The 144,179-nt window shown below is 37.9% G+C and overlaps 1 protein-coding gene and 1 pseudogene across 30 annotated transcripts; one reads left to right on the forward strand and one right to left on the reverse strand.

Moving 5' to 3' along the window:
- Positions 1-5,003: 5,003 nt before the first annotated feature.
- LOC118730757 lies at positions 5,004-5,435 on the forward strand (annotated as a pseudogene).
- Positions 5,436-27,688: 22,253 nt separating this feature from the next.
- Positions 27,689-103,215, reverse strand: RBM26 (RNA binding motif protein 26). Of its 30 annotated transcripts, none has more exons than XR_006742964.1 (24): positions 102,659-102,941; positions 79,520-79,638; positions 77,367-77,503; positions 74,281-74,369; positions 72,957-73,174; positions 71,740-72,000; positions 70,731-70,970; positions 70,161-70,301; positions 69,440-69,595; positions 66,054-66,165; positions 64,285-64,444; positions 62,840-63,004; positions 62,024-62,146; positions 60,765-60,836; positions 53,677-53,802; positions 53,257-53,331; positions 51,718-51,885; positions 47,675-47,779; positions 46,245-46,469; positions 44,469-44,555; positions 38,184-38,297; positions 35,436-36,596; positions 34,775-34,833; positions 27,689-30,914 (listed from the first exon to the last, which is right to left on the reverse strand). XR_006742964.1 is itself a non-coding variant. In XM_045588731.1 (22 exons), exons 1-22 carry the CDS (start codon positions 102,727-102,729, stop codon positions 30,891-30,893), a joined length of 3,024 nt encoding a protein of 1,007 aa, XP_045444687.1. In that variant the 5' UTR covers positions 102,730-102,941; the 3' UTR covers positions 27,689-30,890. The 30 variants fall into 30 exon arrangements, 17 of the variants coding, with proteins under 17 accessions (XP_045444687.1, XP_036314062.1, XP_036314060.1 ...); XR_006742962.1 differs by having other exon boundaries at positions 70,161-70,331; XR_006742961.1 differs by having other exon boundaries at positions 27,689-30,911; positions 34,775-34,830; positions 62,024-62,155; positions 70,161-70,331.
- Positions 103,216-144,179: the final 40,964 nt, after the last annotated feature.

Consider the following 144,179-nt stretch of genomic DNA (forward strand, 5'->3'; position numbering starts at 1 on the left):
CACCAGTATAAACCTAATACCCCTTTAGAAATACTAGTAAAGAAAAGAAAGGCATAACCCTTAGTGTTCAACAAAATCACATTTGAATCCCAGCTCCACCACCTACTGTGTGTCCTCAGGTAAGTTACCTGATCTCTCTAAGCCTCATATTCTATTAAGACAAAAATAACTATTACATAAAATTAATTTGAAGATAAAATAAGAAATGTATGTGAAATGCCTTATTTTCAGTACTCAGTTCAATTGTTGTTAGTATGCAGGCACATTTTTCATGCTCAGAAATATTAAATGTCATTATTATTTTTTATGTCATATAATTTCTAGATTATGAGTTCCTTAGGGTATCATGTTCATTCATCTCTGAGTCCTCATAACACATACTGGTGTTTTATGCACATCAGAGGTGCTAAATAAATCAATTGACCTGAAAAACCAAAGATTTTCCCCCTTATCTGTGATATCCGTTTTCCATCCCTTCATGTATAGAATTAACTTCTCAGGGTGTGACTATAAATCATTTTGGAGAGGCTTTGCCTAATTCCCACCCATAGACCAATTAGGGGTTCTTATCTTTATAAATCATCATTCTTCAAAATAATCTGTATCTGTCTTTTAGTTATAAAACTTATCAATTAGTAGCAGAAAGGATCTGAAGTTTGAAAGTTGGAGGCATATATTTATAATAGAAGCAAAAGCTGGATTTTTCAAATTCAAGGACATTCAGACATTTGGAACGATAATTACTGTTCACTTTTCAGGGACACGTAAGGAAGCCGTTTTGTAGTGATAAAGCATACAGAATCTGAAAGTAGAGGCATGTGGGTTTGAACCTTGAATCCACTGTGGACAAGTTACCAAACCTCTCTGTTCTTAGTGTCCTCATCTGTATTATGGCCCTATTAACAGCACTCTCCTCTTAGAATTGTCGAAAGGGTTAATCGAGAGGATGCACAGAGCTTAGATAGGGTTAGAATAGCTCCTGACACACAACAAGAGCTTATTAAATATTAGCTATAACGCACTGACCAGTGTGGCTCAGTTGGTTGAGTGTCGTCTCTTGCACCAAGAGGTCACTAGTTCAATTCCCAATCAGGGACTTTGCCTGGATTGTGGGCTTGATCCCCCATAGGGGGCATGTAGGAGACATCACTGTTTCTCTCTCTCCCTCTCCCTTCTAAAAATCAATTTAAAAAAAATTTTTTTTTAATTAGCTGTTATTCTCTTTTGTACACTTGATTATTGTGATTATAAAACTTTACATTCTAAGTACAGTGGTGCCTCACACAACGAACTTAATTCGTTCCAGGAGCAAGTTTGTTATGTGAAACGCGTTTTCCCATAACAATACATGTTAAAAAAAATAATTCGTTCTGTAGCATAAAATATGCTAAGATGACATAAAAAAAGATAAATTTTTTGTTATTATTTTTATTTAGATACATCTAAAAACATAATTTTTTTTAAAAAAAACACACATTTTTTTAATTTTAAGACAGACTAAGTAGAGTCTACCGAATCTTGCACATCTTCATCCATTTTCTGCTTTTTGGCCGATGGTTTCATGAAAAACCTGTCCAAAGTCGTTTGTTTTTCTCTTTTCTCCAACATCTGCCGGAAATAACGGACAAGAATATCGGAGTAAAGATCGTTGATCCTGTTTGCTTCAGCTGAATCCGGATAGTGGGCATTGGTAAACTCCTGAACTGCTTTCCATTTGACCAGGATGTTCTTGATGTCAGCAGTTGGGATTGTTTGATTGTTTGATTGTTGCTCCTCGTTATCAGATGACGCTTCCCTTTGAGCATTGTCCTGTTTCATTTCAACAGAAATCACCTTCCTGCTTTTTTTAGAAGCCATGATATAAAAAAAAATATTGAGTTTAACTTAAAAGGACAACTGCCGTGATACGTGCGTGATTTAATTCGTAATGAAGAACGATTGCCGCGATACGTGCTTAAGTTAAGCGCAGTGACTAACGACTGCCTGCAGTGCCTGCGCGGAAGGATGCAATACATCGGCAGCGATCGTGGAAGCTCGGGCGAAGCAGTCGTGGAAGCTCGGGCAAAGCGGTCGTGGAAGCTCGGGCGACTTCGTTGTGTGAAACGAAGTTCGTTGTATGAATCATGAAATGAAGTTCGTTGTGTGCAGCGTTCGCTGTGCGAGGCGTTCTTTATGCGAGGCACCACTGTATAAGGATTGAAGCTCTGAATCTCTATAACATTTCAGGTAACTGAAGAGATACTTCAGGCATCCGTAATTGCTTTTTTAATATATTTTATTTTTTCAGTTCAGTTGTTTCATTAACCAGGATAAATTAGCTAGGTTTTTTTGTTTGTTTATTTGTTTGTTTAAAAGTCCAACAAAAGTTTTTCTCTCACTCTCCACATGACAGACAGCACTCCAGGGCAGTTTATCTTCAGAAGCTTGAGTTTTAGGGCATCTCTATATCAATATGAGCAATCCAACATGGGGTTTGGCCTTTGATCAATCTTACCTAATAATAAACATGTAAATTGACCATACCTTTGCTATGCCCACAGCCAATCAAATTGAGTATGCAAATTAACCCAACAAAGATGGCAGTTAATTTCCATACATATGTGGGTCCTGGGAACCTCCTCATTACCCAGATCACTCCCATCCAGCCATCGGAGGGGAAGGGGAAGGGGGGTGCGGGGAGAGATCCCTTCCCAAGCCTAAAGCCTTGGGCAGAGGCTTTAGGCTTGGTAAGGGACTGAGCCTGGGATCAGAGCAAAGAGGGGGGGAAAATCAATGGAAACATATCTTCAAGTGAGGATAAAAAGAAAAATAAAGAAAGAAATGTCATATCCTGTGAAAGACACATCTTGAAAATGCCTAAAGAAAGTTGTCATTTTTTAATGGTGAAGGCTACAGCAGTGGGGTGATGGGGCTGGCGCCTTTCCTGATCAGCTCGGTCGCCTTCCGCAAAGGAAGGCCAGACCGTGACTTAGGCCCGCTCCCAATGGGGAGCAGACCTAAGCCATCAGTAGGACATCCCCGAGGGTTCCCAGTATGTGAGAGAAGGCAGGTTGGACTGAGGGACCCCTCCCCAGTGCACAGGGCCCCTAGTATGATCCTATTGCTTGTTTTAGGAAGGGGAACAATCTACAGAAAATCACTTCCCCATGGGAAAAGGGTGTCCCCACTTTATCAATTCTTTCCAATTTCCCTCCCTTTTCTTGTAAAATAAAAACTTGTAATTCTACTTGCTCAAACTTGCTCCCTAGTTTGCTTTCTCTCTCTCTCTCTCTCTCTCTCTCTCTCTCTCTCTCTCTCTCTCTCTCTCTCTCTCTCTCTCTCTCTCTCTCTCTCTCTCTCTTTCTCTCTCTCTCTCTCTCTCTCTGTCAAACTACTGAAACAAATTATATCTAGAGTTTCTGTTCATTATTTTCCATTTTCTCCTTCCATGGACTTCATCATTAAATCTGCACCCACAATCTTGATCACCCCAGCTACATACACACTACATCACTTGAATATCTTCACAAATCTAGAAACACACTCAGAATATCCCCCCAAAGCCAGCCATATCTGTTGCATTATTTTAGTTAATTTTCTGCCCAAGTTTGGGATGTCAATGAACTCTGATTTATCTTTCTTAGCCCCCAAATGTTATCTGATCTCAATGTCTATTAATTCTTATTATGAAATCTTTGTTTCCCTTTCCATTTTTCACCGCCAGTACACTTGGTACCGCACACCTGGACACAGAAATCATCTTATAATTCCTTCCCTTTTCTCCAGGCTTTTCTATCTCCCAACTTAAGCATCAGCCTGCACAGTCATCCTAAAGCCTTACCTCTTTTAGGTTAATCTCCAGAGGGAGGGGAAGAAGATCCTCCCATAATTTGCCACTTGCATACAGCATTAAACACCAACTCCTTTTCCTGAATGGACATTTTGTTGTAAGCATAAACTTTCTACCAAATAAAATAAAATAAAAAACACTCACTGACCTTAGGAAAGATCAGCTACTTTCTTTCTTTGCCTTTTCCCATCCATCTCTTCTACCTAGCATGTGGCCTCCAATCTCCAAATCCCTCTTGTCATTTATAACCTGAAATAAATGCCTTCATAAACTCTTTTGAACCGTGGTTGGCTCTGTAAATGCAACATAATTTGTGAACAAATAATCAGAAAGCAGCCTGCCACAAAGTGCCACTTGGATGAATTTTGTTTGGTCAACATGGTGTTGTTACTATTGTTGGGTTTTAACGCCGTTAGGGATCACATACACCACATGTGTCAAACACAAGGCCCGCGGGCCAAATCCGTCCCGCCAGGCCTTGCAATGTGGCCCGCACCACGCTGTCATCACTGCACTCCGCTGCGTTTCCATCACAATGACAGTTTATGACTGTTCAGTAAACCATTCGACCAGCGATTTAGGCTGGATTTTAGATTTTGGCCCCTTCTCTGATTGAGTTCGACACCCCTAATACACTCTGAAACTGCCTTAGCACTTGAGTTTGAAATCCTTTATTCCATGACGTGTCATGCTGGTGGCATTATTTATTTCATAATCTTAATATGTGATTTAAAAAACACATGCTTTGTTTAATTTTCCAACTAATGTGTATATTTCATAAGGTTAGGGAAATGCTTTTATACACTTAGAAATTTAAATAGGGCAAGATGAATAAAAAGCACTTTGTGAACTTAATTAGCTAAAACATTATTGAGTTCTATGTATCTTTTATCATAAGTCCTTCAGTAGCAAGACCAAAAGGATATCTTGAGCCTTCAGGAACCAACATGGCTTCACTTAGTGGGGAAGATAAATGATTTCATAAATACCTTTTCTCCTCTTTTCCTCCTTCCCTACCCAACTGACAACTTTTATTTTTTTATTAATTCATGGATTTCTTCCACATTTTATCCCAATTTAAGTTAATATTTAAGAAAAAACTTACAATCTCTGTAAAAAGCATCTATTTGGACTCTGTCCTTTGGCAGCCATTGCTGATACATAGATGGTCAAAATGAAGGTCTGGTCCTTTGTGACTTCTGATAGGAGCAAGAACCATAGAAAGCATTTCGATGCACCTTCCCACATTTGCGGGGAAAGTTTTGTCTTCTCTTTCCAAAGAGCTGAGACTGAAGTACAATGTTCCATCCATGCCCACCGAAAGGAAGATGAAGTTCAAGTTGTGTGAGGATGTTACAAAGAACTGCAAATTGCAAAGCAGTCCAAGTTTACAGGAAGAAACACGTCATCTACACTGAATGGGTACAGTGGGAGAAAGCTAATGGTACAACTGTCCATGCAGGCACTCAACCCAGCAAGGTGCCATCATTAGACCAACGCTGGACAAAGACTGCAAAAAGATCATTGAACGTAAAGCAAATCTTGCCAAGTAGAAAAGGGAAAGGGCAAACACAAGAAGGAAACAATTAAGACGATGCATGAATAAAGTAATCTTATATATAACTTTCACTAAAGACTGTTAAAGAAGAAAAAAAAATTAAAAGCATACATTTGAGAGCTCTTCAAATTCCGAATTAAAGAAGTAGCATGAAGAGGTTAATCCAATATGGAAAAATGAGTAAAAATGACTTCAAAGAAAAAGAACATCAAAATTCCCCAGAGAAGATGAAAACAAAATCTCAGTGTTTATAATAATTTGGAAATGGAAGAGGAAAAATATTTGCAGGAATGACTGTATTTTGAGAAATTAGCAAGAGCAGAAACAGGGTAGTGATTGAAAAAGTCAGTACTTATTGAATGCTTAATAATGCCAGCCAAGATTTTACATGTGCCTGATATCACAGAAACCACATAAGGTTGGTACTGTATTTTTTATCCTAAATTAGGAATTAAAGTCCATAAGATTTACCAGAGGTTAACATCAGGATTCAAACCAGGATCTGTCTGTCTCAAAGCCTACATTTGTGGAACTAGGCTGCACAGTCTACTAACAGAATGAAATAGAAATAGTAGGCTAAATAGATGACAATTGGTTAAATAGTTTATTTTTAACTAATAAAAACTTTTAACTTTATTCAAAAAGAAGCTACAGAAGAATAACTCTACTAGTACCAGAAGATAAACAATGGTTAAGAGGAATTATTCTGATGTGAAATGATTAAGTGGCGGCAGGCAAAGGATTGTAAGAAAAGACCATGGCAATAGTTTGGAGAAGACTTGACCTGGGCTATGACCTTGAGGTGAGGGACACTCAGAGGCAGGAGATGTTAGCAAGACCAACACTGCTGAGGGCAGAGATTGCAGTTGACATTGTAAAGGGGTTCAGACTTTTTGGATGACAATTTTGCAATACTGTTCAATATCCACAAAATGTTTATACCATATGAAACAGGAATTTCACCTCTGAAAGTTGAAATAATACAAAAAACAGGGGCAGCGGGAAGAGGATGATGTATGAACAGAGATACAGATAGCTGTGTTTATTTTTTTTTAACTACTGGTAAAAATATGAATATTTGCCCTGCCGGTGTGGTTCAATGGTTGAGCATCAACTCATGAACCAAGAGGTTCCTGATTCAATTTCCGGTCAAGGAACATGCCTGGATTGCAGCTAGATCCCCAGTTGAAGGCATGCAGGAGGCAGCCAATCAATTCTCTCTCATCATTGATGTTTCTAACCCTCTTCTTTCCTCTCTTTGAAATCAATGAAAACATATTTTTTTAAAAATTAATAAATAATACAAATATCCAATAGTTGGAGAAATAATGAGTAAACTATGGAATACCATATAAACCCATTAAAATATTATGTATTGCTTAGAGACCTTACAAAAATATTAAAAATGGGTTAAAGGCCAAAGAAAAGCATTAATCTTGTATGCATTATAATAGCTGTTATTTTAGAGCACTCACTATATTCTGATCTAAAAACATCACAGGTATTAATTCATTTATTCTAATAACTGCTCTATGAGGAAAGTATTATCATCATCTCCATTACACAGAAGAGAAGTCTGAGGTTAACAATGAGTTACACCCAAGATCACACAGCTACTGAGAGCATGAGGCAAGATTCCAACCAATGTAGTCTGGCCCTAAAGTCCAAATTATTGACCAGTGTTAATGGTGGCTCCATAATAATATGATTCATAATTAAGCCACTGCAAAAATAAAACAGTTTATATGGATAAAGAGTATTACTGAAGAGCAATTAGCACTCCTTGAAAGTAGACAGTAGATCAGATTAGACATTAATTTATTTTATTCCTACTCTATCTAGACCCTGTACTAATTGTTGTAATAAAAGATGTCTCTGATAATGGCTTCATTCAATTCTTTCTGGAGTGTTAAATTATTTTTTGTGGTTCTTTTCAGGTTTTCAATTTAGAGACATTAAATATCTCATAATTAATATTGCTCATATGTAACTAGCCACGTTGATTAGAAATTTATACATACAGGCTCATAGAGACTTTCATCCTCAAAATAAGAAATAACATGAAAATAGTAAAGTCTAAACAAAATATAATAGGGAAAAATTATTCCTCTGTCAAAAAATAAAGTTCAACTCTTAATATATTAGGCTTTTAAAGTAATGAACATTTCATATCCCAATCTAACTTCTTAGAACTAAAATGTTATTAAACATTATAAAGAGATTCGTGTACACCCAATTATTCAAGTTAGATTTAATCTGTCATCATTTTAGCAATTTGTGGCAAAGAGAATGAGGTTGTTTCTTTAGACTATTACTGTATAAAATCATATAAATTCAACTATTTCTTCAATTAACCCATTTCATATGATCTACTAAAATTAAATCCCCAAATAATACTGCAATGAATGATGATACATCCAACTTTTGCAAGCCACAAACTGTCACTGTAAAGGCACATTTCATTTCAACCCAATTTCAAAAGTATAACCCTCTAAATCTCTAAGGTAATTTAAGCTGTATTCCACTTTAAAGGTTTCAGCTTTAGTTGCCACCATCCTCGTTGCTTAAACATTACATACCTAAAATATTAGGGGTAAATTAATGCAGTAAAGCAAGCAGAGGCATTATTATAAACAAGAGAGAGATTTTCTTGTGCATCTCCTGGAAAACAAGGGTTGGGTTTTTTTGGTTTTTGGGGTTTTTTTTTACTTTATAGACTCACCATGTACATTGTTTTAATATGCATCAAGAAATTACCAAGCTACTCCCTGTAAAAATAAAGATCAGTTAAAGCCTCTTCATAACAAATATTGAACCAGGTTGTACATCATACACACACAAATTTTCAAAACACCCATATTACATACGAGTTAAACAGAGCTCATGAGGCTGAGGGCTATAAGCAGAGGAATTTTATCCCTTGTTTCTAATACTATTTCAAATGGATTCATTTTGAAAACTCGATTAAAAATGCATACTGGTATGTCAGGTAAAGGATTGGGAAATAGAAATGTACCTTTTAAGACCCATTATATAGTTTTTATTATTTGAGGATCAGAAAGTAAAAAGCACACATAGGTTTTAAAACAAACTAAAGCTTGCTACTGCGCCCATCCTTAATTTTCTCCTACCAAAAAGGTTATACAAGGCAATAAAAGCGCACACGGAGGCTTGCACCAGCATTGTAAAAATCGATTTAAGGAGTGCGACTGCCGTTGTCTTTCCTGGGTTTTTAATTATGTGTTTGTTTGCCATGGCGGCTTCATTTAGTCAGGAAGATGAGCCCACATTAAAAGCCGGTCAGAGAGGTAAGTAATCCCCAGGGTGGGCGGCTTGTGCTCGGGAGTTTAAGGCCCCCCACACAGAGGCAGCAGCCACGGCACATGTGAGAAGGGGGTCCACATGACAAACAGGGAAAGGCGAGCAAATCAAATTTTTCACAATTAGTTGAACAACAACTGTGACAGGTTTAGCGCTGAGCATTTTCATTTGTGTGCTCAAATTTGGTTATCTGTCCTCTTTTATGCAAATGCGATGTGACAGGAGAAGCTGGGAGCACTGGAGCAGGCCAATCACTCACCACAGGGGCTGGGGCTGCTGGGCTGAGGGGCCCGGAGTAAATGGACTGGATGCTGATGGATAAATGACAGGAGTGGCGCTGAAAGCCTCATGAACTGATTTAAAACTTCTGAGGGAGGATGCCAAGGACATAATGATGCTTTATGCCCCAGCCTAAACTGTCAAAAATAAAAAGATAACAGAAGAATATAAATTGTACCAAATGAATATTATCAGCATTCATAATTTAACTAAACCCCACATGTTTATCCTACGTTGAAAAATAGATAAGATTGGAAAGCTGTGTTCTTAGGCCGACGCCTTGGGACTGAAGCAGAGTTTAAACATTTTTAAGGGAAGCCCAGTGGCTAGAAATCCAAGACATGGCAGCTTTTTTCTTAAAGGGCTTCCATCCCCAGCAAGGAAAGGCCCCTCTGCAAAGTTGGCACAGTCAGTTCATCTTCAAATGTATGTCTGCCAAGGGGTTTGGGTTCAGGCGGCCCCTCCCATGCATCTGGGGCATTGGAGCACCAGCACCAGTACTTAAGAGACAGAAGGACCATTTCCATGAATTTTGGGGTGTCTGTACTCTGTCCCAACCAGCACTAACAGTCTGTGATTCTAGCAAGTCAAAGGAAGAAAGAACACTAGGGCTTGTTATTTAGCTTGCTCTACCTGGTCTTCTAATTCTATTGTCTCTAACATGTTCTTCTTAATGGAATGTTTTACATTACATTTTTCAGAGAGTAGAGTCTTCTGTCTGAAAACAGGGATATGAACCATTGTCCTCAGTTCCTTTCAACATCTGACTCTACAATTTCTCCTTTATCATCACACAGACACACACACACACACACACACACACACACACACACACACCTTTCTGCGAAGACTTCAATAATTCTAGACAAAAAGATAGAAAAATCTCACACAGGTATTTTATGGATGAATACATATACATAAAGGGACAATGTGATCTTAAATTCTTTTTTACAAAAAGAAAGAATATCAAGCAGTGGCATACAATATAAAGAAATGCAGGGAATAAAGATGGTAACAAAGGCAAACCATGTTTAAATGAGCTAGAGAATACTCATATGCAAGCAAGCACATAAATGTTAACGTATTATTTGTCCCAATTAATTGGTGCTATAAGCTAATAGAATATTTTCTGCTCTGTAGTAAACTTTGACATAATTTGTTACCTTAGTCCATCTCTTAAAACTCATTATCATTTATCACAGGATTAACTATTATAGTGCCAGAAAATATTAATGATACATATATGTACTTAAAAGAAATATATCAATTTCTGTGCAGAAGATACTATAATAATAAGAAAAATTAAACTCACCTTCATAAGACTATAAATAACATATAAATAAAATGTCTGTTACTAGACAAATCTCTTCTTAATTTTTTTAGAAGTAAAAGTAGATGTACACAAGTCATAAGTACATATATCAAAGACGTTTGAAAAAATAACCACCATCTGTACCAGAAATGGAGCACTCCCAATACCACAGCAGCCCCTGAATGCCCCTTTTCAGTCATTAACCCCTCAAATGTAACCACTTTTTTAAAAATATGTACTTTTATTGATTTCAGAGAGGAAGTGAGAGGGAGAGAGAGACAGAAATGTTAATGATGAGAGAATCATCAATCGGCCCATTGGGGATTGATTTTCCCAACCTGGGCATGTGCCCTTACAGGGAATCTAACCTTGACCTCCTGGTTCATAGGTGGATGCTCATTTACTGAGCCACAGCAGCCAGGCCAAATGTAACCACTTTTAGAAATTCTGTCAGCACAGCTTGATTGTGCCCATTTTTAAAATTCATACAAATTGAATCATTCAAAATCTACTCTTTGTCCTCTGACTTCTTTTGGAGAAAGTGGCAGTGTCTAGCTTCTTTACTCAATATTCTGTTTGTGACATTTATTTGTATTGTGTAACAGTGATTTCTGCTTTTTTTGTTGTATAATATTCCATTGTATGCATAGAATATTCTGCCATTGGTGAACACTTGCTTTGCTGCTACGAATATTCTTGTACATTAACTCTGATGCATATATTTTCATTTCCCTGGAGTATATGCCTGGGGTGGTATTGCTGGATTATTGAGTGTACACATATATTTTAATACTAGAGGCCAGATGCATGTATTCATGCACCGGTGGGGTCCCTCAGCCTGGCCTGCGCCCGCTCGCAATCTCCGAATCACAGAGTCTGTCGGGAAATGTGCAGCCAGCTCCACGCTCACTTCTCCCCCACCATTTTAAGTGGCTCATGGGGAGAAGGAGTTGAGATCTGGATCTTTCCCTCCAACAAGGCTCCTAGTTTGAGAATGTCTTCCACCTTTCCCCAGGAACCATCAGACCCACAGAGTGTGTGTGTGTTTTTCTTTTTTTGGAAGGTGGGGGTGTCACAAATTAAAAACCAAAGTCTTCACCCACTGGTACACAGTCCACTTGTCCCTCCCTGGGTTCCACATAAGCTTTCTTCTGACAACTGACTCCCTTTGTTCACTGACTCCCCCCCACCCCCGCTGGCCCACCTGAATTTTTGGTGCCTTAGCTTTTGTCTGCATTCATGGCCAGGTGTCCTAATGTTCATCCCAAGGCAAGGACCCGTCTTCCACAACGTTGATGTCTTCATTCTCTTTGTCTTTGTTCTGTGGGTTCCAAGGTTTGCATGCCATTCTGGCTTCGTGACTATTGCCCATATCCTGTGCCTCTGTGATTTTTTTCCCTCCCAATTTTATAATGCAGCAAGATAAGGCTTATATTTTGGTGTCTTATTCTTCAACCTTCTTCTCTAAGCAAGTAGCCAAGAGGGAGGTACATAAGCAAACGTACATCATTTTCTGTTTGGAGTTCCCCTCCTAGTTTCCCAACCTTCACATCAGCCATCAAAGGGATGTCACTGGCAAACCAAACTGCCCATAAAAGTGGCCTGCCCACTGTAGTGACCTTTCGTACTCTTCCTTATGTAACAGACAAGACAGTACACAGCAAACAACACTCACAGAATGGGTCACAAGCATCTAATCGATGGGCCATCCCTTCCCCCATAGAGATCAATGGCCACCTCAGGATTTGCCCCACAGAAACTCCTTTTCCCTCTCCCATTTCTCTGGTCTCCTGGTTGGCTTAACAATTGTTGGGGAAATTTCCTGGGGCCTTGAGACCAAGGAAAGAGGCTGACAACTCCAGAATCACATCAAGAGTTTATTAAGGGAATGTACAAACAGGCTGTAGAGGCGGCAGGGCAGTCGATCTCTCCAGTGAAAAGAGACAGGATCCTCATAAATATGTAGCTAAGCAGCCTGTGCTAACGCAGGGGACTTCTAGCCACATGGCATGTGCTTGTTAAGAGCTGTAGAACACAAGCACAAAATAAACGAATGGGCCCACTTTTCTACACACAAACATTCTCTACAGGTGATAGGGGCCGCCTTTCCTGTGACAACCGGAGGTCAGCTGGCTTAGAAGGATGGTGTTGGTCACATTAAGTACCAAGAATCATTTTGTATAACACATGCCTAAACCATCTTTCTCCACCAGACGAATTTTTTAAAAATATATATTTTATTGATTTTTTACAGAGAGGAAGAGAGAGGGATAGAGAGTTAGAAACACCCATGAGAGAATCACTGATCAGCTGCCTCTTGCACACCCCGTACTGGGGATGTGCCTGCAACCAAGGTACATGCCCTTGACCAGAATCAAACCTGGGACCTTTCAGTCCGCAGGCTGATGCTCTATCCACTGAGCCAAACTGGTTTCGGCATACCAGAGGAATTTTTTATTCATCCTTTAACACTTGGCTCCAACGTCATCTCTGTGTTACCTGCAGCAACTCCTGTAGACAAAGTTAGTCATTTCATTTGTTAAGCTTCACAAGACCATTCTAGTGTTTAACATGTGATACTGGAATTATCTGCTGAAACTCCTGCCTTCCCCAGTGGACCATGAACTCCACAAAAGCAAAAGCTGTGACTATTTCATCTTTGCATCCCCCCATTTCAGTTCAAATCAGCAAATATTCAACACCCAAATTGTGTCAATTTCAAAGTTGGTAGTTAATAAATATTTCATGAAAGAATGAAAGATAAAAGAAAATTAAACCTACATTAATTTAAAACTCCTTCAAAAAAGTTTGGGCAGAAATTTCTTTTTTCATTCCTATGTCCAAAGAGGAGGGAGGGTGAGTTTTCCCAAAATTCGTACTTAAATCAGGGAACTTCATGTTTATTTTTTCAGTTTGCTTTATATTTATAAATTTAAATGAATAATTTGAGTTATATGGCATAGCACAGTGACCTCAGACATAATCTAGTAGTCTGAGGAGACAGCTAATATACATCACACTTGGTTGCTGATCTTCACTTCCTGCATGACAAACAGCACTAATCGATCATGGCACTGCTTCTCAGATTCAGCCTTAGAAATCTTAACTCAGCCTTAGAAATCTTAACTCAGCACAGGCTGTTTCTGGAGTTGGTTGTCAAGATGAACCCTGCTTGTCACTCCTGGTCTAGTTTACTTTATCTTATTACAGATAAACCAAGTGAGGTCCAGAGAGGTTGAATAGTTTTGCCTAGGTCATAGAGCTAATTAGTAGTAGAGCCTGAACTAGAACCCTGGTCACTAAGGCTGTTTCTTCTAGAATACACTTTCTGTTTTTTTAAATTTTTCTTTTGATAGCAGATTAACAGAAATGAATACATCATAGAACATGTTAGTTTTGTTCAGGGTGACCAAAAGTAGGTTTACAGTTATGAATAATTGAAACAGCTTATTATTGCTTTATTATTTATTAATTCATTATTATCTTATTTATTTGCATAACTTGTCTTATACATTAGTTATTATTATAGCCTTATTTTATCTTTTAAATACTGACTAGAGGCCCAGTGCACAGATTCATGCACATCGAAAGGAAATTAATTAGAAGGTGGCTGGCATGGTAGGACTGGATGAGACAGGCTGTACATGCCCTGGAGCCAAACTCCCGTGGCCCCTTCCTGATTGGCAGCACCTGGGGCAGTACTGGGGCTCAAAGGGCATCTTCGGAGTAAGCAGGATCCCTCTGGCAAGTGGGGTCCCTCAGCCTAGCCTGCAGAGATCAGGCCAAAACCAGCAGTCAGACATCCCTCTCACAGTCCAGGACTGCTGGCCCCTAACTGCTTGCCTGCTTGCGTGCCTGATTGCCCCTAACCACTTCTGCCTGCAGCCTGATCACTCTCTAACCATTCCCCTGACAGCCTGTTCTCACCCCCAACAGCCCTTCTATGCCAGCCTGATCACCCCTAACTGCCTCTGCCTGCCTGATCATTCCTAATTGCCCTCCCCTGCAGGCCTGATTTTGCCCCCAAATGCCCTCCTCTGCCAGCCAATTTGGTTCTGATTTGTCAGTTTCTTTGCCAGTCAGCATCAAAAGCTCCGCCTCCTAGGCAGCCATTGGCTCCTTCCAATTCACCCAGATTTGGTTCTGATTGGTCAGTTTCTATGCCATCAGCATCTCTGGGCCTATTTCTGGGTCTGATCATAGAGGCGGGGCTGATCAGCATCTGCCCCAGGCTGCTGGCAAGCGGCTGAACTGCTGACCTCTGGGAGAGAGAGAGAGAGGCTTGGCTGCTAGAGAAGGAGAGAAGCAGGGTCTGACCCCTGCTTCTCTCTCCCAGCCTCGCCAGCAGCCACTGCCACTACTGATCAGCCCCAGTGCACTCTCGTGCTCTGTCTCTCTCTCTCTCTCTCTCTCTCTCTCTCTCTCTCTCTCTCTCTCTCTCTCTCTCTCTCTCTCTCTCTCTCTTTCTCTCTCAGAGGTCAGCAGTTCAGCCCGTTTACGCTGCTGTGCGTGCACCCTAGCAAACAGATGAGCCTCCTGGTCCTTGCTTATGAGACGGACCCAGGGTTTTTATATATTAGGATAATAATTTTGAAACTTCACTTACTATGTCTCAATCAATTGTATCAACAGACCAATGTATCATAAAAACCTCATTGCTCTGTCATTCCAAGCCAATTTTCTCTTAAAGCCATAAACGCATAATTTTTCAAAACTGACTAAAGCTTGGCCCGGCATTCTGGAACAAACATACCACTATTTTTTAAATCAAAGTGAGTGTGCTGCCAGTGTCAACCCCATGGACCAGGAAGTCACCTGTTCAATTCCCGGTCAGGGCCCATGCCCAGGTTGTGGGCTCAATCCCCAGGAAGGGGCATGCAGGAGGCAGCCAATTGATGATATTTCTCTCTCATTGATGTTTATATCTCTCTATCTCTTTCCCTTCCTCTCATTCTAAAAATCCATAAAAACATATTTTAAAAAATTAAGACAAATCAAAGTGAGGTGCCTCTAAAAGTTTGCCATAAAAAGTAGTAAAACACCAGGAGGAAAAATGCAATGGAAGCAAAAAGTATTGGTCAGTTTAACTGTTTGGTATCTTATGGCTAGTTTCTTAGCATATCAAGAATGTATTTGAAAAAAGTAGCTATGGAAATTAGAATATAAGCAAGACTGGTCATATATTAATATATTATATTTTCAAATGGGTGCTCAGTTAGTAATATTTGTTAACGTTTTCTGTATATTCTCATTATCCTCTTCCATTTGCCACCAGTACAAGAGTGTGTCAGAGAAGACCCCCAGAATGGTCTTTTAATACAAATGCTGTAGGTCTCTATCTTTATTACACACAAATCCTGATGTGTAAAAGGATGCATGTAAAAGAAAACAAGAAATATATTAAAAAGTGTTTTCTTTTCCAGTGCATAAACTTAAAACTCTCCAAAAGGATAGATTTGTTTCTTCCCAGTGGGCTCGCAGATGAAGAAAGAAACAGAAAGTTGAAATAAATTAAAATCTCAGATTCCTCAGCCTCTTTTTCTTTGAGTAGCATACTGAAAAATACTCTCAAAGAATCAACACCCAAGATACCTCATTACCAGAAATAGGGAGGCAAATGAGAAAGGGGGGAAAGAAAAAGCAATCCCACAGCCTGAAAATAGATAAAAGAAGGCAAACCTAGTTCTTGGGGATGGAATCACACAAAGGTTTTTCATTTGAGGATAAGAAATGAAATAAACTGTTAGCAAGTAACAATGATAGCCTTTGGCCTGAGAGGGGGAGGGAGGGTCTGGTTTTCATTGACCAAGAAAAAGTAGTTGTAACTGACCTCTGGTTGATATTGAGCAACATGTGTCTATTTACTTCAATGCATGAGTGGCAGATTTATGACAGTGATCCTGTAGACACGCCTCTTTGGAGACCTGGGTTATCAAAGCAAGGCATTAACAATCCTCTTTTTCTGACAATTCTGGGAGAAATGGTGATGGTAGCTACTACCCCTCAGACCCAATCTAACCCGTCTACATTTGGTTCTGCATCACTGGGTGACTGCAAACTACATTTCCCAGAATAACTGCCAGTGGGAGGCACTGTTGGGAGACTACAAGGGGAAACAAAGAGTGAAAAGATGCTCCCACTTCCAGCTCTTTTATTTTTTTTTTAATTCTTTATTATTCACAATATTACAAATATCTCCTTTCTTCCCCACTGACCTCTCCCCAGCAACCCCCCAGCACATGACCTCCCCCGCTCCCCCCCCCCCATGTCTGTGTCCACTGGTTGTGCTTATATGCATGCATACAAGTCCTTTGGTTATCTCTTACCCCCCACTCCCACCCTCCTCTGCCTTCCCTCTGAAGTTTGACGGTCTGTTCGATGGTTCTCTGTCTCTGGATCTACTTTTGCTCATCAGTTTATGATGTTCATTATATTTCACAAATGAGTGAGAACATGTGATATTTATCTTTCTCCGACTGGCTTATTTCACTTTGCATAATGCTCTCCAGGTCCATCTGTGCCATTGCAAATGGTAAGAGTTATTTCTTTTTTACCATAGCATAGTAATCCATTGTGTAGATGTACCAGTTTTTTAATACACTCATCTGCTGATGGTCACTTAGGCAGTTTCCAAATCTTAGCTATGGTGAATTGTGCTGCTATGAACATAGGGGTGCACATATCCTTTCTAATTGGTGTTTCTGATTTCTTGGGATATATTTCTAGATCACTTCCAGCTCCTGTGTGCCTCCCTCCAGCATCTTTTATTACTTTCAGAATTAGCTGTGTAATTCCCTCCGAAGTCCAGATAGGCCCTGTAAGTGGGTTCCTCTTCCATAACTACTGTTTGTTCCCTTCTAGACTTTGTTCTGGAGAGAGCAGTGACCACCTCCATCTCTTTAAATCTGTTGTTAACTAACACTTCTATTTTTGTAAGATGTTACACTGAGAAACAAGAAGGCAATACAACTACATGCATGGCTCTGTGTGTGTGAACTGAAAAAAGGTTCACAGTGACCGATCACAACAGAGTTTGAGAGAAGCAACATGATGGATCACTGATCATCATGCACATCTCTTATTTACAGAGTGACTTGTGGACTTAAGAGCCAGTGGCGAAGTTTGCATTTGAAATAATCACAGTTAATATATCGTGGCAATTGATTTTGAATCATGGTGTTGTGGGGCCAGTGATAACTAAAATTCATGTTCATAAGAATAATCTAGCCCTAGCTGGTTTGGCTCAATGGATAGAGCATTGGCCTGTGAACTGAAAGGTCCCAGGTTCGATTCCAGTCAAGAGCACATGCTCGGGTTATGGGCGCAGTCCCCATTGGGAGACTTGCAGGAGGCAGCTGATCCATGATTCTCTCTCATCATAGATGTTTCTGTCTCTCTCCTGCTCTTCCTTCCTCTCTGAAATCAATAAAAATCTTTTTTTTTTTTAAAGAATGATCTACAGCAATGAGTTATTTATATTATTATGGGTTCCTTCGTCCCCAGCCTTTGCAAATATTGGGGCTCACAAATCTTTAGTCTTCCCTTGTTGCATGCTGATGTCCTTACTGGGGAATCTCACTCATGTATGTGGTTCCCAGGCCTTTATCGGCACCCCAGACTTTTCTCATGTGCTTCAGAAAGCAGACATCTGCCTATAGAACATGCCAGAAATGAATTCACCTTTTTTTCTTGTCCCTGCTCCCAACCCCACACATCCCATTTCAGGCTATGGCACGACCATCAATTTTGTTGCTTAACCCAGAAAGCTGGGGTCTCTTTGCCCTTACATCCAGTTAGGGGCCCCGTGCACAAATTCATGCACCTTGAAAGATCCATGAGGCTACAGTGGGCACAGGGGTGGGTCTCATCCATCCTACACGCCCCCTCCCACCCCCTCCCACTGAGGTCCACCCCTCCCTTGTCCCCTGTCTGCTGGCAGCCCTGGTCCTGCCACCACTGCTCCCACGCATTGTAAGCACCAGTCCCACTTGGGGCCAGCACCAGCAGTGGGTACAAGTGGTGACTGCTGCCCTGATTGCCCCTCAGGAGCAGTAGGGGAGGTGGAGAAAACTTCAGGGGTGATCAGGGCTGGCAGCCACCAACTCACACCCGCTGATGGCACCAAGCAATCAGAACAGTGGGTGCAAGTGGCAGATCCAGCACCAGCTACAGATGGGAGTAGGGCCAGTGCCATAGCAGGTGTGAGCACCAGGTGGGACCGCAGCGTATGGGAGCCAAGAATTTTTAGTAACCACCAGAGGCTTGCCTCTGTGACAGTGACTGGCACCCCATCTTGGTCTGGCACCCCCGCTCACCTGCTCCACCACCCTGCTGTGACCGATACCCACCATGTTCTGCGCACGCCCCTTGGTGGTCAGTGCACGTCATAGCAATCGATTGTTTGCTGTTCAGTTGTTCTGCAGTTTGGTTTATTTGCATATTAGCCTTTTATTATATAGGATGTCCTCCCTGCCTCTAATTCATCATCCTCACCATTGCAAAAATGATCTATAATCAAAAATAAAATAATCAGCCGGGACCGGTTTAGCTCAATGGATGGAGCGTCGGCTTGGGGACTGAAGGGACCCGGGTTCGATTCCAGTCAAGGGCATGTACCTTGGTTGCGGGCATATCCCCAGTAGGGGGTGTGCAAGAGGCAACTGATCGATGACTCTCTCTCATCGATGTTTCTAACTCTCTATCTCTATCCCTTCCTCTCTGTACAAAATCAATAAAATATAAAAAAAAAAAAAAAAAAAAAAAAAAAAAAAATAAAATAAAATAATCATTTCACACTATCCTACCCACATCACTGTCTTCCTTCCATTCCATTTCCTTTTTTCTTCCAAACTTTCAAAACTTTCAGTGGCTTCCCAACACCTTAGAATGAAGCTCAAAGTTCTTAACATTTTCTGAACCTTGTTTCTTCCAGATTCCTATCTAGCTTCTATTTTTCCTAAAACTCTTTACATTCAAACGACTTCATACTCCTTGCCACTTCTCTGAGTACTTGTTTTCATTAATTGATATTTACATGGGAACCTTTACCCTCTAAGTTAGGTATCAGGAAAGAGAATGGATAGAGTAGAAAAGAATTACAGAAGGAATGGCAAAATGTTTGTTTGTTTGATTGATTGATTGATGATTGTTTACTGGCTTGAGCCCAGGGGTTGGCAAACTCATTAGTCAACAGAACCAAATATCAACAGTACAACGATTAAAATTTCTTTTGAGAGCCAAATTTTTTAAATTTAAACTTCTTCCGGATTTTTACTATTGATATTATGAATAAAGCTTCTATGAACATTGGAGTGTACAATATTTGTGTGAAAAGAAATTAAATTCTCGGAGTATAATTGATGGTTCATATGACATTTGCTTAGTTAGCTATTTAAGAAACTACCGCACTGTTTTCTAGAGTGCCTCTACAACTACCAGTTTTCCAGAGTAACAGTTTCACCAACAACGTACGAGTGATCCTTTCTCAACATCCTCACCAGCATTTAGTGTCCCTATTTGTTCATTGGCCATTTCTGATAGGCATGTGGTGATATCACATTGTGGTTTTAATTTTCATTTCCCTAGTGGTGAAGAAGGTTGAATATTTTCATCCGTGTGCTTATTTTCCATCCAAATATTATCTTTGATGAAATTCCTGTCTCTCACCCATGTTCTAATTGGATTGATTGCTTTTTCATTGTTGAGCTTTGAGTTATGTATATATTCTAGATACCAGTGCTGACACATATTAATGTGTTTTACCATGCTTTTCTCCCACTTTCTAGTAATCTTTTTATCCTCTGACAGATTCTTTTAAAGAACAAAAATTTAAAATTTTGATGAAGTCCAATATATCAAGCTTTTATGGATCATGTTTTCGGTGTTAAATCTAAGACTTCTTGCCTAGCCCTAGATCCCAAAGATTTTTTTTTCTAAACGTGTTATAGTCCTACATCTGTCTGTGATTCATGTTTTAGTTCATTGATGTTGAGTGCAGTTCTTTTGTCCTTTTTGCCTTTAAATAATGTCCAATTATTCCAGGATCATTTTGGAAAAGGCTGTATTTCCTGCATTCAATTGTTTTTGCATTTATCAAAAATCAGTTGGGCAGCTCTAAATGGTTTGGCTCAGTGGATAGAGCATTGGCCTGCATACTCAAGGGTTCCAGGTTCAATTCCAGTCAAGGGCATGTACCTTGGTTGTGGGCACATACCCAGTAGGGAGTGTGCAGGAGGCAGATAATCAATGTTTCTCTCTCATCGATGTTTCTAATCCTCTATCCCTCTCCCTTGCTCTCTGTAAGAAATCAATAAAATATATATTTTTTTAAATCAGTTGGGAATATTTGTGTGGGATCTATATTGTATTCCACTGATCTATGAATCAGTCCCTCTTAAGATCCCTTCATCGAGAACAGTTTTTATTACTGTAGCTATAAAATGTCTTGAAATTGGATAGACTGGTTTTTCTCACTTTAGTCTTTCTTCAAAATTATTTTATTCTAGTTATTTTGATTTTCCATAATGATTTTAGGATAATTTTGTCTGTATGTTGAATTTATTTAAGTCTTAGCACTTTGTAGTTTTCAGTACAAGTCCTGTACATTGTTAGATTACACCTGTCATTTTCCCCCATCAGTCCTTCTAATTGGCATTGTCTTTCATTTCAGTCTCCAAATGGTCAATGATAGCACATACAATAGAACTATGATTATTACATGTTTGTGGTAAGCCATAGCTAGACATGCACATGGGAGGGCCTAAGGAAAATTACCCAAGTCCCACTGGGCAAGAGAAGTCAGAGGCAGTTTTCTAAGTTTAACAAAGCAATTATCTTGAAACAATGAACCTGAACATTGAAGTCTCAATATGTGGCAGTTTCATGTGATAATATCAATATAAATTGTGCTGAGGTGTCCTTGTGACAAATGAGTGTTCTCGGGAGGGGGGGGGGGACGTTGAGAACCATTCAGGTTGTTATCATCATCTTTACCTTAAGTGTTTCCCATGAGGAACACAAGCACTCCCTGAATAAATGAGCCCTTGGCTGTAAGCATTTCTATAAAATTTTCATGTCCTTGATGCTTGATAAAGCTTAGCAGTTGGGGCAGGGGCAGGGGAGGGGAAGAGATGTTCTTGCTTTGAGGCTGCTTTCCTTCTGAACTTTCACAAGTGCAGGACCAAGTCTATTATATATTCATCTTTCTCTTCCCAGCCTTGTCATCTTAGATGACTCTTCTTTTGTGAGCACTGTTATTTGGAGATTATCCCTTTTTTCACTGCAGATCTTAACAAAATTTAAAAATTCATTCCTTTAGGTAAACCAAAGGATGGTGGTTAGGATTATATTTTTAACATATGTAGTTTTCATCTAGGTAGTATTACAAGTAAGAAATGTGTGAGGGTTATCATAACTAATAATCTGAGCAGTGCTCAAAGAATATTTTTGTCAAAGTACCTATTTAGTTTTTAAATTCTGAGCTCATTCATATATGGTAACTACTAAATGACAGAGAGCCTCTTATCATTCTTTAATTTTCTGTGAATATTTACATGACAAAAAAATAATAAAAATAAAAATGTAAAACTAGGATATTACCTACTTGACTTAAACACACACACACACACACACACACACACACACACACACACCTAAATATTGCAATAAACTTAGTACAGATTTAATAGCTATTGATTTCTTACTCCAAAACTGCCAACATTTATATAACTTCTACATATTTCTTCCTAACACTGACTTCTAAAAACGTTTTGAAATCTTGTCACAGATACTCCTTTTTAAAAAGATAGGTTGGTAATGTCACTGAAACTTTTTATTTAAAAGAGACTTTTGGGCCGAAACCGATTTGGCTCAGACCTGCGGACTGAAAGGTCCCAGGTTCGATTCTGGTCAACGGGGTGTGCAAGAGGCAGCTAACTGATGTTTCTCTATCATCAATGTTTTTAACTTTCTATCCCTCTCTCTTCCTCTTTGTAAAAAATCAATAAAATATATTTGAAAAAATAAATAAATTAATTAATTAAAAGAGAGCTTTGGGATAAATAATATTTTAACATGGATGTTTCAAGAATGTTAAAGACTTCAAAGGCTTACTTTTCTTGTATGTAATTTATATTCTCATCTTTGAAATCAGAAGTAGAAATTTGGTCTTTTCATTAACTCCAAGCCCTAAATTCAAAATCACACTGAGTACTATATACCAGTCAGAATCATGATCCTCATATCACTAAACACAAAACGTATTCTTGAAAATTTCAATACATATACTATCTAATAAAAGAGTAATATGCAAACTGACCATACCTCTGCTACACCAACAAGCCACACTCACCAGCCAATCAGGAGAAATTATGCAAATGAACCCAACCAACATGGCTGTGGCCACAGAGAGGCTTAGGTTTCCCCAGCAATCGAGAAAGCCAAGCTTTCTGCCTGCCCTGGCTGGCCCAGACATCCGCTCAAGGTTACAAAGTTTCAGTAAAAGAAGATGAATAAATCCCAACAAATATGGTGGCAGCCACGAAGCTGGAGAGAGCAGGAGGCTTGAGTTTCTCCTGGCAATGGAGGAAGCCAAGCTTCTGAAGCCCTGGCCTGCCTTGGCCTCCACTGAAGGCTACAAAGTTTCAATTACAGAAGATAAATAAATCCCAATAAAAATGGTTGGGGCCATGGAGTGAGCAGGAGGCTTGGCTCTGCTCAAGGCTACAAAGTTTCAATTATAGAAGATAAATAAATCCCAGATACCAGGTGCTCTGCTTGGGTCGCCAGATGGTGTGGCCAGCCTGCAAACCACCACAGGCCCCTTACCCAGACCATCCCATGCCCCAAGGGAACCCCCACCCTAATCTGGGACACCCTTTAGGGCAAACCAGCTGGCCTCCACCTATGCACTAGGCCTCTATCCTATCTAATCCTATCTAATAAAAGAGTAATATGAAAATTGACCATCACTCCAACACATTAAGATGGCTAACCCCGTGTGGTCAAAGATGACTGCCCCCATGTGGAAACAAGATGAATAGCAGGGAAGGACAGTTGGGAGGGACCAGGTCTGCAAGGAAGAGAAGTTGTGGGCGATCAGGCCAGCAGGGGAGGGTAGTTGGGAGGGATCAGTTCTGCAAGGGAGGGCAGTTGGGGGAGATCAAGTCTACAGGGGAGGGTACTTAGGGGTGACCAGGCTGGCAGAGGAGGGAAGTTGGGGGTGATAGGGCCTACAAGGAAGGGCAGTTGAGGGGGACCAGGCCTGCAGGGGAGGGCAGTTAAGAGTGACCAGGCCTGCAGGGAAGGGCAGTGGGGCAACCAGGCCTACAAGGAAGCAGTTAGGCATTAATTAGGCTGGCAGGGGAATAGTTAGGGGATGATTAGGCTGGCAGGCAGAAGTGGTTAGGGTCAATTAGGAAGGCAGACAGATGAGCAGTTGGGAGCCAGCAGTCTTGGATTGTGAGAGGGATCCCAGATTGGAGATGGTGCAGGCTGGGCTGAGGGACACACACTCCTCTGCATAAATTTCATGCATCCGGCCTCCAGTTTAAATCTATAAAAGTGAATCAAAGGTTGACAATGAAAGAAAATGGACATAGCACTGCAAAACCTTGAACACTGTAATTAATACAATACACTCTTGTGTTAGATAAAACATGATCATTCCATGGATAGCTCAGGAAAATTTACAGTTTATAACTTTATTCTTCCCAATAAAATAGATGGACTTTTCTACTTATGACATAGGAGGAAAATACATGGAATTCACTATCTTCCCATACCTATAATCTTCTTTCATAGTTGCAGGGGTCCTCAAACTTTTTAAAGTGGGGGCCAGATCACGGTCCCTCAGAGAGCTGGAGGGCCGGACTATATGAACTACTAATTTCTACTGTAACACCTCGGCTGCGCTCACTGCCCAAAAAACCTGGCGGGCCGGATCAGACTCCTCTGCGGGCCGCATGTGGCCCGCGGGCCGTAGTTTGAAGACGCCTGGTACTGCATGCTTCATAAATTTCAGTAACAAATGTTCGTGAACTTCCTGGGGAAAACATATTTTGCTGAGGAAAAGCAGTTTGGAGAGTTTAGAAGCAAAATATGAGGGAATATGTTGTTGCTATAAATTATTTGGCAACTTTGTATATTCTTGTAGTAGATATGGTATTAAGAAATGAACATTCATACCCTGATCCTGCCATGTTAATTTTACAAAGATAATCTGCCTTACCCTTTAATAGACTAATTGAGATTATAATAGTTCTTAAAAATTTATAAAATGCTATTAAAAATTATAAAAACCTGTAATTACAAGAAAAAAGTTTGCTCCAGTATATAAAATCCTGGGACTATATATTGTGGGAAATATCAATAATAATGTCACTATTGCATTAGAACTACTATATTAGATATAGTTTTGTTACTGTTATATGAATATAGAATAAATCCAGTAAGTCCTAACATATGTGTGAAGAAAATAATTTATCCTGTTCTCCCAAGCTAGATGTTTATACTTAACTACAGGTCCAGTGCACAAATTTGTGCACTGAAGGGGGGGGGGTGGTCCCTCAGCCCAGCCTTTGCCATCTCGCAGTCCAGGGCCCCTCAGGGGATGTCTGACTGAAGGACATCCTTAGAGCTGTTGCAGAGAGGCAGGTGAGGCTTCCACCACCACTGTTGCACTCACCAGCGGTTAGCTTGGTTTCTGGCTGAGCAGTGCTTCCCCTGTGAGAGTGAACTGACCACCGGGGGACAGCTCCTACATTGAGTGCTCCATGGTGGTCAGTGCAGATCATAGCAACCAGTCATTCTGCCAGTTGGTTGATTTGCTTACTAGCCTTTCATTATATAGAACTAGTGGCCCAGTGCACAAAATTCACACACGAGATTGTCCCTCAGCTCGGCCTGCATGCTCTCCAATCTGGGACCCCTTGGGGGATATCCAACTGCCAATTTAGGCCTGATCCCACAGCAATCCAGACCACTGGCTCCTAACCATTCCCCTACCTGCCTGATCACCCCTAATTGCCCATCCCCCAACCCCCAGTGGTCTGCTTGCCCCAACTGCCCTCCCCTGCAGACACGGTCATACCCAACTCCCCACCCATGCAGGTATGGTCCCCCCAATTGCTCTCCCTTACAGCCCCCCACCCCCCAAAAAAAGATGCCCTTCCCTACAGGCCGACACCCCCAACTTCCCTCCTCTGCCAGCCTGGTCACCTCTAACTGCCATCCCTTGCAGGCTTGATCACCCCCAACTGCCCTCCCCTGCAGGCCTGGCCCTCCCCAACTGCCCTCCTCTGAAGGCCTGGTCACTTCCAACAGCCCTCCCCCGCAGGCCATCTTGTGTCCACATGGGGGTAGCCATCTTATATGTTAAGAGCGACAATTTGCATACTATTCTTTTATTAGATAGCATAGAGGCCTGGTGCACAGTTGGAGGCTGGCTGGTTTGCCCCAAAGGATGTCTCGGATCAGGGTGGGGGTTCCCTTGGGCAGTGGGGCAGCCTGGGTGAGGGGCCTCTGGTGGTTTGTAGGCCAGTCACACACCCCGGCGACCCAAGCTAAGGCCCTGATATCTGGGATTTATTTTGTATAACTGCAACTTTGTAGCCGCCAGCCAGGAAGCTTGGCTTCCTCCATTGCCAGGAAAATCCAAGCTTCCTGCTCGCTCCATGGCTGTAGCCATCTTGGTTGGATTAATTTGCATACTTGCTCCTGATTGGCTTGTGGGCATAGCAGAGGTATGGCCAATTTGCATATTTCTTTTATTAGTGTAGACGTGCTTTGTGAAAGATCAAATTCAAAGTGCATCAGATTTTAAAAACAAGTTTACTTTGACTCAGCAGTTCTGAGAATGTCTTGAAAGAATAATCAAAGATATTCAGGGACACAGCAGCATTTATATTAAAATTAAAAAATAGGAAGGCCGTAAGTGCTCAAAATAAGGATTCAATACATTAAGGTTCATCTACAAATGGAGCAGCTTTGAAAATGGTATGAATCTGTTATAAATACAACAGAATTATATTACATAACCCCTCTGAAAAATGTCTAGTGATCATTTAGAGATGACAGGTTTTCTATCATCCTACCTTTGTCTTTTTAATGTCTAGCTATAACATGATTTTGAAAAAGGATTTAAAAAGACTAAATACATTGATACATTATACAGAAACTTTTTTTCAGGTTAAGTGAAAGCTGACATGCTCAATCTGCAAATATTTCATGGGGGCTGGCAATATTATTTTAAATTTAAAATGTAGATTTATTATTTTTTTAAATCTTTTAAAAAATATATACTTCAGCTGAAGCCGATTTGGCTCAGTGGAAGAGTGTTGGTCTGCAGACTGAAAGGTCCCAGGTTTGATTACGGTCAAGGGCATGTACACTGGTTGCAGGCACATCCCCGGTAGGGGGTGTGCAAGAGGCAGTTGGCCGATGTTTCTCTCATTGACGTTTCTAGCTCTCTCTCTCTCTTCCTCTCCGTTAAAAATCAATAAAATATATATTTTTTTAAATAAAAAAAATATATATATATACATATATATATATATTTTCTACCCCCACCCCCCACCCCGAGAGGGAGGATAGTTAGAAACATTGAGGAGAAACATTGATCAGCTGCCTCCTGCATACCTTCAACTGGGGATGTGCCCACCAAGACACATGCCCTTGACGGGGATCAAACCAGGGACCTTTCAGTGCTCAGGCTGATGCTCTATCCCCTGAGGCAAACCAGTTAGGGCCAAAGTATTTATCTTTTGAAATAATAAAAAGAGCACTAACAATCTCAACCTAATTTGTTTTATAAAACAAATTCAAATTATTTTAAATAATTTTACCAAGTGTGTCATTATTACCCAAAGTCCTATCCTATTTCACTAGATCTAACAATTATTATCAATACTTATGCACTTGGGAGATAATGTATTCTCATAAAAGCAGTGCCACTGGTGGAAAACATTTATCGAGCTTTTTAAACCCAGATTACAGATGATAGAAAGTATATCTGTAATGAAAAAATGTTATCATTTGGTAAAATAAGAAATGAATATGCTAAGTGCTGGAAAAGTAAATTAAATCAGAAGAAATGTCTCAAATGAAAACTAAAAAATTGCAAGTTCTACAAACTTGCAAAGGTTGACAGTCTAAGTACTTTACATCAAATTCCACTTTAGAATCTATGGAGTCTTTCTTTGACATATTTTCATGCTTATTCTGGTCTTCAAATGGAATAAAAAGCTAATTTTTGGCAGTAGAGGCAGGAATTAGGGAGAGTAAGGGTAAAGTATATGTATGAGAAAAAAGCCATTAGGCCAAAGAACACATTGGTACCAAAGGTGACTTAGAACAATTCAAAGTGAGAATGGAGGACAAAGAGGGAAAGAGGCAATGTGAAGCCATTTCTTTATTTAAACATTTCCAGAATTCTCAATTGTGCAATGCCTGAGGGCTGCACATTTTTCTATTGATGCAACATGAAGGACAATTTAAAAAAATTAACAATTGCTTTTAAGTAAGACTATTTTATTAAAAAATTTTTCAAAATATAAAAATAATAAACATGGATATTAACAAACAAAACATAATTCAACTATAAATTAAAATGTTGACAACCTCACATAAACATGTAATACTATAATAAATAATCTAAGCATACAAAAGTAGTTTTCTAGTTCAAGTTTTACTTTTTTCAGTTCAAGTTTCGCTTAAAAAAAAAAAAAAAAAAAAAAAAAAAAAAAGCTGCTACAGCTTAACCAATTTCTTTCGCTCCATTCAAAGAGCAGGGAATTTTTCTCCATGCCAACGCGCATTCATGAAATGGATTCTTATGGGCACAGGTATTAAAAACTGGAACAATCCAGTCTCCAGACAAGAAAAGATTCCTTTGGTGTTTTAAGTTCAACAATCCACAGAAGTTGAGTTAAACCACTTATTAAAAGAAATCTTGTGCCAGACATGTTCTATCACATCCAGAACAGGTTCAGGATTCTGAGAATCAAAAATAAACAACTACAAATGCTTTGCTGATACTTAAAAAATTGTATCTTAAGAATGTTTACTAAGGTGCTGGAATAAAGTTTTGGAGATGTAGAAAACAATCTACATTAACACAAAACTTGTACAATGTAAATAATACATCTCTTTCCAACTCATCAAATGTTCTATAAATATTTAAGAATTACCCTGCCTCCTGTTGAGTAAAAGACAAATGGGAATTTAAAGTAGAACTTTCAGACTAGAAAAGTTTTCTATTTGAAATATAGGAAAACTGAGCCATGCTAAATGTTTCATTTTTTAATTTTAGCCAGGTTAACACAGTTCCTCTTATCAAAAGAGCCAATGATAAACTAAAAAAGCTGTTTCTTTTGGGGAAGCTGGGCAAAAATAAGAACATCATTCTGCTTATCTTTAAATAATGGGGTGTTTTCTAATTGTCTGGGCTCTGTACTCACCACAGACCACTTTTCTACTGATGTTGTTAGAATAAAACAAGTCAGAAGCAATCACAGATGAAAGCCTAGTAGTCCAAACAATTGATTCAAAAATGATATTGAAAGGTTTTATAGCACCAATGACTTTTTCCTAAGACACTTTGGGGCTGCATCACTTATTTATCTTGTAAACAAGACCAAAATATTCAATCTGTATTTTGAGCATAAATATTTATAAACTCTATTTTAAAAAACAAATATAAATAGCATGATTAGAGCAGCTAATAGTGTAAAATCCAAGTATATTAAAAATATATATAAAAACTTCCATAATGCAATCATGCAGAGGTAAACTGCATCATTCAATTACACAAGTGATTCTGTACAGTTATCTATACATAGCTTCATGAGAATCTTATTCATGAAAATGAAATAAAAATTCTTATCTTTAGCTAATCAACATATGGGGATTTAACTACTTAACTGATCTACTAGATCCCACAGCAATTTCCAAAAAGTGCAATGATCTTAATGAAAATCAAATCACCTTGACTCTGATTCAAATGGTAGTTCATTTTGTTTTGCTTTATTTTGCTTTTAATTTAAAGGCAAAGGAAAAACAGGAAGATGACAAAATAAAGTTGAGGGCAGTAGTATGTGGTCCACACCCATTAACCAACTAAAACTGTAAACAGCAAATATGGTCTCAAAAAACATTCTTTAGGTTTCTAACCTAGCACAGAAACTACTGTTAGATGGGCACTATTAGATGGAAACCACTATTCGATGAAAAAAATACTAAATTAATCTGAAAAAATATTTACAAACTCGTTATATGATAGTTTGCAAATATAAACTAAAATTAAAGTTTAATTTTAAAAAGGCCTTGTATACTAGGTCATAATTATGTTTGAACTCCTTCCAAAGTCTGTACTTTTCCTTCAAACCATACCTAATATTAACTATGCTATCTCCAACTAATGTGGATTAAAATAGATCATTTACATTATGATAGATATGTTCATTCTTTTTATTTTTCATGAAGACAAATGCAATGCACACTCAAAGTGTTTACAGAATGGTCAATTTTGTACGCAAAAAAAGTGAAAATATAGATGGACAAGGGTGAACAGAATCAAGTGTAGTCTGGACTTTCCTAACAAAGAGTTTGTATCAAGAATAACTTCTCAAATGCCTAAGGAGAATTTGAATATTCAAATACTGATTTTCTGAAAACTTTTTTAATGGAACCCATTATAAAAGGAGTGTTTTGGTAAATATCTGGGTTAAATTAAATCATGTTCTAGAAATAATTCTAAGCCATATTAACATTAGTAGTAATAAATATGAGCATATACGTTTTAAAATAGGAAAATTATAGTAGTCTTTAACAATGTAAGACATACAACATTCTTTCCTCCTTGCTTTCAAGATTGTCTTTGATATCTTGACTGTGAGAAAATATGGAAAAACCTTGTAAACTAGAGATATTTAATAGATACTTTTCAATATTTATACTCCATAGGTCATCCTGCAATTCTTGAAAAGAAAGAAAAATAGTCTCCTTGTTGGTTTTAAAGAGCTAAAAACTTTAAAATTATTCAGATAAGTGGTCTTGGGAACATATATTTAGAATATTTAGAATAGGCAAGTGTGTATAAAAAAAAAGTATTTTAACATCTGTCCAAAATTATTTAGGTGACTATTCTAACCCCAGAAATATACCTTTTTAAAGCCCAGAAATTTTAAAAGTAACCCATGCTTAATTTTTCAATCATTTTCTCCATTCTAAATTGTTCGTGTTCATTAACACAGCATCATCTCTTTACAGATTTCTTAGACACAATTTTGAACCTGACTGAGACTGAACTTATGTCATATTAGGAAACCAAGAGGTCTTTTGTCTTCTTACGGTGTAAAAGAAAAAAAGAAAATAAAGAAGAGGAAACATTTAAGAATAAGGCCAGACAAAATACACACTCAGATATACTTCTGGACTCAGATGTACCCTTAGAGAACTGTAAAGATAAAATGCTAATTATAGTACATGTAAACATCTATTCAAATTGATAGAAGGCAAACATAAAATGATAGAATTATTATAACAGTCGTCTCCAGACAGGAACAGATCTTGCTGTTGTAGTCACAAAGCTAAATTCAGGCAATGATGATCTCTCTCTGCTGGAAAAAGAGAAGACTATTAAAAAAAAAAAAAAAAAAAAAAAAGAACTCTGAAAATTGTAAATGAATATAAACATTGAATCACACCATAAATTGATCTCTAATTTTTCTAAACATAAAAAAGATCTACTTGAGAAAGGATCAAAATCAAAGCTATAGACAAATCTGTTTTAAAAAGCTTGATTTCTTAATGAAACCTCTGTGCATCATGCTTCCTTAAAATATTAAGTTATGCCCTAACCAGTTTGGCTCAGTGGATAGAGCATTGGTCAGCGGACTCAAGGGTCCCAGGTTCAATTCTGGTCAGAGGCATGTACCTTGATTGCGGGCACACCCCCAGGAGGGGGCGTGCAGGAGGCAGCTGATGGATGTTTCTCTCTCACTGATGTTTCTAACTCTTCCTCTCCCTTCCTCTCTGTAAAAAAATCAATAAAATACATTTTAAAAAATTAAGCTCCAAAGATCATAGCTCTACATGTTTATCATCTTAAAATTATGGTTAGGAAATGTAATAACTGACCAGATAGAAAATTTTATAGAGGTATAGGTAGGCAAAGTAATTTGAAAAAATCATGAGCAAATTCCAAGGTATTACATATAAAAATGAAAGCAAAAACAATTATCTTAAGTTTTCCCAAAATTTCATAGAAGTTTCATGGTATATCTACCTTAAACTCCATATGATAATCATGTCATTCTTTAGTTACACTATATGACATAAAATTGTATACTAAGCACAATGATTAACAAAAATAAGTAAAAGGAACACATCAAAATGCAGTGCTTGGTATATACAAGAAGGCTAATTTTGTATGATAGGGAGATGAGTAGGCAGATGAAATGAAGTAACAAGGAAGCAGGGATAAGAGCAAGTATAATAAACTGATATTAGAAAGGTAAAATAAAAAATGCTTTCAATTACACTAAGCAATGAATAACATAATACTTATAAACTGAAAGAAAATTTACCAGATAAGAAATTTTTCAACTAAACAATGTTTTCATTAGAAATTACTGAGCATGGCAGTCATGTCCACCAAAATTTGTTTTTGGGGACTCCTAGGCAGCTATTTTGGAAATTATCTGCTGTTATCTAACAGGTATATAATAATCAAAGAGAGAGAAAAAACTACTCTTCTCTAAATGCCTGCATACATACCTTAGAGCAACTAGCCAGTTCAAGAAGTTAACAAGAACAAGGTAGTTCCTGAGTCTAGGGCAAGGACATTTTTCTTTCTGCCTATAAATGTTATACACTCCTGATTTAATACTATGTTAAACTTCCATTTTTAATTTATAGGGTTTTAGAAGAGTAAGAAAAACCCTGAAAGACCAAAAAGTGAAATTACTTCATTAACCCAGAACTTCATGCAGGACATTTTTTGTTTTAAAAGAATAAAATACTTTTATAAGAGATTTAAAAAAAAAAAAAAAGCTTATATTTTTATATAAATTCTAGAAGAAGTAAAAATAATTTTCTATAAGTAATTCACATTGTAGGTAAGGGGAAAATGAAAATATAGATAAGGTTTGTATAATACTGTAAGATAGCCATTGATATTTTAACATACCAAACAAGCATCTGTTTGCTTGCTTCCTATAATCTTTAGAATCAATGATTAGTGTTCCATTTAAAATTGGAAATACACTCTTCATAAAACAGTTCTAGTAACAGGAAATTTCCTTCATTAAACTCAGCCATTCTTTCTACAGATAATCAGTTAAAACAGTGAAATCTTGTCTTCATAAAAAACTACCAACTGATACATTTGATCATATTACAATAAAACAAGCATTATGAAATACTCTCGCATTCTTACAACATAATTTCAATAAATGCTTGGGCAATGGTTAAATATTAAAATTAAATTTTAAAATGTTACAATTATCCTATAACATTTAAAACAACACTGCTTAGGCAGAGACATAAAATACTGAAATATGTAAAATGACAATTCAACCATCCCTTGAACTAATCCTAATCAATCTTTTATCCAATAATATATAATTCTCCTTAATTTTTTTCCTGTAAGCAGTAGTTAACTACATTGTTCTCAAGCATTTTTTCACTCCAAATTCAGCCCAGATCTATACTTACTATGACGACTGTATTTAAAAATGTGTTTAAAGTTTTAGGTAGCATATTGTAATAAGAAAGAGTTTTAAACATTGAATTCAGAAGTAAATGGAAGAGTTATAAGCAGAAAGGAAAAGTGCTAGAAAATACAGAAGTTAATCTATACTTCGTAGAATGAAATTTGTGGCGGCAATAGCAAACATTTGAGAACACTATATATAAAACTGTCCTAAGACACATTGTATGAATTATCATAACCAAATTGAAATTGTTTCAATTGATAAGACAGAAACAGTAGCAAAAGTATGTAGAATTGGTATATATTAAATTGTTTTAGATTAAACGCTAATATACACCAGGGAAGCTATAAATATGAAAGGAAACTTAGGAGATCATCTAGTCCAACCACTTTCATTTTATAGACAAGGAAACTGCCCTGGATAAGTTTAAGAGACTTATCTAAGGCCACAGCGAATTATAGAGCTGAGACCGAAAGCTAAATCTCAACCCTTTTCCAGTACTCTCCACTAGGGAATGAACTAGATATAAAAAATAGTGGGATGGACTAGATTAGTGACCCTTGCCATTTCTATTCTTATATATTAACAGAAACCAAAGGGCCAAAACTGACTACAATATTTAATTCCATAAAAATATTAATGCCTTAGTTTATGAAAATTCCACTAAGACTACCTGTGTATTCCCTCCATCAGCATTTGTAACCCCAGTGGTTACAAAATGGTCCCAATGACTAGCAAAATGGTCCCAATGACTGAGAAGAGCTTCAGGAGATATTTTTGAAAAATTGATAAGAATTAACAAGGGAGGTAATTGTCACTCCATTACTGGAGATTCAATTGTGCATTCATTCATTCATTCATCCAACAAAATCTTAGTGCCCACTATGAGCCAGCCTTTGTGATAATTACTAGAGATAAAAAGATGAATAAGACATGGTCCCCTTTCTAGAGGAGCTTGTAATCTAATGGGGAAGACAGACATATAAACCAGATAAATTATATTGCAATGTAAGTACTTGTAACAGAGATATGAACAAAGCGCTGTATTAAAAGGGAAGGTAAAGTTATGACTGGCTAATGACCAAGAAGTCCACTAGTATTGTGCAAGAATTACACATTCATTGTACACAATCTCATGCTCAATCAATCATAAGAAAGGAGGTAGCAAGGTAGTTTTTAAAAAACTGTAGCTGGCACTGAAATCAGAATTAGTGCATTTAATTCTATTCACTTGACTAGCAGTGACTTTGGGTAAGTCAATCTCTATTATCCCAAACATCCTTAGCTGTAAAATAGAAATTTGACGACTTATTTAAAGGGATAGCTTAAGTTTTGAATGAGAATAGATGAAAGTACAGGTAGACTACTAGTATTTATAAACATTAATTTCAAAAACTCAATAGCAATGAAAATCTAAGTAATATTTACAATTCAAATCATTGCTAAAAATATATTTGTGAATCTAATGCATGTTGCTAATATTTAGTCCCCATACTTCTGGACCAAACTGACATATACTTGCCTTCTGATTCATTCACAGAAAAATGGCTTAAAACATTTTAATTTTAGGTTATTAGAGAATGAAAAACTAGAAAGAGTAATTACCTATTTGTGAACTTAAATAATAGGTAATTTCAATTACATAAGGGATTTTACACTAATTTTTAAAATATCGAGCTAAAATTTATTAATCCAATTATAAAGCCAAAAATCAGCATGGAGATTTAACTGGCCTTTGAAATATTTTTTTTTCTTTATAATACCTGTTTGGTGTAAAGAGAAGAAACGTGAGCCTCTGCCAATTTGGCACCTTTCACGACTACTAAAAAGAAAAGAAAACAAACTTACCTAACAAATCAGAATAGTATATAGTCAACATACAAGAGACTACATAGAAATCTTAGATCTAGGTATAATAAAGAAGTTTTTGAGTAAAGTCACTATTTGGACAAAAGAAATGATTTTGAAATGTTAAATATAAACATATGCACTAATTGCAAGTCAAAACATTCCTATGAAATAGTATTACCATCAAGAACATTATGTATCTTTAACCCTAAGTGTGAAAAAAATCCACTAGTCATTCCACTGGTAAAAGCGTGTGGATGGTGGAATTAGTTTGTGATTGTGAGAACCACAGTATGGAAATAAAGTGATGTTTTTTATGTGACTTTTAATATAATCACTATAATCTCAGGAGGAGCAGAAACACTTGTAAACAAAACAATGAATGTAAAAATATAAATATGTATCCTCCCACCCCCTCATTCTACAAAGAATGCATTTATTTCCTGTATCAACTTTAAGTGATCATGTTCACTTGCCAGAGAAATCCACTTAAAAATCACAATATGTTGCAAATGTCAAATATTTTTATACAAGTATAGGAAACACACACTTAAAATATCAGACTGAAACACTTACCAAACAGTGTTTTCCTAAAGTGGTATCTATAGTACATTTCTTTATTCATACATCTTCAAATGGTCAAGTTTTCCTTCACACATCCAAAATGTAATGTGGTTTTCTTATTCACCAAATGTTAGCTCTACTTGAAGTCTGCTTCCAAACTAATCAGCCTGCTTTTAAATTTTAAGACATCTGTTGAAAATTTATAGGATCAAACCAAACTGAAGTGGTATAAATTTTAAACATTGGATTGTACATTATTATAAAGGTATCAGTAATCATTATTACTAAGAATAAGTTAGTGATTATAGCTCCTTTTGTGATAATTGGGGGAAAGGGTAGATCACCATTAGGAATGGTCTATTTTAACTTTTTTCTTTTTATCTTTTTTTTTTTTTTAAATCAAAGAACATCGTCTTGGTTGTGTGTTTTTTTTTTTTTCTGCCATTGCTTTTTTTTTCTTTTCTTTTCTTTTTAAAAGACCATTCCACTTTATTTTAAACATCTGAATGCATAAGGAGAGTCATATGCAAAGCAGTCATACACCATTATCATTGAAACCCATATGGTAAAATACATACACAAGTCCAACAAAAGGCTAATACATAGTAAAGCCTAAGCATACTACTATGTAATATTATGAATACATACTTGGAGACTTTAGTTAGAGTACTATGTTATCTATTCATTTTTGAAAACATTCATTAAGATTTTAAATGCAAATTCATTCCTTATTGGAGTAAAACAAATTCCTCTAAGTTATTACAAGTATTGGTCATAAGTTTTTAGACCTATTCATTAAATTACAAAGAACCCAAAGAATTCTGTATTGTTCAGTAGAAGTATGTAATAAAAACATTTCATGTTTCTAGTGTGATGTCTTTAGCAATTGTTTACTGAAATAAAATGCAAACATCAATCTTTCAAAATACAGGAGCAGAAGGTAGTTTTCTTTTCTTCTATTTGTGAAATCCATCTTCTCACATTTACCAAAAAATTGTTTTTACAAATATGTAAAAGTACATTAGGTAATACTAATGAAACACAGGTAGAGTTCTAGCATGTGCAGATCAATGATCAGTCAAATCATCTTCTCCAAGAACGAGATTCATTGTCCTCTTCTTCTTCATCATCATCTTGAAGTAATGAGTCATCCACCATAGACTCTTCCTGAAACTTTAGGTTAAAATGCATTTAGGAATTTACCCAAAAAAAAAGAAAAGAAAAAAGGTGACACTTTTAAACACTGATTTCTCTCAACAGAGTTGAATACAAAAGGCATTGCTATAGCTAGAACATTCAAGAAACAAAAAAACCTTTACTGACTGTGGTTTCTCTAAAGTATCTATTCTATTGCTTGCATCAAACAGGCACTAAAGAATTATCAAAGTAAGCTTTTCTACATGCCATTCTCCTGCCTCTCTTTACCAAATAATGCTATCTTCTCTATACCTACAAAACATTGTATAGTACCTTTTTTTTTTTTTTTTTAAAGAAAACATCAGTAAGTCTTCTCTGACTTACCCTAATGCTGGACACTAAATCAACCAATAAGTTGTATAAAAGTCTATCCAAGATTTTCTACTGTATGTAAACAAACATTTTTTTATAGCATTTCTTTTCTCCATTCCTTTCATAAAAGCTTCTCAGACTGCTTTTCAAGCTTTTCAAAATACCTAATACCAGGAGCTCTCCTGCTTTTCTCCCCATTCAATTCAAACTCATGGAAGGACAAAGGTATAATCTAAAATATAAAATGACAAATCATGTATATGAGTTTCAAAATACAATTTATTCTTGCATTTGACTATGGATATGCGTTAATAGCCTTGAACGCTCTTCAAACAAAATGAAGTGACACTGATAATCTAACAGAGGTAAACATGGTTTGTTTAGTGTCCCTCCCTTATCTTTATTTTTTAACTTCAACTTTTTTCCTACAGCTTACTTCATGATTAAACAAAATAGAGTTGATTAATCTTATGCTTGGAGTTGTTCAAAGGGCTCACTTGCCTTTATGCTCAGAACTCTCAGACTAACTGCTGTTACCCAAGAAATATGTGATTTCCACAATTATCTCTCTGCTTAAATATGCCTCTCAAATATATTTTCCCATCCAAGCTCTTGGTTTATGGAAAGCTTTATTACTTAGGGTTCAGTTCCACTGTCACCAACTCCTTCAAGATTCTTATGGACAGATATAATCACTCCTTCCTTTGAATTCCGACAGCATATTGTTCAAATCTTTATTCAGCATATCAGTCTTTTATAATTTGTTTCTTATGTGTCTGTTAACACCACCTCCCTTTCCAAATTATAAGCTCCATGACAGGGACCGTGTCTTATTCATTTTTATGCCTATCAGTATCTACCATATACCAGGCATTCATTCTAATGAACTAAAGCAATATGAATTAAAATAAAAAGTACCTGAAATATTAATAAAGCAATTGAGTATACTTTAAAACTTGAAATATTACAAGATTTCCTATGGATAAAAAAAAAAATCTAATAAATAATTATTCTTTTAAGAGTAAGTGAAAACTGTGTGTGTGTGTGATTTGCATATATTCTTTGGATTAGCAATCCACAGATTTCATTAAACTAGAAAATTTAAAGTTGTCTGCATTTATCTAATATCCCCTTCCTGAAATATGGTTCAGGAATAAAAATTTTATGTTAAAAATCATAGCCATAAAAATCACAATTTATATAAAAATGTGAACATTTAAGGGCAAAACCAAGTGAAAAAAACAAACATACTTCCTCTTCATCAGGTTCAACCTCTTCTGCTTCTACAGCTGAAATATTAGTTATTGGTTTATTCCATGCCAGTTTTAGATCCTGCCCTTTGAAACGAGCTCCATGAACTGCAGCCTAAAATAATTAAGAACATTGGAATATAGAACATTAATAAATTCTGAAGAAAAAAACATAGCACCTAATATTTAAATCAAATCACCTAAACACAGTGAAGACAGCTGTCTATTAATTTGATTTGTGGTTAATTATAACTATTTACTACTTATAATAATTTGCTTTATAAGGTTATTTCTAAAATTAGCCTAGAGATTGGAAATTCCTTTAAAAAGAAACAAGAACAATTTCTCACAATTAATTAGAGCTAACTGAGTACTGGCCATTATTTGACTACAAAAACTATGTTTATAATACAATAATTGCCATTTAAGGCAATAGCCTCAAAATATTGTACTTCAAGATTCTGAATCAAATTCTAAGTTAGAATTAACAGGCTAAATGTATATCTCTGCATTTTAATTCTTACTAATTTACAAATGACATACATAGTAACTATAAACTAGAAATTTTTAATAGAATTAGAATAATTTTGCATACATAAAGTATCACATTTTTATATTATATTACATGATCACAAATTGATATATCACTATTATATAAATATCTCAATGAAAGAAAAAATACTGAACTTTTCTATTATAAAGTACTTTCTACAAAGCTTCCAGAATTGGATACAAAACTTAAACTTAGTAAATAGTAAAAACTAAATACTTGCTGCATTAAGTGGCTGCTTTGGGAATAGTGGATTCAAATTAAAGTAACATGAACTAACATAAATCAATGTAAGAAACATACCAAAATAACTCATAGTCACAAAAGATTTATAACACAATCTCAAAGTATAGTACAATGTAAAATGTAGAAACAATTGCATGTTAAATGATATCTGACCATGAGTTGTGTGACATTAGAAGTCCCGAGGTGTAAATTTTAAATCTGTACATATAAATTTGTTACAAATCTAAAGGATTCCATGCCTAATAAAATGTAACTTAGAAGTTTTTAGTCCATGGCCTCCTCACAATGTCATATAACTAAAAACTTTTAAAGTACCTACTAGGTGTACTGGTTAATAACAGCAGATTTGTAATCAAAGAAAACACGATCATTTCAAGAGAAACATCAAAAGTGCTTTATTCAAAGTAATATCCATCACTAACTACATATTTCCCCCATCTATTAGGTAATTTGTGGATACCGTTCCAATAGAACTTTTCTTGTTTTGAGGCAAACCATTCAGAGACCCAATTTTCCACTTCTTCGTACATTTTGAAGTACTGCTCAGAAAGTGCATGTGCTACTGTTCAGAACAAGTGGTAATCTGGAGGAGCAAGGTCTGGTGAATACAGCGGGTGGATTAATACTTCCCAGGCAAGATCTTTTAACGTGTCTTTATCTGATTTTGGAGTGTGTGATGGTGCATCATCATAAAGCAAAATTACTTTGCCATGTCTTCTGGCACATTCTGGTCATTTCATGATTAAAGTGTGGTTCAAATTGATTATTTGTTGTTGGTAGCAATCAGTATTAACGGTTCACCTGGTTTTAGAAGCTCATAATACACCACATCTTCCTGATCCCACCAAAACAGAGCATTGTCTTCTTTCCAAAGTGATTTGGCCTTGTAGTTAATGTTTGACCTAGATCATCCCATGATTTTGTGCATTTAGGAATCTCAAAATAAATCCACTTTTCATTGCCAGTCACAATTAGATGCAAAAAAGACTTTCTTTCGTGCCACTGAAGCAACATTTTACTGATGCCTTTTTTGGTTTTCCATTTGTCTTTTGTTCAGTTGATGTGCCACCCATTTTCCTTCCTTTAAAATCTTTCCCACTGCCGGCACTGGTTTGGCTCAGTGGATAGAGCGTCGGCCTGTGGACTGAAAGGTCCCAGGTTGGATTCCGGTCAAGGGCATGTACCTTGGTGTGCAAGAGGCAGCTGGTCGATGATTCTCTCTCATCAATGTTTCTAACTCTCTATCCCTCTCTCTTCCTCTCTGTGAAAAATCAATAGAATATATTTAAAAAAAAAAAAATCTTTCCCACTGCTTATAAATTATCAGAAATTATTTGCTGAGCAACATTTAATCTTTCTGCAAGTTGTTTTTGAGTTTGACATGCATGTTCACCCAATAATGCCTGTAATTGTTGGTCTTCAAACTCTGTTGACCTGGACATTCTTTGTCTTTCATGTAGAAATCATCACTTTTAAAGCATTTAAACCAGCGTTCATAGATATCTTGAGATGTAGTGTGTTCAGCATAAGCTTCCTGAAGTATACCATAACTTTCAGCAGCACTTTTCTTCAAAATAAAGTAATAAATTAACACTTCCCCTCTTATTTTTAGCACGAAATTCGACATTTTTAAGTGTAAAAAATATCTGATGTTATGACCTTCAGCAAATTTGGCATGTGAAGTTTTTGAAGCCTGCTGTCAATACAACAAAATAGCACACATATCAAATTGTTTAGATATCAACATATGTGTAATTCCATCTATTAAAAAAAATCTGCATTATTAACTGATACACCTAGTGTATATGAGATTTAAGTCCAGAAACAATTTGTAATTTGTTACAAGTTGTAGCTATTACATCCTATATAAAAAAGGCTAATATGCAAATTGACCAGTCCCTATGACACACACTGACCACCAGGGATAGATGTTCAACTCAGGAGCTGCCCCTTGAGGGTCAGTGCACTCCCCTTCAGCCAGAAGCCAGGCTCACAGCTGGCGAGCACAGGAGCAGTGGCAGGAGCCTCTACCACCTCCGTGGCAGCACTTAAGGATGTTCAACTGCTGGCTTAGGCCCACTTAGTCAGACATCCCCTGAGGGCTCCTGGACTGTGAGAGGGCACAGGCTGGGCTGAGAACACCCCACCCACACACCCCACATACACACACACACACACACACACATACACACACCTCCCGAATCCACAAATTTCATGCACCAGGCCTCTAGTATACTATCAGGAAAAAAGAACTAGGAATATTAAACTTTTATTCCCAGAAATTATATTATTTGTGGTAAAGGTGGTATTTTTATTTTCAGACTTACATATACAGCACATAACTAATTATGTTGATGTCAGTGAAATGTTGAGTTTTCAGCATGAAAAAAGATAGGCTTCTCTAGACCTTTGCCTATTTATTCTTGCACATTATCATTAAAAGTTTGCAGTCATATACAGAACAGAAGGAAAAAAACGCTGAAGATCTGACAAAGATGGAGGAAGAAAAAAGCATGGAAAGTAGTTATGTGATGGGTTCAATATCTTACCTGGAAAATGGATCTGGAAATAATTAACATTTTGAAAAACTGGGGTTAAACAAAATTAAACTGAAGTGTTTACCTTCTGCCTTTACAAGTCACGTTAGATTGTGAATCTAAATAAAATACCCAAAATGCAGCTTTTCACAAACTTATCTGACGAAAGAATTCTTTGTTAGGGGAGCTCTTGTAGAATCAGTGTTCTATAAAAACAGTGTGGGAAAACTGACCTAAGGTCATAAGACTTAAAGCTGCTATCCTATCCTAGCATACCTTACATACCATAATGATTAAAGCTAATTTTTAAAAGAAGGCTAAAACCAAGTTTATTAATGTTTATAATAACCACAATATACAATGTTTATGCAGGAATTACATTAAAGGACCACAAATTTAAAAAGAAAGTAAATTCTAATTTTTAGAACTTACAGGGAAAGAATTCTTTCATTCCTTTAACTCTCGAGTTCAGGCTGCATGGCCACTTTCTAAGAAGTTTTAGACTGAGATTTACTAATTCTGGTAGTTCACTGCCCATCATATGACATTACCTAGTAACTGTTAAGTAAATCAGTAAAAAAATACACAAAAAATTCTTCTATAGACATGATTTTATGTCTCTTAATTGAATCCACTTAAATATACTGTTCTTAATATTAAGTTTAGTATTTATTCAGTCAGCCCCATCAACTATTAACTGCTTATGTTGCATTATCTTCTATGAACTCAATTTTATATTTCTACCTTCAGGTATAAAGAATGAGAGTTTTGAAGTAATTTACTCTTTCTTGTCCCTATTCAATTTCCAATCATTTCTCATTCTGAAAACAAACAAACAAACAAACAAACAAAAACCACAATGATTTTAATAATAGCTAACATTATAGCCAGAATTAAGATTTACTATGTCCCCAGGCATTATTCTAGGTACTCTGTAAGTTTTGAATTAGTAAATCCTCACCATTCTCTAGAGAAAAATTTCTTTGATGCTGTCTTACCAAACCACACAATGCCAAAATGTATGATTAAATAAAGAGTGAAGCAATAACTTTAAGGAAACACAAGATAACCTGTTGAAAACAGTTCGAGGCACAGGTGTAAAAAATGCACAGAACAAGATTCACTTTCCTTTTGATATATAAAGTTATACACCTCTTGGTGTTTAAAACTGATTCTTATAAAATAGGAACTTAACTGCTCCTTTACTAAAATTGGATCCTCGTATATTACAAAGGTATAGGAATAATTCAGAGTACTAAAAATAACATTCTAATCAGTCATGGGAAGAGACTATGTTTTTCTGAACTGTTTGGGTACTTTATCCAACTTTAGTAAATAGGGTGGTGATAGGAAAAGAGAAAATAAAGCAGTAGGAACCATCTTCTAACTAAATCAAATCATAATCATCTTAGCCTAAAGCTAAAAGTGTTCTATTTATATTATTCCATAAAATATTTTGATCTTTTTTCCTAGGGAAAATTTCTCCCTTTTCAGTTGTTATATTTGAAATAGAGGCCCAGTGCATGAAATTTGTGCACAGGTGGGGTCCCTAGGCCTGGCCTGCGATCAGGGCTGATAGGGGCTAGGCTGATCAAGGCAGAGCTGGAGAGAAGGCGATGATCGCCAGGGCCAGATGCGGAAGGAACGGATGCTGGCACTGCCATCATCAGCAACCTGCCACCGTGCGGTTCCCCACCTCCCATCTTCCTCCTTCCCTAGCCACCACGCCACCACTGGGGCAGGCTGATCAGGGCTTGCCAGCCAGGGGGCAGGGATGGGGAACAGGAGGTTGGCCACTGGCCCTGAGGAAGGAGCCAGCCCTCACATCCCTGGGAAAGAGGCCACGTCCACCGTCAACCCGGCCCGCACGCTGGCAGGAAATATTTACTACAAAAACGATAAATCAATATTTGGAAGCTATTTCACAACTTTTTAGACCACACTCAACTTAAAACTTCTGTAAACTATCCAAAAAATTCATTCACATTAAATTAACTGTTTAGAACATTTAATGCATTTTTGCTAAGGACAAACTGGTGCATCTATTTCTCTCAAGTCTGAACAAAGAACACACAAGGTTCCTATAAATTCCACACATCTCATACCCATTTTTCTTTTTTAAGCTTTTAAACCCATAAGAAAGACAAGGTTGCATAGACTTCTGGTCATTCAGTGGAAAGACTATTCAAAATAGTCTATGACAACTGTACTAAAAGGACCCTAAAAGCTAGAACTTTATATCATGTCTTGGGCAAAAAGTTGCAGGGGTCTAATTGGGCATATACTGATTATGGAAACTTCTTTAGGGTTCAGTCAAAAGGTACTAGGAAGCAGCAGATGAAGGATGATTAAGACAGGCAGCCATGAGAATTATATTTCAGTCTGCCAAAGAAGACTTTGTTCTAGGCCATCTGAGGAAAAGTGAAGTGAAAGAAAAAAGAAACATAATTCGTGATGTCTCAAAAGAATATAACTTGACATCCAACTTGGTGACTATACATTCTAATTATAACATGTTACATACTAGAGGCCTGGTGCATGTAATTCGTGCACAGGTAGGGACGCTAGGCCTGGCCAGTGATCAGGACATTCTGGCTGCCATCTGGAGCCTTCCTTCATTCTGTGCCACCTCCTGGTGGTCAGCACACGTCGTAGCAAGTAATCAAACTCTCAGTCTCCCGGTTGAACTCTCAAGGAGACACTTTGCATATTAGCCTTTATATATATATACACACACACACACACACACACACACACACATACATACACACACAGTATATATATATATGAGACATTTTTTGTGGCCTTGAATTCTACTGATATATTCTATCTATTGCCAAAGTGTAGTTATGTAGAAAGTTTTAAAAATTCATTTATATTAAAACTTAAAGGCAAGATTTATAAAATATTTAAATCTGAATCTTTTGTAAATCAGATCTTTTATAATACTTACTGCTTCAGCTTCTGCTCTTGTCTTGAATGTAATTATTGCATGAAGTGAAGAGTCATCAATCTGACAATCTTCAATTTCACCATATTGCTTTAAATTAAAAACAAGTATTTCCTCCAAATAAATATTTTGAAATATCTAAAATCCTAGTGATTATGTAAAATGTTAAAATATCAAACTATAACCCAGAATACAAAACAATTCATGGTAACAGAAAAAAAAAGGTAAATAATTCATTTTTGTACTTAATATTGTTAGATAGAGAGTGGTCCTATCTTCCAAATACAATCTATAATTTTACACTTTCTAAATAGTCATTGACTATTCTTTAAATAAAGAAAAAATAATTCTTATTGTCTTTCCTTTCATATTTATTTTCATCCCAGAATATGCTAAATTCTTTCTAAAGCAGAATATTTAATCCTCAGAATATTCTTAGTGTTTGTTTGTTTGTTTGTTTTAGTTTCACCCAATTTAAAAATGGGATGAAAAAAGACTAAGAGAAGTTAAGTAATCCCCCCAAAAAATAATTAAGTTAATTACTAGGATAAGTGTGCAACTCTTTTGATCCTGCTTTCACTCTTACTTTGATTCCTGTGGACCACACAGACTATCTTTTCAGGCATTTAAAAGCTAAACATATGAAATTATGCTTGTTTCATATGCTGGGTTTTATTTTTCACATGTGAAGGAAGATTTTTCTATAAACAGCAACTTTTATCATATAAAATTCTAGTCCATGGTCTGGCTGGTGTTGCTCAGTGATTAAAGTGTTGGCCCACGCACTGAAGGTCGCAGGCTTAACTCATGGTCAAGGACACATACCTGGGTTGCAGGTTCAATCCTCAGCCCTAGTTGGGGCATATGAGGCAGACAACCAATTGATATGTCTCTCACACATTGACGTTTCTGTCTCCCTCTCCCCCACTTTCTCTCTTTCCCTCTTCCTCTATCTCCCTTCTATTCTCTCTAAAAATCAATGGAAAAAATATTCTTAGGTAAGGATTTAAAAAAAAAATTCTAGTCCTTTATATATCATTACTAATACCTTCCTTATTTCTTACATAAAAATAAAATTATAAACACGCTTTCATTAAATGCACACACACCCATACAGAAAAACTCTGTATAGTTAAGAGAATGAACTTTAGAATCAGTCAGATCCAAGCTCTGTCAGTTAAAAGCTGTGTAAATTTGATTAAGTTATTTAATTTCTTCATGCTTCATTTTCCTCATCTCTAAAATGAGGTACAATAAAGGTACCTACCTCTTAGAGTTGTCAAGATAATTCAAAAGATAGTGACTTATATAAGGCACTCAGAATTAACACTTCCCCCCCAAAAAGTGCTTATAAGTTTTATGCTATAATTTTTATCCACTGCGACCAGTAGCAGTTTCCTTTCTAGGTTGGCTAGACCTAGAATACAGTATTAACAAATAAAATTCCATCTTAATTTTAAAAATCTGGATGACTCATGCAACATGCTAAATTTTTCCTTAAAAGTACCAAGTAAAAGTAAACTACAGGACTTCCCTCTCTAGAGCAATACTTTAAATCACAATACTTTCAAGCCTCACTAAAACTAAGAATAATTAAACAAAAACACCTACAGCTTATTTTTTAAATAATTAATAAGACAATTATAAAGTAATCAAACTCTTTGGTCAAATTAATGGGTTTAAATTACTCATGTCATTTTCATAATTTCCCCTTTAATATATCTATTAATCCCCAACAATGATTATCAATATTTGTTTTGTTGCTCAGTAAGAAAATACCGCAAAATGAGGAAGAAGATCTTCTCTATCACTCTCTGTAAATGCAGAAATCTCCAATGCCCTGGGACGGTGATCCACCACAGCATGACCAAGTACACCTCGACCTCGACCTCGACCTCGACCTCGAACTCGACCCCGACCCCTGCCTCTGCCATGAGCTGCACCTCGACCTCTTGAATGGACTCCTCTGCCCCGACCAGATGAAAGAATCCCTCGTTTGGCAGCCTAGAGGAAGTCAAACACACAAGTTAAAGACCACAATAACTAACACAGCCATGCGTTATACTTTGTCAGGCGAGTCAAACTTTTATACAATTTGATAACTTATTCAAATAATGCCCTAAGAAAAGATCTCATAATTTTAAGCTGAGATTTTAGTTTTTAAAGTGAAAGCAAATTTATGTAGCTAATAAATTTAGAAAACAAAATAACATTAATTTAAGCAATGTTTTGAAATTATTGAATGTGTTAAACTATTAAATGATCATTTGGTTTTAAAAATCCCATCAATACAGGCATCAAGCTCTAGAATGGAGAAAACACAATTTCTATACTAACATACAGAAATCTATCTTCTCCAAAACCTGTTAATTTGGGCAGGTCACACAGGTAACCATATCAAGTTTCCAGAGAATGAAAAGTGTGCAAGTTTAAGACATCATCTTATGGCTTCTTATGACTGTTAGATAAGACGGCACCTTAAAACAAACACAGTAGTTGCTAAATATTAAGTCTGTAGTGTGTCGAAAAAAGATGATCAAATTGCTAACAAATTTGGGGAAAAAGTATTATTTGACCAAAAGTAATAATCAAAAACATAAAATTAAATTGTGACATTAAACAATAATATAGACAAGTACCAATTAATGACATTAATGTCTCCATACTTAAAATGTAATTCTGATTTTTAAACATCATTTTGCTAAATGTTAAAAATTCTCATACACAGAAATCAATTTCACTTGATTTTCATTATACAATCATATGACTATTAAGAAAGTAGTTTACTTTCTCTTTTATAAACATCCACAGCACCATCTATAGGCAAAACTTAAGTAAGCATGTTCTTTGATATAGTTCGATCACTAGAAGTTTACTATGTATAGAACTTAATATTATAAATCTATTTATGCCTAGGGTATCTCTGAAAGAATGCCTGAAAACCAAAAATAGAAAAGTAATAAAATTCAATAGAAGTGGAAGGTACGTAGGTAGAACTGTTGCTACCCCTCACTTATCATGTAACAGATTTCTCTACTAGCTCTGAAAATTTTGTTAATCTTTTCCCTCTTTCCTATATCAATTCCCAATATGTATGCCAAAGAAAACCCACAACTGTTGACTAGAATGAGGGAATTGTGTTTTCAAATTAACCACTGTAACTACATCAACTTCTCTTTAGTACACTGTGTAGCTATGATGAAACATACTTCCAGCTGTAATTCTGTATACTTTCTCCTAAGTTCAGTGACTTCTTCTCCAGCTTGCATCTTCTTATACAAATCCAGCTCTGTGTCAAGTAATTCTTTCTGCATCTAGAAAATAATAATTAATATTCTGGGTGACAATTAACATCCTGCATTTAAACAAAACATTTTACAAAGAACTTGTATACATTCCCATTTCATCTGTACATTTCTTTTCTATCATCAGTCTTACCAACCTAGTTCAAGCCATTAATCACCTCTAGTCTACAATACTGCTAGCTTTCTAACTTGTTCCTATTTCCAATAATTTCCCTATAATTCACTTTCCATAAATAACCCTGGGATTTTAATGGACTAGTATTAAGTAATTTTCAGAAAATAACTGAAAGCAAAATACCAAGGTATTAACAAGCAATATATAGTATGCTTTCATGTAGGAAAGAACCCATTCACACACACACACACACACACACACACACACACACACACACCCAAAGGAGAGAAGAGTAGGGAATAGTGTTAGGAATCAATGGGGAAAACCTTCTATATATACCTTTTCATAGTTTAATTTTTGAGTCATGTTAATGTTTCACATATTCAAAAAATTAAATCAGCAAAAATAAGGGGGATCCAAACTGAATACATACAGAAATATACCCAACTTTATCAAATTAATAATAGAACCACGCAAAAAGAAAAAGTAATCCTACACCACAGTTCTGATTTTATACCTTTAGTGGAATGTATTGTGAAGTTATAAAGAATGTAAATAAATTCTAAATTTTAGATTTAGTTAGTTGTTGGAAGTGCTACTGTTGTAACAATTCTGAGACTATTTGGAATTTATTACAGGACTAAGCAAGTGAGTGCGGTGTTGACTTTAGTGGAAAACAAGTTGTCATTATGGGAAAAGAGAGAAAAAATAAGGAAATGAAGAAAGAAAGAATCCCATTATGTTGGATTAGAATCAGAAATTTCAACAGGAACTAATGATTTTATACATGTATACACATACCAAATATAAATATTGTATAAAACACTGTTTTAATACAATTTTCTTAAGCACTTATTATCATCTGAAATTAACTTGCTCACTTATTTGTTATCTAATAAATTATCTCCTGGTTCAATAAATACATTCTGTAGAGTGCGGTCAGAATGTTACTTCTCTGTTCGCTAATGTTTTATAACACAAACACCTTACAAAATAAAGCTCAAACTCCTCAGTCAAGCATTTAAGTACCTATTACCATTTTGTCTTCAGGTTACCTTTTCAAGATTATCCATAACTATTTTCCTAATTATTAACTTTCCTACTGTAATCCACAGAATTCAAAAATATTAGTACAGTTTGCTTGTGTTTATTTACTTATTAATTAATGGAGAAAGAGGAGAATCGTAGCATACTATGGTTAGATTTTTGAGCAAAGGATATAACCTACAAGGAAAATGAACCTTTAAACAATGTGTTTTCTGATCCTCCACCTAATGTAGTCACCAATAATACCAAACACCTTGGTCATCCAGCAGGACCATGGGAGGGGCAAGAAAGTATAATTACACAGGGGTCTCTACCCAGCTTCCCTTTTGTATGACACAAAATCAAAACACTGCCCCTTTGTGTGTAAAATTGAAAAGCGGTGTTTGGCTTGTGTGGACACCAAAGAAAGGGTGTCACTATTATCACTACTAGCCCTTGGGAAAGGTGTAGAAAATGTAACTAAGACCTAGTCCATATAAAAAGAAATGGACAGCCAGTATGAAATGGAATTGCATGGCCTAGTACAAAGAATATCCTTAAATGATATTATTCTACAATGTCATTAAAATTTTCCCCAGATTTGTGTTATCCCAATTACTTATAATAGTATCTTGAACCCTTGGGGATCAATAAAAAAAAAAATCACCTTTTTGGTGCTTGGAGACAAAGGTAACACATCTCTTGATATTCTAAAATTACAACAGCATAATATACAATTACCCCAAGCAAACTTATAAATTAACTCTTTGAATGTCTGGCTGCAATTTAAAAAGGACATGAAAGGATTTATTCCCTTCCATTGTGTAGAGGGCCTCCTAGGAAGACACCTGAGCATTCTATATTGGCCCCTCTTGCTCTTTTGGCCAAGAGGGACATTCTTCTCACAATCCAATTGCCCACAGCTGCTGCCTGAGCTTTCTGTTCATGTCGAGGTTGAAGCCTCGTGATAACTGGTACCATGGATCTGTCTCTCACCCAGTGGGGCAAGCTGGGCACTCCCTGAAGAAGAAACCTGGGTTTCCCAAGATACATGATCAGTGCTGGGCCCCCACCAGCAGGCGCATAGGATACCAAGAAGACAGAACTGAACCTCACATCACCCTTCTTGGCCCCAGAGGATGGCTGGTTAGCCAGTGACAGGTAAGATTACTCAGGGAAGAACAACTAAGACAGGCACAGTCGAAGAGGGGCCATCAGGAGAGAACTTGGTGATCAACTGAGGTGGGGCACAGACCCTCACCCCCTCAACTTTGCAGGGACATGAAACCTCACTCCTGCTGAAGGATTCTCCTGCCCCATGGCTGCTTAACTTCCCATGTCCAGCTCAAACCGGGACCCGGGTAAAAGACAGAGACTTTGCTGACAGCAGCTGCCCTCGCACTACAAGAAGACTTGTTTGAATTGTATTGTAAACATGGTGTGGGGAAGTGGGTTTTTGATATCTAAATCTAGCCTACCACCAGGAATGCTCAGGGCCTACTCAAGAAGGCAAATAATCCTTTCCCCTAATATTCACATGGTAAAATAAAATTGACTTAGAGTAATAAATTTGACAGTTAAATAGTAGACAAGTTTTCAGGCTAATTTAAAGTGGCTAATTGAAATAAGTGAATATTCTAGAAAAACTAGTTGCACTAGACAAAAAGCTGTTCCTAAGGAGTTAACTAAAATTTTTATTGGTAGTTCATCTCAGGATAAAATCTCAATAGGAAATGAACCTAAAGCAGTCATATTATAATGCAAAAAATTAAAATTTAAAAGCTATCAAGACTACATTATAAAATTTTCAAAAGCCTCCTAATATTTAAATCAAAAAGGGAGCAAAGTAGAAGAATATCATGTAAGGAAAAATATCCTGTAAGTAAATTACATCTAAAAAATTTGTACTTTTTAATTAATTGTAGTGCTAACAGCAAGACACCCATGAAAAGCATACATGGTATCAAAACAAGCCAGAGCAAAATCATTTCGGCAAAAAATGGAAAAGTCAAATATACAGAAAATATTCCTTTATTAGCTTTGGTGGAGAATATGTTTGTATATTTTCAGAAAACAATTCCGAGACCCTGTGGATTCTGGAAACAGAGAGGAATTGACAGGGCTAATCCAGCCATGAAGACAGAAGAGAAGCAGTCCAGAGATGGAAGACACTGATGACACCTTGCCATAATAGCAGTCAGCAGCTATGTATCACTGCAGGTTGCCCAAGACCAAACCAGAGAGGGTTGGACCTGCATTACCACCATTTGTCCACCATCCAGAACTAAAATATCATTGCTGACATGTATACATAAGGAACTGTTTGACATTGAAATTGGGTCTCAAAAGAACTGTTGGCCCAGAAAGAAACTCACTACAGACTGATTCATATGCCTTTGAGCATTATGATTATTGCTTGTCTCATTTTTGATTCTTATAAATATATCCAGTATAGATGAACTCACTCATCTAGGGGAAATGGTGAACAACATAGACAGATGAACAAGAACAGACCCAGAGATAAGGAGCCATGGGTCAGACTGTTGGACCTCAAAGGGAGGGTGGGGATAAAAGGGAGAGACCAACCAAAGTACTTATGTGCATACATATGAGCCTAACCAGTGGTCAAAGACAATAGGGGGTAGGGGAATGAGTGAGGAGAGGTGGGGGAGTGGAATGGGGGGTTGAGGACAACATGTGATACCTTAATCAATAAAAAAATTATAATAATAAAAATTAAAAAAAACACAATGTGTTTTAATGTTTTCTTAAAGAACATAAAGAAAAACAACACAAATAAAAATACCTGAGTCTTGGTTTTTATACTTTTTGGAAGACAGCGTCCAGGAGAAGTAGCTTTGACCTCATCTTTCAACTTGGTAATATTTTTTGTCAAAACCTCTAAAGTTTTCATTATTTCTGCTTTATCTTCAGACTTCATTGCTTTGTTTTTCTCCAGTTTTGATATTAACATCTGCGAGATTTTTTAAAAGAGAAAAATAGAAGATACTTAATCCTCCTATTAACAAAACAAACATAGCAAACTAAATATAAAAATAAGTATCTACTAGTTTTAGTTTATGTATTCATAACAAGGATTATAACCACTAATATACCAGAGTGGTGATGCTAACTATCTCAATTCAAGCCTTACTCTTGTGAAGAACTATAGTATTACTCTTTGGGTCTGTCTCTTAGAACACAAGAAATTCATTTCAATCCCTGAAAGGCTGTCTATTTGAAATAGTATTAACAATTTTTACTTTCTAATCAATTTGTTAATATTACTGCCTCTCCTGTATTCATGATCCAAAAGGAATCTATAACCTACAATGAATCACAGGAAAAATTCTCCTTTCCCATCATATAATAAGGTTTAGGAAAATTAAAAGTGTAATTACTTTCTTTATCATGAGGAAACTACCTAGCTACCCTAGGAATGGTAACACCACCATGGACAGGAAACGAGAAGAGAAACAGGGTATTATAGGATAGAAGATGCCATACAACATTATAGGTTCTCTGAGTCAAAATGGTTTCAGTTTTTGGTATAAAGCACCATAATTTCTCTTTATCAAGCATATCCAAACTTAAATTATAAAAGACAGACATTTCAGACTAAAATGTATACTTTTTGTATTTTCAATATTTGGAAATGTCATAACTTTTATTATTACATATAATTTAAGAACTTACATTAAAGTAATGTCATAAGCTAAAGACATAAAGAAATACTGTAAGCCACAGAAGTAATTTTTAATTTTCTAGCAGTCACTTTAAAAAGATGAAAGAGATATAGTAAAATTAATTTAATAATATATTCTATTTAACAAAAAATATTCAAAATATTACATCACAACAAAAATTATTGAGAGTTTTTTCACACTATAACTTTGAAATCTGGTGAAATATTTTTTTACACTCATACCACATCTCAACTTGGACTAGACACATTTCAAGTAAATAATAGTCAGATATAGCAATTAAATAAAGGTCCATCTCAATATTGAGAAAAAGATTCTATTTTACTATTGTTGAATAAAGGACTACACAGCAATATACTTGGATAAATACTCCTTATTTTCATTTCAAATTTGATAACCATAGTTCCATTCAAACTACTTCAATTCCCAGTCCACATTTCAATGTATGCTCTTCATGTCCAATATACTACTATATCAATTGATAATATACTTTATCACTGATAATATCTTAGTTTTACCATATCAATTACAATAATTATGTTTCTCAGTAATATATCTATATATATAGTGTAAGATTAATTTCACTCAAAGCTGTAACATTTATAAATATATATTGCCAAATCTAGTTGTTAATATTTTACCTTCTGTGTTTCAATGTGCTTTTCTAAAATTTCTTGTTTTCTTTTCCTTACATCCTGCTGAAGTTTCAGTGCCTCCTAGAGGAAGAGACCAAAAATATCATTAGAATACTGACCGTTTATTAGAAACAAAATGACTTAAGAGGACAGAAATGGTTGTAACTGCAGAAGCTTGGCAACAATTAAATGAAAACTTTTCCTATGTCACACTGAAATATGTATGCAAGTTTTAAAAGATCAGGAGAACCTATCATTCCAAGAAAAATATTAATACAATATTTACTGCTACACTATGAGAAATAAAGTTCAGTGACAGCCAACATACTCCTTTTAAATTGCATTTTGTTATGAGCACTGAAAAAACAGATACATGCAGAAGAGCGTTTCTACATGCAAATTTTGTACAATAATAGTTGTACTTACCTGTTTTTTTTTCTGTGCTTCATTATTATCAACTGCAGAGGGGGAAACAAGTAAGGTTTTTTGTGCAGCCTTCAAAGCAGCTGGATTATACACTGTTTTTGTTAGGCCAGTAGATGTAGATAACACCTACCAAAAAAATTCAATTTTGTGAAAAAAAATGTATCAGACATTCATGATTTTCTGAGTCCCATTTTCTTATAAAATAACATTAAATCACTTCTGTTAAAATTTAGTACAGTGAATTGAATGTATTGATTTGAAAGAAGGGAATGAATAATGAATAAACTGAAATAAAAAAATTAATACATCTATAGGAAAAAAGTAAAAACAAACATAAAAACTTCAAGAAAAAACACTATCAATACTATATTTGAGAAAATATTAGTTGCTAAATACCTGTGCTAGTATTTCTACTAACTAAAATAAAATCTGTGCATAACAGCATGGCACAGGAAAAAACTGGATACTGTCCTTCAAACAATTTGCAACTGTTTGGCCCTTAAAATCACTTGCAATTTTACAGTTTGGAAATTAACTTTGTTGATTTCTTTCTCCATATCTTTGCTGGCACTGCTCCTTCTACTTTGAGTTGACCATATACTTTTAAACCCAGCTCAAGTTCAACACGAGCAGCCAAGACCTCCACAAAGTTCTAATCATTTTTTTCCCCCTTACTCAGGTCCTTCTATGAAATTTAATCCTTTAGCTATTAAATTATTTAATAAAAATGATCTGATGATATATTGTTTCTCACCCTGTCTACGCTACAAGGGCCTTGAAACAAAAAGCATGTCTTTCTCTTCTTTGCCCTTCTTCCAAATACCCAATTCTTGCTAATAATCCTATATAATAAAAAGCTAATATGCAAATTGTCCCCTCAACCGGGGGTTCAACAGGGAGTTCGCCCAGGGGGAAGGGCCAGCCAGCCAACCAACCGCCTGCGGCCCCTCCCCTCAGCCAGCTTGATTGGGCAGGCCGGCTGTATCCCACCCATTCACAAATTTGTGCACTGGACCTCTAGTTAATTACAAGACCCTGGGCAAATTCAAGTACTTTTCAGATCTCAGTTTGTTTTTCTATAAAATGAGACATTAGGTATCTTGATGATACCTAATGTCCTTAACCAACCCAGGAGAGTAGAGATTTTTTTTGCTTGTTTCATTGCTATATCTTCAGTGCCAAGAACAGTTCCAGCACACATTCTAAATATTCAATAAACACTTTGCATTAAATTAAACTGAAATGATGATAAATCCAAGTGGGCAACCTTTTCTACACTAAAGTCAAGTTAAGAAAAGTGTTTGGACTACTTTTTTATCCTTCAAAAGCAAAAGGTTGCAAGTTCCATGGGGTGGTTCGTTATTGGGTCTTGGAAAGGAGTCTAGGAATCACTTCAGGTCTGTGACTGCTATCTATTATAAAAACAAAACATTGAACCATATATATGAAGTCTTAAAGGAGTTCATGATCCTCCCAAGTCTTAAAGGAGTTCATGATCTAAAAAGACATTTAAAAACTACACTGAGTGGCCAGATCATTATGATCTCTGAACGCATAATAATCTGGCTACTCAGTGTATATCCTATATAATAAAAGGCTAATATGCAAATTGTCCCCTCGACTAGGAGTTCGACCATCAGGCAAGCTGGCTGGACCCCATCCAGGTAGAATTCATGCACTGGGCCTCTAATACACACAAACACACACATACACACACACACACACACACACACACACACACACACACTGAGTGGCCAGATTATTATGAGTTCAGAGATCATAATGATCTGGCCATTCAATGTATATAAATAAGAATGTATCAATGAATAAAAAACCCCTACTCTCTAGCTACTAAAATGTAAATATCTGGATACCAGAGAAGTAGCAATCTGGACACTGCATTATAATCTTTTATCATGAAATAGATTAGGGAACATCACAAAATTTATGTAACTCATCACTATGCCTATTATTTAAGAATGCTAGCTTCTAAAAAAACAAAACCGCAGAATACTGTAACTTACACTATATATATAGATGTACATACACACACACACACACACACACACACACACACACACACACACTAGTGGCCTGGTGCACAAAATTCATGCATAAGGCTTGAGGAGGAGAGGAGGGGGTCCCTCAGCCCACCCTGCACCCTCTCGAAATCTAGGACTGCTGGCTCCTAACCGCTCACTTACCTGCCTGCCTGATCGCCACCAACCACCCCCTACTGCCACGCCCACCAGCCTGCTCGCCGCTAACTGCCACCCCTGCTGGCCTGATCACCACCAACTGCCCCTCGCATGCCAGCCTGCTCACCCCCAAATGGCCCCCCTGCTGGCCTGCTTGCCCCCAACTATAACCCCCCTCTGACCTGATCGTCCCAACTGCCCTCCCCTCCTGGCCTAATCAGCCTTAACCTCCTCTACCTTGGCCCCGCCACCATGGTTTTGTCTGAAATAACGTCCAGAAGGTCTCCTGGTCTAATTAGCATATTACCCTTTTATTAGTGTGTGTGTGTGTGTGTGTGTGTGTGTGTGTGTATACACATACATATATACTAGGGGCCCAGTACATGAAATTTGTGCACTGGAGGAAAGGGAGTCCACTCAGCCCAGCCTGCCCCTTTTTCACAGACTGGGAGCCCTCAGGGGATGTCCTACTGACGGCTTAGGGGAGCGAGCCTAAGCTGCAATCTGGCTTCCCTCTGCGGGAGGCAACTGGGCTGAACAAGGGAAGGTGACAGCCCCACCACCCCACTGCTGCAGCCACTGCAACCACCAAGGTGTTTTCATCAACACGGACTCTAGTCCCTTCACCATGAAAAAACTGACAATTTTCTTTAGGCATTTTCAAGATGTGTCTTTCATAGAACATAACATTTTTTTTTTTTTCCCAATCCTCACCTGAGAATATGTTTCCATTGATTTTTAGAAAGTGTAGGAAAGAAAGGAAAAGAGAGAAAAAGATCAATGTGAGAGGGACACTTTGATTCGTTGCCTCCTGCATCAGCCCTGCCCTGGGCCCCACCAGGAAGGAGCCTGTAACCTAGGTACATGCCCTTGATCAGAATCAAACCTGGACCCTGCGGTCGACAGTCCGAGGCTCTATCCACTGAGCCAAACCAGCTAGGGTAGGTTATGACATTTCTTAGCCCCTCCAGCAGCAGACCTTCATTTTTTCTTCCAGGAGTGCAGTGGAAAAACCCTAAATCACCTTCTTGGATTTTTATAACCCATTACAGTACCAAGAACACTGTAAGTGGCAGCATATAGGGAGCTTTGCCAACGAGAAGTCAGAAAAGGTGTTTAGGCTCGAACTGGTTTGGCTCAGTGGATAGAGTGTCGGCCTACAGACTGTAGGGTCCCAGGTTTGATTTTGGTTAGAGGCACATCCCCAGTGAAGAGTGTGCAGCATGAGGCAGCTGATTGATGTTTCTCTTTCATCGATGTTTCCAACTGTCTATCCCTCTCCCCTCTTCTCTGTAAAAAAATCAATAAAATATATATATTTTTAAAAAGAAAAGTTGTTTCCTCCGCAGTTCATGCGCAGAGGACCCCCTGTGTTGTGTCCACTGGGCTAGGAGCGTGTCTCCACTACCCTGGGGGAATGGCCCCCATGCTGGCAGCCCTGCGTTGTGGGCAGGCTTTGCGCCAGTGCACGTAGCCGTGGGGCAGGAATATCTGCTTGGTGCCTGCGCCCATAGGCCTGGGCTGGCAGAGGCATTCTGGGACCTCAGCCACTCAGGGCCTACATGCGGGCTTACAGACTAGGAGTGGCATGGGTCCCAAGGATGTTCTGGGACCCAGGTCACTCAGCACCTGTGTATGCAAACCAACTCACCATCTTTGTTGGGTTAACGTGCATACTCACTCCTGATTAGCTAGTGAGCATAGCGGAGGTACAGTCAATTTACATGTATCTTTTTTATTATATTGGATATATGAGTTCAGAGATCATAATAATCTAGCCACTCAGAGTATATCCTATATAATAAAAGTCTAACATGCAAATTGTCCCCTCAACCAGGAGTTCAACCAGCAGGCAGGTCAGCCAACTGCCCATGTCCCCTCCCCCTGACCAGGATGGCCAGATCCCACCCATGCACAAATTCATGCATCATGCTTCTAATATATATATATACTGAGAGACCAGATTATTATGCACTCAGAAATCATAATAATCTGGCCCCTCAGAGTGTGTGTGTGTGTGTGTGTGTGTATCAAGAATTTATAAGTTTAAAGGAGATAATGTGAACAGCCTAAATCTTTTTAAAAAACTAACCAGGATGGTTTATGCAGATGCCTTTATTCTTCATAAATCTCCCTAAGGTAAGCAGAAACACTCAAACATCATCTGACTGATCTGTCTATTCAAATAATACCTATTTAATTGCTATTGCAGTATCTTAATATTTAGCTGTATCAATCAGGTTTTAAATTTCCTCTCTATTAGTCCTCTCACAAAAATGGAAACTTAGAAGAAGAATCATTAAAGGGTTTACTCAATGTTATTTACAAGAAAGAAATAAAGTTTTATATTTATGTATTTATTTGCTTTAAAAATGACAGAAGATACTGGGTGGATACTAGTATTGAGATTTTCCCTGCCCACAATAAAAAAAAAAAATTGTTTTAGTAATATTTGATGATGAACAATCTTCTATTTTTCCTAAGACTTCTCTGAATCACTGACCTCTGCAGCAAAAATCATTATGAACTAGGAAGAGAAAATAAAACTAAAATGCTACTCTTTAAACAAGTTCACTGAAGTTGACTGAAAGTAATATTTTAGAAATAACTGCTTTCCGCCGAAACCAGTTTGGCTCAGTGGATAGAGTGTCGGCCTGCAGACTGAAAGGTCCTGGGTTCAATTCCGATCAAGGGCATGTACTTTGGTTGCGGGCACATCCCCAATAGGGGGCGTGCAAGAGGCAGCTGATCGATGACTCTCTCTCATCGATGTTTCTAACTCTCTATCTCTCTTTCTTCCTCTCTGTAAAAAATCAATAAAATATATTTAAAAAAAAAAAAAATAACTGCTTTCCAGAAAATATTCTTTACAAGTTATTTCCTCCATAAATAGCGCAATGCCATTACTGATTTTTCATAAATTAAATTAGTGGTAACTATATTAATAAATTATACTATAACTTCCAAGAATGTCCCCCTTTTATCCTAAAGCTATATAAAACATGCTAAAGAAATTAAAACAGTAGCAAAAAAAAATAGTAGAAAAATTTTGTAAAAGCTTTAATTAGTACACTTCAAATTTGTACAAGTCCAAATGTCAACATAAACAGATCCTAACATCATCAGCTTTGTATACCTCCCCAGAACTGCTAAGAATAAAAGACTTATATAGTTCATTTATTCCTCAGCTACTTATCAAGGAAAACAAATGTAACCAAAGTAAATATTTATATACTGCTAAATTTAATAGCATAGACTAAGGGACACAAATGTAGAGTAAAGGTGGGTATCATATGAAGAAATGTGGAGGTTTCATAGAAGAGGTTAGTGATTTTTTTCAATCTTTAAGAGAATGACTAGAATTCAGTTAGGCAGAGGGAAATGCACTCCAGAAAAACCACCACCAAAAAATTAAAAAATTAAAAAGAGGCAGGAAATAGCAGAAAAAAGATTCCTTAGAAAAGAAAGGTCTAACGCAGACATAGTAACAGAACCAGAATAACTGAGGTATAATGACCTGTGAACCAAACTAAGTCATTTAGCTGGGGAAATGAAGGTTACTTTAAGCAACTAACATTAAAATAAGTTTGAAAGTAGGATGGTGGCAGAGTACACTAGATGAAGGTATGGCAGCTCTGAACTGTATCCATAGGCCAGGGGCCTGAAAGTGGTAGAAAAAGAGATGTGGACTGCAAACACAAGCAATGACTCTAAAGGCTTTTAAACTATACAAACTGGAAATTAGTGGTATTACTTTCAGAGGTAAGGCTAGGAGAAATTAATTTCTGTGGGAAATAATGAATCATATTAGGCATGTTATGCCTGAAGTAATGCTGAGGTGTCTAAGAAGGAAATCTGATTTAGTGAATGAAATTCATATTCAAGTATCTAGAACTGCCAAAGTTTTACACAGGAAATAAGGAAAACAATATACTGAACAAGTAGTAAAGAAAGCAAGTCAGCTATCTCATGGGGTGTTCATGAAGTCAATAATCTTCATAATGGACTAAAATAGGAGATCCAGATTCAAGTAACTCAAGTGTATAGATAGCCAAAACACTATTTGGGCCTTATCTTCCTTTAAGGTGAGGGTACAAAAATGGGAAACATTATCAAATTCTGATATACTGTGTTTCTATATATCTCAAATAAGACTAAAAATCAGGACATTCACTCATACCTAACCAGAAGAGAAGAGGAAAAAAAAAAAAAAAAAAAAAAAAAAGCCACATCTACACAAAACTAGAAGATTAGTCCATAAATGATCTTAATTTAATCAGCATTTGTCTTTATTTAAAAAAAAAAAAAAATGGCTAGATTTACTGACAGGCTATAAACAATAGCTATTATAAATAAAAATACTACATTTACATCATCTTTTCCAGTTTATAAAATACTTTTAAAATAAAATTTATTTAATCTCTCACAAAACTTTATGAGCAATATAAATATTACCATCACCATTTTATGATGAAGAAAAAGGTTCATAAAGATTAACAGCACTGCCCAATATCATGCAGTTAGTAAATAGAGAGTCAAAGCTCACACTCAAGTATAATTCCTAGTTCATGGCCCTTTCTTTTAGACTGCCAGAGTTTTCAAAATAAAATGTAAAAAATATCCCTAAAGAAAAGACAGTAAATACAAAGAAAAAGAAAGAATGAAGCACATGGAATCTATAATGAGCAAGTATTAAAATGCTGATGCAAAAAGTAAAAAAAAGGTAAGCAAATATTTTTATTTTCAGCAAATGGAAAGCAAAATGGTAGGAATAGAGATACATATACCATTAAGAAGCAAAAGTTTGAAACTATGAAAAAAATTAAAAAATTAAGATGCCATCTGAAAACATTTAGGAAGCCAAGACAAACACATCATGCTGCTTCTTACCTTTTCAGTTGCTGAAACAGATGGCTTTGATACAAAACCCAACCTGTCCTTCACAGATAATTTAGTTACATTCTAAAAAAATTAAAATGGACATATTCAGTGTTTCCCTAAACATATATGTCTGATGGGATTATGAACATTCTGATTCTACTAGCATATACTGACTTTGTAAGTATACTGATGTTAATCACAAAACTTGGATTTTTTTTCAAAGAGAGACAGAAAGAAAATGTGTATGGAAAAACTAACAGTATGTAATACAATAGTTATCATGAAAAACTATGATGTAAAATAAGATGTCTAAGCCAGGTGGTTGTTAAAGTCCCCTCCAATGATTCAGAACCATAAATACTTAAAATCCTATGTTGACCAATAGAAAGTTTGAACATTGTAAATATTAGGTTTGACTAAGTAAAGATGTACCTGCTTCTTGAGCTTAAAAATAAAAGTAATTCTTTCCTAAAGTAAGTTTTATTTTATAGCCAAATATATTACATTTGTTGATGATTTAGAAAAGGATTGGGTGGGGTTTATTAAGTAACTAATAATGTTCCAATTTACATTCTGTATGTTTAACAAAATCTCAATCTATTATTTTTTAAATAGAATCTTAATATATTACTTTTCAGGAAGACTACTGGAACAAGGTGTTATCCATTAGCTAAGTAGGATAGTATAACCTAACTTTATTTTATACAAATGCTGAAACATCTGGAGACAAAGAAAAGGTAAGTTTTAGAGACTGGAGGTATAGAAATAAGAAACTGCCACTCAAATATGGAAGGGATTGGGAAGGGAATGACATATGGAAAAGAAAATCCAAGAGTCAGGAATAAGTGATACAAAGTTCTGCGAGTGTAATAAGTAACTTGAATCAGTAAGCCTTCCTGTCCCAATAGCTTTCAGTTCAGGCTACTGCATAATTATTTCTGAAATAGAATTCTAGTTAAGTCAAAGATGATGGGAAAAGTAAGATTTAGTACGCTGAACTTCACACTTTTCAGGCAGATTTGCTAGAAAAATAAGTCCTCCACAAAGTGAGAGCTCTTTCTTATAAATAAGTATTAACTAGAGAGAATTTAATATTCAAATAGTATAAAAAAAGTAGAATGTGAAAATGTTATAACAGTAACAAAAGTATGTATAGACTATCCTATTTCTATATAAAATATAGTTAACTATAATTCAAATCACCAAGGGAAACTAATTTACTCAGAACATACTATGCAACAGACACAATAAAACGACTTTTCACTTACCTGAGGAAGGTCTGCACTGGCACTCTGGGCTTCTGTTGGTTCAATGGTACTTGTAGGTACTGGACCCAACCGCTCTTTTACGGACTGCTTCACAACAGGCAAAATGGGCTGCTGGACTAAAGGCTGCATTACCTCAGAACAAGAAAAAAAAGTTAAATGTTCACGAGCATCAAAAATAACCTTTGTTATTTTGTTACTAAACTGCCCATGCAGAGAAAGTCTTAAGAGTGCAGCTTGTAATCAAAACCTAGCCACCTTCCAAATTTCTTCACTTTTTCCTTTGCACATAAAAACTTATTTATAAAGTAGAGAAAAAATTAAAATCTATACTTCAATACCTTCTTTCTTTTATTTTAATGAACAGTATACAAAAGTTAAAGAAACAATCTGCTATAAGACACCTCTATAAGCAATTAATCTAACATTACATATTGACTGATTCACTGATTTAAAGTGAGATGGAAGAAAGGAGAGAGGGAGGGAGGAAGGGAGAGAAAAAAGGATTTCCAAAATGAACCCATGTGTCTTTGTGTAATATGTAAAGCTATTATGTGCTAAGTGCCTGATATACCAGGGACTTTTTTCTATATATTTTATACATATCTTGTAATTGTTTAATAAACTAGGGCTTAACTTTCATAATAAAATGAAAGAAGAGAGATTAAATAACTTCCTTGAGTCTATATATTTAAAAGTGGTTGAGGCAGGATCTAAACTCAAAAAGTCTACCTGACTGCAATGCCTCTGCTCTTAAAAACTACCGTATGCTTTCTAAGCGCTTTCTATAAGCATTAATTTCACATAAATTTCTCTTACCTTTGGAGAAGTAGTTTGTAATTGCTGGGTGCCTCCTTCTCTGTGCCAATAAACCTTAATAAAGCGATTGTTTAGAACTGCTTCTGTACTTGATATTGCTTTCTTTGCTTCTTCATATGTTGCAAATTGGATAAGGGCACCTTCAGGATCACCATTATAGGCAACCTAAGGTATCAAATATTAAGAACAGTGAATTTCCAAATGAATCTGTTTTTTTCATACAGTAAAATTCCTCAACAAATATTGGTCCTCCTATGTAAGATTCTATCTTTATATTTCTTTAAATCTAAACTATTACCATAATCTTCTTTCACTCCAGAGAATGCAAGAGGCAACCAATCAATATGTCTCTCTCACATAAATGTTTCTCTGTGTCTTCCCCCCTCTCTTCCACTCTCTAAAAATCAATGGAAAAATATCTTGGGCAAGGGTTAACAAAACAAAAAAGAGTGCAAGAAAATTTAAGAAAAAAATAAATTTTACACATAAGTAAACTGAATTCAAAGAGCATATGATTCTGCAGACTCATATTAGTAAGTAGTAGATAGAAGGCTTTGCATTTCCAATTTTTTGTTCTTTTGGTTTTGAAAATTATCTTAAATTTAATATTACCAGTGTAGTTAGTTGTGTGAGAAAAAAATATTCCAGAAACTTTTTTGTATAAATCTAAATGTGACAGATCAATTAAATAGCCATAAAAAGATATTCACAAATAACTATAGGGTAATGTGTAAAGATGGGTCCATATCTTTTAAATTTTTTAAGGGTGTGCTTTGATTGACTGATCAGCCAATAAATATAGAAATGCAAAACAAAAAAATCTAGAATAATGCATGGTAAGTTGTTAACAATGATATAACTATATTATGGGATATATAGGAAGAGAAATGTAAGGGACACAAGTAATTGACATAGAAACATTTTTTTAAAATTCTATATAAATTTTTATTGCCCTGCCACAACCAAGCATGCAATTTTCATCTATTAGTTTTATATTATTTTAAATGGCAATAAAACAAAATTTTCCAAATTAATCAACTTAAGCTGTATTCTCTAAAATTTATTATTTTTATGGTGATGACAAATAATTTTTATTAAAAAAACTAAAAAAAGAAAGCCCACTATTATTTCAACACTTTTACATATTATATAATGTAAGTTCAATACTAAATAAACTTACAAATTATAGCCACCAAAGCCAAGGTCTAACTTTAGGTGAAGTCAAATACAAACTACACTGATATTTATCTTGAAAAATATTCAAAAATGGTACAGAAAAAAACAAATGTTTCAGCTAATTATGGATTACATGTATCTGGGCCCCATCTGTTAAATGTATCCCATCTCAGAGGCAGCAAAAATAATCTAACTAAAGCATCTTGTTGTAATGACTTATCTCACTAAATAATTAAACAAAGACAACATAATCACTTCAGAGTTCTTACCTGTAAGTTAACCAAAGTTCCAAATCGACTAAAATGTTCATTAAGTTTGCTGATATTATTTAATTCTGGTGGAACTTTTCTAAGTTCAAGTTTGGTGTTTTCATTTCCAAACTGAACCTTTTTCTGGAAGCCTGGGCTGTTTGTTCTATTAAAATTTGGTCTGTAACAAAAATCAAGTTAATTAATACATTCATTTATATATCCTATCCATTATCAAGTACAAAGAAATTACATTTTATTATTTAAGTTCTATTTTTTAAGACTGAAATTACTGGTTAATCATGGACATTTACATTTTTTTTTAAATAAAAAGTGAAGTCTCCAAATTAGTACATGTTCGCATCTTTCATGGAAGTCAACTGAGAAAGGCTCTTTCATATCACCTGTATTTTTGACATTTTCAATCTACTCCTACGTAAAATTCTTATAAGGAAAGGTCCTAGCACCCCATTTCAGTCAATTTGCATATATAACCTTTGTTCCATTTCTGCAAAAGCTAGCTTACTGAAATGTATCCTATTTTAAAACCTTGATTAAAAAGGTAAGGATGACTGTCTCACCTGCTTCTCAACCTAAAAAAAAAAAACATTCAGAACTATAGACCACACATTTGACACTTGGAAAAAAAGGATAAAACAATGGCCCTGAGAGGTAACAATGCTTGCCTTAAATCGCAGAATTAAAGCCAGAGGCAGAACTAGAAATTATCCACCTTTTAAGTGATGTTACAAAGCTCTAAAAATGTGTGATCTTAGTCTCTCCTCAAACATGAAAGTTTATAAATGAATCATCATAAACACCCCAACATTCTGATTCCTTACCTCTTTCACTGAAGCCCGTTTACAACTTCAGTCCCTATCCAGCCTTCCCCCTAGTGCCCACTGCCAAGCCCCCCCCAAAATCCCTTTCTAGTTCTTAACACCAACTGCACCCAGACTAATGTCCCTTCTCAGACATGATCCACACTTTCTTCCCTAATAACAAGCTCATGACAATCCTCTATATGGGTAACTAGAGGCCTGGTGCACAAAATTCATGCACGAGAGTGGAGGGTGCCTCTCAGCCCAGCCTTCACCTTCTCCAATCTGGGTCTCCTTGAGGGATATCCAACTGCCCATTTAGGCTCTATCCAGATAGGATTGAGCCTAAACAGGCAGTCAAACATCCCTCTCACAATCCAGGACTGCTGGCTCCCAACTGCTCACCTGCTTGCCTTCCTGACAGCCCCTAACTGCTTCTGCCTGCCAGCCTGATCACCCCTGCCTTCCACTGCAGGCTTGATTGTCCCAACTGCCCTCTCTTACAGGCCTGGTCCCTCCCAACTGCCCTCCCCTTCTGGCCTGATTGCCTATAACTGCCCTCTCTTGCAAACCTGATCCCTCCAAACTGCCCTCCCCTGCTGGTCATCTTGTGGCAGCCATCTTTTGACCACATGGGGGCAGCCATCTTGTGTTGGAGTGATGGTCAATTTGCATATTACCCTTTTATTAGATAGAACATTCAATGATATCGCTAACATGAGTATTTTATAGGTGGGAAAGTGAAAAAATTTTGTCCTTAACCACTATACCATTTCTATATGCAAATGCCTTCCACATAGCAGACAACTAATTAACATTTTTAGTAAATTTACATCTTTGTCGGGTAAGGCCTACAGAACAAAATTATATAAATTTTATTTTGGAAAATAATACTATATTGTCATAATACTCCAATTACCCTAAAAATTACTGTGTAAAAAAATTCTTCAATTTTCCCTGACAACTTACTTATCAAACCAAGTCTTCTTTGTAGTAACTCCAGGCTCCCCAGAACCAATTGTTCTTTTCCTTGACTCTGAATCCACAACTATCCTCATACTGCTTTTATTAGGAGGCTTTTCTGTTTGAAAAGAAAAGAAAAAATTAATATTTTCTGTTTATCATAGCTACACTTCCTTAAATTCATATTGAAAACCAAGTTCTGGCTCTCTGTCCACATATATATTTTAGAAGAAATAAAAATAAATGTACATTCAAATATAGTAGTAATCTAAGAGATTTTAATTTATTTCTAATTCACTTCAACCTAACTACAGAAAAATTAGTAATTCTCACATGTCTAATTAAAATATGACTCTGGCCCTGGCCAGACTGTTCAGCTGATTGGAGCATCATCCAGTAGGCCAAAAGGTTTCAGGTTAATTCTTGATCAGGGTACATACATAAGTTGCAGATTCAATCCCTAGTCAGGGTGCATAAAAGAGGCAACCAATGAATGTTTCTCTGTTTCTATGTCACAAAATTCTTCCTGGTTCTAAAAGGTAGTTTAGGGCGTATACACTTTATCTAGACCCTTTCACTGGCTATTTTTTACTTAGCATACATATCTACAGCAGATTAGGTAGAAATATCCAGTATCTAGCATGGGTGATGTTCACAGTGCAAGCTGCAGTTTCTTTGGCCAGTGTTTCTTCGCAGCATCAGTCCTGCAAAGGGGTTTTTGGCCTTATTCCTGCCTCACAAGCCTGGTTCACTGGCCCTTTTGGAGAGGTCTTGAGCTATCCAATATATTTTTTTTCCTTTAATATGTTATTTACCTAAAGGTTCACTAAAGGCAATAATGTGTTTTTCCTCAGTATTTGTCATGTGTTTGCTCCAATTCATCTGTATCCTCTCACTCGTACTTTTGTTATTTATTTTAAAAAGAGAGTTAAAAAAAAAAAAAAAAAGAATTAGAAGCTAGCCAAAGCCAGTTTGGCTCAGTGGATAGAGTGCCAGCCTGTGGACTGAAAGGTCCGGGATTCGGTTCTGGTCAAGGGCATGTACCTTGTTTGCGGGCACCTACCCGGTGGGGGTTGTGCAAAAGGCAGCTGATCAATGATTCTCTCTCATCGATGTTTCTGACTCTCTATCCCTCTCTCTTCCTCTCTGTAAAAAATCAATAAAATGTATTTAAAAAAAAAAAAAAAAAAAAAAAAAAGGAGCTAGTTCTTCTGGGGATACAATTACCAAATGTGCATATTACTTATATGTACTGTGTTTTACCCCAATATCCATTTTAATAAATTATTTTTCTGCTTAAAATTTTCAACACTGGTTTTGTTGACAGCAAATGAAAACTTAGCCCTTCTTCCTACCTATATTCAACCAAGGAGCATCTATCAAATTTCCCACCTCCTTAGCAATATGGAAAAAACAATTATCAAGGACTCCAAGTTACATTAATATTCAGAATTCTAAGGCATCAAAGTACCTACATTTTTTTCATTGTAAATTTAAAGTATGAAGCATAAAAATATGATTATCACACAATAGTCTTAGACAAATTTAAATGAAGGCCATCTATAGGCTATTAGAAATATATAATAATTATATAATAAATAGTATAATAGGCTTTTAATTACATATCACAATCCAGGACATTAAGTTTTAAACTAAACAGGCAACAGATGAAAAGATTTTGGGGGTTGAGGGACCAAAGAAAGGAAAAGAAGTATAGGTAATACTCAATATAAATGGGTTGCTAAATCAGTTTTGTGATGCATAAAAACAATGTTATTAATAAAGAATATATTCCTAAACCAGATCACAGAAATAGTACATAATGTTTCTAAAGAACAGTATTAAAGCAATCACTACTATGTATGATTCCAAGAGAAAAGGCGTTCAAATTTCTAGGCACATCAGAGATTTTTCTCTCAATAGGTCCATTTCTGTAACTTACATGCATGTGGAGCTGAAATTACCACCACTCCAACTTCTACACAGTTAAAATTTATATGTAAAATGTTTGATCCCTCTTCCTTCTCTCATTACCAACAAAAAATTCACCTGGCATTGGAATGGGCCTAATAAATACTGATCCGTAGCAGCGTATAGTTATGCCACTCCAAAAGAGCAAGATAAGAGATGACTTGATGTTGGAGTTCTAGCAAGAGCAAGGAATATGTATATGATAAAAAGAAAATAAGTACTAAATAGTGACCTAACAAAGTTTTCTCTGAACTGGCCAGGTAGAAGAGACTTGGGGGATAAACAGCCACAAGTGCTACTTTTCAATTACAAGAAATGGTTAAAAAACTTTTTTTGCAAAACTAAAATAATCTTTTTTTCTGCTGTTTTTGTAAATGAGTCACTGGAATGCCGCAAGAAGAATTTAAAAGGTGGGCATCAACATGAAATGTTGTCCTGTGATCTCAATTTAAATTGGGTAAATGTTAAAATGATCTTCATCACAAAAAGGTCTTTGAATACTCAAGGTACCTGAGAGTTTTCAGTACACAACAACAAAATAAATCAAAGTATAAATAATCACAAGTTTACTAAACCACAATAGTTATTGATTGTTACTTAATTAAGTTGGAGTTTATTCACACTTGATGAGGCATGACATGTTAGAAAAAAAAAAAAAGATATTGGGAAAAGATGGAAAGAAAATAGCATTTAAAAACTAGTTGAAATAGGGGAAAAGACACTTTTAATGGTATACATAATATTTCCTATTAAGTCTAATGATCCTTCACTTCCCTGTATCAATTATCTATAGCAAATCTTTCAAATTAATGTAAGCTCTACACCTCCTCTGACTCTCCATATCCATCTGTGTCTCTAGAACAGGAGTCTTACTGCCTCAGCTTGTGACTGTGTCAGTCTAAACTCTTAACTTCTGTCATTTAGAAATTTTATCAAAAAAATCTGTCTCCTCTAAGAAAATTTTTAAAAGCTAATTAGTCACTTCCTAAAATATAATTCCTTTTGCTTAAAACATTATAAGCAAACCAATTTCAAATTCTAACATCAAAAGTAAAATATACATCAAGTACAATTTGTACAGCAAATTTCATTATTAACTGTGACAGGATCTATCTTTAGGAATTAAAGCATTACTCTAAAGAGTTTAAATAAACCTATTAAGACTGCAAATGATAGAAAATACCCAACAAAAGCTACATTAGAAAATATGTACTTTTGTAAAACTTTTTTCCTCTTGGAAGCACCATAAATAGAGAACTACATTATTACCTTTTCTCTCATGGGAGACCAAAGGTTGAAGAAAAAACATAAACATTATCCTTTACTCAACCTATAAATACAGGACCAATTTTTCTTTATAAATGTTTGTCATGCTTGATATTACGAAAATTATTTTTTAAAAAAAAGATTAATCATAGTACCTCTGGGTGGCAAATCCATATCCCCTGATGTCAATCCTATCAAGTTAGGCCTTTGTGCATGCACTCTGTGTCTATACATAGGTCTGGAAGTGTTTGTTATGCTTGGGGCCTCAGGATTGTAGCCATCTGTGTCATATGTATCTGGTAATACAAAAACTGTAATTAAAAAACAATTGTAAAACTCCATTTTATAATTTTTCTATATTGATAACAGAAAAAGTAAACTATAATGTTACTAATACAAAGCTAACATATTTCATATGCATTAAAAAGAAAATTTAGTTTTATAAAAATAAAAATGCTATTTAAAAGAAAATGTAAGTTTTTAAAAACATAACTAAAGACTAACATTTAATGTACATTCAACTTGTCTACATTTTTATTTTATATAATTATAGTGAGAAAAATAAGTCCTGCTAGAGCAGTGGTTGGCAAACTCATTAGTCAATAGAGCCAAATATCAACAGTACAAATATTGAAATTTCTTTTGAGAGCCAAAAACTGACTTCTGCGCATGGGCCATGAAGTTTCAATCGCACTGTTCGTGTGCGCCCGCACTTGGTATTTTGTGGAAGAGCCAACCTCAAGGGACCAAAGAGCCGCATGTAGCTCGCGAGCCGCGGTTTGCCGACGACTGTGCTAGAGTAATTCGCTCTCTAAACATTTAAAAATTCCTTATCTAAAGCTATATTCATAAATATAGAGAGGGCCAAAACTGCACCTGCAGTAAAAAGAGAGGGTGGAGCAGGAGGAGGCTGGTGATGAATGCCAGTTGTTACTACAGTAGGAACAGAACTGGTTGCAGAGTTTGGGGGAGCATCCATGCCAGATGGCTGCAAAGGAGGAAGTGGAGGTGGTGGTCCTGTCAAAACCAAAGAATAAGAAATATCATCTGAAAGCAAACAAATAAAATAAGTTATTTGTATATCCAAACATGATATTTTCATTCATCAAACTATAATATCTACAAACATGAAGCTCTTACAACTATTTTAGTTTTCTAGGGTAAATAGCCTTTTAATGTTTTCTAAAACAGGTTTCTCTTAAGCTATAAAATATTACAGGCAGCTGAGATTTATCAGGGATTGTGCATAATTCAGAGCTACTTCAAACCATAGTAAATCACAGGTTTGGCATAGTCAAGCAAAGCAGGTGTATAGTCTAAATGGGGATATCTTGCTCTTAGTTTCCCAGCATCTACAAAATTACTTTAGATACTTTTAATAAAAGCAAGCATCAAACTATTAACTTTTTTAAAAGATTACAAGTACAGACAAACATATTTACTTACCTGTGACAGGTGGTAGACTGGGTGGTAATGGGCCTGGTGGTGGCACTGGGGGTCTCAGATTCACAGGTGGGGGTGTAAGAATTGGTGGGGGTGGGGGGAGTCCAGGAGGAGGTGGTCCTTCAACAACAGGAGGCTGTGCTGGGAAAGGCAGCATGCCAGGAAGATTCACATCTTCTACAACTACTGGGTCACTTCCATGATCAAAAGGGCACATGTCTCCTCTCATACAGAAACCCTTTTCTGTGAGGAAAAAGAGAAATATGAAGAGTGCTGGCATTGGTGGTCTGACATATGAGTTAACAAAAGTAATATATTTAAAAACAGAATATTTTTTAATATAGGGCAGGTATAATTAACCATATCACAAGAGCTACCCTACTAATCCCAGTAATTTAAAAATACTTATTAAGTCATAATAAAGATAACACACACACTAGAAAATATATCACCAAATTAAAGTGAGTATATTTAACTAGTAAGATGGCATAAAACGTATATATTTGTCATTAGAAATACTTCCTGTATTTAAATCTCACACAAAACTTTATAAACACTGCAACTATAGCTTTCATAAGTTTATAAAACTTTTACAATAAAACCTTAAAAGTCTTCATTTATAAATTCTTATATAGGTGATATTCACACTTCTGGTTCTATTTACATGACAATAACCATTCATTTTTAAAAATGTAAACTCTGAAGAAAATGTTTCAGTAGCACATTCCCTCACAAGTAACTCTATAAATATTAGTCTTGTTTGATAAATTCCAAATATATCTTTAAGACTTACATGCAAATAAATAATATATTTAAACAGGTATTCAATAGTCAGTAGTGATTAATGAGGTTTTCAATAGGATTGAGAAATTCATGAATGCTTAACATTAATTTCCCACTATTTCCAATAGGTTAAGTTTTTGGATAATTGTGTGTAACCTAAACTTACAGAATTTAGTCAGCTGGATATATTAATTCAGTATGTCATGAAAAAGTTGAAAGGCTTACTTACCATCATAGTCTCTACACCGCTTTTTTGGCATTGGTGGTCTGACATATGAGTTATGGTCCACTTGGTCTTCATGAAATTCAGACCAACTTTCGGTAGTGTTATTACCATGATGTGTAGGAGCAATTACTGTTATGGTGCTGCTCAGAGTAGGTACAGGGTAGTGACCGGATGAAATGTTAGGTACCGAAGAAACTGGAGTATAATTGTTTTCTAGTGGATCTGCTCTATCCAGGTCATATTTAGGTTTTACCAGATCTCTTTCTGCAACAAAATATAAATGACTTATAAAACTATTTTTTTTTAAAAAAAACCAGGTCCCAGATGCAGAAATGGTATTATTTTCACTAAACAGAAAACGTTCCAATTTTAGATAATCCTCCTTTTCTTTTGAAAACTAGCAATGAATATACCATGTCCCAAGAAAAACTATTTATTTTCAATGTGACCTAAACTATAAAACCACACATAAACTTGCTGTACTTAATGAGTTTAAAATTTCTTGAAGTTCTATTTACAGAAAATAGATTTTTAATTTTTCTTCACTGTAATCTTAGTATGCATAATTTCAGTCCCCCCCAAAAAAACAAATTATGTAATAAAATATGGTTATTTTTTCTGCAATGAATATTTGTTATCCTGCTAAATGCCTTTTTACAGTGAACACCATTTGACAATGAGAATGGATGAGCAGAGAAAGAAAATGGAGTGCATATTAAACACAAACAAAGAAATTAACTGGGCTGTTTATGGACCCTAGGAAAAAGAAAAGGTATTAAGGAGATTCGTTAAGTGAAGCAATGTGCCAAGAGGCCTAGTATATGTAGCTCAAAGGGGGGGAAACTCTAAAAGAAGAGAAATAGAGAAGTGCAGGGTTTATACAAAGGCTACAAAATCATTTCCTAGACTTAATAAAGATGGCTAAACAATAAAGTTTGCAAGGATAGCTAATATCAAAGCTTAAGTAAAAGTGTTTTACTCAAAGATATTTGTTTTATTGGTAATGATATCTCCTGTTGAATGCACATTGTAAGAAAAATTATACATGTTGGAAATGACATGGTCTTGAAATTACACACATCTTAAATGAAAACTTTTAACTGTTTTCATAGTTTTGAAGCATAAGTGACATATAATTAATACAAGTTTTATGGCCCTTAAATAAGAAGTATTTTCCCAGTATGAGAATACCAACGAAAATTTACGCCTATATGATTTACCCCTGCTTCGTGTTCTGCTCCTGCTTCTGGTCCTGCTTCTATCCCTATCCCTGTCACGAAGCCTCTCTTTACTCCAACTTCGACTCCGACTCCTGCTGTAACTGCGACTTCGCCCTCGTCTTCTGTTGTACCGGTCTCTGTATGAATCTCTTCGAGGAGGGTTTCGATCATAATCTCTTTTGCGAGAACGATCATCCTTTTTCCTCTCATCACGACTTCTAAGAAAATATATGATCATTTTCATGTAAATAACTTTTAAGTAGATAGAGGGAAAACTCTAAATGCAACAGTCATATTTAATTCTTATAATATCATGATTATTTATTGTACCATCAAAATACAAACATAGGAAAATGAAACAATAAATAACTCGAACAATAAAAAATTGAACATGATCTGCAGAACAAGTACTCTAAAACTCCTTTAAAAAAAAAATCTCAATTCTTAGTCTTACATAAAAAGGCATATATACATTTAGGTATCTATACATATGTCTTATAGTACATAGTATCTGTAAATATGTATACTTATACATATGAACACTTATATCTTATCTCATAGGCATGTATCACATGCACTGCATTATAAATGCTTTGAAGCCTTACTGAAAAAAAAAAATCATAAATTCTTACTAAAGGGAAACTTCAGGCAAGAAAAGGTCTCATTAAGATTTCACTGGAGCTGAAACCGGCTTGGCTCAGTGGATAGAGCATCGGCCTGTGACTGAAAGGTCCTAGGTTCGATTCCGGTCAAGGGCATGTAACTTGGTTGCAGGCACATCCCCAGTAGGGGGTGTGCAGGAGGCAGCTAGTCGATGTTTCTCTCTCATCAATATTTCTAACTCTCTCTCTCCCTTCCTCTCTGTGAAAAATGAGTAAGATACATTAAAAAAAAAAAAAAAAAAAAAGATTTCACTGGAGCCCTCGCTGGTTTGGCTCAGTGGATAGAGCGTCAGCCTGTGGACTGAAGAGTCCCAGGTTCGATTCCGGTAAAGGGCACATGCCCAGGTTGCAGGCTCAATCCCCAGTAGGGGGCGTGCAGAAGGCAGCCAATCAGTGATTCTCTCTCATCACTGATGTTTCTCTCTCTCCCTCTTCCTTCCTCTCTAAAATCAATAAAAAGAAAAAAAGATTTCACTGGAACTTAAGTTAAGAATAAAAATAAGAATAACTAATAAATGGTAGAAAAGGACTGAGTTACACTTTCTTAAACCAGTAACAAAATAGACAGTACTTGCCCCCATGTAAAAGATAATCAAGTCTAAACAGCTGTGTAAAAGATAACCAATGTCTAATCACCAAATATGGTTCAATGAATTAATCACCTATTTTCTCTATATCGGGAGCTTGACTGGGGAGGACTGTGATTTAGCCTTCTGGAAAACTTCTTCTCTCGTTCTTCCTCTTTTATAATCTGACAAACAAAAGGGAAAAAAAAAAAAGGTGTAGAAGATTTAGCAACAGTCATTCTTTACCATGTTACTATTTCAATGACTTAACTAATATTAAAATATAAAAGAAACATTGCCATTTAAATAAAATACATTTAGTTTAATCACTAAAGACAGGCATGCTGAAAGTTAAAGTGAACCCAAAGAAACTCATAAATGCTTATCTTAGATAATAATTAGTGGAGAGAGCCGAAACCGGTTTGGCTCAGTGGTAGAGCATCGGCCTGGGGACTGAAAGGTTCCGGGTTCGATTTCGGTCAAGGGCGTGTACCTTGGTTGCAGGCACATCCCCAGTAGGGGGTGTGCAAGAGGCAGCTGATCGATGTTTCTCTCTCATCTATGTTTCCAGCTTTCTATCCCTCTCTCTTCCTCTCTGTAAAAACTCATAAAATATACTTTTTTTAAAAAATAATTAGTGGAGAGAAAACATTTTAATCAAGTGTCCTCATCTAAAAATTATCAGTAAAAATCCAACTTTATTCCTCTTTTAAAAGTCCAACATTCATGTTTTGGTTCATAAATTTGGTTTGGCAATGAACACATTAGGGAATATATGAGCATGCATTACAACTAATCAAGTCATAAAAAAAATAGAACATTTGAGAAAATAAAATATTGCTTCAGTTTCTCATGGTAGTATGGCAGCAATATATTCCTCTTTCCTACAAAAGACCTTCATTCACATTGTATAATTAATAGAAAGCAGCCCTGAAAAACATTCCCTTGTTCAATGCTACATTGTTTAGGATAGAATTTTCCATGCTGTAGTGCTCAGAACACTGTTTTCATAGCACATTAATAGGTGTTACTAAAAAGAAAAGGATTTAGAGGATAAATTCAGAAAATACTGAACATGTGGCTTCTAGAAATATGATAGGCATTAAGATTTGCATTTTTTACAAGAACCCTAAGATATTCCGATGTAGGTGGTCTACAGATAATATAAACATGTTCTAGTTTATGCCAGTTGCTCCAGCATCCCTTTGGGTGAAAGCCGCTCACAGTCAAAAGTATCCTCAATCCTAAATAATAAAAGGGTAATACGCAAATCGACCAAAAGGCAGAATGATCTGTCACTATGACGAGCACTGACCACCAGGGGGCGCACGTTCAACACAGGAGCTGCCTCCTGTGGTCAGTGCGCTCCCACTGGGGGAGCACTAAGCCAAAAGCCAGGCTCATGGCTTGAGCCCAGCAGTGATAGCGGGAGCCTCTCCCACCTCCATGGCAGCGATAAGGATGTCCCACTGCCAACTTACACCCACTCCCCGCGGGAAGCGTTATTTGGACATCCCCCAAGGGCTCCCAGACTGTGAAAGGGCATAGGCTGGGCTGAGGGATACCCTCACCCCCTCCCGAGTGCACAATTTTCATGCAATGGGCCTCTAGTTGGATGATAAGTTAAATATGGATATTCTAACAACAGACCAAACTCTGACACTGCTTAAAAATTTTATAACAGTCTTTCCTTTCCTCTCCTTTATTAACACTTTTATTCTCTTGCCACTCATATCAACCCTCCCCTTCCAAAAATACTGGGTACAAATACAACTCTCCTGAGGCACTTTTTCCTTTTTATTTGCCTCAGTGCACACTTGTAAGTAATTTGTGTTGACAGATCACCATATTCCATAGTACATAATCAATGGTGAACTTTTACTACACCCACAGCATTTTTTATCTAGATTGCCACCTGACATTCTGACAGTTCCGAAAAGGATAAATACCTTTAACAGGGTATTGTATGTGTGCCTGTCTGTGTAATTATGTACAAATACATGTGTATAAAATGTTTAGGTATAGAGGCATAAAATTATATTTAAGAATTATTATGTAACATTTTATATGTATATATATTATTGCATAAAAATGTTTTAGTTATATAATATGAAGGAAAAAAAGGTTTATGGGGGGTAAAAAACCAGAAGGTCACAACCACATTTTTCACACAACAATCTCTCAATACTAATTGTAATTACCATTTACTAAAAACCCTACTATGTGCCACATAAATACTGGGTTCTTTCAAGATATTATTTAACTAGTCCTCACAACAACCTCATAGTATTTCCATTTCACAGCCAAGAAAACTATGGCTTGAAAAAGTAATGTTTTCAGGGTCACAAAGTAATGACTGTTAAAGGCAATTTTTAATTGTCAATTTTTTTAATGGAATTACAATCCTTAAACATCAAATTGAGATCTGAATTATTAAATGATTATTAAAGAATGGTAATTGTGTATAAAAGATGTTTTCCATTAAACCTTTTAAATTAATGAGGTCATTTTATTTATCTTAAAAATAGTTCCCTACAAAATGCTTGTGGAACAGAAACTCTCAATCTAATTATTTTCACAGAACATAGGTAATAAATGTCCATAGCTATAAGATACTATGCAGAAAAGTTACAGGCCTGCCTGTAACACAGATCCTTGGGTGGCACCTGTGAACTATGATTTCTGGAGGGTTCCCATCATTGCCTGATAATAGCAGCTCATTTATGCCTGAAGTGTCTGTGTACGCAATATAGTTTATGGCAAACACCTGCTTTCCTCATGGGAATCTAGAACAGACTAGGCAGAAGGTACCCAGGTGGCCAAAACTAAGTAAAAGTCCTGGACACTGAGTCTTTAACAAGCTTCCCTGGTTCACATATACTGTCACTACTCCTTAAGCACATCTTAGGTGGCTCCACTGGGAGAGAACTCTGAAAGCTTGCACCTGCTTCTCCCTAGACTTTGCACCATACACTGTTTTCCCTTTGCTGATTTTGTTTTGTATTCTTTCACTGTTAGAAATCATAACTGTGAGAATGACTGATTGAGTCCTGTGAGTATTCCTAGTGAAATCACTGGGGGTGGTCTTAAAGACTCCTAACATAGATACAGAAAATACAACTCAGTTTAATTATCCCTTATATGTTTTCAAAGAAAGTATATGGTTTAACACAAATCCTTACCTCGTCTTTTTTTATATCTTTTTCTTGGTGCTGAAAAAATTCCACTTTTAAGCTTCCTGATGATGGCTGCTCTGGAGGAGGTAGATAACTCTTTGTATTCACAGCATCAAAAAGTTTTTCCACAAATATCTGTGTCTCTAAAAATAAAACAAACCAAAAATTCCCACATATTAAAAGCCATTTGCTAAGGTATTATTCTCCACTTAAAACCTCCCTAACCAGTGTGCCATGGCACAGTCCCATGGTAACACCAATATATTCAGTTTTCAGGGTGATGAGGGCTGGAACAGCCAGAGTTTCTGGGCCAATCACTTCCAGCCATACCAGTCTCCATGTACTCTACCTATGTGCAAACACAAATACTATTATACCATCATCTATCAGGCGTCTTCAAACTGCGGCCCGCAGAGGAGTCTGATCCGGCCCGCCAGGTTTTTTGGGCAGTGAGCGCAGCCGAGGTGTTACAGTAGGAATTAGTAGTTCATATAGTCCGGCCCTCCAGCTCTCTGAGGGACCGTGATCTGGCCCCCACTTTAAAAAGTTTGAGGACCCCTGATTCTAGATGTTGGCAAGTGGAAAAGCTAAACAGCACTGCACTAGAAAACATTCAAAGTAGATCCCTAAGAAGTACTATCCTATATAATAAAGAGATTATATGCAAATTAACCCTCATTCCCTCACAAGATGGCTGCCTACGACCAGCCAGCAGGGGGATTAGTGAGGGAAGACCAAACTACTGAAAAGCAGGGTGTGTGGGGGCAAATAGACCGGTGGGAGACAAGGGGCATGAGGGGTGACCAGGCCGGCAGAGGGGGGCAGTTGGGGGTGACCAGGCCAGCAGGGAGGAGCAATAAGAGGTAACCAGGCCAGTGGGGGTGGGGGGCAGTTAGGAGTGACCAGGCTGGCAGGGATGGGGCAGTTGAGGGTGACCTGGTCAGCAGGGGGGGGGGGGGCAATTAGGGGCAACCAGGCTGGCGGGGGGGTGGGGGGGCAGTTAGGGGTGAACAGGCCAGAGCAGAGGCAGTTAGGGGTGACCAGTTAGGAGCAACCAGGCAGGCAGGCGAGCTATTAGGAGCCAGCAGTCCAGTATTGTGAGAGGGATGTCTAACTGCCAGTTTAGGCCCAATCCCAGACATCCCCCAAAGGGTCCTGCATTGGAGAGGGGTGCAGGCTAGGCTGAGGGGACCCTACCCCCCCTCCTCCGCACAAATTTTGTGCACCAGGCCTCTAGTCTTTAAATAAACAAGCATCCAGTCATTTTCTTAATCTTCAAAGAAAAAATATCATAAAATTAAAACCTGTCTCTTACTGAGTTCCTTTAATAGTGTGGATACTTTAGTGTTTATTTTATGTTCATTTTACTCCTAGGCCACAGGAGTAAATTTAGAGAGAAATTCTTTAGAGAGAAAGGAAGGGAGAGGGATAGAGAGAAACATCAATGAGAGAGAGACATCAATAAGCTGCCTCATGCACACACACTATACTGTTGATCTAGCCAGCAGACAGAAATGTGCTCTAATATGGAATCAAACTGGTGACCTCTTGGTTCATGGATCGATGCTCAACCACTGAGCCACACTAGCTGGGATGGAATAATCTGCTCTTTTTCAGTAAGGATCATCTCAGTGTGGAAAAGCTAATGTATTGGTTAATCTGCCCATGAGCTCTGTAAATTCTGTACCACATCTTGGAAGCTTTGTTCACTTGGATGTGCTCAATGACCAGAGAATCTACATTATATCTAAACCCTTAAGCTCAGCATTACTCTGCATTTTTTAAGCATGTGCAGCAAAATTTAGCACTCTTTTCAGGCCACTGATCCTGTGTTCAGCCCACTGTTTGCCTGGGCACACATACCAATTCCAATACTGTAACAATGGAATGGCACACATTGCTTCTGTAAAGTGACTGCCTTCAGATACCTGGTAGCTTTTCGGATATTCATACCCTTGAAGGCCTGGACAGTTTCACAAGTCTTCTTAAAGTGAATATGAGGATCAGAACCTCTTGATTTGCATGGTTTTGTGAGGTCTTCTGGTCAAGTGAATAGGATCCATTTTCAGAGGTCACCTCAGATTTCTTTCAAGAACAGCTAGATAATCTTATTTTAAATGACATAAAATAAAGTAGTATTTTTAAAACAAAGATCTTACCTTTTTGAAGAAATACATCCAGTTGATCAATACATAATGCCTTTAATTCTTTTTCACTTTTGTCTTTTTTTACCAAAGCAAGAACATATTTTGCAAGGGCTGATGGATCTGCATCACAGCTGAAGAAAAAAAGTGTTGAAGAAAATTTAGGCATAAATAATTGCATATTCTACAAATTTTAGTTACAAATGGACTTAGTTGGCATAACAGTTACATGAATTAACATATATAAAAAACACCTGGTTCGTGGAAGGCAATATAGACATATAAGTTCTGCTTTGCAGTAATATACTTTACATAATTTGTACAGTCATTATTCAGTATCCTTCCAAATATATACTAATATATGTATTGAAAACTCAGTAGGCTTTATTACTATCAAAAAAGATAAAATTATAAAGTAAAATAATTTTAAAATATTAAAAACTAATATAATTAGTATGGTATGATAAAAATATCAAAAGGCTTTTCCCCCTCAGAAGTAGATAAATAGCTAAGAAAACACAGGAAGAGTACAATAAAGAAAAACGTAAGTATATACTACTCAATATATTATTTTAACAACGGACAAGAAAGTCTAGAAACAGACCCAAACATACATAGAATTTTAGATTTTATAATGGTGGCATTAAAATCAATAAAGAGGAGATGAACTAGGCTACCTGTACCTAATGCCTGACGTAAAGGAATGATAAATGTTATGAGATGATAAATACCTACAGGGCTACTAAGTTCATCTTCAGGGTAATTTGTTATTTATCATAAGTCAACTTCTCTCATAGATATATTACTACTATTTGCAAAGACTTGAAGTGGGTTATAACTTAAATAAAAAACAAGAGGGAAAAATCTTATTTCAATGGTACAGGAGAGATTTTAAAAAACTTTTTCTTCGTAATTTAATATAGTTTCTTATATCAACGTTTTTAAAATGCAGACAAAATAACTTATGGTAAATTAATATTTTCCCATTTAATTATAATGAGCACGAAAAACTGAGATCTGTGATGAAATAAGCATGAAGAAAGTGATAATAACCTCATGATGTATTTATAGATATACTTATATCTGGCAATCTGCTATTACTGCTATTACCATGAAACAATACTTATGCATGTTAGGTAACTTGACTAAACACAATCAACTAAGCATTAACCTAACTAGACATCAACGTAAACATACTTCAGTTTACTAGAAATCACTAATACTATATCATAGTGTTATATTGTTCTTATTGCAGTTGTTGTTAATAAAAAATTCAGTCTCTACATTAAATCTAAATGCTATAATTTGATTCAAAACTGGTTTGTTGTGAATTTTCAATTTAATAATGCCTTTCTAATAATGTAACTGTCAGTTTACATTTCTCTAAACTGAACACCAAATCTATTCCATTCCCATCCTGTTAGTTTTCAAAGTGGATTAATATGTCAGCAGCTAAAAATCTAGAGAAAGACCTTTGTGATTTTCATAATTATTTCGGTCTATAGACTACAGTTTTATAAAACAGTAAGACAAAATTCCCAAACAATCTTTGCTCAACAACTTTGAATAAAATCAAGAACCAATAAAAGTCACAATGATGCCGGGACCGGTTTGGCTCAGTGGATAGAGCATCGGCCTGCGGACTGAAAGGTCCCGGGTTCGATTCCGGTCAAGGGCATGCAGCTTGGTTGCGGGCACATCCCCAGTAGGGGGTGTGCAAGAGGCAGCTGATCGATGATTCTCTCTCATGGATGTTTCTAACTCTCTGTCCCTCTCAATTCCTCTCTGTGTAAAATCAATAAAATATATATTTTTAAAAAAAGTCACAATGACAACAAATCAATTATACAACAAATCAAGTATAAACAAAAAATTTAAGTACCTGAGATAGTCTGAAAGGCAGACTACTTTTAAAATTTGTTAAGATTGCAAATTATAAACTAGAAGATTTGTAATTTCACAATTAACAACAAAACAGGTAAATCTGCATTCGATAGGCAATTTTTCTTTAGTCCTATAAGAAACATTTTATTTGTATTTCAATTATTTTGGGGTTTTTTATCTTTACTGTTGACCAAAAAAAAAGTACCTATGTTCTTGCAAATTATAGCCTAGTAAAAATCTGAACTATAAACATTTAATAATATTCCAAAATGGTATGTATCAGGAATATGGAAAATGTGTTCTCTTTTCTATTTGTCTTAATTAAAAGTGCCAATGCTGCATCATATCAACATCTAGGATTGATAATCTGATATACAAAATCAATGATGTAAAAAAAAAAAAGTCTAAATAACCTAATCAAAAGAATCACATTCACATAATAAGGAGTTAGTTACTTTTAAAAACTGTCTCCTCGGCAAGCAAGATTGATTTTTCATTAAGTACTTTACTAAAATAGCAGCTACTGATAATAAGCTTGTGATTTGAATAATACATATCTTGTCAAAGCTAAACTTTACCCTCTTCTACACTGCTAGCATTCTGGTAACGTGTGAAAGAAAAGAGGGGTTGAATCTTTCAGATTAGAGAAAGAGACAAAAAAATGTCAGATTTTGAAAATGCGTAAGGACAAAGGAATACTGAAAGAATGGCAAACTGCATTCCCACCACCTCAGAAAGCATGCCAAATTCCCTCTGATTTTATATTCCGTAAGCACTTAGCCCAGCAAAACCATAATCTGCCAATAAAGAAGAGTAATTTTGTGTGTGCGTGTGTATTTGGGGGTGGGGGATGGAGGTGAAGGGAGGTGGGGAAAACACAAAGAAAACCAGAAACTACAAAATAAGGCAGGCATTATACATGACCTACCAATAGTATTTGCGACAGGTGGGATGGAAGTTGGAGCAACTACCAGTGTTTTAGTTAATAGTAAGTCAAGTGAGACAAATGTGAAATGGTTGTGAGAAAACTTAAATCATAAAGATGCAATAAAACAGAACAATGAGAACTTCCAAGGAAACAATGCAGCGCAGTTTTCTTATGCAGTAACGAGTGCTTTCACTTAAAGGTGCCAACCTTTATAAATATATAAACATACTTAATGAAACAGATTCATAGAAAAAGACCAGAATGGTAAATGGTCAGATAGCTTACTCAGGGATTCTCTGTCAGAAAAATAGAAATGTCAGAGAGAACTTTTTAGGCTTTCAAATACTTGAGGGGCTATCACAAGAAAAGGTTTACTATATTCACTATATCTTCCATGGGTATAATTAAAACTAATAAATGAAAGCAATCACCTTGGCTTAAAATAAAGACAGAGTTTTTAAAAAAAATATCAGAAGCCTCCCACAGGCAGAATAAACTGACTGAGAGAAAGTGAGTTTTCCATCATTAGAATGGTTTTCAAGCATAGTCTGAACAGCCCCTGGCAGATACGAACTAGATTGGACAGTAAATCCCTCCAAATCTGAGAGCATAATTCCCTAGGTTAATTTTGTTCATGGTATATTGTGCAGCTATATAAAATATAAGATAATGCAGTATTCATTCTACTAAGTGTATTGGTTAATAATGTGGATTCTGTAATCAAAGAAAACATGAAAATTTCAAGAGAAACATCAAAAGTGCTTTATTCAAAGTAATGTCCATCACTAACCCTGCACTTCTCTGTTTCTCTTCTTTTAGAATTCCCCTCCCCCCGCTTTGATCTACATATACTAGGCCTCTCAGCACATTGCTTCACTTAACAAATCTCCTTAATACCATCTTTCAGGGAATTTATGGATATGGTCCCAACAGAACTTTTCTTGTTTTGAGGCAAACCATTCAGAGACCCAATTTTCCACTTCTTCATACATTTTGAAGTGCTGTTCAGAAAGTACATGTGCCACTGATCAGAACAAGTGGTAATCTGAAGGAGCAAGGTCTGGTGAATAAAGAGGGTGGGTTAATACTTCCCAAGCATAATCTTTTAACATGTCTTTAACTGGTTTTTATGTGTGTGATGATGCATCATCATGAAGCAAAATTACTTTGTCGTGTCTTCTGGCACATTCTGGTCATTTCAAGATCAAAGTGTGGTTCAAATTGATTATTTGTTCTCAGTAGCGATCAGTATTAATGGTTTCACCTGGTTTTAGAAGCTAATAATACACCACACCTTCCTGATCCCACCAAAACAGAGCATTGTCTTCTTTCCAAAGTGATTTGGCCTTGTACAGTAGTTGATGTTGACGGTTGACCTGGATCAACCCATGATTTTGTGCATTTGGGATTCTCAAAATAAATCCACTTTTCATCGCCAGTCAAAAAAAGACTTTCTTTCGTGCCATTGAAGCAACATTTTACTGATGACTTTTTGGTTTTCCATTTGTCTTTCGTTCAGTTGTTGTACCACCCATTTTCCTTCCTTTAAAATCTTTCCCACTGCTTATAAGTGATAGGAAATTGTTTGCTGAGCAACGTTTAATTTTTCTGCCAAGTTGTTTTCGAGTTTGGCATGCATCTTCATCCAATAATGCTTGTAATTGTTGGTCTTCAAACTCTGTTGACCTGGACATTTGTCTTTCACATCAAAATCGTCACTTATAAAACATTTAAACCAGCATCACAGGTATCTTAAAATGGAGAATGTGCTTTCCAAAGCACATAAGCTTCCCAAAGTATTCAGCAGCACCTTTCTTCAAAATAAAGCATAAATTAAAACTTCCCGCAAATGCTCTTTTTTTTTTGTATGAAATTTGATATTTTTAAGTGTAAAGATATCTATGATGTTAACACCTTCAGAAAATTTGACATATCAAGTTTTGAAGCTTGTTATCAATGCAACAAAACAGCATACATATCAAATCGCATATATATATCAACATATGTGTAATTCCATTTATTGAAAAAGAAACACATCATTAACTGGTATACCTAGTAATTACTAATCTATAAATATTAGTAATAAAATGTTTAAAGTTACACAACACTATAAAGTACACATTATATAAGTTAGTTTTATTAAAAAATATCAAAATCTAAAAATAGAACTTCTTACTCATGAGTGCAGCCTCTGGGCCTAACACAGTACCTGAGACAGAATATTAAAGAGTACGCTATGTAAAAATCTCTCACTAGATAGTTCACTTTTGTCAGGGGCACTTTTTTTCTTTATCTTCATAAAGTTCTAATAATAAAATAAATAAATTTATTATCTTCTAAATAGCACAATCATCTTTCAAAAGTATTTAATTAGACACTATTCTAGATCCTGAGGATAAAACTTAGAAAAAAGTAAAGTTCCGGTCTTCAAGGAATTTACATTGGGGGTAGAAGGAGACAGACAACGCATACATACATACAAATAATGTAATGTCATGTAGACAAGTGCTCTAAAGAAAAATAATACAATGTAAAGGTCAGAGTATAGAGGAAAAAGAATGAAGAGGAGGAAGGAGGAAGAAAAAGAGAATGAGTGAATATATCTTATATAAGATCATCAATAAAGATGCCTGATGATATAACATTTAAGTAGGGATCAAAATGGAGTGCAAGAATAATCTAGGCCAAGGCACCCTACAGAAAAGGCTTGACCCTACTTGATACATCGAGGAACAAGAGTTCAGTGGGATTGGGCAAAGTGGGCATTCATAAACATTTGAATTTCTAATTTCTCTTCTCTGTAAGGATTAAAAATGGCTTCAATGAGCTTTGACAAATTTAATGTCCAGACTGCTATGAAGTCATTCAAATGAATGATTTTGAAGGCATAAATATAAAATTTTATCAATCTCTGAATATACTGTGTTAAAGATACAACTAATAATAATGGCCTTGAAATGCGCATGGGTGACCATCTAAGAGGGACATTCTCTTAAAGTTGTTAGTACACACACTAAATAAATTGGAGAAGCGAAAGCAATGCAAAAATCAAACGTTTAAGTCTCTCCCCCAAATAATTTTCTTAATACTTTAACACAAATCAAATAAGCCTTAATATGTTATAATTACTCCTAACACACTCATATTAATTTTTACTTTTTAATTCAGAACTTTCAAAACAGTAAAACAGTAAAGTAAAAAAAAATTAAAAAGCTAACACTCCAGTATAATATTTCAAAAAGCTATTTTGTTTTGCTCAAGTTTCTTAGAGGCTTTAGAAATTCGGTGGAAAACAAAATTTAACCCAAGCATCTATTTTCAGTAATCTTGAGAGAAGGAGCTGGAGGTGGCAGTGGGAATTTAAAATTAAATTTAAATATGTTAACTCAGTAACTTTAGAACATGAATACACCCACATCTGTTCCAACAAAATTTTCACTTTGTATTCAGGAAAAATACCTCATTTGCATCAGCCATGGTTCTATTATTCTGTACTTAAACTACTCTTTTAAAAGTCTAAATATCATTGCAACAAATATACATTGAAAAATGCTTGCCATAGTTTAACTTCAATTCAAATTAGGAGGCAAAAATACATTATTTGTATGTAGCAGTTAGTTACAGCAGAAGTTACTTACTCATTGAGAATAATCACACCCACTTAATTTCACAAAATAAAATCACCACCACAAAATAAGCATATCAATCCATAAGAATCACGCAAACCAATTATCACTGAAAAATTTATCACAATACATCTATAATAATAAAAGCATAGTATGGAAATTGACCAAATGACCGAACAACAGAATGACCATCTGGATGATCTTCCGGACAACCATGCTATGACACACACTGGCACCAGGCCAGCCAAGGCAGTGCAGTGGGATTGGTTTGGGGGCCAGTCACTGCCCCATAATCATTCTGCAGAGGGAGGCCCAGGCCACCAGCTGGCAGGGTGACCGATTGGGAGGAGGGGAGTTTCATGATCACCCCAAAGAGGGCCCAGGCCTCTCTCTGCTGTGTATTGATCCTGGAGCCCCTCCCTCACTCGCTCCAAAAAGGGAGGTCCAGGCTACCTTGCCAGAAGTACTGCAGCAGGTGAGTGGGCCCTCTGCATTGCAATAAATTGCGCAGCCCTGGCCGGGTGGGTGGAGCTTCCTTTTGCAGGACTATACATCTGCCCCGCTATCAATCACCCCACAGAGGGACAGACAGGCCAACAGCAGTGATGCTGTGGCAGGTGTACCAGGCTACTAGCCCAGTGCAACCTGAGGTCCATCACTATGGGTAAGTGGTGCTCCTGCTGGAAGTTGCTAGTCTTGCACATGCAGCAAGCAGTGCAGCTTGCACAGCCTGGGTGCAGAAGCTGCCAGCCAGAGCTTCCTGTTCCATTGTGGGCCTAGATGCTGTGTTCATGTCCATAACCCCAGGCAAACATGGGAAATCCTGCATCCAAAGCTGAAAATTCCCAGCTCGTAGTCCTCATTAATGCTCCCACATGTATACAAGTAAAAAGCCTCAGATGCAAACACAAAAATGGGAAATTTTATATTAAACTAATCTGAAAATTGACTATTTGTTAATCTCTCCCAAATCTTCTCATACCCCGGGTGCCCAGCAATTTATGATCTTCCTAAAGGACTTTAGGCCTTCCTAAAGGCCTGGCCAGTGGCCTTCCCCTTCTCTCGCCACTAACACACCACCAACACGCATTCCCCCTCCCCCCCTCACCTCCCCACTTCCTCCTTCCCTCGCTCTCTCAGCACCCCGCTGCCACCACTGGCTCACCATATTTTTTTGTCTCCGCATTTTGGCGGTTTCCCTGAGTTGATAAGAGTGGCTTTGTGTGCTAGGTGTCCTATAGGGCCCAGTGGCTCAGCCTCCCCAGTTACCTGAGGTGGACACTCTTGGTGCACCCCTTTGTGGGCTGTGTGCACAGTCTTGATGTAGTTAAGTCTTGATTGTTGTTGGTATCATTGGGAGGAATTGACCTCCAGGCCAATCGGCTGTGAAGATCAGCTGTGTCTATGCTGAGAGAATTTCTGTGCTGGAGACACCCTTATGAGACAAGATTTGCAAAAGCCTCTGTGCTCAGCTTGGATGGGACAGAGTCTCAGAGAGGAGCAATCAGTCCTGCCCTAATAGGCCCCTGAGGTAATCACTGCAAGCACCTCTGAGAGAAAGCCACCCTCGAGTTCCACCCGCCACCAGACAGTCCAGTTTCTCCCCGAATGAGTCTGGGTCCCCAGAATCTTGCTCAGAAATGGAGTTCAGTGCAGTCGGGGGCTTTTGTCTCCCTCTTGCTTGAGAAAACCAGCTGCGCATTCAGCCGCCAGTCCTCTCCGTGGGCGTGCGTCTCAGTACCTCTGCCTCCTGCAGCTCCTCTGAGTCTCAGTGTGCTTTTCTCTTTCCTTCTAGTTGTAGAATTTCCACTCAGCCAGCCTTTCTATGGTTCTGGATGACGACTGTTTTCCCTATTAGTTTCAGTTTTTGAAATTGTTGTGCGAGTCAGCAGTTTAGGTGTTTACCTGTATGCCACCATCTTCTTTTCTCCCAAAAATAAATTTTAAAAAATATATATGTTTCAACTGAAATCACAATGCCCAGTTGTGGATACTTGACTCTAGTGCAGTTAACTGACTTCAAAATGTTGTTTACCTAAAAACTGAACTGGTTCCGGAATTATTCTAGTTTTCTTCAACCCTCTAAGCTAATGTTTCATTTTTCCCCCCAACCATCTTTAATCTAAGAATTATTGAGAACTAAACTTTTTTCCTAAGGCTGTGTATGAAGCACATTAGTCACCTTGAACACCTGATGGAATCACTAGAAATGTTGAAACTGCAGACAAAGAGGATCTATCAGATTGTAACTGCTTACTTTCATTCCAAGAAAAGCCTTGCATTTGGAAGTCTTCTCAACTGACAGTCTTATAGACTCAGAAACTGGTTTATGATCTGCTTTGTGGGGATTTTCCCTTTGGTTTTCATAGGGTGTATACCTACGACCTTATTTACCTGATTGTTTATACAGTATAAGCCTTACATTAGAAACCCATATGCATCACCCCCTCTGAAAATGAAATTCAGCAGTCTGGCTGGATTGATTTGTCAGGACTAGATGGTTGAGTTGGTAAAGTATGGAGCGATCTAAAGGCTTCACTTAAAACTGCTTTCTCTTTTCTGCCCAAGTAATTCAAACATAAAGAGCCCAAGGATATTCAGGGGAGAAATCTTAAAATGTTCCCCTCACCCTAATTTGAAATAAGTATGGTAAACAAGAGGGCTGCAGATAGGTGTGACATACTTTACTCCAATCTAATCTGGGACACTGTAAAGTTAGTCCTCCCTCTATCACTTTACTTTTGCCTCCCATCATAACTTTAGTTGCTATAATTCTCACTTTTGGACCGTATCTTTTTAACTTTGTCAAATATGTCACCTATAGAATACAAGAATGCCAGCTTATTCAGCATCACCATCAATTCACTACTGCACATGCCACCTCCCTAGGACAGCACCAGACTGACCTGGACTTTGCAAAATCCCTTTTCCCTGAGAGAAGATTCCCCCTTCCCTTTAACTCCTTTATTCCTTTGCCAGATAGGAAGAATTTCTTGGCCTGGGCCTACGAAGGACTATGCCACTTGACAGCAAGAAGAAGCTACAGGAGATGAGACCTTCATTTACCCTTGTAAGATTATAAAGCCACAGTTCTTCAGGGGAGAAACACATTAGCATAGGTAGCAAGATACTGATAAAGGAAGGGAGCAAAGGGAATCAGATATTGTTAAGCCTAATAAATCAGGGAGCTGTATCTAGTAAGCCTGCTTACTACACTGGGAAGTTACAGCTTCACACACTCTCCAGGGAACCACCAGTCTTTCCCCATAAATTACTGGGAGAAGAGAGAGAACAAGAAAAGGGAGGTAAGCACATGTGCAGTATAAGTCAAGATGGTGCAGAGAAAGGTGCTTCTACTCTAAGACATGCACAGTAGAAGCCAAGATGGTGACCATAGAGGCCTGCCTGTATAGCCTTTGAAAAGGATCAGAATGAGTAAGGAACACAGAACCCCAGAAGATCTAGGAAATAAATTGATTAGGGGGAGAATTGAGAAATTAACTGGTTAGTTTAAAAGGGCACCTGGGCCTGGCTGGTATGGCTCAGTGGTTGAGCACTTACCCCTGAATCAAGAGGTCACATTGTTTCAATCCCCGGTCAGGGCATATGCCTAGGTTGCAGGCTTGAGCCCCAGTAGGGGGCGTGCAGCCAATCAATGATGTTTTTCTCTCATCTTTCTATCTCTCTACTCTTCTCACTTCCTCTATTCCCTTTCAAATAGGTTGTGTCTTCTAAGTGTTACAAAGTACCTACTAATAATCACACTATACTATATAAGGGCATACTAAGTCATGGGCATATCAACCAAAAACTTATAAAAAATAGCTCTCAGTTTCTGTATAACCCGATTATGACAAAATTAAGAATTCAAGTTCAAAAATCTAAGATAAAAACACAAGTCAATAAAAATGTGTCCAGCATTTTGACAAGTTTTTCCTAGTTATTCTTTCCTTCTATATTCTGACTGAGAGATGGCCCTCAAGTATATTTGGGTACATATGTCCCAAGAATATTACCTTCCTAACAATGTCCAAATGCAGGCATTACACAACTCATTCTTAAAACTAGGATTAAGCCGTAGCCAGTTTGGCTCAGTGGGTAGAGCACCGGCCAGCAGACTGAAGTCAATGGCACATATCTCGATTGCAGGCTTGATCCCCAACCCTGGTCAGGACACATCTGGGAAGCAACCAATCGATGTGTCCCTCTCACATGATGTTTCTCTTTCTCCTCCCCTCTTCTTCCTCACCCTCTCCCTTCCACTCTCTCTGAAAATACATGGGAAAATATTCATTAGGATTAACATAAATTAAAAGCAAAATATCCTTAAAAAAAAAAAAGCTAGGGTTAAAATAAACAAGAACCACTAATCTTCCTTGTCTCCAAAATGCTATCTAATCAAACCTCTGTATACCATAGTATCATCCTTAGAGATCTGATCAAGTTGCTGTCTTGCTTTAATAATCTCCCCCACTGTCCATAAGTTATTCCACAAAATGTCCAAATACTTCAGCATGACAATAAAACCTCTTTTTAACGTCGTAATACCAACAAAAGCTAGCTAGGTTCAGAAACCTCTTCCTAACCATAATCCTATCATATATAATAAAGCCCTAATATGCAAATTGACCAAATGGTGGAATGACCGGTCGCTTTGATGCACCCTGAACACCAGGGGGCAGATGCTAAATGCAGAAGCTGCCCCCTGTGGTCAGTGTGTTTCCACAGGGGAAGCACTGCTCAGCTAGAAGCCAGGCTCACGGCTGGCAAGCACAGTGGCGGGAGCCTCTCCATCCTCTGCTGCAGGCAGGCAATAAGGAGCAAATGGTCCCTCGCTGCGAGAGCTCCAGACTGTGAGAGGGATGTCTGACTGCTGGCTCAGGCAGACATCCCCCAAGAGTTCCCAGACTGCAAAAAGGTGCAGGATGGGTGAAGGGAACCAACCCCCCACCCCCCAAACAAGTGTACAAATTTCATGCACCGGGCCTCTAGTGAAGTCATAATTTCTCAGAGAACTTAACTATTCTTCCAATGTTGGCTACTTAATGTCATCAGGAGCTTCAAAACATGTAACACATTTGACAGAGTGCAGGAAAAACTTCAGAGACTGATCACTGAAAGTTTATTAAATAGCCTTAAAGCTATATTACAAACATTAGCACCACAACAGGATGAGTTATTCCCTTTTACTCCCCCTTTGATTTACAACTAGTTAAGACATCGACAACTGAAAAAAGTAAAAAAATCTCTGCACAACATATCGGGATACTCGAAAATCCAATCATCTGTGCACCTAGAAGTGGGGTGGACTGGACTGCATACAAGCAGGAAGCCGGAACTGATGGCAGGGAAGGTGCTGGCCAGACCAGCTGTGAGCCACAATAACCTTTGTGACAGAGAAATGGAAGGTAAAGGCTGTGAGTGAGGATCTGCATGGCCATGAGAACTACAGCTGGTCTCCCTGAAGGAAGACTGCATTGACAGGGGAAGGGAAAAAGAAGAAGGCAGACAAAGAGAACTGAAGGAAACTGTCTCCCCATTATCTGCCCCAAAAAGCAAGAGGACCATTCACTGATCTCTGGAACCCCTCCACTTGATGATCCCCTACTGAGTTGTGGGCACATTAGAAGCCCCATTAGAAGCCCCAAGTACATTCATTCCCTGGGGTTTGCCACCATGCTTTACCTTTTTTCTTTTTCCTTTTTCTTTTTTTAATATAACCTATCCCAAACTTAGAAGCAAGTCAGCTCCAGTGAGAAAAGAACATTAACTTCTGATAGTTTCACTTTCTAGAAAACAAAAGGAAGACTCCTAAGCAGCAACTTGTTGAACTATTAGAATCAAACTACACAGGTCTTGCCTAAACAAGAAAAGTGTTCACTAGTTCAAATGCAGCAACAAAGGTGCTTCTCATCAAACACCATAAATCACAGTAATATAGTATTCACATAAAAAAAATATTTTTTCCAGCAAGCAAACCCAGAGACATGAAATACTGAATCTGATATTAAAAAAAAAAAAGCTGTTGTAAAAAAATAAGAAATTAGCTGCTTGAAAAAAATTCAACTAGCTAAAAGAAAATTCCAAAAGGCAATGCAATGACCTCAGCAATAAAAGTAATGCACAGAAGTACTTTAACAAAGAGACTGAAATTCTGAGAAACAAATTCTGGAGCTGAAGAACTCAATAAATGAATGAGATTTAAAACTACATTAGAATGCATTGGAAATAGGACATATCATATGGAAAAGAGAATTAGTAAGCTGGAGGATAGAAATATAGAAAGGATTCAGGTGAAAGAGGAGAACTAACATTCATTTTTTAAGCAAAGAAACCCTACGAGAAATGTCACTCCATTAGAAAAGTCAACATAAGACTAATAGGTATCCCAGGAGAAGGGAGCAGAGTATACTTAAAGAAATATTATAATAATGAAGAGAGGGGGGGAAAAAAAATAATTGAGAATTTCCAAACCTGAGGGAAAAAATTGGATATACAAGTCCATGATGGTAAAAGAACACCTTATTATCTCAACACAAAAATAACTTCTGCAAGGCACATCATATTAAAACTGTCAAAAGCCAATGATACAAATAAATTTTAAAGGCAGTTGGGCGGGAGGGGGGGGGGGGCGCGCGGAGATAATAAACCTACAAAGGCATTACAACTAGGCTATTAGCAGATTTCTCAGCAGAAACTCTACAGGCCAGGAGAGGGTAGAAAAACACACAGTCAGCCACCATAATAATGTTTGGTCAGTGATGGACTACATATACAATAAGATTGTAACAGAGCTGAAAAATGTCTATTGCCTAAGTGACATTGTAGCTATAACATCAAAGGACAAAGGTTGCAAAATTCAGCTCTCCCTCTTGGAAGCATGCCAGCTCCTTTCCCCATCCCTCTATTCTTTCTGTTAAATGCCAAGGGCTCCTTCTTTTGCCTCCGTCACTTGTTTCTTGAGCCCATTTCTTCAACAGCTAACTTGTACTTCTGTAACTTTCTAAATAAGCTTTTTATTATCCTATATAATAAAGAGCTAATATGCTAATTAGACAAAATAGCCAGATGACTGTCTGGACAAAGCCGGGGCTGTGTGGGGCTGCATGAATTCCATGCATCAGGTCTCTAGTTAAAAAAGAAAAAGTTTGCAAAATTCAACAAGGCTGTTGAGATGGCAAACAACTTTAACTTGGATGAGAATGAGGATGGCATTAAGGAGCTCCTAGAAGTGGTTCCTGAGGAACTGACTAATGAGGAATTATTGGAAAGTGAACAGGAATGCATAAAGAAAAGGCAAGAGAATAGAAAAACTTCAGAAAAATAAAAAGATGAACCCTCAAGAAAATTCAGTGAAGGGTTTAGCATATTAAAACAGTATTTAAAAAAAAAAAAACTAGTACCCAAAAAACAGAAGTCCTGACCTGCATGGCTTCCCTGACCTGCATGGCTTCCGAGGTGAATCTTACCAACATTCAAAGAAGAATACCTATTATAAACTACTCCAAATGAAGCCAGCATTATCCTGATTCCAACAGCAGATTAAAACACTATAATCTCTCAACAAGCAATAGCTAGTATCTTCATTCTCCATACCTCTCAATAATTGGCCCCAGGCCGGGTACTAGCAGCAGCCAGCCTTGGTTCACAGGTTGGCCTCTCCTGGGTACCTTCAAACTCAACACAAGTAGCAGCCATGCGCAGGTTGCTTATAGCTCATGCTGGGTAGTCCCAGACAGGGCACAGGCAAAGGCTAACTTTGTACCTCCCGGGAGGCCTCAGACCCATTGTACCAGGTGGTCAACTTCAATCACAATGGAAGGTGGTACAACTCTACCACCTCCATGAGTGACACACTCACAAGGAGGACTCGTTGAGTACCAAAGCCCCACTGAAGCAAGTCCTGCTCCATAGGGTGGGCTCCTGCTTTTCAGTTATAGCTGCAGCTGATCCTAGCAACCAACTGATTTGGGGGTTAATCCCTCTCAAAGGCGCCAACATAAATCAAGGCTCAACTACAATCGGACAGTGGGCACAGCTCATACAGGGGCACACCTGGAATGTCCAGCTCAGGTGACTGAGGCTTCATGCCATGGAGGTCACCTACTACCAAGTCCAGGAGACATAGAAAATCTACCTAATACATAGAAACAAATACAGGGAAGCAGCTAAAATGCAGAGACAAAGACACGTCACAAATGAAAGAACAGGAGAAATCTCTAGAAAAAGAACTAAATGAAAGACGCAAGAAAACTACCAGACACAGAGTTCAAAACAATGGTTATAAGGATGCTCAAGGAACTTAATGAGAACTTACTGATAACATCAACATAAAAAAGGACCAGGAAGAAATGAAGCATATACTAACTGAAATAAGTAATAATTTACAGGGGCTTAACTTTAGAATAGAGAATGTGAAGAACCAAATCAAGAATTTTGAATATAAGGAAGCAAAAAACATCCAATCAGAACAGCAGGAAAAAAAAAAAAAGAATCTAAAAATATAAAGGTAGTGTAAGGAGCCTCTAGGTACCAACTTCAAGGGTACCAACATTTGCATCATGGGAGTGCTGGAAGAAGAGAGGAAGAAATCAAAAACTATTCCGAGCTCTGGCCGACTTTGCTCAGTGCTTAGTGTCAGCCTACAAACCAAAGGGTCACAAGTTTGATTTTGATAAAGGGCACATACCTTGGTTTGCAGGTTCAATCCCCAGCACTGGTCAAGGGCACATGTGGGAAGCAACCAACTGATGTGCCTCTCTCACACCAATGTTTCTCTCTCTGTCTCTCCCTCTCCCTTCCACTTTCTAAAAATCAATAGATAGGATTAACACACACACACACACACACACACACACACACACACACACACAGTCATTTTCTACTACCTGAAGATTTTGTTTATTGGAAAGGACATCAAAGACTCTCTAACCTTTGGATGGGACCTTATCAAGGACCTAATCATGAATGGACATCTACCCCTGTCTCTAACACTCATCTCTGCCTACAATGAATATCAAAAACTCCTCTAAGATGCAAGCCACTGACATTAGAGGTAGACAGCTATCCTGAGATATCAATAAGCATGTATACCTACCGACTGATATTGAAATCTGAAACCATTTTGTTTGATTGTCTTTACCTGTCTGCTAATAACATTAATAATAATAATATAATTATCCTTTGGGTATTTCTATATACTCCAACTGTTCATGATTACCAAAGATGTAGAAGATAATTTTAATAGTTATTTTATGGCTTATGTAAATGTTATACTAGATGCAAAATATAGAAAAAATGAAAGATGGCAAAAATTCTGATCATGTTATTACACAGGACAGAAATATTGCAAGTTGTTTTTCACAACAAAGGCCATAAGACCTGACTGCCTTCCATGTACCTGCCCTTCTGAGAAAATTCAGCCTCAACTCACATCCCATGCTTAGAGTATTGCCCCATCCCCAATGATTCAAATAAAACAACATAGATACTGAGACTTCCTTAGGAATGAGCCTTCCTAGTACTGTGAAACTACACATTCTGACCAAAAGGCTGATCATCAACACATCCTTTGGATTGACTGATAACCAAATGGGGAAACTGTGGACAAAGAAGGGTTCTAAAATAAAATAGACAAGTTCAGTGATGAAAAGTAAATTCACAGATTTATCTAGTCATAAATTCCTAACTGGGCAGGTCATGGTACTCACATCTGAATATAGAATTTCATTATCAACAGGTGTTTAAGCAAGCCCTGTTCATTATTCTTGTGCATCTAGGTTAACACACCTTAATCCTCTTTTCCAGGCTCCTGATAAACCACCCTCAAGGGAGCACAGAATCTTTACTACCTCACACCTTGCTTTTGCCCACTTTTATGTTATCTTCCTTCCATTCTCTAATTCCTAATATATAAAAGAAACTGCAAAACTGTTATCCTCAGAGCATTCAGATCTTGCTTCCTAGCACTGTCCTTGGCTTGACTCAAACTCTTTTAAAACTAAAAATTATCTAGAGATTTGAACCTTATGTCAACACCTGAATAATTTGGAAAAATGAAATGAAAATAATTTAATTCAGATAACATTTATTTTCAGAAATATTGTTTGAAGTTCAGATAAGAAACTAAACAGCTAAAATTGAAAATAAGAGCTTAAGGCTTTGAAGAGTGGTCAATGGTTACGTAAGTCAAACATAAATATGAGAAATAATTGCATGAAGCAGAGACTCTCTTGGAAAAGCTCAGAAATTCAAGGTAAATGCGTATGGAATATATGCAACATTCTAAAGGAACTCTTTAATTAAACTTTCAAAGAATGTACAATACACACAGAAAATTTTAAGGACAACTGCCACAAATTATAATAGAAACCATCCCTGGGAATGAATGCGAATGAGGTAACAAGAGCAGAAATGATTGAGAGAAAAAAAAGTCATGAAAACAGAACTTGCAAAATACAAATAAAAGGCAAGAAAAAAACTAAGGGACTAGAACTGACTTGAGAAAAAAGAGAACCAAAGTATTAGGGAATCAATACCTCAAAAGTTAAAAAACAAACAAAACAAAACAAAAAACACGGCAGCACCAACCTTTTCTAATGTTATAAATACAGGTCAAAGAACAAAGTTTATATAAAATCTTTATATTAAGTCAATATAAACCATTGGTAACACTGAGGTTAGCAATTCTGGTTGAAGATAAATAAAAAGAAACTATATTGAAAAGCATTAAGAAATAAATGGTTGCAGAGACCGGTTTGGCTCAATGGATAAAGCATCGGCTTGGGGACTGAAGGGTCCCGGGTTCAATTCCGGTCAAGGGCATGTACCTTGGTTGCGGGCACATCCCCACTAGGGGGTGTGCAAGAGGCAGCTGATCGATGACTCTCTCTCTCATCGATGTTTCTCTCTCTCTCCCTTCTCTCTGTACAAAATCAATAAAAAATATATTTTAAAAAAATAAATAAATAAATGGTTGAAGGCAAATGAGTAGAAAATTAAAGACTAGTATTTCTCAAGGTTCACCTCTGAAAAGCGAGAATGCAAGTGACTAGAGGAAAAATATGATTTTTGTTTTGTTTTTGCTGCTATTGTTGCTGAGTTTTTCTTCCTTAAAGAATGAAAGATTGATTTTCTAGGCCAAAAGGAGTCTGTAGAAAGGGAAAGATCAAAGGAAGGTAACAAGGTTAAAGTTCATGAGTAAAATGATCACCTTTTAGTTCTTCCTGTAAAACAGGAACAAAAAATATACTTTAATATGGTGATAAAGGTACCGTAACAAGTGTGGGTGAAGGGGGAAAGACTATAAAAATACCTAAAAGGCTTATTTCTTAAAACTGTAAAGCACTAATAACCATGACGCCTCAGAACTTATTCCCTTATAATAGCAGCTATCACTATGAAAATGTTATAATAAAAAATAGAAAAGTTAATAGGAAAGTACAGTATAGTAGTAAATAAAAAACATGACTCAAGTCTAAAAAGCTTTAGTTTAAATCACTGTTCAGTCACACGCTATAGCTACTAACTCTGTGACTCTAAGCAAGTTATCCTGACTTTGTGCTTCAGAGCCTCAAATGGAGATAAAATGTTTACCTAATAGAATTCGGTAGTAATAGACAACTTATCAATGAATACAAATGTTAGGTGGTAGTGGCAGTAGCAATGATAGTGATAATAGTAACAGTAGCAATAGAAATGTAACCTATTTGTGTTTAATCAACCAATATTTAAGGAAGAAGGAAAGGACTAGGCTCTAAAAAAAATGTGCCACATTCAATCCTTTCAACTACAGAAAGAAACAAATATAATTCTCCCTATTATACTAATAAGGAAGTCAGTTAGTAAGTGGCAAAACTAAGATTTGAACACTGGTATATGTGGACTCAAAACTTACTTTCTTTTCACCACACAATATACTATCTTCAGAGGAGAACTTAGCATTAGCAGCAGGAGCACAAATTTAGGCATTCTGTCCTTTACTTTTAAACTCACAAAATCTGGGCACATAATTAAATGTCTGCCTTTCAATTTTATCTTCTGAAAAATTGAGTTGGTTAGATCTTGAGATTTCTCTTCAGCAAAGAAGTTCATAATTTTATAAAAGTGCCACATTTAGTGATATGTAAACTCACAAAACATTTTAAAACAGCAGAAAACCTTTTCTGTTTAAAAACAAAACAGAAAACTTGAACATAAAAAAAAGATTTTCCTTCCCATTATCAAAGGAAAGACTAGTATCTAATTTTATTAGCAAGTATGATTAAGCAAATGTTTGAGAACAAAACATCAACCTTAAGTATTTCAAGATGTCAATTTTAACACCTACACTTTCAATAATGAAAATGAAAACTCAGAATCCTGATACACCTACAGAATTATAATCAATACAGATTTACTGAATTTTATTTCATGCTGAAACTGCAACCAGGATATTTTTGTTTTAAATATCAACATGAAAACTTGATATTAAAACCCGCCTTAAAACCTGCCACTGGTTTCCTATTATCCTTCAGTGACATCCAAAATCTTTAGCATGACTCAACAAAGTCATGTGATTTGGCTCCTCTTTTTGGTGCTATCCAATGCTATTCTTCCCCTTGCTCTTTTTTCAACTTCATCCAATACACATTTTCTTTCACTCTAGGCGCAGTGTTTCCCAAAGTGTAGTACACATACCCCCAGGAGTATGGGAACAGTTTGGTGGGGGTACGAGTTTCACCCGTGTTTGGCAGGGATATGCACTACACCGTGCTTAGCTGCGCCTAATTCTACGTTCTCATGAGTACGAGAGGTACTCAGTGTTACGAAAATTATAGAAGGGGTACACATATGTCAAAAGTTTGGGAAACACTGCTTTAGGGCTTCATCCTAACTGCTCTCTAAAACCTAGAATGCTCTCATAGACCTCCATTCCCCTCCTTTTGACCCAAACTGTCTTTCATTCTTGAAGGCTGAGATCAAATGTTATCATGACAGGAAAGCCTTTTCTGATCCCCCAGACATATATTTTGACAACATTCTGGACTTCACAACACTTGTAATTACCTGTTCAACTCTTGTCTTCTCTGTTAACTGGTATACAATATGAAGATGGTCATTTCACATCTTGTTTCCTACTATTTTCCCAATATCTAACACCTTGTTTAGCACAGAGGAGATTAAATAATAAATGTATCCTGGATGAATACATTCAAAATGGGAGGCAAAGTCCAAAACCATGAGATGCCTTACCTAAAAAGTTCTATACAAATTTGAGTTACATCTTACACTTAGCTCTTCTTCAGATGTTCCTCCCTCAAACAGATGCCATTTAGCAATTATACAACTTTAAAGCAAAAAATACCTCCAGATCATGAACCTATTCTAGTTTCACAAAACCAAGGTTGGAAACCACAGGTCTTAAATAATTGAAGCTTTAAAGCTCATCATTTAAAAGAATTCACCTGAAATACAATTGAAGGGATAGAAACTTGGATAAGGACTTAATTTTACCACACCAATGTACATTGTAGAAGGACCAATCACAATTCCTACAACTGCAGTGCCTTATTTATTCCAAAAGTGACGACTGCAGTGCTAGTCATCTGAGTAGGCTACATGATACCTGGAATACGCTTTGTTAAAACTAAAGAAAAATTATAGCCCTGGCTGGATTGGCTCCATGGACAGAGCCTGGGACTGTGGAATGAAGAGTCCCAGGTTCAATTCCAGTGAAGGGCACATCCCCACTAGGGGGCGTGCAGGAGGCAGCCGATCAATTATTCTCTCTCCTCGTTAATATTTCTATCTCTCTCTCCCTTTCTCTCTGAAGTCAATAAAAATATATTTCTTAAAAAAAAAAAGAAAATTATAAGCATAAATACTAAGTAACTATAACTAATTTTAGCTTAATGGGGGAAAAGGGGAAATGGCAGTAAAGTTAAGTAATTCAAAAACTGAAGGCTTAAAAAGAATACTATTTTGCCGAAACCGGTAGAGCGTCGGCTTGGGGACTGAAAGGTCCCGGGTTCGATTCCGGTCAAGGGCATGTACCTTGGTTGCAGGTATATCCCCAGTAGGGGGTGTGCAAGAGGCAGCTGATCGATGACTCTCTCTCATCAATGTTTCTAACTCTCTCTCTCTCTCCCTTCCTCTCTGTAAAAAATCAATAAAATATATATTAAAAAAAAAGAATACTATTTTGACTCATAACATTTTTTAAAGTTTTCTGTTCACCTAAAACAGTGTTAATTATAAACAAGGCAGCATTCAAAGATTTGCCTAACACATAATCATTATTTTCTTCAATTCAGAAATGAAGAAAAAGAGGCACTGAGTTAAGCAACTTACTCAATGTTATACAGCTGGTAAGTGCCAGAGGCAGACTCAAATGCAGCTATTCTAGCTCCACAGTTCTCCCTCTCAACCACTATACAACAGTGATGCTCACTCTCCTTCCAAATCCCTGAAATAGAGCTTCAATCTGTACCACCCCACCCCAGTAAAACTAATTTTCCTAAGGTCACCAATGAAGTCTACCTTGCCAAATCAAAGGGTCACATATCTGCTGCCATCTTTTTCACCCATTCTGCAGCATCCCATCAAGTTCACAACTTGCCTCTTGTCATATATTCCTTTAGTGACATATATCCCATTTTCTTCCTACCACAGACCTGGGCTCTCGTCTCTTGCATATCTACCCATTTTTCTAGGAAGTCTCCCACATTTCCATGGCTTTAAATATCATCTACGTGACTCCAAATTTCTCTAGTCCTGGCCTAAGCTCTAGAGCACGTGTCAAACACAAGGCCCGCGGGCCAAATCCGTCCCGCCAGGCCTTGCAATGTGGCCCGCATCGCGCTGTCATCACTGCACTCCGCTGCGTTCCATCACAATGACAGTTTATGACTGTTCAGTAAACCATTCGGCCCGTGATTTAGGCTGGATTTTAGATTTTGGCCCCTTCTCTGATTGAGTTCGACACCCCTACAGAGTCATATAACCAACTACCGGTACCTATTTGACATCTCACTTGATGTAACCAACGATCTTACCCTCCTCCCCTCAACCTTTTTTCTCCCAGCCTAGACCATCACCCATCCAGTTGCTTAGGCTAACTTCTTAGTCATCATCCTGACTTTCCTTTCCCACATCTCCCACATAAAATCCATCAGCAAGTCCTATCAAATCCACTTATAAAATATATTTAGTTCTGTCTCCATTATCACTTTAATGCAAATTACCTACATCTTTGCCTACAATACCTTTCACAATAGTCTCCTTGCTTCCATGTTTGCCCCCTTAATCTCTACAAAGCAGCCTAAATTAAAAAATCAAATCAGTCTTTTGCTTGCTTTAAATCTTCTAATGTATTCCATAATAATTTAAATAAAATCCTAGCTCTTGAACATGTCCTCAAAGATGCTACATGACTTGGCCCCTATTTCTAGACCTTCATGTCCTTCCATTCTCTCCCCCGCCACAAGATTCCTTTGAGCCACAACTACCTTCTTTCTCTTCCTGGAACACACCGTGATCATTTCTGCTACAGAGCCATTGCACTTGCTGTTCCTCCCACAAGAAACATTCTTTTTCAGACTTTCACATAGATGGTTCCTTCTTCCAAGGTGTTGCTCAAATGTCACCTCCCCTGAGAAGCCTTCTAATCAGTCTTTTACAAGATCCTCTATTATTAACAACCGTCGCTATTCTTATTACCTGAAGTTACCTTATTTGCTTACTATGTCTTGTCAACTTTGGAATTTGAAAGCTCCATTCCCCAACGCTTCCCACAGTGCCTACCAAGTAGGTGCTTAATAAATTTATTGAATGAGTGAATTTTCCCCAGTGCACTTTAAGTTTATTATAAATCAACCAATTTTATAAAGCTCGTGGCCCGTCATATGTTTTTTATGTCGTCAAAGACAAATCCTTAAAACACTCCTTAATTTTTCCACTCCAAAGCGTTGCAGCACTCTTGAGTCCCCTCCCCCAAAAAACACACAGTCCATCTACAACACCCCACTCAAATCTGCTAACTATTCCAAATGGGCAGACTGCCTTTCCTCCTCCTCCTCTCCAGGCGAACGACCATGTAGGTGGGAAAGGGGGATTTTACTGAGCATCTCAGCACCTGTTACATCTTCAGCTAGAAGAGGTGCCCGTGAGCCAGCCTGCACAGGGGAGACGTGGCTTTTCTTTCAGGGATAGATGGCATTTAGGTAAAACCTAAGTGGCTTGGACTAGAACTATCCAAATCTTTTATAAGGACCATTCAGTTCGTTTAAATAAGCATGTCTATAGGCGGGATATTATGATCGTATTCACTTAAAAAAAAAAAAAGAAAAAGAAAAAGAAGAAGCCGTCGCCGATTCGGGGACCTTCAGGAAACACAGAGAGTGATTGAGTGAGTGAGTGAGTGAGTGAGTGAGTGTGTGTGTGTGTGTGTGTGTGTGTGTGTTGGGGATCGAGCTACCTATAACGTGAAGACAAGAACAGGAGACAGCGGTACAAAAACCAACTTAGCGATACGATAAAGGCTCTCCGGGACATGCAGACCCCGGGGACGGGGGCAGAAGCTGAGGAGAAACCACAAGAGCCCCCGAGCCCTCCTCCGCTCACCGCTCCGGCCTCCGGCGCAGGCATTTGGGGCAACAGCATGGGTCTGTGCCCGCCAGTCTCCCACCTCCCTCCCTCTCTCCCTGCAAGGGGACGGCGACAGCCCCGGGTACTCACATGGGCTCCAGAGTCTTGCTGAGCCAGGACTTCAGTGCCTCGAAGTTTTCAATGATCATCTTAGAAACCATCCACGGCGGCCCCCGGGCCCGTCACTCTCCTCCGCCCGCCCAGGTCGCGGCCGCTACGGCCGCCGCTGCCCCCGCCCCCTCCTCCGCGCGCCGCCCGCGTGGGCCGCGGTGGGAGGCGCCGGTGGCGGGCTCCCGCGAGCCGGGCCGGCGAACAGCTCCGCGGGGGCCGCCGCAGGCCGCGAGTCCGCGGGGTGCCAGGAGCTTCTCCCCTCCCCGGACCCCCGGCCCGGGCTGAGGCAGCAACGGCTGGCCCGAGCCCTCCCCCTTCCCTCCACCCCAGCCGATCTTTCGGAGCCGGGAGCGCGGCACGCGCCTAGACCCGGGCTTCCTCTCGGCCTCGGGACCCGCCGCTTGTCGGAAACGCACAAGAGGCAAAATGAAGGAAGCGAAGGCGAAGAAGCAGTTCAATGTGAGGAAAGATTCGGGGGGTCTCCCCGGCTCCCAGCACCCCCAAGAAGATGGCTGCCGGCAACTCTCGCGAGAGTTAAGGAAGTCTCGCGATGACCCGGGGCCTGCTGGGAAGACACGTCGGACTCTCGGAGAGCGAAACCGTATGGAGTGCACTGGTTCGGGCTTTTGCATATTTGCGGCACTTGTGCCTTTTTTTTCCCTCTTAAGGAATAAAGATTTTACTTTTGTTTTGTTTTTTTCACTAGAAGGAAAAAATCGATGGTTTCAAGAACAGCAGGAGCCCCAGCTCGTCTTCTGAAACGGCCGCGGCGCGTCGGCTGGAACTAACTCTGGGCCTGGAGCGCCCCCTGAGAGCCTCCCGCCGAGGGGGGGGGGGGGTGTCCCCTCCGGCCTCGCCGGGTGTCTCCTCGGGTTGCGGGCGCCCTCACTGTCACACCCTCCGTGTGCTGTGCTGTGGTTGGGGAAGCGCAGGCTGGCCTAATTAACCCACTGAGACTTCCGGAGGATTTTAGTGTCTTGTCCAAAATGACCCGGCTTGTGGGCAGAGCACTAATAACCTAGGATTGCTTCAAATGAAAGGTGAGAAAACCTTGGCAGTTCTCCAATAGCTTCCAACCGTCTGAAACGTTAGGGCTTATCCGTAGCTGACGATAAGAAAAGTGGTTGTGTTTTTTAATTTATTTTTTTTTTCATTTAGAGTGATTCATTCCCCATTGCGTAGCTTCAAAAGAGAGAACCTTCATATCAGCATCCCGAATATAAACGTCCCTTCTCCCTGGGGGTCAAATAAGTTTGATTTCTGCCTGAGTTGTTTTACTGCTATTTACGTTAATGTGCTAGGTGGAATTTTGCAACAGGTCAAGTGCCCATAAACAAAACAATTCACAATATAGACACTTGGAGTAAGTAGACCAATAAAAGAGTTATTTATGACAGCCCCTAAATTGTCGTGAAGAATGCTAAGTTTGTAATTTCCTGGAGTGACGTGTCCTAAAGCAGTAAGTGGAAAAGATTATCAAGTAAAGAAAGCTAGATATTTGTTTTCAAATACAGCATATAGTATAGGATACAAATTAAAATTCAGCTACGGAATAACTAGGGTGTTTAGTAAAGCAATTTGGCTAAGTGAAGTAAGCCAAACATAAAAGAACAAATATTGTATGACTCCTCCTAATGTGAGGTACCACCTAGAGTAGCCAAACTCCTAGAGAAAAAAAAAATAGTAGTTGCTAGGGGTGGGAGGAGAGGGGGAGAATTGGGGAGTTATAATTTGGGTTAAAAAGATCTGGAGATAGGCTAGGTTGACGGTTCACAACAATATGAATGTACTTACTGTTGAACTGCACATTCAAAAATAGTTAAAATGATAACATTTTATATGTATATTTTACAGCAATAAAAATACTTTATAAATTTAATGTTACAAGGGAAAAGGTAATATCTTATTTATTTAATAAAATTGTCATTGGATGAGTCCACCAGTGTTTTCAACCTCAACAGTTCCATTACTCTGGCCATTCATTCCAGATGGCCAAAGCTAATCATTCCACTGCCAAATATTGTATACTTCAGGAAACAGATATGCTTATCCTCCACTTTTCCAAATATTTATTCACATCATTTCCACAGGGAATGTTTTTACTTCTTTCTCTGGAAGCTCAAACCTTACACATACTTCTCTCTTAATAACACTGCTAATGTTTGTTTGAAATCTCTTATTTTCTCTAAACAATAGCAACAACCTTTTAATCTCTCTGCCTCTTAGGTTGCATCCATATCAGTTCATATTCAATTACCTTCATCATCAGTGCCTTTTTTTAAAAAAGTTTTTATTTGAGGGAGAGGGAGAGGGAGAGAGTGAGAGAAACATCGTTCGTTTGCCTCCTGTATGCAGAGAGAGAGAGAGAGACATTGTTCATTTGCCTCCTTTGTGCATCCTGACCAGGGACACGAACCAACCCCAGCATGTGTCCTGACTGGGAATTGAACTGGTGATCTTTTATTTTATATTTTTATTAGAGTCCCGATGCACGAAATTCGTGCAAGAGTAGGCCTTCCTCCCCAAGGCTGCTGGTACCGGTTCCCTCCAGCACCCGGGACCCAGGCTTCCCTCACAGCCCCAGCTTCGTCCAGATGGTCCTCCGGATGGACATCTGGCTAATTAGCATATTATACTTTTATTATTATAGATTTTGCTTTGTCTTGTACCTTCTTAAATATCTTTAACTAGAGGTCCCTCTGCCTGGCCTGCGGGGATTGGGCTGAAACTCATCTCTGGGCCCAAGGTGCAGGTGAAGGAGATTTGAGGCCCACCATGTCCCAGCAGCAACCTAACCTGGGTGGATTCCGCAAGGTAATGGGCTCCCTCCTCTACTAGTTGGAGTGTCTGCCTCCTGGTGGTCATTGCACATCATAGCTACCTGTTGGTAGATAAATAGTTTACAATTAAAAATTGGGAGTGACCTCGTCCAGTGGTTCAGTTGGTTGGAGCGTCATCTTACATTATGGAGTATCAGGTTCCATATCTGGTCAGGCTGCATACGGGAGGCTGAACTGGTGACCTTTTAATGCATGCATGGAACAACACTAAACCAAGTGAGTGTCACTGGCCAGGACCATCACCATTGCCCTTAACATCTTTGTGAAACTTGAATTTAAATCATGTCACATCCCTACTTAAAATCTTTATCAACTTCCACATTGTCTTCAGGATAAAAATTCAAATTCTTTAACAGCCTGTAAAAGACTTTACACAATCAAACCCCTCCCTATTTGCCTTAGAGACTTCTTTCAGTGCCTTCCAGCCTTTGATCCAGCCATCCTGAACTATTTCATGTTCCTTAAAAGAAGTGTGTTCTCTTTAAACTGAGGCATTGCAAAATGTGTTTCCCTCCTTTTCACTGGACAGGATCCTACTAATCCATCAAAGTCAGTGCAGTACCTTTGGATGCCCATCCCTGACCTCCCTGCTCTAACGCAAAAGCCTCTCTGAGGTTTTCTCATATCAGCCTGTGCTAGCTTCTATTATAGCATCCATTACTTTATTTTTACAATTATCTAATTATCTGTTCCTTAGTAAACAGTAGTTTTGAACCTACTGCTCCAAGCACAGTCAGTTCTCTGTTCTCTATTTTTTGAATGATCAAATGAAGCCCTACCACTTCTATGAAATCTTCCCTGACCAATGTAGCTAATTGCAATCTCTTATTCTAAATCCATGATACAATGTTTATTATCACTCCAAGGTTAGTCATCAGTGCTGCCTAGCATACTTCTCTTCCTCAACCATAAACATGTATCCTTCATCATTTCAGTGATTCATCTTTGATTTTGCCTTCAAGAGTGATAATTAGTTAACATAATCAGTGCTATTAAGGAAAGACTAAAATAACCCCAATAAGCTACTTTCTTTATTCAGTAACAAACATTTCAGAATGGCTCGTTTTAGGTTACTGACTTGACATTTTCCAACACACCATGCTCTTTGGAAGCCCCATGACTTGTTAATGCTGTTCCCTTGGCCTGGAATGACTTTCTTCATTATTCAAATACCTGAGCAATGAAAGTAGTTACCTCTTGGTTACTACCTATAGAATGGGAATTAAAACATTTTATTTAGTTTCTCATCTGTCTCCCTAACTAGATTATGAGCTCTTTAGAGACCAGGACCCAACCTTATTTCTCTTCATATTTCCTTCACTGAGTACAATGTCTGGAACTAAAATAGATAGATAGATAGATAGATAGATAGATAGATAGATAGATAGATAGATAGATAGATACGTACTTCATTTTAAATGAAGGGAAGTAGACACAGGAGAAAATATTTTGGGTAGGTAAGTTATAATGATATAGTTCCTAACCTATATAAATATATCCTTATGATTTACTTAGCTGCCCTGATCCTAGGAATATTCTTCAGAGTGTACTTAATTCCTTAGGTTCTTCCATTTATCTCTCCTAGCTGATGGATATAATCTTTCTTTCTCTCCCCCCTCATTCTCTCTCCTTTAAATATATTTTTATTGATTTGAGAGAAGAAGGGAGAAGGAGAGATAGAAACATCAATGATGAGGGAGAATCGTAGATCGGCTGCCTACTGCACACTCCCTTCTGGGGATCAAGCCCGCAATCTGGGCATGTGCCCTTGACCAGAATGGAACCCAAATCCAGGGCCCATCAGTTTGCAGGCTGATGCTCTGTCCATTGAGCCAAACCTTATGGGTTACTCTCAATGGTGTTTTGAGGGTCTTGTTTAAAAATTCAGTTTGCATTTCAGCATCACAAAGATACTCTATGTTTTCTTCTCTTTGTTTTACGGTTTATTGCTCTCTCCAGAGAATCACATTTAGGTCTTTATTTTCTTTGGAATACATTCATATTTATGGTGTAAGGTGGGAATCTAGCTTACTTTTTCTCCAAGTGACAAACTAATTTTTCTCTATAATTCTACTTCTGTCTCCCCTTGATATTTGATGGATGTCACCATTATCATATCTTCATATTTTCATTTATAGGTGGCTCTAGTTCTGTCCTCTTCAATTGGTCTCTGTCTATGACTACACCGGTGCCATGTTTTTATATACCATCGTCTTCGACTATCTTAATCCTAAATAATATCGATAAAAGCATAATATGTTAAGTATCCAATCAATCAGTTGACCTCTTGACCAGTCACTATGACATGCACTGACCACCAGAGGACAAACTCTCCGACCGGTAGGTTAGCTTGCTGCTGGGGTCTGGCAGATTGGGACTGGGCAAGAGGGCGGACATGCCCTGGAGCCCTCCCGTGGTTCCTACTGGGCCTGCAGCCAGTCTCTCCCCACACCTCCCCATCCCTCCTCTGCTGGCTGGCCCTGATCGGGACTGGACAAGATGGCCCCAATTGGCCCTGATCATGGCCAGGCCAAGGGACCCCACTTGTGCATGAATTTGTGCACTAGGCCTCTAGTATATAATAGAGCAAATCCTTGACTTAGCTAAATGTGAAACTTTCCAAATAATTAGAAAAAGCTTGTTGAGTTTGTAAAAAAAAATCATTAAATTTATGGATTAATTTAGATTAAGTTGACATCCTATAATGTATGATAGTCACCAATGTGCATTGCTCAGACATACCTACAAGAAAGAACTCATTGTTCAACTGCAAGGCATGTAATTAGCTGACATACTTCTGGGCTCTCTCAGCTTTCAAGCTGAAGTTACACTATTCTTAGGGCAATCTCTTCCCCTTCTTCTCCAACACCCCTCTCTCCCCCTCCCCCCAACCCTTCCTCAGCCAAGAATGAGCAAGGAATGATATAAGGATCTACTCTACTTAACACTGGAATGATAGAAGTTTTGTCAAACCTGCAAACTGATGGCTCCCCCTACTAAATACTTCTTCCTCCCTTTTCCTTTCACCAGTGTTACTCTCCAGTAAATCTTTTGTACTTCTAACTCTATCTCAACATCTGTTCCCCAAAGCAGCCCACCTATATCACAAGTTACACCTATATCACAGGTTAAATCATGATTCCTTCTATTTTTATGGATTTAAAAAATATATAGTTAATAGTAAAATTTAGCCATCCCTTCTGGCTCAATTATTATTTTAATCCTCACCTGAGGATATTTTTTCCATTTTTAGAGAGAATGGAATGGGGGAGGGGGGGAGAGAGAAATATCAATGCACTCACCCCAACTGGGGCCAGGATCAAAGCCTCAATCCACAATCGAGTTACATGCCCTTGACCAGAAATTGAACCCACGACTCCTAGGTCAATGGCCCAGCATTCTAACCACAAGTTAACCAGCCACACATCAATGACTGTACTTTGAAATCATTCTTAGCCACCTCGATTTAATATACTCTCAAGACATCCATTCTAATATAGATACACTTTACCTTCTATCTTATGCTCTGAATTTAATCCCCTATGGCCTCCTTTCATAGTTACTCCCTTATCTTCTATTTTCAACTCTTGCACTTTATTCTTTCTTTCCAATTTATTGTTTAACAAACGTTTACTGAAGATCTCTGTTTTCAGACATACTTGCTGAGAATACAGTGATAGACAAAAAAAGACATAATATCTGCCATGGAACTTATAGCATAATATACAAGGAGGACATTTAACAAATAATATGTAGGGGGAAATGTATAATTACAGGTATTATGAAAAAAATAGAGAAAAATATGAATCTTTGTAATAATTTAGAAAGGTCCAAACAAGGCTTCTGTAAGGATATGATATTTAAACGATTAAGAAGAGTGAGTACCGTATTTTTCGGACCATAAGACGCTCCGGACCATAAGACACACCAGTTTTTAGAGAAGGGAAATGAAGAAAAAAAGATTCTGAAACAAATAGTGTCCTAAAATATTTTATGTGCATTAAAACCCAACATCACAGTCATAAACACATGTAATCAACCCTGTAAAGTAAACAGCAGCATTTAGAACCATTTTAGAACCGGGCAAGCACACAGAGACCACACAGAGCCGGGCAAGTAAAAAAACTTTTTTTTTTAAGTATATGTGTAGGCTATATTTGGACCATAAGACGCAGGGACTTTTTCCCCCCACTTCTAGGGGGGAAAAAGTGCGTCTTATGGTCCGAAAAATACAGTAATAAGTAGAAGTTAGCCATGTGAAACGAAAGAGAAAAGAACATTCCAGGCCAACATAATAACATGTGGGATGTTCTGAGGGAAGGACACACTGGGATCTTAAAGAAGGTCAAAAGGTGACAAGGGATATGAAGTTAGGTTAAATTAGGCAAACAGAGGCCATATTAAAAATTTTGAACTAGTTTTTATTTCATATATGATGTACAGTCATTAAAGGTTTTCAGTATGTAAGGATTAATTGAAAACATGAACACACATGTACTTCTTTTAAGAAAAAGCTTAAAATTTGGGGATCTATATATATAAAAGCCTAATGACCGGCTGACCGGCCAGGAGCTATTTTGCACACTGACCACCAGGGGGCAGATGCTCAATGCAGGAGAAGTTCTTGGGTTCTGCATCCAGAACCAGAGAGGAGGGAGCCCAATTCCAGGATATGTCACCTGAGAACCACCCTCTTACAATCTGGGACCCCTCCGGGAATGTTGGAGAGCCAGTTTCAGCCAGATTCCTGCAGGCCAGGCCGAGGGACCCCACTGCTGCATGAATCTGTGCACTGGGCCTCTAGTTTGTATATAAAAACAGAAGAGATACAAATCACCTTTAACACAATGAATGCCAGGTTTTTTGTTCTCTAGAAGTAGAATTAGGAGAATCTTAAACGAACTATAGTTTTATCATTTGAGACTAGATACATAACTAAAAGAAAAAAGTAATGCTTGCTGTAATGAAGCAAGTCCTTAGGTAATTCAAAAGGAAATACTTCAGCAATAGCCAATGGTATAAGCTGAGATCAGAGAACAGTCTCATTTTCCCTTAATAAAATCAGAATACTCCTGGTTAAAAAAAGAAAAAAGTTTAATGGGCCATCACCAATTCTTTGGTGGACACTCCATTTATACCAATAATCTATATATATAAAAGCCTTAGTGACCATTACAACAGGTCAACCAAACTACCAGACGACCGGTCACTATCATGTGCACTGACCACCAGGGGGCAGACGCTCAATGCAGGAGCTGTCCCCTGGTGGTCAGTGCATTCCCACAGCAGGAGTGCCACCGGGCTTACGGCTGGTGAGTGCAGCTGAAGTGGCATGAGCCTCTCCTGCCTCTGCAGCAGTGCTAGTGAGTAGCGGCAGTGGCAGCCGCAGCAGGCTCAATTGAGCAGGAGTAGCATGGTGCCCTGCCTGGGTTCAGGCTTCTCCCCAGTCGTCTGCAGCTTGGCTCACTGCTACAGCCCCCAGGGGATGTCTGACTGCCACTTTCAGCCCTATCCTTGCCTCACTTGCGGGGATCAGGCCAAAACTGGCAATCCAACATCCCCCATGGGGCCCCAGATTTCAAGAGGATGCAAGCCAGGCTAAGGGACCCCACCGGTGCACAAATCTGTTCACCAGGACTCTAGTCCTATAAATAAAGAGGGAATATGCAAATTGTCCATCACTCCATTACAAAGATGGCTGCACCCACAGCTGAGGCCAAGTTCTCATAAGGAGCCTTAATGAGCAACCATCAGGGACATGAGGCTACGCCCTCCCCCTAGCCCGTGGGGCTTGGCAGGGGACTTCAGATCGTGCCCCCATCCAGTGGGGCTTGATGGGGGACTTAAGGCTGCGCCTCCTTCTCAGTGTTGGGCCAGGGGATCTGAGGCTGCACCCCCTCACCTGGCGGGGCTTGACAGAGGACCTCAGGCCATGCCCCCCAACCAGTGGAGCTGGACAGGGGATCTGAGGCCATGTCCCCCACTTGGCAGGGCTTGATGGAGGACCTCAAGGCATGGCCCCATCCCGGTCTGGCTCGGGGGACCTCAGGCCACACCCCCTGTCCTGGCACCAGGCCAGGGGACCTATGCTATGCCCCCTGCCTGATAGGGCTTGACAAGGGTGGGACTGACTGGGTCTGGATCTGGCCCAATGGGGCAGGGGGGGAGGGGTGGCCGGGTCTGGGTCTCATGCAATTTGAGGTGCATGTGGGTGGGCAGGGCCTTGACTCTGGGTCCTGTGGTTATCCCCAGACTCTGACAGGAGGAGGGTTTTCATATACATTTTATTAATTTTCTTTCATTACTGACACTTCTATTATAGAGAAAGGAAAAATAGCAATATTAAATTATTTCCTCTAATCCCTTTTAATGTGCATGAATTTTGTGCACTGGGTCACTAGTTTATTATAATGATTTCATGTAGCAGTGTCCAAAATATATTAAAATATGCCCTGACCAAGTAGCTTAGTTGGTTAGAGCATTGTCGCTATATACCAAGTTTGATCTCCAGTCAGGGCACATACAAGAATCAACTAATGAATGCATAATAAATGCAAAAACAAATCTCTCTCTCTCTCTCTCTCTCTCTCTCTCTCTCTCTCTCTCTCTCTCTCTTTCAAGTCAATAAAAATGTAAATACCAAAACAGTACAGAATAAGAAGACTAGGAATTGTGCTGTTAATATAATAACAGCACAATTCCTAGTTTGTTCACAATAGAAGAAAAGTCCTTATATTTTCAAAAAACACTATCCAAGGGAGAACCAAGATGGTGGCATAGGTAAACACCTGTACTTGCTACTTCTAACAACCACATCAAAACTACAACTAAAAGACAAAACTACAACTACTATCCAGAACCATGGGAAAGCTGGCTGAGTGGAAGTTCTACAACTAGAAGGGAAGAAAAAAGCACATTGAGACTGGTATGAGGTGTGGAGATGCAGAGACACACATGGAATGGGCTGGCAACCAGGTGCACTGCTGTTGATTTTTTCAATCAGGAGGAAGATAAAAGTTCCTGATTGCTCTGAACTCCAATTCCAGGTGAAATTCTGGGGACCCAGACTCATACAGGGAGAAACTGGATTGTCTGGCATTAGGCTAGAACATGGGGGTGGCTTTCTCTCAGAGGTACTCCCAGCAATCATTATTCTTGTGTGGGGGTGCCAGGCGTGGAAACACTGGGATCTCTCTGGTGCAGGGCTGACTGGAAGCCATTGATGTTTGCTCCAACCTGGTGATTCCCTGAAACCCCGCCCCACCCAATTTACAACCCCACCCATACTGTGCACAGTGGCTCTTGCATATGAATGGCCTGTCCTTTCTCCAACTAAAAGCTACCAAACTGCAGCTGGGTCAGAGAGCCCCAGAGCTTCCAAAAGAAGGCCCAAAGCCCGGCACCCACAGCCTGCCTTGCTTCACAGCTGGGTCTCATCTGGGCACTTCCAAACCTCATATAAAGAGAAGAAATCTGCAGATCTCTCTGTAGCTCCTACTGGGTGGCCCCAGACAGTGGCTGACTTTACCCCTTCTTGGAGATCCAAGAGCCACTGTACCCAGTGGTCAGTGTGAGACCATACCAGATTATAACTCTTCACATCTATAAGCAACACACTCAAGGGGCAGATTCAGTGAGCACCAAAGCCCCAATGAAGCAAGTTCTGCTTCATAAGGGTGTCTCCAGCATACATGTTCTCCCACAGCTGATCCTCTCAGCCAATTGGCCTGGAAGTCAATTCCTCCCAGTGATACCAACAGCAATCAAGACTTAACTACAACAAGACTGTGCACACAGCCCACAAAGGGGTGCACCAAGAGTGTCCACCTCAGGTGATTGGGGAGGCTGAACCACTGGACCCTAGAGACACCTACCATAGAAGGCCACTCTATCAACACAGGGAAGCAGCCAAAATAGGAAGACAAAGAAACATGTCATAAATGAAAGAAATGAAGGGAAGCAAACTACTTGATATATAGTTCAAGACCACAGTTATAAGGTTACTCAATTTTCTAGAAACCTCTGAGGAACTTAGTGAGACCTTCAAGAATCTTAGAGTGAAAAAAAAAGAAAAAAAAAATTAAATGGGAAAGGACCAGTCAGAAATTAAGTATACACTTACTGAAATAAAGAATAATATATAGAGATTCAACAGTAGACTGGATGATCCCAAGAATAAAATCAAAGATTTGAAATTCGAAGAAGCAAAAAACACCCAACTGGAAGAGAAAAAGAAAAAGAATCCAAAAATATGAAGATAGTGTAAAGAGCCTCTGGGACAACTTCAAATGTACCAACATCTGAATTATGCCAGAAGAAGAGAGAGAGCAAGATATTTACTACCTATTTGAAGAAATAAAGACAGAAAACTTCCCCTACCTGGTGAAAAAATACAAGTCTAGGTTCTGGTAAAAAAAAAAAAAAATACAAGTCCAGGTTCTTCTGTAATAGACAGTTTTGTCCTAAGGCTCCAGGAAGCACAGAGAACCCCAAACAAGAGGAATCCACAGAGAACCACACCAAGATACATCATAATATGCCAAGGGCAAAAGACAAAAAGAGAATTTTAAAAGCAGACAGAGAAAAACAGTTACCTACAAGGGAGCACTTACATGACTGCTAGCTGATTTCCCAACAGAAACTATGTATACTAGAAGGGAGTAGCAAGAAACATTCAAAGTGATGAATAATAAGAAACTACAACCAAGATTACCCAGCAAAGCTAGCATTTAGAATTGAAGGTCAGATAAAGAGCTTCACAGACAAGAAAAAGCTAAAAGAGTTCATCACCACCAAACCAATATTATATGAAATGCTGAAGGGTATTCTTTAAGAAAAGGAAGAAAAAGGTGAAGATAAAAAAAATTATGAATAACAAAGTGACAATAAATACATATCTATCAACAAGTGAATCTAAAAATCAAAGAAATAAAAAACCTGATGAACAAAATTAACTGGTGAATGTAATAGAATCAGGGCCATGGGAAGGGAGAAGACTGACAATTCTCCGGGGTAAAGGGGTGTGGGAGTGTGGGGGTGTGGGAGTGTGGGTTGTGGGGGTGTGGGAAGAGATTGGACAAAAACTTATACCTATGGATGAGGATGGGGGTGGTGAGGGCATGGGGTGGGGTGGGAACCGGGTAGAGGGGAGCTATGGGGGGGGGGAGTGAAAGGAACATCTGTAATAATCTGAACAATAAAGGCTTTTTAAAAACCACTATCTAATAAAATTATGATGTGAGACACATGTGTAATTTTAAATTTCCTTGTGGCCACATTTTTAAAAAGTAAAAAATAAAACAAAAAAGGGAGAAATTGATTTTAATATATTTTGTTTAGCCCAATATATCCAAAATAGTATTATTTGAATGTGCAATTAATATAAAAATTATTGAGATATTTTATTTATTCTTTTATTTATTTTTGGTCTTTGAAATCTGGTGTGTACTTTCACTTATAGCACATCTCAATTAAAGCAAGCTGCAACACAAAAGCTCAATAACCATGCATTGCTAATGGCCATGGTATTGGGCAGCATAGCTTTAAACTTCATAAAGTATCTTATGTGGACATTTAATTTTGCTGATGTCTGTTGTTTCAGTATTGTTGGTCATTTTCCTCTGCTGTAAAGTGGACTTGAATTTCAAGAGCCCTAATTAAGGTTCTGCATCGTTTCTTTTGTAATAGACAGCTTTGTCCTAAGGCTCCTAAGCAAACAACAAATTTAGAGGTGAACCTTCACCAAAAGATTGTTTATTCCTCCTCTCACTAATATTAACCAGAGAATAAAAGAGGGAAGGGAGAATACATAGGTGTTTTTTTTTTGTTTGTTTGTTTGTTTGTTTGTTTTTTTCTGATTCTTGACTAGAAAGAAAGAGACATCTTCATAATAAATATTTGTTGGATAAGAGCAATGAAATGATATGGTATAGTCCCCATAGAAGGTCTCTAAGGATTAAAAGCATATAAGCATGTAAATACCTACTTCTGATGGAATTCTAAAATGAAATCTTTGAATCTGCTTTGCTATTTCTTTGGGTGGTTTTCTTAAAATATTTATTCTTAGAATAGCTTAGGAGTCTTAGCTGGGAATCTCAAGAGTCTTGACTCTTAGTCTGAGCTGTTAGACTCTCATTCAAGTTATGGATTTTGTTTTTCAGTGTTCACTCATTCAACAAATATATATTGAGGGCCTCGTGTGTGCTATAAATTTCTCTAGACACGAGATATAGATGTAAAAAGACATGCAAGGTCTCTACTTTCATGGAACTTGTATTCTAGCCAGTCTGTTAGGCCTTGCCAGGGACTTTTTGTTTTCTGGGTCTCCTTGTCATCCTAGATTTTTATTTTAATATATATTACTTTTATTATGGAAAAATTTTAAACATATGCAAAAGCACAAAGAAGTATAATCTTCCCTATTATCCAGTTTCTACAATAACTGACTCATGGTCTATCATACTGATACTCCATCTTCTCCCTTTAACTCATTTTGTATTATTTTGATAACATAGATATCACATCATTTCACTGTCAGATGGTTTTCCATATAGTACATATTTTTTGCTCTGGATAATGAGATTTACATCTATCTGTCATTATCTGTTTCATTTTGCAATAGATACCTGGTTTATGCTAAAGAAATCATCAAAACAGGAACATAATTATATAATTTTTAATGTTTTATTTATTTTAATATGTTTTTATTTATTTTAGAGAGAGAAAGAAGAAGAGGAAGAGAGAGATAAAAACAGCAACAGTGAGAGAGAATTCTGCACTCCCTCTACTGGGGATTAAGCCCAAACTCATGACATCTCAGTGACAGGATGACAACCACACTGGCCAGCCATAAATATATTTTTTAGAAAATTTGTGATTTCTTTTAAAGTATTAAGTTAAACATGTTGAGGAAAAGTAGACATAAGGACTTTCCCACATGTATTTTATAGTTAATACTATTTTATTTTAAATATCAAATAGAGGAGCATTATAATTTTTTATGCATTTTGGCCTATAAAATCCTTAATCTATTTGTAAAAGCAAGCTGTGCTGTTTAAATAAGAAGGCACTTCTGTTTAAAACAATCATCATGCCGAATCCTGTTCTTTACCTAACTCCTAATCATTCTTCAGGACTTCTCTAAAAAATCACTTTTTTCAGAAAGTCTTCTCTGACTGGGCTGAATGTTCACAGCATTTATTCCTATTATATTTATAGCACACGGTATTGTTAATATTTGTCTATCATATCAAGCTATTAGGTCCCTTGAAGGCAAAAGCCTTTTTTCATTCAATTCTTTATTCCCAGTATCTAAAATAGAATAAATCATTTGCTTGCTGCAGCAAGGGAGAGCACATTCCATGAAGAGTATAACATGTTAACAGGTAGAAGTTAGGGAAGAATATCTTTAGAGTTAGTCATCGGATGGCTTTGGCCGACATTGGTCAGAATATGTAAACTAAGAAGTTGCTGGAACAATCAGTGGTCTTGTCTTTAGTACACATAACTTTGTGTGGAGTTATTGCTATGTTAGTTTGTCTTATTTAGAACACGGGTCTGAATAAGCTGGTCTTAAGAGTCTGAACTTAATTTGATTTGCATGTTATGGTTTTGTATAATTTTTCCATTTTGTGACTGGTAATACTCCTTTGCAAGTTGTAGTTTCTGTTTTAATTTTCAGTTCCTCTCTCATGTTTTAGTGGCCAGCTGAATTGATTTTCTCATTATCAGAAAATCAATGACAAAGATCCTGTCCTCAAAGAGTTCCCAGTCTAGACTATCTATACTAATAAAAGGGTAATATGCCAATTAGACAGGATAGACCGGACATCTTCAGGACGTCCTTCCAGACAAAGTCATGGTGGAGGGGCTGAGGCAGAGGCGCTTAGGGATGGTCAGGCAGACAGGTAGAGTGATTAGGGATGATTAGCCCAGCAGGGGAGAATGGTTAGAGGCAATTAGGCTGGCAGGGGAGCAATTAGAGGCATCAGGTAGTGAGGCTGAGGTGGTTAGAGGCTATCAGGCAGGAAGGCGAGTGGTTAGGAGCAATCAAGCAGGCAGTCAGGTGAGCAGTTAGGAGCCAACGATCCTGGCTTGCGAGAGAGATGTCCTACTGCCAGTTTAGGCCTGATACCACAGGGATTCCTGTGGGATTGGGCTTAACCCAGCAGTCGGACATCCCCAAGGGGTCCCAGATTGCAAGAAGTTGTAGGCCAGGCTGAGGGACCTCCCACCTTGTGCATGAATTTTGTGCATTGGGCCTCTAGTCTACACTAATAAAAGAGAAAGATGCAAAATGACTGTACCTTGTGACGCCCATCAGCTAATCAGGAGTGAGTATGCAAATTAACCCAACAATTATGGTGGGTTAATTTGCATGCATAGGCACCCCAGCTGCTCAGGGCCTCTGGCAGCATGGGAAGGTGGGGCCAGAGTGGAAAGGTGGTGCCAGCAGCCAGGGAAAGGAAGGCTCATTCTTGTAAGAATCTTCGTGCATCGGGCTTCTAGTTATAAAATAATTGGATATGTGTCATATTAGAAATATAAATAAAGCATTATGGTATTCAAAGAAAACAAACTTTTTTTTTTAACTACCATGTTGTTGAAATACTGTCATATTCAAGGTTTTACATACAGTATGTTAGGCAAGTTGCTATATGCACTATTTTATTTAATCCTTTACAGCCCTATGAAGTTGGTGCTATTTTTCATCTTCATTTTAAAGTCAAGAAATTGAGATGCAAAAAGATTAAATAACTCACTTAAGGTCACCTAGCTAAGAAATGACAGATCTAGGATTTCATTAAATACTACAGGTCTGGTGCACGAAATTTGTGTACTCAAGGGAGGGGTCCCTCAGCTGGCCTGTGTCCTTTCACAGTCTGGGAGCTCTTGGGGGATGTCTGGCTGATGGCTTAAGCCTGGCTTCTGGCTGTTCCCCTTATGGGAATGCACTGATGACCAGGGGGCAGCTCCCGAGTTAAGTGAGATTGGGCCAAAACCAGCTTTCCGACATCCCTTGAGGGGTCCCAGATTGCAAGAGGGCACAGGACAGGCTGAGGAACCCTACTAGTGCATGATTGGGTCTGGGGAGGGTCACGGGAGGTTGGCCACCCAGAGAGGGATCATGGGAGGGCTCCAGGGCATATCTGGCCCATCTTGCTCAGTCTTGATCAGCTGGACCCCAGCAGCAAGCTAACTTACCAGCCAGAGTGTCTGACCCCTAATGGTCTGTGCACGTCATAGCAACTGGTTGACTGGTTGACTGTCTGCCCTCTCGTAGCCAGTGCATATCATAGCAAGCGGTTGAGCAACTTTTTATTATATAGGACTAGGAGCCTAGTGCACAAATTCATGTACCTTGAAAGGAACTGTGGGCTGCAAGGCTATAGTGGGCCCAGGGTTGGGTCTCAGCCCATCCTCTGTGCCCCAGTCTGGCCCCTCCCACTGTGGACCAGCCCCCTGTCTGCTGGCAGCCCCATGCACTGTCAGTGCCGGCCCTGCTCATATCCACTGAAGTTGCAGAGTGATTGAAGCCAGCACTATCAGTGGGTGCAAGCAGTGCCAGCAGGTGTGAGTGATGGCTGCTGCCCCAATTGCCTCTCAGGAACAATGGGAGGTGGAGAAGCTTTGAGGGGCAATCGGGGCTAAGCATTCGGGGCCAAGGCTGGCGCCAGGAGCTGGCAGTGGGTGCAAGCAGTAGCTCCAGCACTGGCTGCAGGGGCAAGCAGGGCCGGCACTAGCCATAGGTATGAGAGGCAGCTCTGGCGCCGACAGCAGGTGTGAGCGCCAGGCAGGACTGTGGCTTGCAGGAACAAAGAATTTTCAATAGCCACCAGAGGCTCACACAAATGAAAGTGACTGGTGCCCCTCCTTGGTCTGTCACCCCTGCTCCCCTAATCCACCACCCTGCTATGACTAATGTCCTCCATGTTCTGCACTCTGACGCCTGCTGCTGACACCTGCCATGTTCTTCGTGCAAGCCTTGGTGGTCAGTGCACATCATAGCGACCAGTTTTTGGTTGTTTTGCTATTCGGGCTATTTACATATTAGGGTTTTATGTATATAGATTTGCCAGGTGCCATCCTAGGTGCTCCATATAAACTCCCAGCTAGACCTTTGAAGTAGCTACCACTCCATTTCCCTGTTGAGGAAACTGAGGCATGGGAAAGTAAAATAACTCATCTAAGATCACAGAGTTCATAGAAATAGGATTCAGACCCAGGCAGCCTGGATCCACGGTCCATGCACATCACCGTCGTGTCTGCTACTTCTCGAGCCCTGTTCCCCTGCACCAACCCTCTCCCTCCACCCCCAAACAAACAAAAAAAACAACAACAAAAACAATGGAAATTATTGTATAACATTTGCTGGGAGACGAAGAAGCAGTTATGATCTTTGGATCTATGAGATTGCATAGTTTAGAGGTTCTGGCTAAGGATCTCTCATGAAATTACAACTAACATGTTTTCTGGGGCCACAGTCTTTGCCTGAGGTTGGAGAATCTCCTTCCAAAATGGCTATTGGCAGGAATCCTCAGTTTCACACAACATGGGCCTCTTCATATGGATGTTTACTAGTAAGTGTCCTTATGCGATGGCTTTCTCCAAAGCAAGTAATCCAAGAAAGAGCAAGTCAGAAGCCACAATGTCTTTTATGAAAAAGCCTTGTAAATCTAATACCATTACGTCCACCACATTCTATTAATTAAAGTCTGGAAGTCGAAACCAGTTTAGCTCAATGGATAGAGCGTCGGCTTGGGGATTGAAGGGACCTGGGTTCGATTCTGGCCAAAGGCATGTGCCTTGGTTGCGGGCATATCCCCAGTAGGGGGTGTGCAAGAGGCAACTGATCAATGACTGTCTCATCGATGTTTCTAACTCTCTATCTCTCTCCCTTCCTCTCGGTACAAAATCAATAAAATATATTAAAAAAAAAAAAAAAAGTCAGGAATAGTCCACATTCAGGGAGGGGCAAATTAGGCCTCACTCTTAGAAAGGAAGTATATAAAATAATTTGTAGACATATTTTAAAATCACTGCACTACCCTTGAGGCTAGGTGAGTACTATATCAGTGATTCCTCCAGGAGCCTCAGCAGAGAATTGACTTCTTGCCTCCCTCTAGTACTTTTGGGGATAGAGACTTTGGTGGTGCGCTGGTTAATGTTTAGCAACTGGCTTTCTAGAAAACAAAATGTATGGATACATATGTATGTAGCTTACTGATATAAAGAATGCATAGCATACAATTTACGAATAATAACAAAATATACAATACTCTTTATTGTAAATTCATGTAACAAACTGGTTCTCACAAAATGGTCTAGTTGATTTCCCCCCGCCCCCCAAATGCTTGTACATGTAGCATTTGTTGCATCACTTTGTTATGTCTAGACCAGGGGTGTCGAACTCAATCAGAGAAGGGGCCAAAATCTAAAATCCAGCCTAAATCGTGGGCCGAATGGTTTACTGAACAGTCAATAACTGACAATGTTAACCAGAAATGTGAATTTAAAATGAGTGGAACAATCTTTTCCTTAACAGTGCTGTTAACCAACTCACATGCTATCAAGCAAAACAGTAATATTGGTATCAAGCAAAACAGTAATATTGGAATGTACCTAAAATGCTCATTGTTTTGTTTTCTGGCTAGATGTCTGACACCGTTTTCCCCGGATCAATGAGTCAATGTTCGGTTTTATTTCTTGGGCTGTAGCAACCTGCAAAACAGCATGGAGGTTGTCATCGGTAATGCGTGATCTGTGCTTGTTTTTGTTCAGATTCATTATTGAAAACATCTGTTCACAAAGATAGGTGCTCCCGAACATGGATAGAATACGGGCAGCATGAAGTCGGAGCTCTGGCATTGAGTCAGGGGGCAGTAGAGGGTAGAAGTCCTCAATTTCAACATCCTGAAACCTTGATTTCAGGCCACTGTCAGACTGAAGCTCGATTATCTCCATCTGAAGGTGATGGGGCACATTGTTGACATCAACTGTAAAAGGATTGGCAAAGATGTCAAAGCCTGAGTGCTGTGTTCTAAAGTCAGAGAAGCGCCGCTCAAATTCACTTAGTAAACGGCTAACTTTGGTAGCCAGCCGACTGCAAGGAAAAGTACCAGAAATAGTGGTTGAGATACTCAAACAAATGGGAAAGTGGGCAAGATTGTCCTGTTCCAGTTGGGACTTCCATAGTTGAAGTTTACGCTGGAATGCTGTGATCATGTCAGACATCTTCGTGATGACTTGTTTGCGTCCCTGCAGCTTCAGATTCAGTTGGGCGAGATGCTCGCATATGTCACACAGCATAGCAAAATCACATAGCCAGGCGGGATCCGACAGTTCAGGCAAGGGCTTTCCTTTACTTTCCATGAAAAGAGCAATTTGTTCTCTGAGCTCAAAAAATCTTTTGAGGACTGCGCTCTTGCTCAGCCATCTTACTTCTGTGTGGTATGGCACGTCTCCATGCTCTGCACCCACCTCCTGTAAAAACTGCTGGAACTGGCGATGATTCAGGCCACGTGCCCGTATAAAGTTAATAGTTTTAATGACTGTGGTCATTATGTCATTCATGTCCAGAACTTTTCCACACATAGCCTCTTGGTGGATAATGCAATGATAAGTAATCAATGGTGTGTGGCAGTGACTTTTTTGCATTCATTCCTTCATTAGTCCAACCAAGCCTTTCTGCCTTTCTTTTCTCCGCACATTGAAGGTGCACCATCGGTAGTTAGCCCCACCAACTTTTCCCAGGGTAATTTAAAATTATTTATAGATTTCTCCACAGCCTCAAATATATCTCTACCAGTCGTCGTCCCATGCATGGCAGCTGCAGCCAAAAGTTCCTCAGTGACAGAGAGGTCGGTCTTCGTAGCACGTATAAAGATGGACAGCTGCGCTGTATCAGTGTTGTCTGTGCTTTCATCGATAGCAAGTGAAAAAGCGAGATAATTGCATGCCTGTTCGGCCAGCTGTGATGATAGATTTCCTGAGAGTTCTTGAACTCTATCTGCAATGGTGTTTCTTGACAAACTGACATTTTGAAAACTCTGTATCTGGTCTGGGCATACTTGCTCACACACTTTTAGCATGCATTGCTTCAAAAAGGCACCCTCTGAAAAACACCTTGAAGTACGGGCAATTTCTTCAGCCACTATAAAGCTTGCTTTCACTGCAGCATCATTTTTCGCTGTAGCCTTTGTAAACATTTGCTGCTGTGATTGTAGTTTGCCTTTTAGTTCTTTAACAATTTTATGCTTTTCTTCCAAAGTATATTTGCCATACTTAACATTATGTTTGGTGTCAAAATGACGACGTATATTGTACTCTTTCATCACCGACACTGTCTCATAACACAATATACACACTGGTTTGCCCTCTTTAAGCACAAACATGTATTCATTTTCCCATTTGTCATTAAATTGTCTGCCTTCACCGTCAACTTTTCTTTTCCTGGACATTTTGGGATCAATATTGGCAGTAAAAGATGTAGTTTATTGGAAATCTGCGTTAGAAGGAAAAAGTTGAAAACTGCACAGGGATAGCTTGATTTGGCAGATGGAGTGGAGAAAAAAAAGTCAGTCAATAAATGCCTGGCTGGGTACAGATAGCAGATTCTGTTGCGATTTTTATGCCTGCACTTTATGCCAGGAACTGGCAGCTTCTGCTGTGTATTTTTTATGCCTGCACACTCACTCTCTCCTCTGCTCTGCCACCCGCACAACCACATCGGATGCCAGACTATAGGTCATGCCTCCTGAATCTCGCGTGACTTGTTATCTATGCGCATGCGTAATAGATAGCAAGTACGGTGGCCGGGGAGGTGGCTGGCGAGATCACAAGCCTCCTATGTCACCGAGCGTCATTGTGATGGAACGCAGCAGAGTGCAGTGATGACAGCGCGGTGCGGGCCACATTGCAAGGCCTGGCGGGCCGGATTTGGCCCGCGGGCCTTGTGTTTGACATGTGTGGTCTAGACAATCAACAAAACAATAAACCAAGCCCCAGCTCTGTAGCATTTGCCAGTTTCTATAGTGTAAATGCTCTCACTATAGCCAATTTCAAGTTACCAACATGTTATCACTGAATGCAGAGTTGGAAAGAGATTCACAGTAATACACCATTATACATTATTTACACCATAGAGATACAATAGATGTAAATAACCCAAAGAGCATAAATAATAATAAAGTAAAGTAGAACACTTAGGAAATTATGAGTTTTGAGTATTTATTGCCTTTTTAATATAATTAATGTAATTTGAGATAATTTAGTTTTTATAAAATCTGTGTTTAACAACTAGTCTAAAAATTCTTGAAAAATGAACAATCAGCTCTCATAAGCTGCTAATAGCTATCTCCTGCAAAACATTTATTAAAAACACTTCCTATACTATCCACCACATGAATCAAAATTAAACACAAACTAACTAAGGAAAACATCTTATGTAAGAAGCATCAGTAATTGGAGAGAGAAATATCAGTCAGAACAAACAAGGCGAAAATAAAACTGATCAGAGAGATGGAAACCTGAATTTTTTTAAAGGTGGCATTCTTAAAGAGATTAAAGTACACAAAAAAGTACACAAAAATTAAAGAATTTAGTAGATAAATAGAAGGAAAAGATGATCACCACTGAGACACTAATCAATGATCTGCAGGATAAAATAGAAATCATAAAAAGAGAAAGATAGTGAATTTTTGAAGGACATCGCAAAATAAAATTATAGATTATACTGTTATGACAAAGAACGAAACAATATAGATACTCAGACTTGTCATGTAAATCATTGCTTAGCTATGGGAATATTTTATAGTAGAGGCCTGGTGCATGAAATTCGTGCATAGGAGTGGAGTGTCCCTCAGCCTGGCCTGTACCCTCTACAATCCGGGACCTCTTGGGGGTTGTCCGACTGCCAGTTCATTCCCTGTGGGATCAGATGGTCAGACATCCCTCTCACAATCCAGGACTGCTGGCTCCAAACAGCTCGCCTGTCTCTACCTGATTGCCCCTAACTGCTTCTGCCTGCCAGCCTGATAGCCCCTCCCCCCCACCCCATGCCAGTCTGATCGATGCCTAATTGCTCCCTGGCTGGCTCTAATGCCCTAATTGCCCTCCCCCGCAGGCCTGGTTGCCCCTAACTTCCCTCCCCTGCTGGCCTAGTCACCCTTAACTGCACACAACTGCCCTCCCCTTCAGACCATCTTGTGTCCACATGGGGGCGGCCATATTGTGTGTTGGAGTGATGGTCAATTTGTATATAACTCTTTTATTAGATAGGATTCCTTCTAGCTTGTAAATATGTATATGGTATTTTTAATCAATTAAAACAATATATTACTATAATTTGAAAGCCATAATAAATTTAAAAACTAAAATTCTTCAATACATATTGTGATGCATGTAGAAATTTTTTCTTGTACAACCCACTTAAGTGGTACCATACTTAGGGATGTATTAAATGGAACAGGCACTTTAACATTTTTATTCAAATGCTCATTTTACCAATATTAGTAGTATATTAGCAGAACTTAACATTTAAAAGAGTATGAAATACATAGTTTAAAACTATTTTTCAATGAAACCAAAATACACTGATATGCTACAGCAATCCAGCAGAGGGAGCTCAAACTGTTTTTTGCTTTTTAATTTACTAAAGACAATTGTTTTACCTTTTATAAGCTGTTGGATTCTGAAGAATACTGTTGTTATTTAAATAATAAAAACGTATTAGTAAAAATTACTGGACATAAAATAATAAATACATTCCCCCAAAAAATGTATCACTTATTTTATTTAAAAATGGCAAGCAGTTAAAATTTACACTCTTTTAATTTACTTTTTCAATAGCTTTTATTTCCAAAAATTTTTTTGCCAAGATTTCTTGTTTCATTAAGGTGGACTAAACTAAAATAGATACATTCTAGCTACAAACATAAAACATGATAGTTAAAATATGACATATTTTATTTTATTTTATTTTATTTTTTTATTTTAGAAATAACTTGTTTATTTCATTCTACAACAAAAAGATAGTGATTCATAGGATATGCCACTTATTACACTTTACCACAGATCAAATCTTAAAATCATTCCTCTTCCCTAAAGATGGCTTAATTCACACATAGGCCTGTGTAAAGGCTAATGCCTCCACTGCAGCCCCAGGCCTAGCAGTGCCATGTAAAAGGGATTTCAACATGCTTAGTTGTTTTCCTCTGAAAGTAACATGAGAATTGGGAAAAGGAGTCTGAATGGTACAGGTACTTGAGGTAAATGAAGGTCCTTGGATCACCTTGTTTTTGGAAAGCACACCTCAGCTGTGTTGCATTGTGGTGAGCTTTGTTTCTTTTAGGAAATGATGGGCAGTAAGTGTAGATTAGTTAATTTCCAAAGATATTTATTCTTAAGGAATTATTGGCTCATTTGTTTAAAATCTTGCTTAAGAAAGTATCAATTGCAATGTTTTACTTTCATAGATGTTTTTGTGTGAAAATACAATTTTTTGTGAATTTTATTTTTAACTTTCTTTTTTTAATATATTTTATCAATTTTTTACAGAGAGGAAGAGAGAGAGATAGAGAGTTAGAAACATCGATGAGAGAGAATCATCGATCAGCTGCCTCCTGCACACCCCCTATCGGGGATGTGCCCACAACCAAGGTACATGCCCTTAACCGGAATCAAACTCGGGACATTTTAGTCCGAAGGTCGACGCTCTATCCACTGAGCCAAACCGGTTTTGGCTAACTTTCGTTCTTTTCCATCACCATTTATCCCCTCTGCTCCCTCTTTCATCTCCACTTCCCACCCCTGCAATCACCACACTGTTCACTGTTGTCCATGCCCATGAGTTCTCTTTTTTTCTAATTTATAAGGTGGGTCATAAATAGAGATAATTTTTCTCCCATCTTTAAAGTTAGTTTCCAATGTTTGTTTTAATTTTGTGATTTTTAGCATCTTCCTGAAATTTCTATCAAAGCAAACAAATTGTAGCAGTTGGGATAGTGAAGCTTAAATAAAGTGATGACTTATTAGGAAGGCTTTCTCTAAAATAGGACTCACTTTGCCTGAAAGGAGATAATATAGAGACATCATAAAATCTGTTTTTCTTCTTTTAATTAACTTATAAGTACAAATATATTAATTTGTAGTAATAAAAGTTTAATATGCTAATTAGAGTGGACGACCTTCCAGACAAGCCAGGGCTGTAGCTGCAGGATGGAGGCAGCTGAGGGTGCTGCGAGGGAGGGATCCAGGCAGCCACCGTTGCTAAGAAGGCCTTCTCTTGCATAAATTTCATGCATCGGGCCTCTAATGAAAATATGACATATTTTAAATTTAATTATTACATCTATAATAATAAAAGGGTAATATGCTAATAAGACCAAACGTCCTTCTGGACATCATTCCTGAGTCCTTTCAGATGAAGCCAGGGCCAGAAGGAAGCCAGCTCGGGTCCTAGGTCCTGGAGGGAAGCCGGTGCCAGAATCCAGGGGAAGGAAGGTTTACTCTTGCACAGAATTTTGTGCATTGGGCCTCTAGTATGTAATAAAATAATATGAACATATTCCCATCCACTCAATTCTCAGCCCTTCCACATACATAGGAAAATACTATTCATTATTAAGGTGTTTTTTTAAAATACATTCTTCTAAAATTTCTTCGTGAATATACAGACATGTGAATATAAAGTTTTATTCCAATCTGTTTTTCTTATGAAAAAAATAGCATACCATATATTCTATTCTGTATCTTGTTTTTATCACTAAACATCTTGGAAATATTCTGTAAATCTATAGTGTAGATCTTACTCATTTTTAAAAATTTTTGTATAGTGGATAGCAAGTGTATTTTAAGAATATATTATATAATGGGGCTCTGCCAGAGTAACTCAGTCGGTTAAACTGATGTTCCAATACATAGAGATTGCAGTTCCATCCCTGGTAAGGGCACAGACAAGAATCAACCAATGAGTGTATGAACGGGTGAAACAACAAATTGATTTCTCTCTCTCTCTTTCTCACAAATCAGTTTTTAATAAATAAATATATCATAATTTATCTGTTTTTAGTTCAATTTTTGAGTTGTTTTGAGCATGTGTAGGAGGCAACTGATCAATGCTTGATGTTTTTTACATCAATGTTTCTTTATCTCTTAAAAGCAAGCAAAAAAACTTTGAAGGAAAAAAAAGTTAGACACTTTTAGTTTAAGAAATTAGAAAAAATAGGGCAAAGTACTGGTGATCTATAAATCTCTGGCATAATCCCTATTGTCTTCAATAATATTCATTAATACAATGTCCACAGGGGAAAAGCACACACTGCAAGCCAATGCTGGTAATACTGTGAGCATTATGAAAAGATTTTACAGTTCTAAAACTATTACCAAGAAGTGGATTTTCATAGGTGTGTTATTTATAGGGATATTTTTTTGTGGTAAATCTCTTAATACCTAAATCATGGAGATTCAAAGTGATGCACAATCATGAGTTAATCCTTTCAACACTCTGTAATAAAAAAAAGATTATAAAAAAGAATAGGGCACAAAACAATGACGTGTGTTATTCCAAAGTCACCAATTAAATCAGCCGCCAGACAAAGTAGCTGACTCTCCAAATGTATGACTCATTCTGCTTCATATTGCCAAACCTTATTTTAGTTTATCACAATGGTAGATCTTTTTTGACATTTTTTGTTGGTGGTGGTGATGGGCAGAAAATGAAAATGGCCATGTTTGAAATTCAGAATAATCTGTTCTAGAGAAATAATAAACAAAAAATGACAGCACAAATACTCAGATGAAAGAAATAAATGGGCACAGCAAGAAATGCAGGGAGAAAATTTGCTGATAGCTAAAAATAACTAGTAGTTAAGTATAAATTGAGCTATCAAAACGTTCAATATTTGGCACAATAGTGAGTACACTTAGAACTGTCTTTCAATTAGCTTTTTTTTAAAAAAAAGTCATGCTTATATAAAAGTATCAAAAATAATACAAAGATTTAATTTTCTTATATAACCATAGTCAATTTTCAAAATTAAGAAATTAATACTAATGAAACATTTATTTACAGCCTTTATTCAAATTCCACAAATTGTCCCAATGATATCAATTTTAACTAAAGAAATTTAGGATCATGCATTACATTCAGTTGTTGTTTCTCTTTACTTTCCTTCAATATATGAAGTCCCGAGACTTCCTTTGCATTTCATGAGGCTATTTTTGAAAAGTATGGGATAATTGCTTTGTAGAGTATCCCTCAAATTAAAGTTTGACTGATGTTTTCTTATGATTAGATTCAAATTATGTACTTTTGGAAGGAATATAACAGAAATGAAGCCATGTTCTTTTCAGTGTATATGCTGTTGATTTATCTCATTATGGGTGAAAATCATTTGGCTAAGGTGGTGTCTGTCATGTTTCTCCACTGCTCTGATAAATAATAAATGCCTTTAGGAAAGATACTTTGAAAGTATGTAACTATTCTATTAGTCTTCAAGCAGTTACCTACTAGTGTTAGCATCAATTGATGACTACTGCCTGAATCAATTAGAATTAGTATATTTTAATTAAACTTGTTTCTAAAATGTATACTAGGATGGAGGTGGGTTAGAAGAGGTCAATGGGGGGAAAAGGGGGACATATGTAATAATTTAAACAGTAAAAAAAATTTAAATGTATACTAGTCATGTTATACTAAATGTTAGAATAGTTGTAGGACTTTTTTTATAGATGAATTCTTACAACCTAAAAACACTATAATCAATGATAAAGAGGTGGCATACAATTTCAATTGAGCTAAGGACTGTCACTAGGCATAAGTGATGGGGAGGGGGAGATGAAAATGTTCTAAAACTGACTTATGATGATTGTTAGTTACTAATTGAATTACTGAATCATGTATCTGAAATGGGTGAATTTTATGTTATGTAAAATCTCATAAAATTAAAGGTATCAAAATAGGAAAAAATTAAGTAAGGATATAATAAACACAGAAGCAAAAGCCAGCAACAACATCAAGAGTTCTTAACTTTTTTTACTTTATAATTTTTTTTTATTGATTTCAGAGAGGAAGGGAGAGAGAGAAAATGAGAGAGAGAAACATCAATAATGAGAGAGAATGATTGATTGGCTACCTCCTGCAAGCCCCACACTGGGGATGGAACCTGAAACAAAGGCGTATGCCCCAACCAAGAATCAAACTATGACCTCCTGGTTCATAGGTTGACACTCAGCCACTGAACAACATTAGCCAGGCTTCTTTTATGTCATGATCCTCTTCGGCAGTCTGATAAAGCCTGAACTCCTATTAAGAATAATGTTTAGAATACATAAAATAGATAGGATTACAAAGAAAATAAATTATATTGAAATAATTATAAAATATTTTTGTAATATAATAATATACAAGCTTTTAAAAGTATGCTAAATAGCAATAGATTTTGTAGGGAGCGGTTATAGGGTTAAGCCTGGGACTGAACTGCTGGCAAAACCACAAACAAGTCTCAGCTTAGAGAGCACAGCCCTCTTAGCATAATTAAGCTTGATCTTGTGACTGCTCCCTAGATCTTTTCTGGGTAGCTAATGGGCTGTGGAAGGTGCAGCAAGTGCTGCCAAAACAAGTGAAACTTACAAGAACATTGTAAATTATCTTGTTTACCTCTGACTGTAAAATAAAGGCTCAGCTTGCAGTCTGGATCTGTTCTGTGGTCTCAGTCACGCCTAGAAGATCCACCTAGATCCAGTTTATTCCCTTTGTCTTTTCTTCATCTTTTGCCAACCCTCCCTCGAATCTTTTGTTGTGCTGGTGTGGCACAAGATTTAAAATATAGGCAAGGCTAAGTTAAATTTTATTTTTATAACAATTATCAGTTTGATGGCTGTTGTTGTTAGCATGAATAAGAATGATAAATGTTTTTTGATGGCTTTGTACATATCATGTAAGATATCCAATTGACTTCCAGTTTTTGGTTTTTTGTTTATAAGTGTTGGCAATCCATATTTTCCAAAATATATTACCATAAATTTTACTAAAGTTCCCTTAGTTTGCTTAATAAGAAATGGATAGGATCTAAGATGGCTGCACAGAACCTGCAGCCGCACACAACAATTTCAATGAAATATAACTAAAATACAAAATGGACATTATCCAGAACTACAGGAAAGTCGACTGACTGGAAATTCTACAACAAGAAGGAAGGAGAAAACCAGAAGGAAAAGCAGAGGAGCTGTAAAAGCCTAAGGTATGGAGACACGCTGCGCGCGGAGAGGACAGAGCTGGAGAGGAGGGGGAGGCTGAGTGCCTGGCTGGTGTTCCCTAGCGGGAAGGAGATAAAAGCTCCAGACTGTGCTGAACCCCAGACCCGACAGCGCTGAACCCTAGTTCTAAGCCAGACCCTGGGGACCCAGGCTCAAACAGAGGGAGCCTGGGCTGTAAGGCGGAAACCCAGGGGAGCAGTGAAGGGAGGTCCCGGAGGCGCACACACTGTGCGCAGAGAACAGACTGTTTACTGTGCTGCTGATTGCCCTAGCGGGAAGGAGACAAAAGCTCCAGACTGCTCTGAATGCCACCTCCAACTCCACTTCCAACTGAACTAAACCCCAGTTCCGGGCTCATTGGGGGAGAGCCTAGACTGTTTGGTAGCAGGCGAAAATCAAGGGCACCTTTTTCTCAGAGGTGCTTATGGTGAGTACCCAAGGATCCTGAGGATCATTGAGACTCAGGAGCCTCATAGGGCAGGGCCAAGAGAAGCCAAGGCTGTAGGCTCCACCTCGAAACTCCACCACATCCAAACTGAACACAGAGACTTTTAAGGCTACCAACTCAGGGAAGCTGCGAAAATGCCAAGACAAGGAAACAGATCACAAACGAAAGAAATGGAGGACAAAAAGCGACTGGATATAGAGTTCAAAACCACACTTATAAAGTTTTTCAAGAATTTCCCAGAAAAGGCCAATAAAATAAACGAGACCTCTAAGGAAATGAAAAGAGATCAACTAGAAAAAAATAAGGGATCAATAAGAGATAATAAGGGATCCATAAGAAATAATAAGGGATCAACAAGAAATAAAGAATACATTGTCTGAAATAAAAAAAAAATATTATACAGAGTCCTAAAAACAGAATGGAAGATCACAAGAATCAAGTCAAAGATTTGGAACGTACAGAGCCAGAAGACACTCCTCCGCAGAAGCTAGAAGGCAAGAGAATCCAGAAAATTGAAGATAATGTAAGAAACCTCTGGGACAACTTCAAGCGAACCAACATCAGAATTATGGGGGTCCCAGAAGATGAGAGAGAGCAAGATATTGAAAACACACTGAAAGAAATAGTGACAGAAAACTTTCCCCACCTGGTGAAAGAATTAGATTTACAAGTCCAGGAAGTACACAGAACTCCAAACAAAAAAAATCCAAAGAAGACCACATCAAGACAAATCATAATTAAAATTCTAAGAGCAAAAGACAAAGAGAGAATATTAAAAGCAACAAGAGCAAAGCAGGTAGTTACCTATAAAGGAACACCCATACGATTGTCAGCTGACTTCTCAACAGAAACCATGCAGGCCAGGCGGGAATGGCAAGAAATATTCAAGGTGATGAATAGCAAGAACCTACAGCCAAAAATAATCTACCCAGCAAAGCTATCACTCAGAATCGAAGGCCAGATAAAGAGCTTCACTAATAAGAAAAAAAGCTCAAGGAGTTCATCATCACCAAACCAGAATTATATGAATTACTGAAGGGGGTTCTTTTGGAAGAGAAAGTAAATAAAGATAAAAACTATGAACAACAAATATGTAACTATCAACAAGTAAATCTAAAAACCAAGGAATTAAAAAAAAATCTGATGAACAATTTTAACTCATGGATATAATAGAATCAGAGGTATGGAAGGGGAGTGAACTGATGATTCTCAGGGAAAAGGGAAGAGGGGGGTGTGGGAAGAGACTGAACATAAACTGTGTACCTATGGATGAGGACATTGGGGGGTGGGGAAAGGTCAGAGGGTGGAGTGGGAACCTGATGGAGGGGAGCAATGGAGGGGGGGGAAAATGAGGAACATTTGTAATAATATGAACAATAAAGATTTATTTAAAAAAAGAAAAAGAAATGGATAGATTTTCTCAAGGAACACCAAAATTCTCTAAAGCTGATTGAGTTAAATTTCTATTATCCTATTTAATAAAGAGGGAACATGCTAATTGACACCACACCTTCACAAAGATGGAGGCCACAGCCAATAAGGAAAGAATATGCTAATTGATTGCCACACCTTCAAATATGGCACCCACAGCCACAAGATGGTGGCACCCAGTACCCACAGACCTGCCGGGGCGGCAGGCATGCAGCACGGTTGGGCCTGCCCCAGGCAGTCCGGCTGCTCCACATGCCTGCTTCTGGAGTCCCCCAATCTCCTCAGCCCTCCAGCAGCTCAGGGCTGGCCTGAGATGCAGGCAAGCCTCAGATGGCAGCTTCCCAGCCGCCCAGGATCACCTGAGGCTCAGGTAACCAGGGTGGGCCAAGGCTTGTGCTGCCAGAGGTGGCAACAGCAGAGATGTAATTGGGTTGTCACCTTTCCCTGATTTCCAGGTTGCCTCCTGCCCCTGAGGGCTCCCGGACTGTGAGAGGGGGCAGGCCTAGCTGAAGGACCCCCCCACCATCCAGTGCATGAATTTTCATGCATTGAGCCTCTAGTGAGGTTATATAGCTCTACCATTTGAAGGCCAAGAGTTGCATTGAAGCTGCCTAGCTCTAGTGCAAGAGTGTCTGTGGAAAAAGAGGCTAAGAACTGATACTGAAGTATTTTTTAGAGATTGATGAGCATAAATGATATTTTACAATATCTGCCACAACTTCACTGTGATTTGAAAATATCTGGGATTTCTACTGGTTACGAGGTCACAAGTACTAAGATTTTTGCTAACATTTATACTTAAAGAATTTTCTAAATTTTATTTAAATGTTACTGAAGAAAAATATGCATATTATTTTACCCATCGCAGGCAAGCACTCTGTGAATTCTATCCACACACCCTTTTGGCATCCAAAGATTCCAGGTCAAGAACTTCAATATAAACAGATAAATAAACAGGATCTATACCTCTCACATTTTGCCTATTTGGTATAGTTACAGAATGCCTAAAGACAACAGAAATACATCTATAAATCTGGGATATTTTAAGAAAGAAAGGACAATTCTGGTTTTGTCTATATTGAGTCTAAAGACTCAAAAATAGAATTCTAATTCAGTTTCTTTCAAGGTTATTCCTCACAAAATGTGGTAAAAAAACACACAAAATTTAGTGCTGCTAAAATAATTTCTGGTGATGAGATATCTGTTTCTGCTCTTTCATTTCTAGGCATTAGTCCAGCCCAAGGTTTTTCTGTCTTGTCGTCACTTGTGATAGGGAGAAATTGATCCCTTCTTTCTTATTTTTATCTCCAGTTTGGGGCTGCCTTTTAACCTTTTTTATTCTCATCTAAATTTAGATGCCGGATTCTTTTTCTTACATCGCTGCAAGCAGGAAAAGTCCAGTTATGTGTTTGGGAGCAGTTATCTCTTTCCTAGTATGAAAACTCTTTAAGTCCTAAAATGGTATCAGGATCATCAGTTTTCTGAAAGAAAAATATTAGAGATAATTAGGTTTCAGTTATCGGGTCTAGTAATAATTAATGTCGTTTTTAAACATTCGTTTAAAATCTTGCTTGGCGTTGACTTGTATTGACGTAACCTTCAAACACGTGGTATCTACAGAACGTGTGAAGTGCAATTAACAAGTTTTGCTTGAAAAAGTTTGTGTTTGGTTTTTGTTGCAAAACTAGGGCTAAGAAGATGGCGGATGAAGAGCATATTCGGCACTGCATGCTTTACGAGTTCCAATTAGGAAGAAAAGCAAGTGAGGCTGCAAAAAACATCTGTAGTGCTCTTGGTCAAGATGCAGTTAGCGCCAGAAAATGCCAGCGTTGGTTTGAGAAATTTCGCGAGGGAAATTTTTCGTTAGATGACAAGAGTGGTCGAGGCCGTGTGTCCAATTTTGATCAAGAAGCTCTTCAAGCTCTTTTGGTGCAAAATCCTCAAACTACCCAACAAGAGCTTGCGACAACTTTAAATTGTTCACAAAAAACAATTTCCAATCAATTGCGTGCACTTGGCAAAGTCCAAAAGTTTGGAAAATGGGTTCCTCATGAGTTGACCGACAACAACCATAATCAAAGAGTCACAATTTGCAGTTCGCTCCTCTCTCGTCAAAACCGTTTGCTGTTTTTAGAGCAAATTGTTACCGGAGATGAAGAATGGGTGCTGTATGTTAATTTGAAAAGGCGGCCTCAATGGTTGGACAAAAATGAGGCTCCGCAGCCCACGCCAAAACCTGACTTGCATGAGAAAAAAGTGATGTTGTGTGTTTGGTGGAATTTTAAAGGAATTCTTCATTATGAACTTTTACCATCTAACCAAACCATTACAAGTGCAGTGTATAGTGCCCAATTGGAAAGGTTAGCCCAAGCTTTAAGAGAAAAAGAACCCACGCTGATTAATCGGAAGGGCGTAATTCTTCACCACGATAACGCATGACCGCATACTGCAAGAATCACTGCTGAAAAACTGCGCCAGTTGGAATGGGAAGTTCTCCCTCAACCTGCATATTGTCCTGATATTGCCCCTTCCGATTACCATTTGTTTTGTTCTTTGCAAAACTTTTTCTTGGAAAAAAATTTAATAATGAAGAATGCCTCAAAAATGCATTGACCGAATTTTTTGCATCAAAATCACAAGAATTTTACAACAGAGGGATTAAAATGCTTCCTGAGCATTGGGCACAAGTAGTAGAAAACAACGGCAACTATATTGTTGATTAAATTTTGTTGTATTGTTTAAATAAATTCGATTTTAAAAAGTATTAGAAAACGACATTAATTATTACTAGACCTAATACCTAGAAAAATTTCTGCACTTAGATAGTAGGATATGTTGGGTGCATATCCTTCTCTGCTAGGGGCTGTACCCCTGTGGTCACCTGATTTAGACAAAGAAGACAATATGAGCAGTTACAGGTATATAGAAGAGTCTTTATTGCAGGGTAAGTAGCCATTGCTAACAAAACAGTTCTTCAAAGTAGCTGCACAAAGCAGCCCTTGCTAATAATGGTAGCAAACACAGGAGCCAGTCAGTAACACATCTTTATACTAACTTAGACAAGAGACTTCTTGCCAAATAGTGACATCACTATTTGGGTTACAGAAAGATACACCTGCACAGTGCATACAGTAAGATTGCTGTGTCTTTGCTTTTGCACCTATGTATGGCAAATTGGCCTTGAACATTCGGCGTATTCTAATAAACGGTAACACTACTAGAAGTCAGAATTGTGCTTTAATCTATATTATGCCAACCTAGGAACTTCTAACATTATTTCTGAGCCTCAGTTTTCTTTAGGTGGAAAATTAGTAGTAATTTGCTATCTAATCTCTAAGTTACTTTCCATTTCAAAAATTAAATAAATCATGACTATATAAAAAACAGTCATCTGCTATACTATGTTGATGCCCATTCCCCCATCTGGCTGGTCTGTCTATCCCCTAGATATAATGAATATTTGTTTGTTAGCAATTCACATCTGTCCCATTTAGGAGAATTTCTCCCTTCCCTCAGCAGGATAGGACACTGGATCAGCCACATTCTGAGGTTTACAGCCCCTATTCAATAATTGACATGGGGCACAAAAGTTGGTCCCCTTTCCTCAAGATGGACCAGAATTTCCTGTGGGATTAGACTAAAGCTGGTGGCCTTGCTAAGTTTCTTTCTTCTGTACTATCCTGCCTCCCTCATTCTTGTTCTTCTGCAATCACTCCCCCAACTAATCCTTTCAATAAGAATCACCATCAAGAGCTCTGCTTCTAGGGAACTTAGACATAGACTCTTACAGTAGGCATTCCGCAAGTCTGAATGAATGAATGAAGTTAACCTGGTTAATATTAATCATAAGAATTATAGACAAAACCTAAGAACACTTCATATCATTTTCAGCAATACCTATGTCTTGGGAATATTTCTTAGCAAGTACTATAAACATGGAAATTTGTTTCTGTCCCTTTATAAAAAAATTAATTAACTCATTTCCAGAAAGAGTTTCCCCCAAATGCTTATTAAATGTCCAGCAGAGGATGGGATATACCCAGCTACTATCCCAAGTGATCAAAGTAATGAACTCAATATTTAGGTAGGAATAGAAAGCTGATAGCTCATATTCTCAGAGTTCAGCACCTTTGATTCATTATTTATTTCTATCGTAAGAGAGTACATTATAAAGTTATTAACAATAACAGTATTAAGAATGCATGAGAAAACAATGCAGTAAGTGCTTAAATGTGAGGCTAACTTTCAATTATTCAGTAATAGAGATGGGTTATGTAGATGTGTGGGTTGGAACAGATCATACAGTTTGTACCAAACCACAGAAAACAGACAGAACTCTCATTTATCAACAGATCTTTTTCAAGGTAATAATACAGTGGTGTTTGTTTAGTGAAAAGACAGTTGTGTAAGTTTTGAAACTTCTTATTGGAGAGAAATACTCTATAATTACTTTTCAGAACAATCACAAACACAAGAGCCACTCATGTTTTGTAAGAACAATAGAATCTGGGACAACAAAGTTTGGATTCTAGCTCCATTGGTGTGTGGACCCTGTTTTCTGCTCAGTTCCAGTTATCAGTCCTCTGGCCTCAAATTATTTTCTTTCAGTGGTAGTCAGTTGTTAACGAGCACCTGATTGGAGATCATTAGGACATTCAGTTAAATTTAGTATGTTTTACTATTTTTGCTTTTGTACTTGTAATGGTGCTGTTGAACATAAAAAAAATGTTTTCCACTGATAATTTTTCTTGATTAAACTGCTTTTACATGTTATTGTGGGATTTTATGTATTATTGTCAAAAAACAAAACAAAAACAAAAACAAAAACCCACTATAAGATTTTAGACATTATGAAGAAAATGCTCAATTTTCTCCTTTGTTTATTGAACGATTTATGTACATATATTGTTCTACTTATTAGAGAATATAGGATCTATCATAGTTGTCTTGAACCTGTGTATTCTAAACGTCTTTAATGAAACAGCTGTTTCTTAAAATAATGTCTAGCACACAGCAGGTATTTCTCAACACACGTTTAAAAATATATTAAAGCCTAAACTGGTTTAGCTCAGTGGATAGAGCGTCAGCCTGCGGACTGAAAGGTCCTGGGTTCAATTCCAGTCAGAGGCATGTACCTTGGTTGCGGGCACATCCCCAGTACGGGGTGTGCAAGAGGCAGCTGATCGATGATTCTCTCTCATCGATGTTTCTATTCTCTATCCCTCTCTCTTCCTCTCTGTAAAATATCAATAAAATATATTTAAAAAAAAAGAAAAATATATTAAAAACTCCTTGCAACAAAGTAACACAGAATGGGTGACTTAAACAATGTAATTTTATTTTTCACAGTTCTGAAGGTTAGAAGTCCAAGATTAAGGTGTCAGCAGGTTTAGTTTCCTCTGAAGCCTATCTCCTTGGCTTGCAGATGTCTGCCTTCTCTGTACCTCACATGGCTTTTCTTCTGTATGCATGTCTATGTCCTAATCTCTTATAAGGGACACAAGTCATATCAGATCAGGGCCCACCATATAACCTCAGTTACCTATTTGTGTGTTCTATCTCCAATAAAGTACTAGAGGTTAGGACTTCAACATGAATTTTGGAGGCACACAATTCAGCTCATAATACTCCTTCATATTGGTCTTATCAATTTTAATCTTTATCAAGTTTACAGACTTAAAGGAAACAAAAATAAGTACTTAAATTATTTTAAAGTAAGAATTATAGAATCACTCTTTTTCTAGTCATTTGTTTGGAAATTTAATTACCTATGCTAATTATAATTTAGTAGTTGTTATAAGCTATGTTAACATTCCATCTGGGCAAAAGCAAATATTAATGAGGCTGTGAGATAAATTGAGCGTCCATTTCCCAAACTCTTCAATAAATGCAATATAGACCTCTCTTATGAAAATAAATATGGACCTTTTCATTGATATCCCTTTTATAAGGGGAACATTTAACAATGTTTCAGGTAAGAATTTGGAATTATAGTGCATGCTATGTTGTAAGATAATTATATTATCTTTCAAGTATACAAACTAAATTATAAAATCACTTTGAATGCAATATAAGTAAGAAAAAAAAAACACCTGAGGATGTTTTCAGCAGGACTACTTGTCTTTGCTATAATTATAATTAAAGCCATTTCACTTTTACAATAAACTTCTGCCTTGTAAAAGATAAAAAGATAGAACATACTACAATTTAGAACTCTGGCCTTTTTTTTAAATCAAAAAACATTAGGATCACCAGAAAAAAATAACATTGTCAGCTGGTTATTTGAAAGTGTTATGCCACTAAACCAACAGAAAGAAAAAAAAAAATATTACTCTACGGGTTGGTTACTAAGGGGGAAATGGCTTGCTAGTATGCATGGAGGTAAGGAGTACTATGTCTAGAACCTAGGGATCTTTGTGCTACATCTTAGTACTTTTATGCTCTAAAATTAATGGAATGTTAAGCAACCAAAAGTAATTAAATAAAAGACAAGATTATTAGTTAAGGGGGCCTGATGCAGCAGGGGCAAACATGGTGGGGAGCTCCCTTTCCCCCTTCCCACATGGAAAGAGAGATGAACAAACCAGTTCTAAGTGGAGGCAGCCAGGGATTGAGAAATATTAGAAATAAAGAGAGAAGACACAGAGATAGATTTTAAACTGGGAGCTGGGTGGGCTGCCATCCTGTCTGCTGGAGAGGCAGGAAGACAACGACGATGACCCCTCCCAGGACATTTATTTTATACCCCAACACCAAGAAGTTATCACCAACTTATTTGCATTCTTAAGTAGGCCCTACCATGCCTGGATTTACATATCTAGTCCCACCCCTGCTGACACCTGGGCTGATATGAAGGCCAAGCTGACAACATGTCCTCCATCTTGGGAAAACATGTTCCCAATGCATGGCTCTGCCTATGCCTTGAGTTCAGTTGACAACAATTAAAGAAAATTGCCCATGTGCCTTCCCAGACGGCCCTCTACAATTAGGAATACAGATTCTTCAGAAATTAGTTTTGAAATATTCTATAAGGTATAGAGCCCTAACCAGCTGATGTTTTTTTCTGAGAACAAGGAAAATATGGAAAGAGTAGTAGAAGAAAAAAAAAAGTCATAAATATTAACTACAACCTCATGGCCAATTACAGAAATAAGGACTGTAGTAATTTTGTATGTTTTCTATTTGCTTGCTTTGTGTACTCATTTATTTGTATATATTGGTGATATTCTTCACTCTTTCATTTATTATTTTACATACAAGTTTTTGAAGGTTAAATTTATAATTTAGCCTTTAGATAACAGAGCATTCTGTGGGTCTATGGCTGAATTACAATACAGCGATTACAATAACCCTTAGAACTGTGTGGCTCCCATTTTGGGAAGAGGGTGATAATTTCTTCACATGTATGAAGAATAGCTGCATCTCATATTGGGTGGAGAACTTGAGCTATTTTGTGAGTGGACATCTAAATTCATGTACAAAAGTGTATATGGAAGCTGAATAGCCAAAGAGTGGACTGTATCATTTTCAATTTATTGTCTTCTCAGCTTCAAACCCACAATTCTTTGTCCTGCTTTGTGATACCACATCTGTACTCTCAAAACATGTCTTATTCTTCCATTAGGCCCGAATGATTAGGGGAATGTTAGACTTGGCCAGTAGGGGCACTGGCTTGACCCTTCAGGTAATAGCAGTAGAAAGACATTTCTCTTCCAGAGTCCAGTTATTAGATATTATTATGCAGAGCAGGAGATTAGCAGATGAACTCCAGGCATAGCCCTGAGGCCATGGTCTCCCTACCAGAAGCCAAATCTGACTGGCTCTGGCCTGCCTACACCTTCTTGCAATGGTATGCCACTTCTAAAGACCAGCTTCAGCCCACTCACAGCCTCCAGCTATGGAGGGCCTCTTGTACTGACCAACCTGTACTCTGGGAAACTACTTCAGCCACCCACAGGCTAAGTGTTACTATGGTAGCTGCTTCCTCTTTGAAGAGGTCAGACTCTCTGGGGAAAGTGGGGGGAAGAGAAAGGCAGCCTTCTTCTGGCATTTAGTTTCTTTATGTCCCTGTTTTCACAGCCTACATACAGATAGTAGCTGCTTTTTTAAAAAAAATACCTGACATTTCTGGACTTGTTTTGGTAAACGACCACCTTCTACTATTTAATAATTTTTTATATTAAACTTTTCCTTTTCAAATAACTGGTGTGGTTTCTGTCTTCTGGACTCTTCACAAACTCTTTGAGAAGGAAATAATTTGTGTTTTTTTTTTTTTAATCAATTAAATAACAGTTTGCTCATTGGATTTACCAGAAGGGGAATCAGTGTCCTAAATCAGATTGTATTTTGTTTTACAGTGTGCTTTCTGTCCCCAAAAAAGAAGAGGATGTGCTATGGAACCTGATATTATCTATTATGAAATACACCTTTGTACTTGAGTGTATTCAGATTTTGTGAAGCATTACTGTAAATAATTGCCTAAAGTCATGATATAATAGCTACAGTGAAATTTACGATGGTTCATAAATTTAATCACTTGTTACAAATGAATCAGCAGCAGGTTCACTAAGTTTTCCCTTTTTTGTCTTTTATTTTAAGAGCTATACAAAGCTCATTGTAACTCTTGGTGGTTAGGGGGAAATTATATTATTTTCTGCAGCAGATCTTTTTAACAAAAGGATTTATGACTGACCCCTGAAATCAAAACACTGCAAAAATTGGGGATGGCTTTTTAAATAACCTTTAGCATCTAATAATCAAGATAGAATTTAACCCTTGGAGTTAGATAGAGCTTCCTATTCCCATTAAAGCAGGCTGCAAACTCTAACTGACTTACTAGGGAAGTGGTTCTCAAGCTTCAACATTTGCCAGAGTCACCTGGCGGGCTTGTTAAAACAAAGATTGCTGGATCCCACCTAAGTGTTTCTGATTCACTAGGTCTAGGGCAGTGCCTGAGAATCTGTATTTCTAATACATTTTTATGCCATGTTCATCTGGGGTCCATAATTTAAGAATAAATGTTTTTGGCAGCCATTAAGGACCTACTTCCTCTATCATCTTCCAGTTCTCCCCCTTTCCTCCTACTTAATCCCAAACTGTTTGCACCTGCTATTATTTCCTTGGGATCCATATTATTGGTACTGTATTCTGCCTTCAATTTCTATAACTACTTTTCTTATATTCTTTAAACTTGGCACATTTTAAAATTTTTCTTTCCTTCAACATCTGGCCTTAACATCTCCCATTGCTATGCCTTTCCCTCGGCTGCTTTAATCCCCAGTGTAATGTTATACTAATTTTCACTTTGGCCCCTTAGTCAATACCCCTCTTCTCCTTGCCTTCCATCCCCCTCTTTTAAGCACACAGACACTCTTTGCTGCTACCAGTAATAAATTAGGTTATGGAATCTGGAGAGGTAACTTTAGAATGTGTTGATCTTTTCAAGTTAATCCATACTGTGAACTAAAAAGACATGAAGCGTTTTTTAGTAATCCAATTTAGAATTCTCCTTGGGATCAACTGTTTTAGAATTTGTGGAATTGTCTTATCTCTTCTGAATGTTGTATACTCTTTCTTTTATGCCTGCCCAGAATCCATCTATCCCAGCTACTCAAGCATCACTGACACCCATGCAAGTTCTCATTCACACAACTTTGCCTTTCTTACTCAGCCTTGTCTACCTGCAGTGTTCTGTTCACCTGAGATTCATCTCAAACATACCCCTTCCATTCCACTCCCATTTTATTTATTGATTTGAGAGAAAGATAGAAACATCGATTTGTTATTTCACTTATTTACACATTTATTGGTTGATTCTCATAAGTGCCCTGACTGGAGATCAAACCTGCAACCTTGGTGTATCTGGATGATGCTCTCACCAACTGAGTTACCTGGTCAGGGCTCAAGCATTACCTTTTTTAAGAGTCCTCCTCAGATAAGTGCTCCCACAGCATAGCTAATATGTAACTACTGGAGGCCCAGTGCACGATCAGGATTGATTGGGCTGGGCGGGCTGGAGTGGGGGGACACAGGAGGTTGGATGGCCAGTCTATTGGGACGTGGGGGGACGATCAAGGGTGGGGTCCGCTGTGGGGAGGAGCTCTGGGCTGTTGGCAGGCCAGCCCCACACCTTCGTCAAACTCCGGTCAAACTCCAGGACAAGGGGACAATTTGCATACCCATTTATTTTATAGGATGCCTTATATCCTACAACTGACATGGAACTTAAGAAACTTCATCTCATTTATAAGATTGGCAAGTTCTTTGAAAACTATTCTTTAATTGTAGTTTCCTGTTGTTTACTAATATTCATTTTATGATTACCCATCAAAAGATTGTTCTCAGGAGAATCCAAGATGGTGGCATAGGCAAATGCCTGTACTTACTGCTTCCCCCAACCACATCAAAATTACAGCTAAAAAAACAGAACAACCATCATCCAGAACCACTGGAAAGCTGGCTGAATAGAAGAACTAGAGCTAGAGAAGTAAAGAAGAAAGCACACTGAGACTGGTAGGAGGGGTGGAGGCACAGAATGGGCTGGCCTGGCACCCACATGTGCCACTTTTTTAATTATGAGGGTGATCACCTCTGTGGATGAGCACAGGGTCCCATCCCCGCATCAGATGCCCAGTTCCAGAGCTAGGCAAAGAAGTCCCTATGGGCAGTAAGAACTACGGGCTGTAAAAACCAGTATGTATTGGGGCTCAGTGACACAGAGGCTGCTGGAGACCCAGCTGTTCCTCTTAAAAGTGAATTTACAAGCTCCCACTTCCTCTGAACTCCAGCACCGGGTGAGGCTCTGGGGAACATATATGAGAAGAAACTAGACTGTCTGGCATTGGGGCAGAAACTCAGGGGCAGCTTTCTTCCAGATGGAAGTGCTCCCAGTGGTCATTGTTCCTTGCGCTGGGACTTCATGGTGTAGAACTGATGGGCAGCCATTTTTCTTTGCTCTGACCTGGTGATTCCCTGAGACCCCGCCCCACCCAATTTATAACCCTAGCCAAGCTGTGTGCAGCAGCTTTTGCATATAAATGGTCTGCCCTTTCTCAGGCTAAAAGCCTATCAAACAAGCTGTACCTGGGTCAGGGAGCCCCAAACCTGTCAATAAAAGGCCCAATACTCAGCACCAGCAGCCTACCTTGCTTCACAGCTGGGCCCCATCTGGGCACTTCCAAAACTGATACAAAGAGGAGAAATCTGCAATCTCTCCTTAGCTCTTGCTGGGTGGCCTCAGGCAGTGGCTGACTTTGTATCTCCTTGGAGATCCAAGAGCCAGAGTACCCAGTGGTCAGTGTGAGACCATACCAGGTTACAACTCTTCACATCCATAAGCAACACACTCAAGGGGCAGGCTGAGTGAGCACTAAAGCCCCAGTGAAGCAAGTTCTACTCCATAAGGGTGTCTCCTGCACAGCAGCTCTCCCACTGTAGTCACAGTTGTTTCCCATAGCCAATTGGCCTGGAGGTCAATTCATTCAAGTGACACCAACAGCAACCAAAATTAACTACAACAAGACTA

Source organism: Pipistrellus kuhlii, unplaced genomic scaffold (genome assembly GCF_014108245.1).
Source record: "Pipistrellus kuhlii isolate mPipKuh1 unplaced genomic scaffold, mPipKuh1.p scaffold_m20_p_3, whole genome shotgun sequence".
Lineage (NCBI taxonomy): Eukaryota > Metazoa > Chordata > Mammalia > Chiroptera > Vespertilionidae > Pipistrellus > Pipistrellus kuhlii.

Excerpts from the sequence above, each read along its gene's own strand:
- RBM26 (XM_045588724.1), bottom strand. The coding sequence starts at position 102,729 with ATGGTTTCTAAGATGATCATTGAAAACTTCGAGGCACTGAAGTCCTGG. Across the intron at positions 69,596-70,160 it reads ACCCTCTCTTTTTACTGCAG|TTTTTGTATTACCAGATACA; the intron begins GTGCAGTTTTGG and ends TTTTAATTACAG. Across the intron at positions 53,803-60,764 it reads CTGTTTCAGCAACTGAAAAG|GTGTTATCTACATCTACTGG; the intron begins GTAAGAAGCAGC and ends TTTTTTTGGTAG.